The 144,179-nt window shown below is 32.6% G+C and overlaps 3 protein-coding genes across 3 annotated transcripts in view; 1 reads left to right on the forward strand and 2 right to left on the reverse strand.

Moving 5' to 3' along the window:
- Nucleotides 1–16,907: 16,907 nt before the first annotated feature.
- On the reverse strand, nucleotides 16,908–49,733 carry LOC140436727 (polygalacturonase-like). The gene is made up of 4 exons (XM_072525782.1): nucleotides 49,376–49,733; nucleotides 29,479–29,690; nucleotides 21,407–21,746; nucleotides 16,908–17,327 (listed from the first exon to the last, which is right to left on the reverse strand). Exons 1-4 carry the CDS (start codon nucleotides 49,674–49,676, stop codon nucleotides 17,080–17,082), a joined length of 1,101 nt encoding a protein of 366 aa, XP_072381883.1. The 5' UTR covers nucleotides 49,677–49,733; the 3' UTR covers nucleotides 16,908–17,079.
- A 4,641-nt stretch (nucleotides 49,734–54,374) lies between these two features.
- On the reverse strand, nucleotides 54,375–71,304 carry LOC140435568 (polygalacturonase-like). The gene is made up of 4 exons (XM_072524317.1): nucleotides 70,970–71,304; nucleotides 64,462–64,673; nucleotides 59,457–59,811; nucleotides 54,375–54,739 (listed from the first exon to the last, which is right to left on the reverse strand). The coding sequence occupies exons 1-4, from the start codon at nucleotides 71,268–71,270 to the stop codon at nucleotides 54,492–54,494; spliced, it is 1,116 nt and encodes a 371-aa protein (XP_072380418.1). The 5' UTR covers nucleotides 71,271–71,304; the 3' UTR covers nucleotides 54,375–54,491.
- Nucleotides 71,305–103,735: 32,431 nt separating this feature from the next.
- The window catches only part of Elk (Eag-like K[+] channel), a 1,090,653-nt gene continuing 1,050,209 nt past the window's right edge, over nucleotides 103,736–144,179 (forward strand). The window contains exon 1 of the mRNA XM_072525784.1: nucleotides 103,736–103,953. The gene's annotated coding sequence lies outside the window, so the exon portion shown is untranslated. The remainder of the gene's footprint in view (nucleotides 103,954–144,179) is intronic.

Below are 144,179 nucleotides of genomic sequence, written 5' to 3' on the forward strand. Positions count from 1 at the left end.
ACGTGGACCCTTAAAACATCAACCGTAAATAAATTGGAGGCCTTTGAAATGTGGATCTACCGGAGAATACTCAACTCAACTGTTAGAAAAACATCATACCTAGGCCACATACTGAGAAATAATAAGTACCAATATGCCCAACTTATAGTGAAAGGAAAAATCGAGGGAAAGAGAGGCCTAGAAAGGAAAAGACTATCGTGGCTCAGAAACATCCGACAATGGACAATGCTAAATTTTGAACAGCTAATAAGAACAGCTGAAGATAGAGAAGAGTTTAAAATTGTAGTAGCCAACCTCCATTGAGGAGAGGGCACTTTAAGAAGAAGAATGGCAACTCCACAATAATTGCATCTGATTCTTTGTCGGTTCTTATAGCCATTGAGACTATCTCTTTTCCAAGCAAAAGCACAAATATTTACATCCTTCTAATCAAACAAATTATCTTTGAATTAGAATCAGGAACAAAGAACAGTTAGATTTTTGTGGATTAAAGCTCACATAGGGCTTAAGCATAATGAGTGTGTAGATATATTAGCTAAGAAAGCTATTGATTCTGGTGCGAAAACAGATTATAAGCTCTGCAGACCAGATGCATTTGTAACAACGGTTTTGGTTGTAGATTATAGCAGAAGTTTGGTTCTTTTAAAAAACGTACTAGTTTAATTAAAAAAAGGTTTTAAACGTTTTACATTGTTTGTTATGTGAAAGTTTAAATCCAGCATTTTTTAAGCATATTTCAAATGCCTCACATTTGTTGCCAAAACTCAAAACTAAAATTTTATGCTATAGGTTATGAAGGTTAGGCTCTAGCAATTCAAACTTTATAGTGGCCAGTCAATAAAAGGGATAGATTGTATTGACCTCATGAGAATCATAAAAAATGGCAAAAATCTTGCCACGTTTATTTATTTAACACCTTTATGAAATCTAAGTTTACTTGCGGCAAAATACTAAAATTGCATACGAAAGCTAAACCTTTAAAACACATCTTTATTTTGGTCGATAGAACACTTGAACTAAAAGATACCAAATTTTTACCGTCGAGCTGATACAAATTTTAATGAACATTGATCTCGCGCGCGTAACTGACATTCAAAATCGACGGTCGCTTCAAGCGTTGTTTGTGAGAGAACGGTTCATTCTACACAAAAAGTGCTAATAAACATTTTTGTTTAAAATTATCTCAGCTAAATTTTATATTTTAAACATTTTTTTCCACGGGCATACGGGTAAATCGATTTTTTTGCGTTTTTACCTACCTGCGAGGGGGTTTTAAGAGGAAGCCCAGAAGTAAAAGTTTTTTTGCATCTTTTTTAGGGTCTCAGAATTAATATTCTTCGCAAAATTCAGCTTGTTTGTATGCTTTTTACTAGAAGAGTCTCTCTTTACTCTCACTAGAAGATTCAATTCTTAATGATTGTCAAAATTTAAAAGTTATACATGTCATCTCATTAATCAAAACCTTTAAAATAATTTCATATAAATAAATTATGACTTTTAAACATATTATTTAGCCTATACAATAATTTAATTTCATATCAAATGATATTTCTTTATATTTTATTATTATTATTTGGTCTGAATTTGACTGGTATGTCAGAAGCAAACAATGATTGCTTTGTTAATAAGTTTACAGGTGGCGTTAGGAGCAAACATATAAATTTATTAAATTTGTTTAAAATATAAAAAATAAATAAATAATAAAATTACTTTATTCAATTTTAAAAATATTACTTAAATTTGAGCATTTACTCTAAATTTTCGTTAGTTTATTTTTGGTAATGTATCACAGTAATTGCATAATAGTAAAGTAGTTGTATAACAATATGTGATATCATTTAATGTGTTTATTACAGTTATCCTTCATTTATTATTTTGTAGGTAACTTGTAATTTTTGCATTTCTGCCACCCTGTACCAATTTAAAGTAACGTGTTATACATTTTTGGAATCACCTCAGCAAGAAAAATATGTAAGTTGAGAAAAATGGGCGTTTCATTTTTAAAAAAATGGTGATGACGTCATCATACGAAGGTAATTCACCCTGTATATTAGATTATAATTTGAAAAAATAGTAAATTAAAATCAAAAGTCGATCTGTTTCGGGAATTTCTAATAGTTTTGTTTATTACGATGATGATTATTACAATTACAATCTGGTCATAAGTGACTAATGAGCAATTTTAATTTAACATAAACTACTGCTGTTCCTTAAAATTAAGAGCTTGCCCCTTAGCGTCTCTTATCTTAAGTAACTAGATAATGCACTACTCTAACATGCACACGCGCACAAGAACTATGCTCTGCTTTTTACTACCTATCACTCAAACTAGTTCAAAAGGCTTTGTCCTTTTCAATCTTCTAGTTTGCCCAGTAGTATCGAAAAGTTGGATTGCCTTAATATTCTCGTACCTATGAAGTCGTTGCTCGTGACTTCCTGCCATTTTCTTGATGATTATGTCCACAGTTATCATTCCTATGTCCTTATGGAGATCACTATTTGTCACATACGGAGAATACATAAGGAGAATCTACAATATTTCTCAGTATTTTATTCTGAAATCTTTGTATTATTGTTATATTACTTGGTCTAGTACACCAAACCTTTTGTATCTTGTATTTAGTTTTTTCCTTTTTTTCTTTACGCAAAAGTATAGCTGCAAAGCTATACTTTTCAGTATAGCTTTGCATCTAATGTTATACCCAAATACTTAGCAGTATCGGCATATGGTACTTGGATATTATTGATTATAACTGGTATATATTGTATTTTTTTGTTGCTAAAATTAACATGGACAGATTTAGCTTCATTCAGCTTGATTCTCCATTTTTGTGTCCATTTATGGATTTGGTTAACTGCTATTTGGACCTTGTTGGTCGCTTCTTCACTAGTCGTTCCTACTGTTTGGATAGCTGTATCATCAGCAAAGGTGTCAACTGTGTTGTCTTCCAGTATAGGTATATCACACGTGTATAGTAGGTATATGACGAGACCAAACACACTGCCTTGTGGAACACCTGCTGTAATTTCTTTTAAGTCTGAAAAACAGTCTTCTTGCTTAATTCTAAAATGTCGTTCTTTTGTGACCGATTGTAAAAGTTTTAAGTACTGTTTAGGTAAAAAACATTTTAATTTATGTATTAAACCTGCATGCCAGACTTTATAAAAGGCCTGTGCAGTATCTAGGAAGACATACTTTCTTTAAAAAAAATCCACAAAGAAAATAATTCCTGCAGCTGGCTGTATACCACGTATCACAAAAAAGAGGTTAAATCTAGAGGGTATATTTAAAAAACCCTTAAAAGGGCTACATCAAAAACACGAACGTTTTCGGAACAACAGTTCCATCATCAGGTTAAAAATACCTAAAATAAGTATAAACCATGTAATTAAAGCAAACGTGATTTAACATTTTGACTAAGGTTAAAAAAGCAAAATGGTTATACTTACAGGTTACCATGCCTGAGCCACCAAAATATTAGGGAAAAAAACCTTTAAAATATATAAAGTTACCAAAGATTGTACATAATGTTATTATTATTTGATGTTTAATATTTTAATTAAATTTTACTTCAGGTAACATACACCCATGCTTTAAGTGAGTTCCAGCGTCCGGAGAGTAAACCACTTCAAACGGACTTTAGCTGGTAACTGATTGACAAGATACCCATGAACGGTGTCGAAAACAAAATGTCAATGTACCATGAAACAATATTAGTTAAACATAGCATTACTACAGCCAAAAGATTCAAAACTTTGATGATGTTAAAAATGATAACAGCAATCCAGGCGTTGGGATTTAAAAAAATTTTTTTTTTAATTATTTAATTTTGGATATAAAAGATGTAAAATTACTTATGTTGTTAAAGGTCATGTTTAAAAAAATGATGTATGCATTAGGCAGCTTATGTTACTCTTTGTCGTATGGAGTGTGGTCTAAAAAGTGTAATTTGTGACAAATTAGCTTATATATATGGAATTATTGTCCTTTTATGTTGCTCACATCTAGGACAAGGTAAAATTGAATAGTATATATTTGTAGCTAATATAAGACTTCGTATTTAAATGAAATTGTTTAATACAGCTCGTATGGTAAAAAGGTTAATACAAATGAGTCCAATAAATTGAGAAAAGGGTTAGAAATCTTCCGGCTAAAGGAATTAAAGTTATAACATATGAAATTAATTTAAAATTGAAAAGGCTGAGCTCCTCAGAGACTTGATAAGAATAAAAGTAAAGAAAATGACTAAAGAATAAAGGGGATGGGGTTAGGGGAAAATAAATTAGTTAATCAACAAATTAGAGATAATAGAGGTCCTTCATGCTTAAAGCATCTAGCACCCTGAACAAAATATAATTTGGTTGTATTAAATTCGGTATATAAAAGCCTGAAATTTAATTTGTGAGTGTGCTGTACTAAGTTGTTGACTAAGAGAGGGAAACAATGGTTGATTAAGGATTTTGGTAAAGTGGGAAATAGTGAATTCTGATAAATTGTTGGGTTATGTTTAAATGGTTACTGAGTTTAAAACTAATGAGTGGGTGGTAGATATATGAAATGACAGAGAAATAGCAAAAGAAAGAAGAATGGACAGGAATATGATGTAAACGTGAAGAATGTAAAAATGATGTAATAGTGAGGTATGATAAATGTGGATTTATTTCCAAAATTAAATAATTAAAAAAAAATTTTTTTTTTAAATCCCAACACCTGGATTGCTGTTATCATTTTTAACATCATCAAAGTTTTGAATCTTTTGGCTGTAGTAATGCTATGTTTAACTAATATTGTTTCATGGTACATTGACATTTTGTTTTCGACACCGTTCATGGGTATCTTGTCAATCAGTTACCAGCTGAAGTCCGTTTGAAGAGGTTTACTCTCCGGACCCTGGAACTCACTTAAAGCATGGGTGTATGTTACCTGAAGTAAAATTTAATTAAAACATTAAACATCAAATAATAATAATAACATTATGTACAATCTTTGGTAACTTTATATATTTTAAAGGGTTTTTACCCTAATATTTTGGTGGCTCAGGCATGGTAACCTGTAAGTATAACCATTTTGCTTTTTTAACCTTAGTCAAAATTTTAAACCACGTTTGCTTTAATTAAATGGTTTATACTTATTTTAGGTATTTTTAACCTGATGATGGAACTGTTGTTCTTAAAACGTTCGTGTTTTTGATGGAGCCCTTTTAAGGGTTTTTTAAATATACCCATTTACAATCTTCTAAAGATCTTTCGATATTATTCGTGATTCTGTGCACCTGGTCGATTGTTGAGTGCTTATCTCTAAATCCGAACTGATGTGTCGGAATCAAATTTTTTGCTTCAATAATTGGTTTTATTCTCAAGAGGAGCATTTTCTCAAATAGCTTCGATATTACAGTAGCAGAGATATCGGTCTGTATGACGAAACCTCATGTGCTGGTTTTCCTGGTTTAGGAATCATAATAACTTCCGCCATCTTCCATATTATTGTTACATAATTTAATTTGAATGCAGCATTAATAAGGCTAGTTAATTATACGATAGATCTTCAGGGAAGATTTTGCAAAAGCTCACCCGTAATTAAATCATAGCCCGGAGCTTTCTTCGGGTTAATATTTTCCCTTATTTCTTCCATCACTTCTTTTGGTGTAGTTGGTCGAATTTCTTTCTCTAATTGAACAGGTTCCTCCCATCTTTCTTCATATCTTGAGATTCATTTGGTTTTAATGTATTTGCAAGATATGCAGCAAATAGCTCTGCTTTTTGTGCACTACTTCTGGCTCAATTTCCATTTTCTAGTTTAATAGTCGGAGAGTGAAAAATATGCTGAAATAATGAATTTATACGTTACTTTATGGACGCACGTGCTAATTTTTGCACTTTTGCCACCCTGTCCCAATTTTAAGCAACATGTAATACATTTTTGAAATCAGCGCAGTAAGGAAAATCTATAGATTAAAAAATGGGGGTTCCATAAAAAGTAGTGATGACGTCATCATGTCAAGGTGGTTCACTTTGTATATTAGATTATAATTTGAAAAAATAGTAAATTAAAATCAGAAATCGACCTGTTTCGGAAATTTCTAATAATTTTGTTTATTTAACTAATAAAAAATTTATGCGTTCCTTTATGGATGCACTATAAATAATTATGTCGCTAATAGCTTTAGAGGTTGATGCGATTATATTTGAAAAATTAAAAAAAGACAATAATAATCTACAGTTAATTTGAAGTTGATATTTAATGCAATATTTAGATAAGCATAATGTTTTTATTAATAAATACACTATATAAATACGTAGATACTGAATATAGAACCTAGTTAAATACGTACTTAAATATATTAATTAAAATGAAGTTTACTCTAGTTATTGCTTTATTATTCTCCGTTCCATTAGTAAACTCAGAAAATTGTGACTGCATGGCTTATTATGAACCTGTGTGTGGATCGAACCACCAGTCATACATAAATCCATGTTTCTTTAATTGTGAAGCCAGTGCAGATCCAAGTTTGACTATTGCACACTATGGTTGTTGTGATGACGATCCTAGGATTTGCAGAATCTCGTAAACATTATATATTATATAATATTTTCTTGATAATTATATTTAATTATATATGTAATATTGTAGATCAGAATGAATAAATTATAAAACTATCTAAAAATTTTATTGGTTTATTTGATTTCTGTAAACACATCTTTAAGAAGGAAAAATTATGTTTTAAGATATTCTGGGAAATAATTAGATACCGATAAAAGATTGGAAATACTTTAATTACCGTTTTTTTTTTCAAAATTTGCAAAAGATTTTTCATTAAACAATACGCAGGGTGAGTTTTTAGTGCGACATTGACATTATTTAATTATGGCACGTAATTCCATTATGGCACGGAATATCCAAAAAAATGTAGGTACTCCAGGCTTGGAAAATAGTTTTACTGGTAATAAACCAGAAGTATCAGAAGATTTTGTAGGATTAATTCCAATGTATGAGTAAATTGGCGAAATCATCGCAAAATCTATTTTAGATATTACGAAACTTTGATTGATTGAATAATTGTGTATGCCAAGGATGTTATGGTGCCTCTAATATAAGTGGCAAGTATAATGGTATTCAAATCAAAATATGCGAATTGTACACTTTTGTTTTTTACGTTAATTCAGGGTCATTCTTGCATTATCCATTAGTATGCCAGTGACTAATATAAGGAACTGTTTAGATATTACTAATCAAGTAATTAATTTTTTCAGAAAAAATGCTTATGCTAGCCAGACTCTTCAAGATACGATTCAAGTTCACATTCCAGATTGTAAACAGAAAAAAAAAGATCAGTAGCTTGTGAGAAACTATGTTTATTGAACGTAACACTAGTTCGTTGAACTTTGTTGTTGAACCTATTTATATTAATCTCTAAAAAAATTCTCAATCTGGTCGCAAAAGCTCGATAACAGCTAGTGTGTTATGTTCAGCGATACAAGAAAGCAGTTTCTTAATTTCCTTCTTGGTCTGTAAAAAGATCTTAAGCATCATGCTTAAATTCTCCATATTTCTTTAAAGTGTTTTTTACGATTCAGTTAGTGCTGTTAAATGTACAAAGATATTAACTCCACTCTAGAAGATTTCAGAACAATTTCCCAAATTTAATTTAAAAAACTCGTTATGTATTCAAAGTATGCTTCAAATTCCAAGGAATAATAAGAGACAGACTTGTAGAGATAATCATCCAATACCTTCAATTGAAGAATATTTTAGAGTATCAATGCTCATTCTATATTTAGACAATATAATTTCCAGTTTAACCCTAGAAAGGTTGACTATAATTTACTGGCAGTTATGGTAGACTATCGTTATTTTTACAATTAACAAAAAATAAACACTTTTATTACAAAAAATTAGAAAAAAAATGTAAGTCTTAGTCCTAAGTAATACAAATATAAATAAAGTCGTACATTGTACATTACTCGTTTGCACACATTGTACATACCATGCTATCCATATGTATGGAATAAATTCATTTTTAGCGTTATTATGTACTATCTGAAAAAAACCTGAAACAGGTCGATTTTTATTCTTAAATTGACAATTTAGAGTATGAAAATATTATCCCGTTCCAGCACCCCCTTTGAATATTACGGGGTCGTGTGTCACCTTGTTAGAAAGAGATTTTAGTCCTCTGTTCAGCAATATAAAGTTTTTTGAATTTGTACAATCATAACTGAGAAAAATATACCTACTTTAGAAATAATCAGGTATTTTCGTATCTGTTCTGCTAAACATTAGGGAAAAAACTTAGAAGATAATAAAATATTAGTCAAAAAGCCAAATAAACAATTAATATGAATCTAGTAGGCTGCTGTCATTTAGGTATTTAAAGCTACTAAAAGACGTCAGTATAATATTTGTGCGCGTATTAAATTTAATTATGGCTCATTTGTCCAAGGAGGAACAAGAACTCAAAAGGAGGTATGTGAAATGTTTAATCATAAATACCCTAGTCAATATGTTTAGCAGTCTACAGTTAGAAAAATTGAAAAGAAGTTTCGTTATACTGGACATGTAAAAAATATTGAAAAATTAGGTAGAAATGTTAAACTTACTGATGAAAAAAAGTTAGATGTACTTCTAGAGATTGAGTAAAATCCGCATAAGACGACTCGAAAATTGGCCCCCGTCAATAATGTTAGTAAATTATATATTTTGAGGGTTTTGCATAAAGAAAAATACCACCCTTACAAAGTTAGTTGGTTCAAGAATTAAATGAAGATGATCCCGATAGAAGGCAAGAATTCTGTGAAATGATGATGGACAGAATGAACGCAGATTTGCAGTTCATAAACAAAATAATTTTTTCTGATTAAGCGACATTTCATTTAAACGGAACGGTTAACAAACTCAGAGAAAATCCTCACTTGGTGTGTGAGACTCACGCAATATCCTAAAAAATAAACATTTGGGCTGTTATCATTAACAATAAAATTATTCGTCCTTATTTTTTTGAGGGCACAGTTGATGGTGAGGTTTATCTAGATTTTTTGATTAACTTTTTAGTGCCTACATTACGAAGATTTTTTCCTGATGTCAATCATCCAAATGAGATAGATCGATTTATTTATTATCAACAAGACAGAGCTCTTCCGCATTTTGCACGTATAGTTAGAAATTATTTAAACAAGGTTTTTCCCAATAGGTGGATTAGAAGACGTGGAAGGATCGAATGGCCGCGCCGGCTAGATCCCAGATTTGACTCCTCTCGATTACTTCTTATGGGGTTATTTAAAATCTAAAGTATATTTTAATGGACCAAACAACAGTATTGCTGATTTAAAAGTTAGGATAACGCAAGAAATTTTTGAACATTTAATTTAATTGAATATTACATTGAAAAATACATTCTAAATATTATGTGACATTATTATCTTCATTCAAACTAAAGTTTTGTGATAGGCATTATCAAAATTTTACATCTTAAAAATCAATTTTCCCAGTTGTGATTGCACCAAACTTAAAAAACTTTATATTTCTGCATAGAGGACTAAAATCCCTTTCTTACAAGGTGCAACACGACCCCCTTTGTTATTTAAAATTTTCGAGGGGGTGCTGATAATTCAAAGGGGGTGTTGAAAGGGGATAATATTTTCATACTGTAAATTGTTAATTTAAGAATAAAAATCGACCTGTTTTAATGTTTTTTTTAGATAGTACATAATAACGCCAAAAATGAATTTATTCTATACATATAGACCGCATGGTATATATTACCTAATTACTCGGACAGTGAAAATAGCCTTGCGTTTCTCTTCTTTAGGTAACGGATGGTCAACTTCTTCAGACATTTTGAGGACATCTTTAATATTTTACTTAAGATTTCGACGTAAAGTTATACCCAATCGTTGTTTCAGCCAGGGTTCAGCGAAATGATGAGCCAATTCAACCATATATTCGTATCGGGATAAAACTTATATATCGGGATAAACTAAAATATCATATAGAAGATGCACAAAGGCCATCTCCTCGTTTTACGACCCGCATTTATATTCAAACATATCTGGTCAAATCTATCCACTCCATCTTTCGTAGCATTATAATCAGTTCTTATAGTGGGTTCATTATTCATTTTGGAAACATCAGCATCTTCGTGAAGTGTTGAAACGAGTAAAACTTATGCCAGATATGATACCAATGTCTTTCTTTTATCAAAGCAAAACATAGATGTATTGGGGACTTTGTTCTTTGCGTTTAACAATTCCTGTGGAATTCCTCTTTTATTTTTGCAAAAAGTTCCGATAATTGTCAGTTTGTGCTTTTTTTAATAACTCCTTTGCTAAGCTAACTGATGTAAATCAGTTGTCCGTGGTAATATTTCTGTTACTACCATGAACTGATTTTGTAAGTTTTGTTTTTACAAAATATGTACCCAACGACAAACCATTTGTAATGGTTTTCTTTATTAAATAAGGAATAGCATCGAATATATATTTCGAAGAGCTGCCACACCTCATAAAGATTTTAAGACCATACGAATTAGGTTTCTTATAGCATTTTTCATTTAAAAATGCTTGCACGTCATTCAAAATTTACGACGTCCGAACCCCACAACGTTGCCAAAACATCAGAATAGTTAGTAAGTGAGGAATTTTTAAAATGTCAAACAATTATATTAACAGTAAATACACTCAGTTTTTAAACTACTGCAATACACTAAAATCCATTAGAAAACATTTTAATACAAAATTATATATTCTAAATTTTAAACTTACCTCTTTTAAGGCTTTAATAGTAAAAACATCCCGTCATTATTTCTTGTTCAAAATAATCTATCTTATATGAAAGCTTATCAGCTTTCTACAGACTATTTATTTGTTTGGGCATAGCACAATCACAATACACAACAATAATTAGTTTTTAAAACTATTAATCTAAATTTAATATGTATTTATAAATACAATTTATTAATATATATATATATATATATATATATATATATATATATATATATATATATATATATGTTAGTTTTGATATTTCCGCGGGAGCTGTATGTTATATCAATGATATTCCGGGTTTGACTCCGCGTTGTGGTTGGACTTCCACTCGAACATCGACAAGAAGCAGACCATCCAGAGAGACTTGAAAATGGCAAGTGAGATCTTGCCGAAACGTCGTCAAAATGGTTTTTATCAAAACCAACAACATTTAACGCGGAGTCAAACCCGGAATACCATTGATATAATATATATATATATATATATATATATATATATATATATATATATATATATATATATATAAAGCAAGAAATGAAAACATAAACAAAATTCTTACTTTAAAAAACGGCAACACTTTATACACTTTTGCCACACGCTGAACTGTCAATAAAATTTGAAATATTTCTGTATCAGTTGCGTACGATTGTCTAATCTATTTAATTAAAATTATTATTTTGTGGAATATTAGACTTAAAGACTTATCTCATAAAATTTATATTATTAATAATAACAAATGTTTTTGGTTATTTAATCAATACAATTCTAAAATTTACAATATAAAGATGATTTTATTTTTCTGATTATTACACCATGTTGACGCCTATGAAAGATCGAGCAGTTCCGTATGGGTTTCGTATTATTAGCTGTGTTAGGAAAATTTGACAATCAGCTCTAATAGATCGTATGAAAAAACATTTTGAAATATTCTAATAGTAACTTTAATTCATTCACCACAGAAAAGTTATTTTCGGGAATGTTCACAGGATATTAAAATTCTTCTTTCGTCCAGTGGTATTCAACCCAATTCTGTCGTTTAGTGCGTTTACTTTGTAATTTGCCTTAAGTTTGGTTAGTATTGTCGTTAATCTCTTTAGGTGTTCCAGGTATCTGGTGTGATCGTGTTTTTAGAGGACTCAAAGTAGATTTAGGTAAACTGCAAATCTGTATTTGATAATGTATAAAAACTTTTTTGAACTTCAGAAGGTAAACTTTCGACTTCAGAACTTTAATCGGTTTCAGAACTTTGAGTTCTAGATGGTTTAGTATAAGTTTCATTTTCTTCTTTGCTTGAATTATCTATATCAGATGAAGGTGGTGGAAGTAATGCCAAAAATAAGGAAACACGATACTTATATAACTAAATTAATTTATTTTGAAACGTTTCAATAAAATAAATTCTACTAATGTAATTGGAAATGAAGTGTGGGATAGGTAGAAAACAAAAAGTTCCAGCTATATCTTTGGCAAAGTAGATTATAGGATGCAAAACAAAAATGCTCCTTCATGCTGTATCTTTTGCAAAGTAGATTATAGGATATAGCTTACAAAATGGTTCGGTATTGTCACTTTCGGATATTTATATATAAAGGTTTATATATGTATGATTACAACACATCATCATACTACAACTTCACCTTCTGTATTAAAAACAAAATATTTATTGAAGTTATACTTCTATACGCGCGCTTCACGTTGGAAATTTGTATGGGAGTGAATCTGTGAAATCATTACATATGTAAGATAATGAGTAAGAGAGAGGCAGAAGATATATTTTCTCTGTCTTCCTCTCTCGAATATAAAAATGTTCCTTTTGTATATATATTTAATATTATATATATACATATAATATTATATACAGGGTGAGTCATGAGGAACTTTACATACTTCTACCATATGTAGAGTCCCTCAGGGATAATATCATGTGGCCACTAAAAAATGTCAACTCCTCTTCTTTATTAATTAACAGGGTGATTTGTGTAATTGACCATTTATTTCATTTTACTGTAGTGTTTATACGGCTCATTTGATTTTTTTAATTTTTGCATGATACAGTACACTACTATCAAGCATTCGACTGGTATTAGCTAAACTAAAAAAAAATTCCAGGACTGGCTTTGGAAAAATTTATTTAGGGATTCGTATTAAATATTACACCCTGTATATATTTTTTAAAATGGAATAAGTGATTTTCAAACTACATAAATAGCCAATGAAAACGACATATGCGACAATGTTGTCGCACTTTTATTAAATTTTTAGTGAACGATCAAATCTTACCAAAAATAGAACAACCATAATGAAGTATCAAATTATAAGGTAATTAATTTAAACAAATGTTATAAATTTCAAACATTTTAATTGAAATGATGAACTGAGTCACTGCACAACAAAAAACAGTAACTACTAACAATAACGAAGAACAATTTAAAAAAAAAAACTAACAATATGTACATAGTTATGATAAACCCATAAATTAGAACTGGAAAAGATACAATAATGGTAACAAAATAAAAATAATTCAAAATAGATTTTCGAAATGGAACCCTGCAGCCTGTACACATTTTTGTTGCCGAATTGTTAATTGACGTATTGAATTACGGATACTCTGGGGATCGTTTCTAATAGTATTACAACAATGTATAATTCTATCAATTAATTGTTGTCGGTTATTAATATCCACTGCGTAAACTAGTTGCTTCAATCGTCCCCAAATATGGTAATCAACGGGATTGAAATTAGGGGATCTTGAAGGCCACGAAATAGGACCTGCACATCCTATCCACCTGTTGCCATAAACATTATTGAGATGTTGTCTCACTGCCAGTAAAAAGTGTGGGGGTGCCCCATCATGCTGAAAATACATCCCTCGGATAGCAACGTTCGCGTTGGCAAGCAAATTCGGCAAAATATTTTGTAGAAAGTTCAAATAGACCTGCCCTGTTAAAGGACCATCAAAAAAGTGAGGACCTACTAATTGGTTATTTATGACACCAATCCACACGTTAACCGAAAACCTTAATTGGGAACGACGTTCTCGAATAGCATGGGGATTTTCTTCTGCCCACACATGTGAATTTCGTGAATTATTTATCCCGTCTCTGGTAAATTGGGCTTCATCTGTAGATAGTGTCCTGTATAGCGTTGGTCGATTATTGTTAATACATCTACAAAATTCCAACCTATCGATCTCATCTCCAGCATGTAGTCGCTGAACCATTTGAATGTGATATGGGTATAGATTATTTTTTTGTAAGACTCTACTTACTTTTGATTGAGTAACATTGAGTTCTCGACTTACTTGTCTAGTGCTTATTGTAGGGTTCATAGTAACGGCGTCCATAATGTCATCTTCCTGCGTTTCATCTACATGTCGCTCTGTTGTTCCACTAGGAAAAGTGCCATTTTCTCGCAAATAATTAAAAACTGACCCAAATATTGGATGAATGGGAGTTCGACGATTAGGAAATCTCCTGCGATATTCTCTACTAGCAGCCCTACCATTCCCATTACAGAATCCATAAACAAATATTATGTCTGCATATTCTGTGGTCGAAAACTGATGTGGCATTTTGAACGAAAGTAACAAAAGCTCTACCAAAACTAACACAATGTACTTAACGTAGATATGACAGAAGAAATATGTATTCTTGTACACATAAATAACAATTATTGATAATGACAATAATGACAATGGGTATAAAATATCAAGAAACGTCAAACGGTCAACGCCAACCTTCATTTTAAACTTTTTTAGATTTATTTTTATTTAGTACAGTTGATGCAATGTATTATTATTTGACATAAAATTTTAATAATTTACAATCAACAAAAACTAACACACACAAGAGGTTTGACTTTTTAATCAATTTAATTTATTATTTATCGAAAATAATGCCCCAATACGATCTATGAGTAAAAATTTAAAATTGAAAAACAATTGATTCTATCATAGAGATAATACAAAGTGACAGTAAAGATGTTAATTTTCTACGTATTAGATTATTTTGTAGGAACTCATTTTAATTAAAATGTTTGAAATTTATTGCATTTGTTTAAATTCATACCTTATAATTTGATACTTCATTATGGTTGTTCTATTTTTGGTAAGATTTGATCGTTGACTAAAAATTTAATAAAAGTGCGACAACATTGTCGCATATGTCGTTTTCATTGGCTATTTATGTAGTTTGAAAATAACTTATTGCATTTTAAAAAAAATTTATACAGGGTGTAATATTTAATACGAATCCCTAAATTAATTTTTCCAAAACCAGTCCTGGAATTTTTTTTAGTTTAGCTAATACCAGTCGAATGCTTGATAGTAGTGTACTGTATCATGCAAAAATTAAAAAAATCAAATGAGCCGTATAAACACTACAGTAAAATGAAATAAATGGTCAATTACACAAATCACCCTGTTAATTAATAAAGAAGAGGAGTTGACATTTTTTAGTGGCCACATGATATGCTCCCTGAGGGACTCTACATATGGTAGAAGTATGTAAAGTTCCTCATGACCCACCCTGTATATATAATAAAAGATTTATTAATATTATTATTTATGTGGTATGTTTTGTATTATTTATTAAACGTTCATAATTATATTAGTCTTTTGTATTTCAAAATAATAATCTCAATAAATCACTGTATGACCCAAACTGTCAATTTTGAAATACGTTTGTGTCATGTCCTCGATAGTATAGTAGTCAGTATCCCCGCCTGTCACGCGGGAGACCGGGGTTCGATTCCCAGTCGGACAGGACTTTTTTATTAATATTATTACATGGTAAATTAATGCGTACGTAGAAAAGTTATGTAATACGGCATGGAGACATGGACGTTGAAAATATCTTCCATTAACAAGTTGGAAGCCTTCGAAATGTGGACCTTGCGAAGAATGTTCCGCATACCATGGACAGATAGGGTAAGAAACGAGGAAGTCCTAAGAAGAGCAAATACTGAGAGAGAATTGCTCAGCTCGATCAGGGCACGAAAGATTGGATACCTGGGCCACATCCTGAGAGGGGAAAAATACGCAATCCCTCAACTAATTATCCAAGGAAAGATTGAGGGCAAGAGAGGAGTAGGTCGCAAACAAATGTCGTGGCTGCGAAATATAAAGAACTGGACAGGCGTAACTAACACTGGCGAACTTTTGCATGCCGCAAAAGACAGACGTCTGACCTTAAGATAATTCGCCAACGCACTATAGGTGCACGGCACCATAAGAAGAAGAAGAAAAGTTATGTATATTATTGTCATTTTTAAATACTTATGAATATTGCATTTTAATTTGTATTGTATTTTTATATTAATAACAAAATAAACAATGAATTTTACTGTAGAGTATGTGTAAAAAAATTTTTGCATTTAAGTCCTTTCATACATATATGAAAATAAAAATATACATTTTCATCAAAATATTGATTCAATCCAACTCAGTCAATGAAAAATTGACTCAAGGAGTATAATAAATGAATTATACTCCTATTACAGGTCAAATGTTGTTTATTAATTGGTAGTAAGTTGTTATTAATTCTGTTTCTCTTTCTACTATGTCTTACCTATAGCATTACATATGTAATGATTGTGCAGATTGACTCCCAAATAAATTTGTAACCACGAATGGGTGTATAGAAGTGTAACTTCTACCGGCAGTACCGCTGGACTGCCACACCCGTTTTTTTTACACTAATACTCTACTCTAAGCTAATACTGAATACAACAAGCCCTTTTCTAATCGGCGGTCACTAGGCAACCATCTTATAAACAATTGTGACTAACTTTGAATGATCACTATAGATGACAGTACTATTAACTTTCTGAGTTTAGTAGACGTATAGGCACAATTAACAGACAATAGTGAGTAAATGATTTAAAAGATAGACAATAATTTGAATATTTGAAAATGACAGTAGCCTATAAAATACAAATCCAAAGTAAGGGTTAACTATTCTGATGTTTTGGCAACGCTAGGGGGTTCTGACGTCGTAAATCTTGAGTAACGTGTACTCATTTTTATATGAAAAAAATCTATAGATACGTAGTCTTGACATCTACATTTAATAGATATCTCTTAATTTCAGTTCTATTAGTTTTATTTTCTAAAGTTTGTAATTTACAACATTTTTCTTAATACCTATATGTTATACGTTAGATAAATAAAATGTACAATCACCTGATTAATTTTGAAAACCACAAAGTTAATTTGTAGTTGCTAAATTTTACTTTTTTAAATGTTCCAAATTTCTCAAGTGATTTATTAATGAGTTTTACTAAAAATATTTCACTCCAATATCTCCACTAAAACCATTAACAATGAAATTCATCGGGCTCATAATTACAGTAACTTTTTCCGCCTCCCAAAATGTTTATATCGGAAAATTTCCAGTCATAACACGTGCTTCGATTACCGCAGAAAACGTGTATCGGTCTTGTTAACACTCCTTGTACGGATCCTGTAACGTTTTCCACAGTTAAATTGTAAATTTTAACCTCACTTTCCAAGTTTCCGATATTACCATAATCTTGTTGAATATAAATTCCGTCTTCTTGAATTCCTAAAAGAGAAAAAACATGCCAAAAAAAGTTCGATTGTAAAAATAATTTTTCTTATAAATAAATGTCAATGTACGGCTTCAAAATATACCTATATTAAATAAAATAATCTAAAATATTTAAATAAAAATATGTAAAATTCTCTTAAAGGAATTTTTATGTAAAAAATTAAACTAACAAGAATTTAAAACATCAAATCAATTTTGCAATTTATTAGTACAAGGATTTTCGATTTTAAAAATTCAAAAAGGACATCTTCGTTTATTTTCAAGGGGAAAACTTCTATATAAAAATCGACCTGTGCCAACCACTCTTTGTTCACATTTTATGCCTTCAGGGAGCACACAATTAATTGGGAATTATAGAAAAGTTATTTCTCATATAAAAGGAATTTGTTTAAAATCTGCAACTGTTCCTTTATCTCCTCCGTTAGTCGATATTACAGAAAAATAATCCAACAGTCAGAGATACCAACGATTTGCACAGTACAAGTCAAAATGTCAAAATAAACATATTTTTAACTAAAATTGTGGTTATTTCGCATTAAAGATAGTAGATAATATTAAAAAATAAAAGAAAATAGTTTTAGAAATAATCACTGGGGAACAATTAAAAAAAAAGACTTTCTGCTGTGTGTGATTGATTTTTGAGCTGTTTTATAGGTATTTGTACGTGTAAAAACTGTAATTAGATATTCTTTACCACGTTAAGTTTTCTCTCTAGCTCAAAATCTAGTATGGATCATAGAAAACACTATTATTCTTCTATTGGCTGACAGTTACCTTCTTCGATGGATGGAGCGGGGGTGAATGGCGCATACGATAACATCTTATGTCATGTATAACAAGTCGACACTGGACTTGTTTAGTTACGCCTGGGATCCTGTAGTGATACGTGTGACTCACTCTGAAATAGTGTAGCGCATTCCGACCTGAAGTCTGAGTTTTCGTTTATATACAAGGTTAGCAGTATTAAGAGTTTATTTACCAAAGTTTATAGAACTAGTTATACAGACCTATCACCTTGTAATCCTATTTATATAAGCTCTTTATAAGAAAAATTACTAACAGACTGGGATCTAAACTAGATTTTCACCAACAATTAGAGCAAGCTGGATTTAGGAGTGGCTTTGGATTAAATGACCACCTACAAGTAATAATTCTTAATAAAATACAACAAGCCATTAATATTAATATTTGTAGACTTTAAGAAAGCATTTGACTCAGTTTAGCATAGCTCTATTTACAACAACTTGAGGTTTGCAGACAACATAGTCCCTATTGAAGACCGGGTAGATCATGCCTGTCAACTTGGCCATATTTTTCAAAACATAATATATAACAAACTTTCTGCTGACCAAAAACATTTGAACTAATGGCACGCAAATTGAACAAGGTTATACTTATACGTATCTTGGCCACGACAGAGTTAAACAGGAGAATAGGACTAAGATAGTTAGCTTACAGAAAACTAAAGGAAGTCTTTCTATGCTTGAAAAGAAAGTTCTTTGATCAATGAGTACTTCCAGTTCTAACGTATGGAGCAGAAAAATTGACCCTTACCACAAAAGTAATCAATAAGATTCAAGTGGCACAGAGAGCAATGAAGAGGTCAATGTTGAATGTATTCCTCAGAGACAGGGTTTTAAATCAAATAGGGGAAAACTGGTGTTACGGTCGCAGTTAAAAGAATTACAATGCTGAATTGGAACTGGACAGGACATGTTACTAGAGTCAGAGATGGAGGCTGGATGAAGAAAATTTTAGAATGGAGACCTAGACACGATAATGGTGGAGACGGCACTAGAAAAAGAAGAAGAAGATGGGTAGTCACAATTAGAGTGATCTGCACATTTTAAAAATTCTATGGTAAACTGAACATTGACCAAAAGTCCAACTGACCACTAATATATGAGAAGCCAATAGATGAAATATTTAATTATATTAATTACTATATGTATAGACCATATAATCCAGATCTCACACTAAAACATGTCAGTGATCTCAGGTGTTAGTTTGGGGGCAAATGTAGTGGACACAGAATGTGAATGTAAGAACTAGACTAAACAATCTGCTAGAGAGTGATTGGTTGACTACACTAAAAAGGTGTACCAAGCACTACCAATACTATAGAAAGAAGAAAGTGAAATATCAAATTGAGATACTTTGACAAATGAGAAATAAAAATTAAAAATGAAAGTAGTGTACAAACTGAAGCCATCACTGGTTCGGTCAAACTTACAGTCAATGGGAAACTATAAAATTGAAAATGTCAAGGCATTACTCAAGGCTCAAGACCAACTGACCAACAGTAGTAGATGTTAAAATGTACAACTGTGGAAATGATATATCTAAATTACGAAAAGATATGAAGAGTGTAATTAAGATATGAGTCCACCCGTTTGGTGGACTCATCCACTCTGCAAAAGCAGGGTAGGCGAGTCCACCAAAAATTGAATGTCATGGAGGCACGGGATCAAGGCCGATGGGATGTACATTGTACATTTTTATGATAGCTGACTATTGTTGGAGCATCAAGCGAGAATGTTCTCAGATTTAACATTTCGGAAAAAGCTGTAAATAAAAATTTTCATTTTAATATGTAATTATCGTTCGTTACTTAAACAATTATTTTTATGAATATAATTTAACTTGGAGTAAACGCTTTTGTAAACAATATTTTTGGTAAGTTTTTACTTTATTTTCCTTTACATGCAGAATTTGTATGACTTTTGTGAGTATTGTTCTGAATCTATTTCTTTGTGGCATCTTCAAGCAATTACTATTTTAATGGGAATAAGCCATAAAACAAATTTTGTTTTTTTTACTTGGTGAAAAATTCTTCTAATAATAATACTTTATCTGGCTTATTTATGTTGACAATTCATACATATATTATACATTTTAAAGTAGACGACTTTAAAATAATATTGCCAATATAGCTGAGTTGCGTTTCTGGGACGACTTTATTGTAAGATAGTTCATTCGATTAGATGAAATTAACTTTAGCTTGAGAATATCCGTCAGAAAAATCCTAACATGTTATTCGTCCTAAAAAAGACAACCACATGCCATGATGACAGTAAAATTCTCCTGTTGGTGATTCCATAGTAAATAATAAGGAAAAAATCAGGGAAAAAAACCTCGTAACACTATACCGACCTGGTAAGTATTTGACCTTACATTTAGTTTATTCTCAATAAACACCAAATTCTGATTTTATATATATCTTATTTAAAAAATATAAATGATAATATTCTCGATATGTTACTGACTTACTTATAGTGGTATTTTTTCATCTTTGATTTTTCTCTTTTTTTATCATCTGTTTTTAGGACTATACGTAAATCGTTCCATTAAACTCTACGTTCATTTTCCTATGCGTGTTTACATATTTGAGATCTATCAAATTCTCTATTTTTAATATAAGATTGATGTTCACTTATTCTAACATTGAATAGCCTTGATGTTTCACCTAAATCTAACTGATCACATTCACAAGGTATTTTATAAATGCAATTCTTTGTTCTTTCTTGTTCATTGTTAGGTTTGGTTTTAGACAAAATAGATCTCAATGTGTTTATTTCCTATCCTTTTAAGTTTTTCTGATATTTCTTTTATGGATGGTATTGTTAGTTTCCTCGTATTATTTCTTGTGTATGCTGTAGGATCTTGTTCTGTGGTTCTGTTCTATTCGGTCGATCGTTGAAAACTCCTTATTTTAAACGATAAAGAATAATCATTTTTAAATAAAACAGATGTTAACAAATGTTTTTATCACATTCCTATTTCAGAAGACAACGAGTGAACGCCTGGCTTTTACTAATAGTATTTTTAATAAAAACTTGTTAAAAAATTACGAACCTAAATCCGAAGATTTCTAATTGTCGAAACCAAATTGAGATTTCTCCTTTAATCTGTGCCTTCTAAGAATTGCAAGGCAAAACAGACGTTAATAAAGATGTAATTAGAGACATGAAAAATCTGAAATTACATTCCACAACATATCTCATGCATATCATAGTTGAAATTTTAAAATAAATAAATTTTTTGTTTGGCTTTGATTTAGTAAAAAATCTTACCTGAGAGCTTAATGTTTCTAAAAACAACATTTTCAATTCTTCCTTTATTTCCAACAGCACCAGTTTTAACATGAATTCCGTAGAGACCATTCGAAACCCAACAGTTCTCAAATGTTATATTCGACGCCACACTGTCATCTTCTGGTTTGTCTCTTCCGCCAAAACCAACGGCAAAACTAAGACCGTGAGATCCATAACAATGAAGGTTTCTAAACACCATGTTGGTACCTTGATTAACTACAACACAGTCGTCTTGGTTCATGATGACTGAGTTTTCGATGAGGATGTTATCAGAGTGGGAAGATACACCAAATCCATCTGTATTCAATGCTATTAAATCCTAAAAATTAAGTATATACAAGAAAAAAATTATAAATATATTTTACTGGGATAAAGAGTACAATAATTAACATTATTTGCCGGTTTGAAATAAATTCGAAAGAATAAGTTTCGCAACTACAAATAATACGGAATACTAAAATCAATTTCAACGAAATCTAATGTCTATTTAGCATATCAACTGGATTTTAAAGTTTTTTTTTGTCTAAGATTTTAGACTAAGCGTCAATCAACCATTTATAGATAACTCAAATATGCAATAAGAAATTTAGATAATTGGATTTTTAATAACGGCTTATCAATTTCCGAAGAAAAATTAGTATTTAGTTACTTTTAATAAAAAAAAGATTTCGGTGTCCTCACCAAATAAAATTATCAAAATATTTGTTTCCTTACAAATCTTCCACTAAATTTTTAGGAGTAATTTTAGATTGTAAATTAAATTGGAAAGAACACATAAATTATATAATCAAAAGAACAGAAAATAGTGTTAATTTATTAAAAACTTTCGGTCATTCCTCCTGTGGAGGGGATCCAAAAATAATGTTAATATTTTATAGAACACTCGTTAGATCTATTTTAGATTACGGATCTTTATGTTACCATTCAGCAGCAGAAACAAATCTTATAAAAATGGATAAAATAAAAACAAATGTCTTCGACTCAGTATTGGATACTTGGGAAGAACGCCTGTAGACGTTATCGAAACAAAAACATGCGAACCGCCATTGAATCTTCGGAGAAGATTTCTCTGGCAAAATTCGTGTTAAAGTTAAGAAGTCAGAAGTCCAAGTTATTGGTTAAAATATCAAGTTTAGCTGGTTTGGTTTTAACATCTAAATATTGGGATAAGAAAAAAATACCATTATTAGTTAAAAGGTTTAATACCAATGTACACAGAAATGAAGAACTTTATAAATCAAATGTAATCCCTTTATGGAATTATTCTTATGAAATGTTTCTTTCTCCAGTTAAGACCCATATTAACGCTCGCTATTTGTGTCAAAACAATATTATTATACAAAAAGAATATTATCGAGATTGTATAGTAAAATGGAAAAAGTATGAAAAAGTTTATACTGATGGATCTAAATCGAAACATGGAGTTGGCTGTGCAGTTTATTATCCTTCCAAAAATATTAAGCTAATATACAAACTGTCAGATATAATGTCAATTTTCAGTGCTGAGCTTATTGCCATAAAATTAGCAATTAATTTGTGTTTAGAACAAGAAGAGGATAAATTTGTCATATTTACAGACTCTAAAAGTTCGGTAGAAAAACGTAATAATCTATGTTTGAATCCTAATTTTAATTACATACTTCTTGATATTTTGGAATTGTATCAAAATGTATCAAGTAGAGGTAAACAAAATTTATATATCATGGATAAAAGCCCATTCAGGTGGACTATTTAGCAAAAGATGGTGCGAAGAATGGAAAAATACTTAGATTAAAAATACCAGAGTCTGATTTTATTCCAATATTTCGAAAGAAACTTAAGGAAAAGTTGCAGATAAAATATAAATGTGGAGACAAAGGACAGTTTTTTAAGAATATACAACCAAAAATAAGGGACAAACCATGGTTTAAGAATACACGTAATCGTTCAATTATTCGGATAATAAGTCGAATGCGCTGCAATCATGCACTATTTCCAGCGTATAAACATAAAATAGGTTTGTTAGATAATAATAACTGTCTATGTGATGAAATTGCCGATTTATAACATATTCTTTTAGAATGCTTGTTAAAAAAAAATAGAAATTGATAAGTTTTATCACAATATAATATCGTACAAAATGAAATTTCCAAAAAATATTTCAAATCTATTGACATTAGAGGATAATATTACCTACAACATCATATATCAGTATGTAAAATCTACTAATATTACTTATTGCGACATATGAATAAATTTGTAAGCCTAAAACGAAATAAAAAAAAAACAAAAAAAAAACAAAAAAAAAACAAAAAAACAATATATAAAAAAACCAAAAAAAAACAAACCAATAAATGAATAGTATTAAACAATAAAAAAATAATACTAATAAAAAGAAATTAACAATAAAAATAAAAAAAAAGTTACAAGTTATATATACTGATATAAAAAAAAAACAATAAAAATGAAAATAAGTAACCAAAATATTTAGGCATTTACTAACCCAATAAAAATATTGTATCCTAATTTAACATGTATATAATATTAATATGTATATAATGTAAACAATGGAAATGGATGATAAAACTATGAGAAAACATGACTGGCCTTTTGGCGTTGCCAGTGCCATTAACTTTGGAATGGAAAAAAAGCCATTTACAGCATTACTAAGATATCACAATAAAAAACCTCATAAATATTTAAAATTTTTATCAATAACGTGTATTAAATCTAAGAACGAAGAGTTATGTTCTATATTTTTAATCTTCTTTAAACCAATCTTTTCATATGTTAAGTGTCGAGTTTTCCTTCTCTCGAAAAAGGTCAAGGTGGGGCCCTTTATTTTTCCCTTCTTTTTATACCAAATTTGGTTATTTCCATTGGTATGTTTTCCAAGCTTAGAGAGTGTTTATTAAACAAACCATTGTCATCAACATATAAATATGTTGGTTGTTTTTAAGCCCTATATGTACTTTTCTCCTTTTCACTTCTTGAACCATTGTCAGGGCATAAAAACAATCTAAATATTGTGAGCTTGCTGTTAACATGCCTTCATGTAGGGATTTTTCCACCAAGGTCTTTATTTTGTCTCCCCATCTTGTCGGAGATCTAGCTCTTAGTCTTCGGTTTCCTACCTTTTCTTCTACTAACAATATTTTCATAGTCCCCGTTCTTATATTGGTGAAGTAATTTAGGTATGCTCTGTTCTCTTTTTTTAATAGCCTGTCTTTTATAATAAGCTCTTCCAAAATTGATAGTTTGCTTTTGTGTTTGTATTGGGCACTCGTACAATTCTTCTGTAGAAATATTATTATAAAATTATTTAGAGTCCTTGTAGTGATGAGTTCATGTACGATTATATAGCAATGGAAAAAAGAGAAGCATTGACCAAACAGAGCTTTGTCTTTTTTTGTTATTGTTCGGTTTTCCACATTTAAATAAATTTCGCTGTTGTGTTTAAGTCACTACTACTTTAATCTTGTTTTATGAGGAGCTATTATTACTTTATATTTCAGTTTTACAAACATGAAGAAGGAAATTACCAAACCAAATCTAAAATTTAAACACACAACAAATAAAAACTTAAACTAAACAAATGATTAATCGAGATAAAAAGCCGAAGCCAATTGCTAATACGCTATGCTAATAGTAAAGCAGACGCAGAAGTGGCAAAAGAAGCTAAGGTAAAAGTTAATATGACCGCCGTCTCAAGTGACAAAAAAGTGAAGAAAACAGTCACTGGAGGACGGTCAGAAAATCGTATGTAGACAGAGAAAAAACAAACCCTATAGGGCACGTATAAGGAAGTACCCTTAGATGCAGACGCCGAATTGATGAACCGAGAAATTGAGGACCTAAGTATGTAACTAATCAGCATCAAGAAAATGAAGTCAGAAACGACAAAAAGCCTCTACCCATATACAGTGATGAGTGCCTTAAGAACCGGCAAAATAACGCAAAAGATAGAAAACATAATACGTTGTGAAATAAAAAGAGATGAAAGTAGTAGAGGTGGGAAATTATCGATAGAAACCTCTAATTTATATTAAATTACATTAGGACTATCGATAGTTTCCCACCTTTAGACGTTAGCTTATGAGCTAGTTGACATCAGTCATAATATTACAAGTATTACGTCGAACATTTACATTTTTTAAATTTCGCATAAAGTAAAAACTGATTGAATGCAATAAAGCAAATGTAAGTAAACAGTTTAATTTGTAGTAATTTGATAATTAATTCTGTGTTGACGAATACAGAATAACAAGCTATGATAATTCTGTATTGAGAAGAGTGTATGCGACGTCTCAAATTATAGTTTATTATTGATCAATATTTTAATTTTGGATAAAAAAATACTCCTACTTAAACTGTTTTACTTACATTACATAATACGTATTACTATGACTGAAGTCAATCAGCTCATAAGCTAACGTCTAAAGGTGAGAAATTTTCGATAATTCTAATGTAATGTAAAGTTAATTATAGGTTAATATCGATAATTTCTTACCTCTACTACTTTCATCTCTTTTTATTTCACAACGTATTATGTTTTCTATCTTTTGCGTTATTTTGCCGGTTCTTAAGGCACTCATCCCTGTATATTATCCAGGTGCCAAAAGAGAAAAAGGAGGCCTTAAGAAAGATTACCACACTAAAATACGTGGCATTTATCACTGGAAACTTGGACAGATCGGAAAAACCTATTCAATGCTATAACTGTTAATTATTAATATACTAGTAGCCAGTTCCCCGCAGCCACTAAGTGTGCGAAAGGCGCTGGAAATCATAAAGCAATAGATGCGCAGACCCGCGCATCTGTTGGACCATGGCTATGGACATATGGACCAATGCTATGTAACGCTATTAAAAAATGGTTCACCAGAAGAATAAGGCCACAGACTGCAAACAGACAGCGGAGAAATGATAACCAGATTTATGGACACAATGACGAATATGATAAAACTAAGAACTTGCCGTTCTCAGGAGTGTATATCAACATAGTTTTGTCCAATTGAGGAAGCCTATGGCCAGATACTTTGCGGCTCTCTATTTTTCTTTCTGACTAGTTTTGGGAGCTCATATTTATGGTGGCGCGATATATGTCCTGGAAACGTGGTTTCCGATCTTAATTAATATTAACAGATCTCTGTTTTTTTCATTCTGTTCAAAACTTCGTCATTTGGCGATGTTTAGACTTTTATGGTCCAAAATGCTACTCCTTACAAAAAAAAGAGTAAATTTGACAAATCTGTGCCTGATGGTTATTCTGAGGCTGCAGTCGCTCAGCAAGATATTTATCTCGAGAAAAATTGCTCTTGCCTTTGCCCTCATTGCTCTTATTTTAAGGTCTAGTTCTAGACCTAGGTATTCTGTGATATATAGCCTGACAGGAGTCAAAGTATTCAAATTTTGTTACTTATTTCATTAGCTTGTCATAGATAGTTGTTGTCTGCAAGTTAGAGTGTCGGTCTATGATCATAATCTATCTATCTATCTAATCGTTTTAGTGGTTCTAATTGTTAGGACCAGATCATCACTATCTCTGCTAAGTTGGTTTAATAGAAGTTGTAGATTTTCTGCGCTGTTTCCCAATACCGCTGTATCGTCAGCATACTTATATTGGATCTACCTTTTATCTTTATACCTTCTTTTAAATGTTCTAGAGCTAGATGAAATATGCAAAAACTAATAGAAACGATTAATCAGTAGAAAGAGATGACCAGACAGGAAACACCAGGATAATTATGGAAGTAATTAATTAACGTTTCTCTATTTCAGTAACCGATTCATATCAATTGTATTGATTAGAAGACGACATCCTTCTAAAGTGATTCTTCTTTTACTACCCTGTCTCTGTCGGACTCGTATATTACAATACCGACTAAAAGTCGTTCCTTTCTTTTGCCTCTGTTTGCCCCACGGTACTACCGTAAGGTATTTCTTCATGGGGGAAGGATCTAGCTATTGCTCTTTCTTTATGTTAATAAGGTCATCGCTTCCCTTCTTTTAGGCTTCTCTATTTTTAGCTTGTCTCATTTTAAAGCGGCGAGGATCCCGGAAGACCTCCATCGCGAATGTGCTGATTGCATCTCAAGTTGCCTTCGATAAAAGCATTTTTTTACTAGCGTCTCTGGTCAAATTTTCTGTTTAATAATTGCTTCTAGAGTATTACGCAGCAAGTTCAAATGTATACACGAGTACACATGAAGAATACATGTTCCGCATCTTGACTGTCCCCGAGACAGGATGGACGCTCTGAAGGATCGTCATGTTTAAAGCGATAAAGATATGCTCGAAAATAGTCATGTCCTAAGAGCATCTGCATCAGATAGTAGTTGAGCCATGTTTGCGGTTCAGCCAAACATTCACATGTGGAGTAAGACAATGCGTCTATTTGGTTGCTGTTCCGTAATCCTACTGTAATTGCCACCGATCAATGCTGTTTTGCCATTCTTTTCTTCTAAGTTCATCTCGGCACAGTGTAGATATAGTTAACTCTCTTTGCCTGTCAAGGGTCTTCTTCAACTAGTTGTCCAATAGGTGTGGCATCCCGGCTATGACGCATATTGCATCCTCAAATACTGCGTGGAATGCGCTGGCAATTTTTAAAGCGCTCAGACGATATGTGATTGCTGACGACAAAAACGTCCTCCTGCTTCGTTTTGGGCTACCTACATTTGGCACTAGCCGTGACAAGGCTGCTCTTACTGTAAAATACATACCTGTTAATAACTTTGGCGGGCCACGTACTAAGATCGAGTAACGAAAGACTCCTGAACGCCACATTCTGAGAAAGGCCCGATAGCAGAAGGTCAGTTGGTCGCCCAAGAAAGAGATGGAAGAAGCAGTAGCCAGTGATCTACGCCAAATAGGGATACAGCAATGGGAAATAGCTGCTCAGGACCGACAACAATGGAGGGAAATAGTAAACGCGGCCAAGACTCACATAGAGTTGTAGAACCAAATGATGATAATGATGATGATAATGTTAATAACTTTAAAACTTAACAGTTTTTGTATTATATCTGCATTTTTTAATCAGCTTCATATTTCTGGTTCTGGCAACGAAGAAAACATAGACAAAAACATCATGTGTGTACAGTACCTGTGTATATCTGTGTGTGTATCTGAAAATATTAAAAAATATTCTCTATACATTCTTTTACATAGTACTAATCGAATTCTGATAGTATATATAACAATAAATCTCATTAAGTATCGTAAAGAAGTATTTTTGACAATTTTGATAGCGCCAGATACTACAACTACAACTACTTCAACATTATAATAAATGAAGAAAGGACCAACAACAAGAAGATAAGAGCGCGCATTGGAAAAGCTAGATCTACCTTTAACCGGATTAGGGCCTTTTTAAGAGACACAACAACCTTTCTCTTGGTATAAAAGTGAGAATGCTGGTATACTTTGTCTTCTCCGCCATTTTGAACAAATCTGAGACCTTAAACAAAGATATGTATAGAACATTAAACGCATTTGAGATGGGGCTATATCGAAGAATACTTAAGATCCCGGGAACTGAGCGAGTCACAAATTAGAAGGTCCTCAGAAGAATGGAGAAAAACCGAGAAGTACTGACCACCATCAAATCTCGAAAATTACAATACTTTGGACACATTATGCGAAATGAATCCAGATATGCCCTTCTACAATCCATCCTGCAGGCAAAAATATTTGGGAAGCAAAGTTCAGAAACAAGAAAAACATCCTGGTTAAAGAACCTCAGAACCTGGTTCAACACAACATCTGTGCACCTTTTCCGTGCTACCGCATATAAGAAAAAGATTGCCATGATAATCACCAGAATTCATTGTGGATCAGAGAAGAAAAATATGGTACTAGATAATAATTTTGTAGTTTAATAGTAGAATTTAGTATAAAACTTTATCGTTTCTGCTCCCAGATAGTAAGCAGTTGTAAAATTTTAATCAACACTATGCGTATTTTTTTTTGTGGTATGACTCTCATGAAAGGTTGTAAAATTAAAATCTGACAGGTAAACACTTTTAAAATAATAGATGTAAAGGTATATTTTTTTTGTATTGTCTTACTTTGTCTCCAGCAACACTATCAATAGTCCATCCAGTAATTGTAGTGTCTTTTGCCCCTACGCCAACACAGAAATGAGCACAGTTCAAAAGATATATATTTTTAAAGACTGATCCTCCCGTAGTTTGAACATAAAAAAATTTAGGCTTCGTGACTCCGCCTGCACCTCCTTGACCGTCCCAGTATTTTTCGCCCTGAGCGTCCAGTATGGAACCTAAAACAGTAGCAAGTAAGCAAGCAATGAAACGATTAAGTTAGATATATATATATATATATATATATATATATATATATATATATATATATATATATATACATATATATATATATATATATATATATATATATATATATATATATATATATATATATATATATATATATATATATATATATATATTCTTTCTTTTCTTGGAAAGGCTTTAGTGATTAGGTAAGTAATAATATATATGGATATTTTGGATTTTGTAGTCAAATACTGGCCTTTAAGTAAACCTCTTTAAGGTTTGTTAAGCTTTCGAGTTTATTTAACTCTTTCTTAAAACATACTAAAAATTAAAACAAAAACTACATTAGACAATGAAGTTGTTGTATCTTTAACAGGCTTACCCTTGTGAGGATTGTACTATAAAATTAGCAGAATTACTTAACATTCGACATTATATTATTTGGTTTTCTTTTTCTTTCAGTCAAAACTTATTACCATGTCTCTTCTATTTTTTAAATTCATTTAAGGTTAGTTTGACAGAGGAAGGGTCTATGTTTATGCAAACCTTCATTGCAAATTTTGACATAATATGTAAAAATGTTTCGTTTGCACTTATTAAAAAAGCAACAGAGTTTATGTTAATAAGTAAATAAGAAGGGAAAAACCAAACACAAATAAACAAAAAATTTTATCTTATTTGAACTTGGAATAATCCTTTTTTTTCTGTGTAACTTTTAAAGAACTTTTATATAGTTGCTGTTTTTTTCTTTAAAAGAAGTTAACTGTATATAGCACTAAGATTTTCAATGTCTTCTCTTTTGTTTAAGGTGTATTGTGTAGTTTTAATTAAACACATTTCTAGGAACAGTCTTTTGTTGTAATTTATTTCCCTTCTCAGTGACCCATCGTAATAGAATGTCTACTTAATGCACAGGCTAGTACTTTATTCAGATTAATGTCACTCTTGTGCGATGTTAATCTTTCGGACAAATTTCTGGACGTTTCTCCAATATATATTCTATTGCAATTATTACAAGGTAGATAGTACACTACATTGGAGCTTTCTTTAATATTTAAGGGTGTTTTAAGTTTGGTGTGTAATTTCGATATTGTTTTTATATTTCTGGTTCCAATTTTGATATTAGGTACTTCTCTAAATGTGTTTAATAGTCTATTTGTTAAACCTGGAATATATGGTAAAGAGTGGTACAATGTATTTTGGTTGTTTGTTGAAGCTTCTGTTTGATCTGTTATTATGACTTATAAGACACCAAAAACAAGTCTATTTAGAAGGTTCGCAGAATGAATTCTCTAACATGATCGTTTTTAGTTTTTTAAGACCAACTGTTCTATATTCAGGATGTGACAAAGTTATAACTCTATGTTTCATATTTAATACTAGGTTGGTCTTCATCGTAAATGGATGTGCTGAAAAGTAATTAATAAACCTGTTGCTACATATTGGGTTTCTATACAATTCTGTTTTTAGAACGTTGTTTGAATCACGGTGTATCATCATATCTAGAAATGGTATGCAGTTGTTTTCTAATTCTACTGTCAATTGCAACTCTGGACAGTGACTGTTAAATATGTGTAGTGTGTCCATTATTTTGTCTTTTGGGAGTGCAAGAATTAAATCGTCCATGTATCTCTGTAAAAATGGAACATTAAATGGTAACTTGCTAATACAATTAAGTCATCCAATACAAAGTGGCATAGTATTGGCGATATTTCATTTTCCATAGGTGTACCATGTATTTGTTTGTAATACACCTCATTGAAGACCAGTATGTTTTGAGTCAAATATGAAGGATAGTATTTTTACAAACGAATTAAAATCTATTGAACTGTGTTGTGAAATGTTTGTTCATCTTTTTTTTTATAGTATTCATGATTTGTTAAAACAACAAGTTTGTGAAAAATGATACTACATTAAAACTTACCAACACATAATTTGGGGAAAGTTTAAATTATTGATAAAGGAGCTGAAACTAAATGAATGTTTTATATAGTAATCATTCTTTGTGTAATATGCATTTGTTAATATTTCTGTTAAGAACTTGGATAATTTACTGTTTGGAGAATCAATGGATGCAACAATTGGTCTCATTGCTAGGGTTGTCATGTATTTTTGGTAGAGAGTAGAATCTAGGTGCTATAGAGTTGTAAATTCTTAGATTTTTTGCTTTTAAATTCGTTATTTTTAATGTTATGTTTAGATCTGTTACTAATTTATTTGCTTTTTGTTGAAGACTACAAGTGGGGTCTCTACTTAGCTTTTTGTAGTATTTTGTATCTTTAAGCATGATTCCATTTTTGCTGATATAGTCCTATTAATACAAAGCTACTGTGACATTGCCTTTGTCACTTCATATTATATACAAATCCTGATGATATTTTAGAAATTGTTTGCATTCATTAAACATTGTACTCATGTGGTCGTTCCTGATTACTTTCTTTTGTAAGTAATTGGTTATAATGTTACTAGTTTTCGCTCCATATTCATCTCTTTTCTCCTCTTCTACATTAATTATGATATTTTCCAAATCCGCTGATCTTGTGTTTACGTCTACTTCTCTAGTTTTAGGTATTAGACTAAATTTAGGACCAAGCGCCAAGAGTTTTTTAACATTATATGGTATTTTGATGTTGATTAAGTTTTTAAACCATTTCTGATATTAACGTCTCTAATTTTAAAGAAATGATTATTATATCCGATCTGTTGTCGTCTAAAAAACTCATTAACTATACGAATTGGCAGCGCCGAATGTAACTGCCTTTTGGTGTTTGTTAAGTTAGTCTCCATGAATTTCTGTAATTGTTGTACTGATCTCCGATGATTACATTTTACAAAATACCTTATATTTATTAAACCTAACATTATAGTAGCAAAGTATTCTTATTTTCTTAGAAGAAATTCCTCAGTACATAGAGGATTCTTCATCTTCTATTTTGACACACACGTAACTTAACTAGTCTTGTAACTAACTAGCGACTCAAGCAAGCGCGCAAGAAGATCTATGGAGTGCGCAATAAACTATAACAATTTTCAATTAAAGGTGATTAATTGGCAACATCGCACTTAAAGCGACTAAAGGATATTTCCCTTATCAACTTTCCAGAGGCGCATTAAAATAATATTTTAACTATTTATTATTTATTTAAACACATAAGTAATGACGTAAAAATTAAATCTAAGACCGATATAATTATTAAATTATCATGTAGTTTTTGACAGGTATCTTATATAATTATTAAAAAAATAATTACCTAAGTTATGCTTATGAAGTTTCAGCGACTGTTCCGAAGAGGAATTTCCAGTCACACTTAAGTCTATTATTATTTTCGTCGAAAACGTATCTACCTTTCGTCTAATCTCCACATTTTCTCTTCTTCTTTGATCACAACAGCATTATCCCAATCTTCTTTCCGTATCCGTTCCATTGCGAGTTCTAATAAACGTTGGAGATCAGAAATTTTATATTTCACGTTTTCACAATCTACGTAGCTCTTTATTTGAGCCCAAATTAATAATTCTATCGGGTTTAACTCGCAATGGTAAGGAGGAAGTCTTAAAACGTTGATGCCTTTAGCATGAGCCATTGTATGTACAACATGTTGACAATATCTGTCATGATGCTGTTTAATGCTATTTATAGGCTCACCGTTTACCCTGTCATCCGAAAATGGAATTCCTTTTTGTCCTAACCAACACTGGAGATCTGTTTTTTTTTGGTGGCCATAAAAGTGTACTATTGTGTGAAAGCCACTCTCACTACCTATATGGTAGTCAGTCGTTGCCTTTTACCCGTTGGTCCTCGTAACCCTGTTGATAAACCGTCCACAAATGCTTGACTATAATTCGTTACAGTAGAGCCAAGACATCTTCGTCGCCATAAGACTTAATCTTCTCTTTCTATTAAACAACATTTTTCTGGTACTCGTTAAATTAAATTTTTTTTTTACCACAACAATATACACTTTTGGAGTTTCCACAATTCCAGTCACCTTTTTTTACGTACAATGCCGACATGGATACTCCCATTAAAAATGAACACTGAGCTACAGCTCATAGTGTACGAAGTGTATTTTTTAAATTTTCATACATTTTACAGACAATCTGCTTTTCTTCTACCAACATAAACTTCCGCTTTCTTTGTACGTTACTTGGAACTGCTTAACGCTATAAGAAGAATAAACATAAATCATATTATTCTGCTATTTGTCTGTTGTTTACTTACCTCAAAAACCATTTTAAACATACAAGACATATTTAAAATATTTTTAAAAAACTATTTTAAACAAACAACTACAAGAAACAGAACACACCACGCCTTTGCACATGTAGAATCTGAAACGAATAAACTATTTCTCTCATTTCCATTCTTTCCAAGGACGTAAATATATGTAGACCAGCGAAGTGTTAATACGTTTACCGATGTTTCAAAGTATTTAACAAACTTGTTTAACTATTTGCTTGTGAATTATACCACTATGCAGAATGTATATTGTTAGGGCAGCAAATTTTATAGAACCATCTTACTTTTCACTTATTTACATTAGCGAAAAATATACAATAAAATTGACCCCGGTAAGTACCGGTAAGAATTTACTTCTGATATTTAACATTTTTGCCGTTAGCTCTCAGTTCAATTTATAGATGTCACCTTTTTTTGAGAATTACTATAGTATACATATATATCTACCTAAGTACAATCCTACTTGTTGTTTTGGTTGTCAGTTGGCGTAGAAGGTAAGTTCATCAAGCCGTGCGCCAGATATGCGAAATTTTCTGGAAACTGGACAATATCTTGCCCGGTTTACTCAGATCTTCTTGACCAAACAAATATGAAAAACCGGACGGCTTGATCGAAATCCTGATGTATGACAATTATCTTCTTCTTCGCGTGCCATATCAGAATTATCCGACGTTGGCGATCACCATTGCGAAGGCTTCTCGATCTTCTGCAATATGAAATAATTGTCCTGCATTTGTTATCTGTGTCCATTCACGAATGTTTTTTAACCAAGAATCTTGTTTTCTTCCTACAGCTCTAAGGCCCTCTATTTTATCTTTAAGGATCAGTTGTAAAATTTTATATCGACTTCCCCTCTACTATATGTCCCAGATAAGACATTTTTCGATGTTTAACGGTCTTTAGCAGTTCTCTATCTTTGTTGACGCTCCTTAGTACTTCTTCATTAGTTTTCCTTGCTGTCCAAGGTATCTTCAGCATTCGTCTATGAATCCACATTTCTTATGGTTTAATTTTGTTTATGATCGATACTTTTAGCGTCCACACTTCTGCACTATACAAAAGTACGGACCAAATATAACACTTAACCATTCTTTGTCTTAGTTCTAAACTGAGATGATTATTGCAAAGCAATGACTTTGTTTTCATAAAAGTAGTTTTAGTCATTGCTATTCTACGTTTTATTTCTATGTCTGGATCTAGGTGGTCCGTTATCACAGTTCCCACTTTCTCAACTTGGACTCCGTTTAATTGAAGCTTTGCATCGGGATGTTGGTCACGACTAAACACTAAAAATTTGGTTTTGTTTTTAAGTTTATTTTTATGCTTATTTCCTCTCCAACCTCGTGAATATGATCAAGCAGAATTTGGACACCTTCAATATTATCTGAAAGATTTACTGTATCGTCTGCATATCTAATCACATAAAATAGTTCCCCGTTGATTTTTATTCCATATGGTTGTCTCTCAAGTGCCTTTTTAAATAACTGGTCCGAGTAAACATTCAACAATGTTGGCGACAAAATACAACCTTGTCTGACTCCTCGTTGTATGAAGATTCCATCGGTGTATTTATCTCCAATTTTTACGATAGCATTTTGATTCCAGTACAAATTTTTAATGGCACAAATATCTTTGTCATATATTCCGATATTCTTGAGTATTTGCATTAATTTTACATACTGTACTTTATCGAATGCCTTTTCGAAGTCCACGAAACATGCAAATACATTTAATCTTTGGTCGCGGCATTTGCGTCTGTCATTCTGTTGTGAATTATTCTTAGAAAAATTTTAAGAGTGTGGCTCATTAGGCTAATTAATCGATATTCTGAGCATTTTCTCGCATTGTGTTTTTTAGGTATTGCGTCAAAGATGGATTTGAGCCAATCTGTGGGAATCACTCCGGAGTTATATATTGAATTAAAAAGTCTTACTACTACTTTTATGTTATCATCCTCTATTAGTTTCAACAACTTAGTTGGTGTATCATCTGGACCACAAGCTTTTCTAATTTTAGCATTATTTATAGCGTGTTCTACCTCACATTTCACCATTCCATCTCTCCACCATGTCTTACAAATATAGAACTTCCACAGGGTAGCATATTAAGCCCAATACTATTTATTTAATATAATATGGATATAGAAAAAATTGTATTAATAGCCCAACAAAAATTATTCAATATGCTGATGATGTAGTAGTTTACACAGCCCACAAATCATTGGATATATGTAAAAATAATTTTGATCTCTCAATTAAAGCTGTTCTTAATCACTATGAAAATATTGGTTTAGAAATATCAGAATCTAAAACAGAAATTTGTATTTTCTCTAGAAAACATCAAATTCCACAAGGTCATCTAGAAGTAGGTCAAATTCAATTCCCTATTAAAAATTGTATAAAATATCTCTATACTTATTTAGACAGAAAACTTCTATGGAAGGATCAAATTCATCAAGTCATAAAAAGTCTGAAAATGCAATGAACATTCTAAGAGCCTTTTGTAGAACTAACTGGGGCGCTGATCCAAATGTAGCACTTTTATTTTACCGTACTATGATTCGTCCCATTTTCGATTACAGTTGTCATATGGAACTGCCGCAAACACACATTTAAATAAATTAGAAATACAAAAAAATAAATGCCTTCGGCTTCGTCTTGGATATTTGAATTCCACACCTGTTAATATAATGGAAGTTGAGGCGATAGAACCACCTCTGAAATTTCGACGGGAGTTTTTAAGTGATAAATTCATTACTTGAGCCATAGGGAAAAATACTAACTATCTACAGGATATTCATATTTTATCAATTTTAGATCTAACTCATAAATATTGGACAAAGAAAAAATGTTCTCTTCTGGTAAATAGTTACTTGGGGATATCTCAATACCGACATACTTTCTATACGTATGAAAATCAAGTTTCACCTATGTATTCCCATATATTGGAAGAGCTTTTCTCAAAACATATTAATACCTTTTTTATGGACAGTAATTTAGATCCAGTCGCTTTTCAATCATTTACACGGCATAAATGGCCAAATTATCAGTTTTACTTTACAGACGGATCTAAAGTACAAAACAAAGTAGGATGTGCATTAATTAATATTCAAAGTGGATTTAAAAAATTATTGAAATTGCCAGCTGAATCATCGATATACACTACTGCAATGACAGCGATTCTTCTTGCATTAAGGCATATACATAGTAACGAACCCTACAGCTGCATAATATTTACAGACAGTAAGAGTGTCGTCGACAGACTAACAAACGTACATAGGTCCAAACAACTAAAGCATATAGAACTAGAAATTATGACTATTTACAATAAAATTACAAATTTAGGGAAAAGCATTATTATATCATGGATAAAGGGACACGCGGGCATTAAGGGCAATGAAATAGCAGATAGCCTAGCCAAATCTGCCCTAGACATAGGCGAAGAAGCTCCCTTGAACTTACTCCCCTTTTCAGATATTGATATAATTAGTAAACAGCATCAAAAAGAAAAATGGCAAACATATTATCGAAACACGAGAACTGGAAATAATTACAAACAAATGCAGCCTGAAATACCCATAAAAAGATGGTTTCATACTCTATCAAATCGCCATTTCATAAGGGTTATAAACAGATTAAGATCTAATCATGCTCTTACCCCCCTTCATATGTACAAGTTGGGTCTCGCGGAGTCACCTAATTGCAAGCCCGGAAAAGAAGGTAACCTATTACATATTTTTCTTGAATGTTCCCACGAATCAGTAAACATAAACAAATTTAATGATAATCTTATTATATTAAAAATTCCACTTCCCGTCTTCCTGAACAATTTGATTTTCTCTAGAGATATCAATATATTAAAAACGATTTACTAACATATGAAAAACTGTAAATATAAATTGTAGCTTAAAACTAACCCTTATATTTAAGTAAATCTTATATTATAGCAGAAAAAAAATAAATAAAAAAAAAAATAAATAAAAAAAAATTAAAAAAATTAAAAATATATAAAAATAAAAAAAAAAATTATAAAGAATTAAAAAATAAAAAGAAAGAATTAAAAAATAAGTTGTAATTTATTATTAATTGCACGTTAGATTGTACGGATGATTGTATGTTTATTCCTCTAATTGTAAAAAATTCCTCTGATTGTAAAAATTGTTTGTCTTTAAATTTGTCTGGCTAATTGGCTCGGCCAAGGCCATCAAACTAAAATAAAAAAAAATACCTCACATTTCATAATTTCTGGGCCATCAGTACAGTTTTGGTAGAATTCGTCAATATTATTTCTGTCATCTTCAAACAACTCTGATATATACAGCTGCCATTCTTTTCTTATTTCGTGCTTATTTACAATAATTTTGTTATTATTGTCAACGAGTACAGAGGGAACTCGTTTTTTAAATATACTACTCATTTCTTTTAGTTTTTTGTGCATATTTTGTGCATATATGACAACTATATACTTGATTATATATGCTTCTACTAAGTATACATCATTACAGTATTTTTCACCTGTTACATTCAGTAATATTGTTCCATGGCAATTTTTAAGCGGCAACTCTCTTGTAACAACGTCGTATTTTTTGGTTATTTGGCCGATATTAAGAACGATACGAGTACCAAAAAATGTGATCTATCTCTGAGAAATCCTCGTATATAAAATTTTCCTATTACTAAGCTTTCTTTGAAATTAGATTTTTGTCTGGATTACAGTCAGTTGCTGGTACAAAGTATTGATAGTTGTCAATAAAATAGATAATAGAATAAATTGTGGAATATTCTACGCCATGTTTGTAGTAGCCAATCTACTACAATATTCATTACGATTTATATTCGGTCCAGAATCTCATTGATAATTAATGTTTTATGTTTCCGCTTTCGGATTTGCGACATCATTGCGACACGTATAATTACAATACGACAGTAATGAACATACGCTATCAAATTTTCAATTATAGTGAGACAATATGCGTCGAGTAAATACCACGATGCTGCGAACAAGTTACAATCTGTCTGAATATTTACCAAGATTTGCGGTAACATCTATAGGTGTATTGTTGTACTTTTATAGATACGTTGGATTGCAAGAGGTACCGAATGAATGTACAGTTTGTAGATTGAATGTACATTTATATTATATATAAAATTGTATGAATATACAACACTGCAAAGTCAAAAAAGATCATTTTGACGCTGTTAAATGTGTTTATTTTCAGTTCTAATAGTAAAAGCTTTCCTTTGACGGAAAATATTTGATTTCATGTCCAGGCCATCTACCCCGGTGCTCTGAGGCGTCCTGCTAGGACGAAATACGTATTAGCTAATAGTAGAGGCATTAACTGTCTGTTCTATACCTTTATTTACTCGTAATTTTTTTTTATATAATAAAACTCCAACAGGAATCTTATGATTATTGCTATCTGATCATTCACTATGATCAATAAACAAGTTAGTTCTATATACAAAATATTACAAAAAACTTATCTAAGGTTATATTCAGCAATATTCCTTAGGCTCTAATACATTATAGTACTACTAGCTAACGTATACACTTTAACCGCACTTTGCTCTACTTTTTCACTTTCACTCACTTATAGCACTAACTCAAACGGCCTCGTTCTCTTAAGTCTTCTTATCTGGTTGGCGTTGTCTAGGAGTTTGATGGCCTCGACATTCACGTGATTCACCTTTGTTCATGACTCTCGGCAAACTTACTTATTGTCTGGATAACCGTATCCATCTGGATGTCTCGATGAAGATCACAGTTTCTGGATGTTCCTTAATAATTCATTCTGATATCGTTGTATAATTTGAAAGTTGCTTTCTTTTATACAGCCCCATAGCTGTATCCCATATGTCCATATCGGTTTAAGGACTTGCATATACAATAACAATTTGTTATAAGTAGAGTGGATTTTTTTCCCATCAACCAGTACATCTTTCTGAACTTAATTTCTAATTTCTCCTTTTTTTTAAGTGTGCTTTCCAATGTAGCTTGGAATCTAATGTCATACTCAAATATTTTGCCGTATTTGGGTATGACAAATTTTGTTTTATTCTATTTGATACGACATCGCCTAGTCCAGATGTTAATTTGTTCAACAGAGTTCTGTAGCATGGTTGCTGCATCCCCGTGGTTTTGTCCGACTGTTAAAATTTCATGTGTCGTCTGCAAATGTCGCAATTGTGTTCTAATGATGGAATATCGCTGGTATAGCACTGACCCCAGGACACTTCTTTGTGGAACTCCAGCTTTAACTTCTCTTAATTCTGAATATGCTTCTTCATATTTAACTTGAAAATATCTGTCGGATATATATGATTCTAGTAGTTTAGAATATTGTTTTAGTAACTAGCATCTCATTTTATGATATAATCCGTCATGCCACACTCTGTCAAAAGCCTGCGCTACATCAAGGAAAATTGCGGAACATACTTTTCCTTCTTCTAGAGCTTTTTCTACTATATCTGTTATTCTATGCACCTGATCTATCGTTGAGTGGTTTGCTCTAAACCCAAACTGATGATTAGGAATTAGATTTTTTTCCTCTATAATCTGTTTCAGTCTCTTCAAGAGTTATTTTTTGTATAATTTAGTCATGACAGGTAACGGTGAAATAGGCCTATATGAAGAACCTTCTTATGGAGGTTTTCCTGGTTTTAATGTCATTATAATTTCTGCCACCTTCCATATCTTTGGTACGTACCTCAGCCAAAAGGAAGCGTTTATAAGATGTGTTAATTTCATTATAGCTTTCCTTGGAAGTTGCTTTAACACTTCCCCAGTAATTAGATCAAATCCAGGAGCTCCCTTTGGATTTTTATTTTCTTTTAATTCTAAATATACTTCTTTTGGAGTTTCTCCATTTCATCTCGATCAGGGAGCTCCCAGTTAATTATTTCTTGTTCTTCATTTGGTTGAAAAGTATTTTCTAGGTGGTCAGCAAACATGTTGGCCTTTTGTATATTGCTTCTTGCCCAGCTACCATTGGTATTTCTAATTGGTGGATTCTGTAATATTGGCCTTTTTAATCGTTTGGTAGCCTTCCACAATGAGTAATCAGTGGCGCTATCATTTGATAGTTCACTTAGGTAGATGCTAACCGATTCGTTTTTAATTTTTTGAATTTCTCTTTTTAATTTTTGTGTGGCATTATTTAATCTAGTTTTATCAACTGGTGCTCTAGACTGATGCCACTTGCGCCTTATTTCTCGTATATTTTGAGTATAGGAAATCAATTTACGAAAGGTTCTTGCCTACAGCACAGTATCAAAATTGTAGAAAGTGACTTATATTTTCAATGTAGACCTTTGCGGGTTTGTGCGAAAAGGAAATCGACGAGACAAATGTGCGGTTTTTATTAAAAAAATAATCAGGATTTTAGAACGAATTCTAGAAAGAATTCGGAACAACGAAGAAAACTAGTCCTAGCTAATTATTTTTTTGGGAAAAGCCGTTTAAATTAATAAACTTATGACCGAATATAAACTTATAAAAACCGAAAAATTTAGGCCATGTCTTGATCGGATTTAAGTGTAACTAAGTTAAATTATGAAATGTAACATTTAACTAGAAATTTTTTTAAGGATTATTCAACAGCAAAGAGTGATAAATGATGCTAAGATTATCAATGTCAGTATGTCTGTTCATGGAGTTTTTTTTTCTTAATATGTGATACATTTCCAGGAAGGATCTCTTATAAAAATAAAAATAAAAATAAAAAAAAAATTTCGGTCTTTGTCCTCTAAGGAAAAAAAGTAGCTACCATCGATTCTACCTTGATACTTCTAAATTAAATCCCTATATTCATTTCAAGCAGAACTTTAGCCATTTTCATACATCACATTCGATGTAAAATTCTTTCCAAAAGGAACCACATGGTGAGTTAAACAAATTCATCACATTATATTTCATTAATATTCACTAATTCTAGGTTCCCCAACAATGGTCATCGGTACTTTTTATTTCCAACCATCTTTTTAATTAGATTTATAAATAAATTGACTTTTCTATTCTGTCCTGTGAACATATATTTTTCATCTAGTTGATTTTTCGCACAGAGACTGTTTCCCAAGCCATATTATTTTTTGTTTTGCTCTTCGAAGTAGTAGATCTTTATCTGTAAAAAATAGGCTTTTTTTTATTACTTTGGTGTGTCTAACAATAAAGATAACTTTCCATGCTTTTTCAATAAAAATATTTTTTTTTTAAATTGTTTCACTAAGCTCAATTAAAATAAGTTACTTTTGCTCCTGGCTTCATTTTTCGATATATTGTTCATCAGCGATAGAATAGAATTATTGTATTAAATTATACTGTTTTTGATAACATATTGTGACATTTTTGTGACTTTTTAATGTTTGTATAAATTTAAAAAACTCTGAATGTGTTTTTTTAACTGTAACTTTTATTGTATTTATTAAATGTATTTTGTAACACCTCAACATATGCATTTGACATTGTTTGACATCTATATATGACTTCACAATCATTAGAACTAAAGAAATGCAGAAATACTGCACGAAACGTTTTTCTATTAAAAGATTGAAATAGTTTTTTTATTTTGTATTTTTCCTTTACCGATATCCTCATTTCAGTGAGATTTTAATCTCACTCGCATTGTATATATATATATATATATATATATATATATATATATATATATATATATATATATATATATATATATATGTATATATATATATATACATGTATATATATATGTATATATATATGTATATATATATATATATATATATATATATATATATATATATATATATATATATATATATATATAATCTTCAAAAGACATCTCAGTCCAGGACGCCGCCTGACCTTAGTGTAGGATTCTTTCTTCGTACTCCTGGCGATAGTTCCCGAGATACTTTCAAATGCCCTCTCATCGCCTAGTCTACGCCGAACGCCTAACTGCTAAACCAGACCCTCCTGTGTCATCCAGCACTACTTTCATTCATTCATTTTCCATTCATACATACCCACTTTACTTACCCATACTTTACCCATACTACCCGCACACAGACGACCATCTCGTTCGATGGTTTGAGAGTAACTGGACGAGTAGGAAACAAAACTTACTCGCCTCTTAGATATTTGGGACCTACGTTACTCTAAAACTAAAGCTTCCAGGAGACTGGAAGGGTGTGTAGCCTTGTAGGAGTTCGAAAAATCCGACTGGTTAGTAACTACACAGGTGCGCGGACTCAAGGGTCTGAAAACGACCGAAAGCTCGAATATGGCGCACACTACCAATCGGATACACCCTGTACAATCAGCAATCACTATTCGCCAATCGGAGTACGTGCGCTAAAAAGTGCCTGTATTTCCGATCAACGAATATGGATTCCCAGCTCTACCAACGAGGAGGTTTGTACTAGGACGATTTTTGTGGTAAAGATGAACACGACGTTCACCCAAACGCAAATATAACTGAAGAGCCGCTTGAGGAGATTTGGAAGACTCTTCCGCTAACTACTTCAGCCAATTACGTCTGGCGAACGACGGGCCAAGCAAAAACCACAATTGCAGAACCAAACGAGAACGAAACGAACGAGGAGACCGTATGGTACAATTTTGTCAAGCGGAGGAGTTAGTAGTTGCTAACACTCTTTTCAAGTTACCTAACAGAAGACTGTACACATGGAAATCTCCGAGTGACACCAAAGGCAGAGTAGTCAGAAATCAAATTGACTTTGTCCTTATTAGACAAAGATTCCGCAACTCTATACTCTCAGCTAAAACCTACCCAGGAGCAGATATAGGCTCGGATCACAATCCTGTAGTAGTCACATTAAGAATAAAACTAAAGATCATTCAAAAACACATACAGAAACAAATTGACGTGAGAAGACTGAGTGAACAACATATAAAAGAGAAAACAATAGTGAACATCAAAGAAAATTTACAAAATATAGAGAAACTGAATAGAAATACTGATAACATAGACCAAAAATGGGAAAATATTAAACATGCCGTAATGCTGGCAGGGAGAGAAAATTTAACACCGAAAGAGAGGAAACATAAAGAATGGATGAATGAGGAAATACTACAGTTGATGTGTGAAAGAAGGGTACACAAAACAAATAACCCGATAAGATACAAAGAAACAGATAAACTGATAAAAAAGAAAATAAGAGAAGCTAGAGAAAGATGGCTAAGTGAGCAATGCCAGGAGTTGGAACAACTGGAGCGAAAATATGACTTTTTTAATGTACACAAAAAGATTAAAGAAATGACAGGAAGGAGAAGAACAACACAGATAGGACAGATCAAAGATACAGATGGTATACTCATAACAGATTTACAACAAAAAATGAATCGATGGACAGAATACATATCACAACTTTTTGATGACAAAGATAGACAAGAAATCTCAAACGAATATACAGATGATACAGGGCCTGATATAATCAGAGAAGAAATAGATTATGCAATCAAACAAGCGAAAAGTGGTAAGGCCCCCGGTCCTGATGAAATTCCCGGAGAACTGCTCAAACTTATGGACGATGAATCTATTAAAATACTCCTAGATCTATTTAACACAATATATAGAACTGGAATAATACCTAGGGAATGGCTCCGTTCGACCTTTATACTACTGCCAAAAAAGGCAAATACAAGGGAATGCAGCGAATATCGTACGATAGCTTTGATGAGTCATGCTCTAAAACTGTTTCTGAAAATAATCCATAATAGGATCTATAGGAAATTAGACGCAGACATCAGTAACACTCAGATGGGATTCAGAAAAGGGCTGGGTACAAGGGAGGCTCTGTTTGCAATGAACGTTCTCTCACAGAGATGCTTAGACATGAACCAAGAAATTTACACCTGCTTTATTGATTTCGAAAAGGCCTTTGACAAAGTACAACATGAACCACTAAGACAAATTCTAATAAAGAAAAATATAGACAGCCGAGATATTCGAATTATATGCAACCTATATTGGAATCAAACAGCAAATGTGAAGGTTGAGGGTAGGCTAACAGAAGAAATTCAAATCCGTCGAGGAGTCCGGCAGGGATGCATCTTGTCGCCACTTTTGTTTAATCTGTATAGTGAAGCTATTTGTGAACAAGCACTCGAGGAAGAAGATCTTGGACTGATAATAAATGGTGAGACGATCAACAATATAAGGTATGCTGACGATACGGTTCTCCTAACGGGAACGCTAGTAGAACTACAACATCTCGTTCAAAGTCTCAATATATATTGTAACAGTTACGGCTTGAAAATTAATTTGAAAAAAACTAAATTTATGGTAATCACGAAATCCAAGAACATCAGAGCTAATCTTGTAATAGACAATACAACGATTGAGCGTGTGTCCTGTTATAAATATCTAGGTGCTTGGATCACAGACGATACTGATCAAGCAAAAGAGATTAGATGTAGAATAGAAATCGCTAGATCAGTCTTTAATAGAATGCGCAAACTCTTTTGCAATCGTGATATCAACATAAAGTTACGAATACGAATGCTGCGGTGTTATGTCTTTTCTACCCTGTTGTATGGAGTAGAGGCTTGGACACTAAAACAGTTGACCACAAAAAACATCGAAGCTTTCGAGATGTGGTGCTATAGGCGCATTCTCAGAATATCATGGATGGACCGCGTCACTAACACGCAAGTACTCCAAACTTTAGACAAAAGATGCGAAATTCTAAATGAGATAAAAACTAGAAAGATGGAATACTTGGGGCACATTGTGAGAGGTGAAAAGTACGAACTTTTAAGAAATATCATGCAGGGCAAAATTAAGGGCAAAAGAAGTGTGGGAAGAAGAAAAATATCGTGGCTTCGTAGTCTACGTGAATGGTTCGGGTGTAGTTCGATTGAACTTTTTAGGCGCGCTGCTAACAAAGTCGCAGTGGCCATGATGATTTCCAATCTCCGTTAGGAGTGGCACGAGAAGAAGAAGATACCCACTTTCCATTCATTAGCAAGGAGGCCCTGTCTCGTTCCAGAGTACGCAGAGGTAGCGCATAGAAGACCCTTATCGCTCCTAGCACGGCATTATTTTCAGACAGGCATTTCCTCCTACCCCACAGTTTGACTCACGCATTCTAACTCATACAGTGTGACCCACTTTTCTAGCTTCAACTTCCAGCATCTTTCACCTTTATCTTTGTCGTTTATCTGTGTCAGCCTTTCCGAACCTAGAGAGGTAGGCCCTAAAACACCCGTGTCCTGTGAGCACCTGCGTTAGGAAATAATCCAGTCGCCTGTGGCCACAGTCCGCCCAATCTCTTACGTTCGAAATCAGCATTTTCGTCCACTGTGGCACATCCTCCGTGTTGTTCCATTCTTCTTGCCATCTTTCAATTGATCTTGTCCTCTCCTGTCTTCTCTTGGCCACAGTAAGGTTTGGGCCTCTTTTCTCATAGAGCGCTTTTCTTTACACCGCCAAAACATGCAACGGAACACATCCAGTGATGGTCCATAACGCTGCCGCAGAGACAGTCCTGCAGGCGCATGCCACTCGCTCGCAACAGACTTGTTCGGTCCACTTGTGTCATGAGCCTTCTACAGGTCGTTATCTATAGCTGTACAATACCGTGTAAGACCCTCCTCCTTTCGGATTTGGATCATCCAATGTTCGGCATCACCCTCCCTAACGCAGTCGCACTATTCGCATCCTTCCGGACCACCTCCCACACGTGCTCCCCCTATTTTCCATTCTGGTGCAATGTCACTTCTAGGTATTTTACTTATTTCTTGGTTGTTAGACATGCTCCCGCACATTGTAATTCAACACTTTGCCTGTTTCTTGTCCCATTTAGAATGATGGATTCGGTTTTCCCTGCCGCAAGTTTCAGTCCGTGCTGCGTCATCCATTTTTTTACGACGCGGCCTGCGTTCCAAACCCGGTATTTGAAATCTGGCTCATCCCAGGCCACTACCAGTACAGCGCGGTCATCTGCGAATGCAAAGGGAATTGTACCCTCTCCGTATTCACAGTGCATAACCCAATCATATGCCAGGTTTCATAGTGTCGGGCACAAGACAGATCCCTGGTGTACCCCGGCAGTCACGTCCACGATCGTGCCCTTTTCCTCCATAACCTTTCCTTGGACAGATATTCCGCCACCACAATCATCGGGTAACCAAGACATTCTCTCTTCTCCATTGCCTTCATTATCTCGTTCTACTGCAGCGTATTGAATGCATTCTTAACATCAAACAACAGCAGGGCGGCCCAGCGATGTTCATCCTCTCTGTTGCGCAATGCTTCGAGTACACTCATGATTGCATAAATCGTGCTTAGTCCTTTACAAAAACCAAATTGCCTTCGAGATAAACTAGCTGATCTTTTAATCATGTCGTCTATGCGTACTCGCAGCATCCTTTCATACAGCCTACTGACGCATGGAAGAAGACAGACGGGGTGACTCCGCCCGTCCTAGACCCTTCACCGCCTCAGCTAGTATCTGATCCAGTCCGGGGGACCTATGTGTCTTGAGTGAACCCAATGCCTCGACAAGCTCATCCATGGTAAAGGGTACAGCCCGCTCAGCTGCTTCATCCCTCCATACGCCATGCCATACCTAAAACTTCTTATGGAACGTATGAAACTTTTTCATGACGATCTTGTATGCTTGACCCTAGATGTCCTCATTCAGATTTTCACACAGCTCTTTCCAGTGCCTTCTTTTTTCTGCACGAAATTTTCTGTAGAGTTCCCTCTTCCTGGCGCTGTACTCTTCCTCGATCTCCTCGATCACCTCAGGGTTCATCCCTGCCCTGCCTCTTGCTCTCGTTAACCTATACAGCATCTGCCTGCACGTAAGCCATTTTATTCTTCTACATCTGTCATCTCTTTTTCAATTTTATTTGTTATTATTTTTCATAGAGTCTTAAGAGTGATTTTATTACATTTAGCCCCTGTAGTTTGAATAATTGTTTGTTTCTTCTTGTTTGTAGATGTTATGTGCTGGCTGTGTGAAAAAACACAAATTTCATCATTTCTGAAAACCAACGATTTCCGTAGTGGAAGAAATCTATTATTGAATATTGGAAAAGAAAGGAAGATTGGTGCCTCGCTTATAGTGACGCATCAACACGTGACCACCGAACCAACAATTTCAGTGAAATAACAGTTAGGTTTTTTAAAGACATAGTTCTACATAGAAAAAAAGCCTGTAATGCTATAGCTTTAATAGACCTTAGCTGTACTGCCTTAAAAGATATAGAAGATGGCTTCGACATTTTGCAAATAGTAGAGATGCAGCTCCAAGATTATTCTTTAAAAGGCAATTAGAAAAAAATAAATATTTACAAAAGAAAGACATAAATAAATTATCTGCAAATTTGTACAAAGTTCATGGTGAGCAAAATAATAGTGTGATTTACGTGGATATTGCAACTCAAACTATAACTAAATTGGCTCTTCCAATTTAATTACGTCGTTTCAAAAAGCTAAAATTTGGCGAAAAAGTTCAACTTTTTTCATTTTATAGCGGGTACGCCGGATCCAGTAAAAGTATTACAAAATATTATATTATTAACAGTAGAACAGAACATTATATTAATAATAACATTGATGAAAATAATGTTAGAGAATATATTATTTTAAACAAAAATAAAACAGCTGAACAACAAGAATTTTCTTTTGCAGATTTGCGGCAAGACATACCTCGACAAGGCAATTTCGACACAAAGCCAATAGAAGAGTGCAACCAACTTTAATCAGCCGAAGAAAGTTGGAAGTTACTAGAGGGTCAAAAATATTACCATTTGGACGACCACCTAAAGACGAACCTTTATTTTAAACGTTTAAATTTTTTTATAATTTAGTTAAATATAGTTTGTTTGATTTTATATTGCATTGTTTTAGTTTTCTTTAATCATACATTACAAATATTCTAATATCAGTCTCCTTTTAATTGATTTTAATAAAAATTCGTCTTTTATGGGCTGCGAATATTTAACATTCCACATATGAATTTCGCACCAAAGTAACATTCCATATACGTGTTTTGCAGCTTGCCGCCTATTAGTTAAAACACGCCTGCGTGCCAAAAAGAACCAATAGGAAAGTCCTAGGTGCTAAATATATATACGGAATGTTTAGATTATTCCAGGAGTAACCATCAGATAAATATTTTATTTTTTATTTTCATTATCCAAGAATGTCTGTACTTTATGTCTTTCATGAAGTTCGATCCAAGAATGTATAAAATTTAGAGCTGCAGAGGAATTCGAAAGAAGCAGATATTATGGCTTAAGAACGTTTGGATAGAAATAGTTGTCAAATAATTATTTCGATTAGCTAAAGACAGTAAACAACTCCCCAGTATTTGTTAACGTTAGGGGTACCTAACATGAAAGAAGAAGAATATATGTAATCCTGCTATAAATTTGACAATAATACATTTTTATTATCAAGATGTTATTAAATAGACTTACCTGGTGCTCCTTGAACTGTAACATTGTTCCCTTTGACAGCTATGAGATGACCTTGCCAATGGGCCACCTCGAACTTCGTCACTCCCTCGAAAGTTAAAGTAGTCCCCTCTTTTAATTCCAACAAAAGTTGCTGACCTCCAGGTACAGTTAGGCTAGAAATAAGAATATTTCTACATGAATTCACAACGGTTTGCACTTGTGTAAAATTGGTGATAATACAGTTAGTATCTACTCCATATGGGTGCGAATGTAGCACACTTATTAAATAAAAAAGGAAAACAAAACTAAAAAAGTACTTCATTGTAACGCAAATAATATTAATTTTCAAATAAAGTATGTACACTGGAATTATAAAGAAAATTATTGCCTGATAACATACTTGTTGATCTTTATCAAGATTTGTACACGTAAATCAATTAAATACTCTCAAACTATTTTGAAGTACCATTTTTCGTTTTTTAAATTTGCGAATATGTTTTTGTAATTCATTTATCTTTATAGTTTAAATAGAAGAAACAAGATAATACTAGCGACCTAGAACATTAGAGGGTCCTTTTATGAAGGAGCGCTTAAAGAGCTAACGAATGAGATAAAGAAATACAAAATAGATGTATTAACTCTACAAGAAACTAAACAAAACGGAACTGAAATAACGAAAGATGAGTGGCTTAACTATTTAACCCTGCGTTGGTGTGGTGCCTAAACCTTACGTGTATGTGTGGTGGGGTGTGACATACTCCATAGTAAAATACGTCTTGGAAAACTCAATACTTGAGTATCTGCATCAAAAGTATATACTTTTCGTTTGGAATAGTGCGTACTATTCAAAAAATTAAAAAACTATTATCAGCTCAAACAATTTATTGCACAAAAATAGCAGAAATAGCAACTTTAAATAATTACATTTTTCTGAAATGAAAAAAAAAAAAACTTCTGAACACAAAACACAACACAATTTTCTTTTAGACTTATAAACAAATAAAAATTATAAAGAATAATACATACATCAACAAAAGTTACATCATTTACTGACTTTCCTCGTTGACGCAAGTATCGCATTTGAAATATGCGTGTTCTAAACAAACAAAATTTCTACAATCATAACACACCTAGGGACTTTTTATGTCTCTTGTTCTGGGACACATTCTACCTTGTGCTTTTTATCCAAAAAATTTCATAATTACAAGTCAAAGAAATTGCACACCCACAAAATAGTACAAGTACTTTCATTCATTTTCATATAATTGTCCTCTTTCTGTAAAAAAATTCAATAAATTAACACACATTTCTAAAATATATCTCTTAAATAAATATAAATGACTTTAATAATTTAAATAATATAAAACATCACTTTTTCATTTAACAAACAATCACATATACCTTACTCCTATTTCATTTGTTAACATCTCTCCCCTCAAGAAACTTCCTCCTTAATTGTCAGACAGTTACAACATTGACCGAAGATCACCCATTATTAGCAATACAGGATAGATTAAACTATGTATCACAAATCATTATATAAAAATTCTTTTACCGGCATGTAAGTAGTATTTTGTTTATTTCTAATTTAATTCAATTCAATACATTATCTCTTACCAATTTGTGGGTTTTTACTTTGTCTGCTAAATCAATTTTTTGCATATTAATAAATACCGTATAAATATCCGGTCGATCGGATTAGCCAAGCGGGCTGGGCGGCTGGCTTCTCCTTCGCTTCAATGCGAGAGATGTCAGTTCGATCCCCGGCTCGGTGTACAGAAAACAAAAAGGCTAACAAAGCAGTTTAAAATTCTAATATGAATCTGCGGCTTAGTCTAGAATATGCTGGTATCTGATCGGCCTATGGTGGAGCAGTACGGCAAGAGATAAGGGCTTGCGGCTAGGTGATACTCCTTCATAGATCCCTACCGGAAGGGCGTCGAACGCCTAAATACCAGGTATATATATATATATATATATATATATATATATATATATATATATATATATATATATATATATATATATATATATAATAAACACAGACATGTAATATTGGCATAATTACTATAAATTTTTTGATCTATATCTTTATAAGACAGCACCCTAATATGGGCTTTTTATAATTTCAGCATTTAATTTACTTTGTACCATTTGACCTGAAGATGCTTTGCAAATTTTAGAAAGCAAAACCGGTCCTTGTTTAGTCGTAAAATTAAATTGATTGTAAGTCTAATTTATTTCTTTGACCTATTTTCAATTTTGATTCTATCTACGCGTGTAGCTCCATTGTCAAACCGCAAGCACTTTAGCAGAAATTGAAAGCGTTTTAAAAGCATAGTTTTTTTTTGAATATTGGCATTTCTGTGCCGTCACTTGCCCAGAAATCTTTAAGGTTTCGCTGGGAAGATGGATGAATTCCTGATAATTAAAATAATCAAAATACAGCCTTGATTTCTTGCTCGCAGGTCTCTTTTAATACGTATTGGTGATCATCGTTGTAACGTTTACTTACTGAATTGATTTTCTCATTAGTATGCTTTACAATATCAGCAATGAGTATATCATCTATGAAAATCTTCCAACAATCAATTGCAGTTTTAGCTTCTTTAGCATGTCGCTTCATGCCAGGCAACTGAGAAATTATATTTTCGGCTCTAGTGCGAACCGATCGTAGTTCTACCTTTTTAGCCCATTTCGTCACTTTATCTCTGCCCCAATAATATTTAGCAAATCTAGATATATCTAGAGAACTTTCACTAGCTACACTTCGTTTTCGGAATCAGGAATAGCCTTATCTTCATCACTTTGTACCTCTTCCCAGAATCTTAGCAACCTTTCTTGCTCTTGTTCATAACTATACATATTCATAACAAATTTTGAGAACAACAACCAGAGTAAAAAACAAAAAAATCACGTGAAATTCGGAAAAAATGACCAGGCATCAACAATGATTAACTGACTGACGCCAGAGGTGTGGTGTGGTGTGACATATCCCTGCGGCATATTCTGACATCTATGTAAGTTGGTATTGAAGAAATTATGAAAATAACAATGCTACTCGATAGAGTGATGTTATAGTAACAGCTACTGAACAATAGAGGGCGGTAAGATGCTGTTTTAAGAGAAATTTCATTTTTTGCATGCGTGTGGTATATCACACCCCACCACACCAACGCAGGGTTAAGGGAGGCGGAAAAGACAGGATACTGGAAACAAGTTTCGCAGTTGCAAAATATTTTAAAGAGAATGTCCTTCAAATTGTGCGTAATACGAATAAAGGGTAACAAAAGGATTATAAGTATAATTATAGTAAACATTTTTGGTATAACAACTTGGTTATACAGAGGTATAACCAAGTTAACAAATGGTTACAAAATACTAGCAAATATTCTCCACGAAAGACTACAAGTTTACATAGAGAGCAGAGTTGAAAAATACCACGCCGGGTTCACTCCAGAAAAAACAACAATTGATCAGATTTATTCAAGAAGACAGATCCTCGAGAAAACATTGCAATTTAATATTGAAACCCATCACCTATTCGTCGACTTCAGGGCCGCATACGATAGTGTCAAGAGAACAGTACTGTACCAATCAATGCGTAAGTTAGGTCTACCAGAAAGACTTATCCAATTAATGAGAATGACAATGTGTAACTTAAAAGCCAGCGATAGGATACAGGGAGAAAGTTCTTGATCTTTTGCAATAAAGGATGGACTTAGACAAGGGGATACCCTGGCTTGCCTCCTATTTAGCATTACCTTGGAATAGGCAGTCCGAGACATAGGAATTAGAGACGGCGGTATTATTTACAATAGATCGATGCAAATCTTAACATACGTCGATGACATTGACATAATAGGGCGTAGCAAACGAGATGTATAGCAATATTTCCTAGAATTGCAAACGGCGGAAGAACAGGTCGGTCTAGTCATCAACGAAAACAAAACCAAGTACATGTTGGTTACTAAGGATCCTTTAGCAAATGAGGAATGGGAAACAGAATTAAAGCCATATCTTTGAAGGTGTTGACAGTTTTACATACCTTGGCTCGCTAGTGACTATTACCAATAAAACAAGCGAAGAAATTAAAAGACGAATAAACCTTACAAATAGCGCATATTATGGACTCCAAAAACAATTCCAGTCACGAAATATCCAAATAAAAACTAAAATTATTATATACAAAACACTGCTGAGGCCAGTCCTCATATACGGAGCGGAAACATGGATTCTAACGCAATAGGATGAAAAACTTCTGGGAATATTTGAGCGTGAGATACTACGCAAAATATTTCTGGCTATAAACGATCAAGGGAAGTGGCGCAAAAGATATAATTTGGAATTATACCAACTCTTTAATGGACCAGATGCAACATTAAAACGCGGCGACTTAGATGGGCCGGACACATAATACGAATGCCTGACAACATGATTGCTAAAAAACTAACGACAGGAACACCTATAGAAGAAAAAGCAGAGGCTGACCGCGAATTAGGTGGTTAGATGGAGTTAAGACCGACTTAGGGATACTAGAAATCAGAAGATAGAAACCGAACAGAATGGCGACTAATCTTAGAACAGGCTGATGATAATGATGATGATAATGATGAATTCGGTGTCGTAGAGGAATAGCTGTAAGGCAAGGTTGCCGCATCCCCCCGTCTTTCTGAGAATTTAATAAACAGTTTGATTAGGGTCAATATTGACCCGGCCATATCAATTAAAGGTTAATAACACTTTAATTTCAACATATTATTTTCTGTACTAAATGTAGTGTTTTCCTTTGCATCCCAATAACTTTGACCGATATTTCTAACGCCATTTATTTAAATTTACTGTTTTTATTTTCCTGTAGTTCATGGTATATTGTCCTACTGGATCCTTTACAAAGGTATTCTTTCTATATTAAAGGTTAATCGACGATTAGCCTTAAAGAGTAATATTCTGAGGTGAATAAAGATAACATTTCTTGTTATTACATATTTTTAAATTTATTAAAACAAATTTATCATAAATATAGTATACAAATTGGTTTATTAATAAATATATTTTTATTTCATTTGGTACTTATATTTTATAATACACAAAATTACGTAAACAAAATATAAAATACTAAAAAAATGTTACTTTCTTAACATATAAAATCATCTGGTTGATAATTGCAATAACTTCTATTTCCACCTAATATATTTATATTAGAAAATATCCATTCTGAACAGGTTCCTTGATTGCCACAAAAAACATGTATTGGTCTAGTTAAAAGACCTTGTAAAGAACCGTAGACATTTTTAATAGTTAAATTCTTTATCTTTACGTTGCTATCTTGTTTACCAATATCCCCGTAGTCTTGCTGAATATAAATGCCATCTTCTTGGATTCCTGAAAGAAAATATATTAAATACTAAAAAATCTTAAATTAAGTCATTTGTAAAGGTTACTCTTACAAAGGTTTTTTTTTTTATTTAGAAAAAACATATAATCCACATCAACCACGCAGGGTTATTAGTGGAGTAACGTACACAAGAGTTCATTTTATTTACATTAAATAAATGTATATAAACGTAAATCTTTTAAATAATTTATTACATGGTCAGTGTTTATGGTTAAGGTGGTTTTGATGTCATCTGAGATTCCATATTTTCTTCTTGTTTCTTCGTGGTACTGGCAGTCAATCAGAATATGCTTCACCGTCAATGGGAGAGAAGAGTTTCTGCAGGTTGGAGAAGATTCTTTGTTGATTAGGAATTTATGGGTCAGTGCAGTGTGTCCAATTCTTAGTCGGTTAGTTATTACTTGGTCCCTTCTATTGGATGGATTATTCGAGATGGTCTTCACAAGGGGATAAAGCTCATATAGTTTGGTTCCTGAATCTTTAAAGTAGTCTTGCCATATGTTCGTACAGTGGTCTTTAATAAGGTTTTTAAGATCGGAGTATGGGTAATTTATTGATTTGGTTGTGTATTGTGAGGTTATTCTACTTGTGTTTGCTAGATTGTCCATTTCCAGCTATTCCTACATGCGACGGTACCCAGATAAATGCTACTTCTTTTCGAGTTGATTAAATTATATTTATCTCATTTTTTATAGCCTGAAATATTGGATTTGTAGGGTATATTTGTTTATATACATTTATTCTCACTACGCGTTTTGAAGAAAATTAAGGCTTTCAAAATGGCTGTGGTCTCGCCTGTGAGGATGCAGCAGTTTGTAGGTATGGATATAGTGTGAGTAGTGTATTTACAGTAGTATGCAGCAGCGTGTCCGTCATAAGCTTTAGAGGCATCACTGAAAATTTGTAGATAATTAGGATAATGAGATATCACTTCGGAGTACAGGTGTTTCATTTAAATCATCCCTTGATTATCCCTCAACTAGTGATGATTCGTCAGTTTCGTCAGCTGAAAAAGGGTTAGGGTTTATTTTTTTCTCTAGTCGGGTGATATTATTTCTTAACCTAGAATTTGGTGTGTAACAATAAATAAAATTAAGGATCTGAATTAGTTCCTCTGGTTCATTGGAGTAATCTTTAAAAGTTAATTCAGGGTTATGAGAGTTTAAAACATTTTCCATAAAATCACATATTTCATTGAAATTTAGTATATATAGAGGTGATCTATTTTCGATTTTGTTTTTGATAGATTCTAGGGAGTGAATGACATCTTCGCGAGGGGTTTTGGAAGAGGTTTTGAGTTTCTTTTTCGGTTTATATTGGTTAGGGGTATTAAAAACGGAAGAGTCGGTTTTTGGGTTTTCTTGGGTAATTTCAGGAGATGATATAATATGTCTCTTTATCTGTTTAGAATTGACTGCATTATTTAAGGTTATTGGTGTTTCTTGTGTCGTAGTATTTTCAGTGTTATTTACAGCTGGGGCTGTTGTTTTGGAAGAAGAGGACGAAGTGTTTGGATTATCTTTAGACATGTTTTGGATGAGGTCGATTTCCGTAGTATTTTCAGTGTTATTTATAGCTGGTGATGTTGTTTTGAAAGAAGAAGACGAAGTGTTTGGATTATTTTTAGATATGATTTGGATGAAGTCGGTTTCCGTAGATTGATATATTTTATCATTACGTTCATTAGGTTTAGATAATGACGATGTTGTTTGAGTTGAATCTGAGAGGGGAGTTGAAGGGGTATCATTAGGTTCATGAGGTTTAGATAACGAGGATATGGTTTGGGTTGAATCTAAGAGGGTAGTTGAATTAGTTTGGTTTGAAATGTTAGTGCATTCTGATTCTTGATGACCAATGGTTTTACATTTGGAACAACTGAATCCGTCTATGAAGAGAAATACCCGCTAGGAAGTATTATCATGAGTTATAGTAAAAGAGTCAGGAATAGACATATTTTCCAGGGGTGTAATGAATGATTGCCTTCTAAAGCTCAGAACATGACTGTACTCACTTTCAGACATACCTACTCGAAGAAAAGTTATTTTGAATACAGTGTGAATACCAAGTTTTTGTAATTCTTGTTCAATTATTTCGTTTGGGATTGTAGGACATGCATTAGATATTAGAAGTCTCTGGGCTGGAGAAATTAATCTTCTTATTTTGACTTGACGTCCATTTATTTCGATATATTTAAAAGAATGTAGAAGAGCATCAACAGTATGTTTTGAAGAGAGATATATGCATATCCTATTGTTAGTAATTCTGGAGGCAAAAAGTACATTAGTACGTTAAATGCTGGAAATGACTATTGCTTGTTGTTTTGTTGGATGTTTAAAATAATTTACGACATCTGAGTAACTGTGTTTAGTGGAGTTGTGAGTAGTATTATTATTGTTGTATAAAGTCATTTTAATAATTTTCTTGATCAGAAGTTGAGCCGGTCCTGTGGCCGGTCCAAAAAACTGGTTAAGACCCTTCTGGAATTTTTGTTATCTCTTTACGTAGTTATTATTTAAAGGTTATTTTGTTATTGTTACAAAAATAATACGAAAAGAAGTGCTAATGCACTTAAATTTGTAATAGAGGTATAAAATATTAAATTATGATTTGTTTTTACCATTTAAAATGACTATATTTCGGGACAGCTGATAAAGTGGTAGATTTTATCGCTATCAGGGTCGAACTCCAATATCTTACAAAGGAGTTACATTAAATACATTAAAACTACAAACGTTCTGATGATCAAAAAACACCTGCTTAACCTTCCTTATGTCAGGGGGCAAATTTTCGTCCGAGCTTGCCTATTTCCGCTATTTTTGTTTTCAGTATACTTACAAAATTGTCCTCGTAGCACATGTTTTTTGTACGCTTAAAAACTAGCAATACCTAATCGGTTTATTATTTCTAAAAATTATAAGAGTTTACTACAAAAAAAAATGTAATAGCATTGCATGCGGGCGGAAAATCGCGACTTGGTATTTGGTGTAGGCGGTTTTTAACATATTTATTGATCGGAACTATTTAAATATTTCTGAAATGAATGGAATAATTTATGTAAATTGCCATTTCCTGTTACTTATTCAGTTTTGCACTCAGAGTATATACCAAATAATTTCAGAAAAAAATTTTAGAAAAATTGTAACGTTTCGTCACCTCAATAATCCAACAGTTAAAGAACCAACCAGATGTAAAACAGAAATTTATGACATCACTATTGAACAAGTAATGGAAATAAAATACCTTGGCATTGCTATGGAGCAATGCCAATGGAGCTAAATACCAGCTATGGAGACCTGGACAAAGAAATAGACTGGCAGGATGCCTTAATAACACTATATGGCGAAACAGATACACTGAGATGAAGTCAAAAATTTATAAAGCTAGTGAAAAACCAATAATGACATATGCCTCAGAAACAAGACTCGAGTCAGCCACAACACACGAGATGAGAGATGAGAGTACTGAGAAGAATTACAGGAAATACGCTGAGAGATCGAAAGAAAAGTGAAGACAGAAGAAAATGTAACGTACAGTGTATAAGTGAATAGACGCTAAATAAAAAAAGAGTGGAATAACCACATAAGCAGAATGGGGGAGACCCGTGTTGCCAAAATAGAAGGAGATATGTCAACAATCAGCAGAAGAAGTATCGAACGACCGCGCAAAAGATGGGAGTGACAACCTTCCATAGAGGTATTAATCCGACAATGAACAAGCAGAATAGCTTATAAAGAGGAAGAAGAAGAAAAAGAAAAAAACGAAAATGTAAATTATTAGAAGTTACATATATTTTAGTCGGTTTTTTCTAATTTGGGGGAGAGTTCTCTGTTTCTTTTTGGGCACTTCCACCAAGGATTGGTTTTTGTTTTTTTTTCTTTCAAGAATTGAAGTTAGTGGTGCGTTAATATTGTTCAAATCTATTTATTTAATATACTTTAACATTTTTGAGAAAAAAAACATTTTTTTTATTTAATTTAACGTGCTTGTGACAGCTTCGGCCATTAGCACGAGGCACCGTGGATACATAAGGTACAATTACATATTATAATATACTATAGTTATATATTATTTAGTAAGATTTCTAGCTTCAGGAACTGGATAGCTGTGATGACTTGACTCTGGTTCGATAATATATCTGTGATGTCGCCCTTCATGCCCAGTTCTTGGCGTCGTTTATTGTAATGAGGGCAGTCCACAAAAATGTGAACGCTTAGTGGAGATTGGCAATAGTGACAGATTGGCTTAGGTGTAAAATTCATTAGGTGACCATGTGTAAATCTATTGTGACCGATACGCAATCTTCTAGCAACAACCATCTCATTTCTAGTTATACCAGGGATAACAAACCGCTCAATCGTCTGATCTATTTGGTGTAAAAATGTAGTGGATTGTTTCCAATGATTCTGCCAGTAATTTCGTGCGAGTTTCTTTATACTAGTTTTTAGGTTACTGGCAATTTGTATATTATGTGGTGTACAATTGGATACAGCAGCTTCTTTGGCAAAGCGATCGACGTTGTCGTTACCCATAATACCGATGTGGCAGGGAATCCATATGATAGTGATATGGATGTCGTGGATGATAAGATTTTGGTAAGTGTCATGGATTTTTTATACAAGAGGGTGATTAGTAAATAGATTATTGATGGACTGGATAGAGGTAAGGTAGTCTGTACAGATGGCAATATAAATTGGTATTAATTACCTGATAATTTTATATTTTTAAATACAACATTTTCAATTCTTCCCATTTTTCCGTTAGGAGCGGTTTTGATGTGAATTCCGTAAAGACCATTGGCAACTAAGCAATCTTCAAAAGTGATATCGGTAGCTACGTCTCCTTCGTCATCTTTTTTGTCTACTAACGGACCATCAGTTTCGTGAAAACCCGTTGCAAAACTTAGACCGTGAGATCCAAAACATTTTATATTTCTAAAGGTCATATTATTTCCTCTACGTACAACAATGCAATCGTCTTGGTTCATGATTATCGAGTTTTCTATAAGTACATTTTCTGAATCGATCAGGCTAAAACCGTCGGTATTAAGGGCGATCATATCCTACAACAAAATATAAATACTATTAAGAAGAATATAAAATCGCAATATGGATCACAACTAATAAACAAACTCAGTGGAAACAAAAATTGTAACGCAATAGGGCTAGAAGATATTCCCGTGGAGTTGGTAAAGTATACACCAAATGCATTTTGCGGGTAGATTACAAAGCTTTCCAATAAATTTTTATGTCAAGAATTCGAAATCTAAGAGACTGCGAATACCTACTGTGTATTCGTAGGTCTTAAAAACGCTTACAATAATGTTACATTAAAGAAGTTATGTAAGAGACTTAGGCTATCAAATATCCATATATATATATATATATATATATATATATATATATGTAAATGCAATATATAACATTTAACAAAAGTCATACTACTTTCAGGGAGTCGCTTTTAATATAGACACCACAAAGTACCATATTCATCAGTGGAGGTTAATAATTTCCAGGAATACTACTTATAGCCAGATCTGCGAGCCCCTATTTTTTTTTAATTTGTATTGGACAGTCAGACAGCCAAGCGGATCCGGAGGTCGGATCGCATTTACTTCACTGTGAATGGTCTAGCGAACGATATATATCTCTCCTAAACGGATAATAGTTAGAGTGAATATAGATGTTAAGCATACACAAAAGGTCTTAAAAGTTGCAGTGTAAATAGTTCTATCATTAAGTCCAATTAATCGATTCGTTGAAATCGACAATATACAATCTACTTCAACTTGTTTGTTTAATTTACTTTTAGTCGCTACTAATCTAGTTTAAAATTTGTGGTGCATTATTATTGTTCGAAAATCTGACCAAAAAACAAAAAAGCTGACGTAGTAGTTTAAAATTTTTAATGAATCTGCTACTTAGACGGTACAGTACGAATAAGAGATGGGGGCTTGCAACTCGGTGTTACTCCTCCATCGATCCCTACCGGAAGAGTGGATATGGTTTTCCGGTAAGGATATGCTGGTAGTATATACTGGTGAAAACCCGAAATATAGATATAGAGATAATTAATTTTGGTGCGCTCAACTTAGGTATAGATAGGTATGTGTTAGGCACGTAATCTTTTCCATGTTGATTGATATATAAAGTTCTTGTTTTTTTTTATTTTTCTCAAAAGTCATTTATCATGTCATGTCATGTCATTTATTATGTAATTCATTCAGGATATTCTTTATATAGGACAAAGCCAGATATGTGATTATACACAGATTAATATATAGTCAGCTACACATAAGCCAGGTGTATAGTGCTGACAACAGAAAGCTAATCGAGGAGCTAAAAGAATATACCGTAATAGGGCAATCCATCGATGCAGCAGCTACGAGAAATAGCTTTGAGAACAAATTTAAAATTACTATCTCAGGCAGGGAAAATTGGAAGGAAAATGCACTTATACAAGCGGAAACTACCTGATACACTGATAGCTCAAAACATCAAAAGGTGTAGGAGTCGGTATGGCAAGGACAATGTAAGGGATACGTTTCCCGGTAAGTCTATCAAAGGATCTCACAACTTTTCAGGCGGAAATACCAAAAATCCATCACGATGTGGAAGAAATAGAAAGGCAGAAAAGAATGAACTGTTCAATTGCCATCTTAACAGACAGCTAGGCAGCGCTTAAGGTATTAAATTCTGTAGAGATCATTTCTAAACTACTATGAGATTGTGTAGGTGCCCTAAATAAACTGGGAGAGAGAATAAGAGCAAGAAAAAAGCAGATGAAATCGAGGCTCATTATTGTCATTTATTGAACCGGAACCCTTCTGCGGCATTGCAAAGGCAGTAACAAGAACGGCTACAAGAAAGTGGGCAGCTCATAAATCTCTGGAATGGTAGAGGAATTCACCAATACAAGTTGATGGGTTTGGCAGATGATGATTTATGCAGATTCTGTCACCTAGAGAAAGAAACAATAGAACACTTGTTATGTCAGTGCGACAGTCTGGCAAATACGCGGTTTTTTTCATTAGGCGAAGAAAAGCCACGGGTTAAAAGATACATATAAGGCTCATTTTTAAACCTATTAGATCTTTTAAAAAACGCCAGGCTGAAGGGTTTATCGTACCGACTTCCATGGCCAAAACCTTTGCTTTATATAAGACAAGGTCATGTAGTATACACCAAATTTAAGGCCAGTTGTTATTTTGAGGCTATGGTTACCTAGTAAAGTTTTTATCTTAAGGAAAGTTACTATGGCAATTTCTATCCTTATTTATAATGAGCAATTATTGGTTAATCTGGCAACTACAGAAAGTATATTAGTAGTAAATAAAAACTTACAACACAAAAAAAACTATAATGGTACCTGTTAGCACCAAATAAAGAGTACTCCAAATAAATTGACTTTGTACTCATACAAAAAAGCATGAAAAAATAATAACAGGCTACTGAAGCTATAGAGAAGTGGACGTAGATAGTAATTACCTTTATTATTCACAAAAATGAATCAAAAGCCTGGGTCAAAAAAGAAGAAAAACATGACATAACGGACAGACAGTTCATACAAGAGCTGCAAGAAATAAAAAAATAAGGCAGAAATACATAGAAGAACAGCAAAAACAAAATTTCCAAAACAACAAAATTTCACAACAAATGAAAAAAAAAAAAAAAAAAAAAAAAAAAAAAAAAAAAAAAAAAAAATAGATGACCCAAGGTAACGAATGGAAGAGATACTAAAACCGGCCTCCAGTAGTGCATTATAAAAAGAAACAAAGTTAAAAATAAAATAGAGTATACATTGTTTTGTCCTCGATCTGTTCGGTCTGAATCCGGCTTAGTATGTCGGTAATTTTGGTTCTATATCTATATAAGAGAAATTCCTCTGTAGTTATTAGCATCTGTTTTAAAACCCTTTTATGCAAAGGGTTGATTGAGGTAGTTTTTCACTGGGAATTTTTCTGTTCTCCATATTTTATGTATAACTTTCGTTATTTACTCTAGTGATTTTAATCCTAAATGTTTTAAGAATTCGACCAATATGTCCTTCTCCTAATGTTTTGTTATTTTTGAGTTTGTGTATGTGTGATTGTATTTCTTCTTTGAATGATGGGAGAATTTTTTTCTATATTTTCTGTCTGAATTTTCTAAAATCGTTCTTTTAGTTCTGGGCGGTTTAATAGTTGTTCAAAATATGTGGACAGTTCTTTACAATTTTGTTTGTTGATGGAGTCTAATAATGACAAATTGAATAGATTATATTTGTAGAAGAAATTACAATAGTTGCCATGATTTAGTAGAGTAATTAGTGTTGGTGTTCATCCCCTTAAATCTCTAGTGTTTATAAAAGTTTCAAAAAGAATTTCACGTGCAAGTGCGATTTTACCAACACTCAGTGTTTAGTTCTTATTTATTCTTATTTAAACTTCTTCTTTTTCTTTCTATTTATAAGCAGTTCTGTTTATTGGCGGATTAATAGCTCTATGGAAGGTTGTTACTCCATCTTTTGCGCGTTCATCCGATACTTCTTCTGCCAATTGGTGAGTTATATCTTGCTATTTTAACGAAACGGGTCCCCTCCATTCTGCTTATGTAGTTATTTTATTATTTTTTCTATTCTGTGTACATTCATTTATACACTGTACATTACATTTTCTTCTAATGTCTTCACTTTTCTTTCGATCTCTCAGCGTATTTCCTGTATTTCTTCTTAGTACTCTTATCTCTGCCATTTCCAGTAGCCTTTGCCTTGTGGCTATGTTGGGTCTTGTTTCTGAGGCATATGCCATTATTGGTCTTACACTGGCTTTATAAATTCTTGACTTCATCTCAGTGTTAATGTGTTTGTTTCGCCATATAGTGTTATTAAGAGATCCTGCAGTCTATTTTCTTTTTATACTTGATCTCTCACTTCTTTGTCCAGGTCTCCATAGCTAGACAGTGTAATTCCCAGGGTTATTTATTTCCATTACTTGTTCTTTGTTCTTGGTTCTTTGCTGACTACTATTGTTTTAGTTTTCTGAGATGAAATTGTCATAATAAATTATTTTGCTCTTATGTTATATCTTTAAAGCAGTCTTTGCAGACTATGTAAAGTCTGAATACAATACTTATTCTTAGGCTTATTATTAGGCAATAAAAAAATTCTATGGTGATATCTCTATTGGTAATTATATATGCTGATGAGGTGTAGGAAATATTAAAATATAACTAAAAGAAAAAATAAACAACAAATACGTATTGCAAAAAAGAGAATGATTAGTGTATTATTGAAGTGAAAGCAAAGAATCAATTTTAAAATAAATTTTCTAGGGGAAGTTTATTTGACAACAATCGATGTTAATATGAGAGAGCGTGGGTTAAGATGATTACGGTAAGTCCAAATCCAAAATATTTACTCATTATAAAAAAACGTTGGGGATAAAAGTCTGAAAAGAATAGGAGAGACAAACCAGACTAAAGTAGACTCTACAAAAGATTGTTGCGATGACCACGTCTGTAACAGGGATTATTACTGATATGGCCAAAATTATAAACTTGTATAAATATGTGACAGTAACCTTCGCCTAGGGATAAAAGCAAAGAGAATTATAATAATATTATGTAAGAGCGAACGGTATTCAGTATTAAAATTATTAATTAAAGGTAAGGTCTGAGAAAGAAATATTAATATTTATGAATAAAATGTGTATAATATTGTTCAATATTTTTACCTTATCTCCAGCAGTGTTATCAATAGTCCATCCTGTAATGATTACATCTTTAGATCCAATACCAACGCACCAGTTTGCACATTGATATAAGTATATATTTTTAAAAATGGATCCACCTGTAGTTTCGATGTAGAAAAATTTTGGTTTGGTTATACCACCACCTCCTCCTTGGCCATCCCAATATTTCTGACCTTGGCCGTTAAGAATTGAGCCTAGGTTAAACATATAAAACATATAAAAAAGAATAATAAAAAGCTGTTCGAAAAATAAACCTAAAATACGAGTACACAAATACTTCGTTGGAAGAAAAATAAAGAATTGAAAAAATACAAAGAAAGAAATACTGTATGCATTTAACAACACACGAAAAGGAAAATGGCCTGGGTTAGATTAACTTCTTATTTACATCCTTAAGATAATAGAATATAAGTACATGGATGTCCTGGTAAGGCTATTTAATATAATTTATTAATCAAGTGACATACCCAAAGAATCGTAGACCTCAACATTCATTTGTCTACCAAAAAGAGAAAACGCTAGTGAATGGGGTCCATGGAAATATTGAAAAGAAAATACATAAAGTTGAGAACTTATACGATTTTAATGATTTTAAAGATGTTATCAAATCCTCAAGAAAGGCTTTAGAAGTTTTAGAGGTCGAAAAATCATATAAATGGGAGAAAATAAGAAGAAGCCACAAGAAAAAATAACGATGTTGTAAGGAATTTTCAAATAAATTCGGTTGTAGAAGGGAATTTTAAAAGAGAGAAAAGAGAAAATACTCACCAAACTGACGCCCCATTTCAACTTTGCCACTCAAAATGCATGAGAAACTGATTCTGAACCTTAAATTCAATGCAATAAGGGAATTTTTGACAATTAGTTATTGTTAATTATTTTTTTATTATGTTTTTAGCGTTTTCCACATAAGAGTCTAGAGTTATTTTTATACCTATCGATTTATCAAAATATTATTGTCCTTTTTTTGCTTTTAACATATTATTATTAACTACCATATTTCTTGCTCTTTTAAAATCCTACCATTTGGAATTTATATCACTTATGTTAACAGTTTTAAAATATTTGTATAATTTGTCCCTAATTTTCATTTTACTATTAACTTCATTATCAAACCATGGTATGGGACTTTTGATCTGACATATTTGAATAGGTGCTATTTTATAAAAATGACTGTTTGATAAAATTTCATTGTAAATAGTATTGACATTAGTAGAATCTAAATCCCAATCACAAGAAAGTAAATTCATTTGGATGTGATATATTTTTCCTCTTTAAGACATCTTTAACGTTTCCTAGAGACATTAAAATTTTGAAAACTATTACTAAAACTGACCGATATTATTGAATGATCACTCAACTTGAAAGTTGAATAAACAAACCAGATCATTATTAACAATAACATAATCAATTAAGGTTTCACTAAAATTCGTAATTCTAGTAGATTCCATTACTAACTGCTTAATGCCACATTGTAAAAACATTGCTTTAATTTTCTGGGTGTAGAAGCTAGTACTTAAAAAATCCAAATTAAAATCACCAACTAAAATACAATTGACATTACTTTTAAATAATTCGTCAAAAATATGCTCTAAGTTCAACACAAAACCATCTTGCAAGAACCAATATCTCCATAATAGATTTACACCGAAAAATTATCTTCTTTAACAAAAGTTTTAGCGGCAGTACACTTAAGGTTATCTTGAACATATAGTATAACACCCCCTGTAGATCGTTTAGATGAATTGCAGCGTATTACCTTGTAAACTTCATTCACAATTATAAGAACTGACTTATGCAGAATTTAAAAGTATCCCGCTGATAAAGTCGACGCCGTAAAGAGATTTGCCTCTTCAGGTAAATAGTAAAAAGGGCCGCTTTAACGAATTTTATATTTTATTTGGCATTTACATTACATATTTAATTTAAATAAATATCTAGATAATTAAGGGGAAAATACATAAACTGATAACTTATTCAATATACAAAATCAACAAATGCAAAAGTATTTTTTTATTTACTTTTTACTTTAAATATATTATTTAATTATTAGAAGGCCATGAATCTAAACTTGGGCATAATTTTTAATACCCACAAACATTTTAAAATAACATTTTCTTGTATATCTAAATTTAAAATCACTTTCTTCTTCAGTGTTAATTAATAATTATGATTTTCCCTATCTACCACTTAATATTTTATAAGATTATTGATTAATAATTTTATGTGATGCACAACCTTTAGTGAAGAATAATTTTTTTTCGTGAAATTATTAATAAAGACATTTATCATTTTTTGCCAACTTTTTTAGACATGAAACGGAAAAGTTAAATATAACAAGTAAACATGAATAAATATGAACCTTTTAAAACGAGTAAATCAGTACTCACACCTGAGGGACCAAAGACGTTCGGATACAATTAGCGTCTCTTTGTAAAGACAATGACGTCGACTTTACTAAAGTAACAAGACATTTACTTAACACAGACACTACACATTTCTCCCCTGAGTTAGTGATAAGTTATAAACGTATTTTAACCTTTAATGTGGCTTATTCCCATTTAAATATAAATTAATTTAAAATGCCACAAAAAAATAGCTTCAGAATGAAAGTTATAGTCTAAAAAAATCATTATAAAATTGACTGGCCGGTTGGTTGTGAAAACTAGTGCCAATAAAACACAAAACACACAATACACACACACACACACACACACACACACAAAACGAGTATAAATATTACATCACATAGATATTATGTTAAATCTGTGTCACTATCACTGTCCTCTTTTAAATTGATGATAATATTTTGTATATTACATGTAGGAAAATATGAATTCTCAGCTTTCATGATATGTGAGACTGCATTTTTCCAACTATTCGCATCAATTTTGAGTACTTTCTTTTTAATTAAATGCAGGACAGATGCATTTAAATGTGGCGAAGTATATGGTGGAAGTGTTAAAATCGTATGACCCATATTTTCGGCATAATTACCACAAAAGTATTCTTTTTTCAATGCGAAACTTTTTAAAATGTCCCATAAATCCTTCTTAGTATTATCTATGTGAAAATAAATATCTTTGTCATACAAGTAATTCTGTATTGTTATTTTCATATCGCTTGAACTTAAAATTTTATTTAATTGCCTGCTATGATATGTTCCATTGTCCATAACTACAACACTATTAGAGGGTATGTTAGGTATTAACTTATTTTTGAACCAGTCTTCAAATATATCTGAAGTTGTGTTGTCATGGTAATCGAGATATGAATCACTGATGTTTTTAGCTGATAGAGATAAGGCAGTTGGAACCCATCCATCGACTGATCCAGCATGGAATATTGTTACTCTATTAGAAGGCGCTTTTGTTGAACAAGATTGACTATTATCTACCCAACCTTCAGATGGCGTATCATAGGTATCAAACCACGTTTCATCTAAATAAATAATAGGTCGATTCTCTCGACGATATTGTTTAATTTTGTTTAAATATTCCATTCGCCATATCCATAAACGATTGGATTCCATAAGTACCTGTCTTTTATCTACTTTTTTGTATTTAAACCCTATACGTTGCAAACACTTCCAAACAGTTGTTCTACCGCACTTAATTTCAGTGTTGTCGACGTGAAGCCTGTCAACTAACATATCTAGTGTGGGTACAATTTGTTCTTCATACAAAGCATACACTTTGCGACGAATAAGATCTTCATCTGCACGATCGAGCTTCCGAGAAATACTGTTATCCCGTCTTATTAATCTTGGCATAATAGGATTACTTATAGGATTTTTCTGACTTTGGATAATGGTTTTTTAGTCAAAGTTGCCGTTTCATGTAAGGCTTCGTTACTGCCCATATTTTTTTCGACAAGAGTTTGAAAAACATTAGCAATAATTTGTTTTGCATCAGTAGATAAATGTATTCGTTGGCGGTGGTCAGGTTCTAATACTTGAATGAGATCACCTCCTTGTCGATTTGCTTCCGGTTCATTAACTGGCCAAATTGCCCTATTATCCTCTGGACTCCAGGGATGCCACATTGTTTCATACAATAAACGTAAATTTGACTACGTAGATTCACCGGCAAGTGTACACACTCTAAAAAAATAAACACTTTTATAACAATACTCAACAAATTTTTTGCAAAAACTGAACACTCAAATGACTTTACAACCAATTCCGTCGAAAGCAGACTTTTAAGTTTTAGTTTGTCATCGTACAACTCTCTTCAAATTAAAAAACAATTAACGATAAATAACAGGTAGAAAGTTATATAAATTCCAAGTAATTTGTTAAAAGGTTAATTAAGTTAAACATTTACTCATTATAACTGTATATACGGGTTTGTCAGTTCTAATGTGCTGTTTGGGATATTACCCGTTTTCCCAAAACTTATTGATTTCCACGGCCGGTCCAGTTAATTTGACTCAATTAAGATCTTCATAATTTTGGGAGCTTTTATTTCGTTAAAACTTAAAATAATGATTAATAAAGGAATACAATAATTATAGGAAATTTGTATGTTTATAAAAAGAGTTTTTTAATATTACGCTTGAATGATAATATTTGATCTGATTATATATACTAACCTACAGTTGACTTGCTACATGCCGGTCCTGTCAGCTTGGATAGCTGTGATAATTATACAAAAATAGAGTATTTACAAGGGATTATTCAGTTTTACAGCTGTTATTAAAATAACTTTTATAATGAGACACTAAATTTCTGGATACAGTATACCCACACAAAGTAATTTCAGAATCTTCAATTTCACTTGTAACTCGAGCTTCACTAACAACTATTATTTTAGGACAATAACACAGCAGACTTAACTTGATTTGATCCATTTTGTTATACAAGCTCTGTGCATTTTAATATAAAACATCAATATTAAGTAATATACTAGGACTACTTACTAGTATTTTTGAGATAAAATTACGTATTTTTTCACTATTGTAGGCTTATTATTATTGAATTTAATTGTTGTAGAATTATCACTTTTCTTAATTATATCATCTAACTGTAATTTGATTTTCTTAAAATACTCTTGCTTGGCTTTTGTTTGATACAGTGAAATTCTGACATTCGGCACTTTAATTAGTCTTTTATTTTTAACAACAGTTTTAGCATCTTCAGCTGTATTTAATACTAATTTAATAGGTCTCGTTCTGTTAGCAAATTTTCTCAATGTAAATAGTTTAATATTATTTTTGTTAATATTAAAATCAGTCAAAATATTTAGTACCGCTTGTTTGTCCTCTGCATTATGTTCCGATTGATTATTTTTAACAGATTCATTAACATTAAATATAATTATATTGGAAGCCCCATTTTGCCTCTCCAGCATTTCGGAAATAATATCCTCCATATCTGGTGCAACAGATGCAACATTTTCCTTATATAAAATTTTATTTACACTTTCCTTAATCTCACTCACTTTTTTTTAACAGAGCTGGTACCTTCTGAAATCCCACTTCACACTGTTCACAGAAAAACTTCAGTTTAGGTTTTGTTTTCAACTGAATGCATTTAACTGCAGATGCTGTTAGATTACCACATTCCATACAAAATACAGTTCTGCATCCATCACAAGCAAAAACTTGATTAAAGTCAAATTGGTTATTACATTGGTTATTCCGATAGAGCATCCTTTCTTTTTTTCTATAATTTCTTAAACAGCTTTTTATATCCTCTGTATCCTCTGTATTACAAATATGGGCTAACATAACACTAGTCCATATTACAAATAACCTCAAACATTTTGAGAACCTTATAAATATCTTAGGATCTTAAGTTGTAAAATATTTATAACAAAATATAAAAACACAAACCTACTTCTTAATTTCGATAGTTAAAAATCAATTTTATTATCAATATTCACTAGGTTAGAGATGAGAACAATCACCACTGCAAAACACCTCAAAACGGTAAAACACTAACTCATTCTATACAAGACCATGATACTACGACAAAGAGTCGTAGTATCATGTACAAGACTGTGCTTGTCAGAAGAAGGAATCTGTAATTAGTGGGATGTAAGTTACCTTATAAAAAATCCGTTTAAAATTATATGTAAGATCTAAAAACACAAATGACAATCTAAATTATGTTTGTAAAATTAACAACAAAGGTGACCACTTCCGATAAATATTACTGACGTGTAGATCAGCTGCCAGTGATTCGGATGAGTAAATTTTGAAATATTTTTAAATATACTATTTTTATAGATATGTCTAATATGTGGTCCACGTGAAATACTCTTTATGTAAATAAATAATTTAGTATTCAACATATTATTTAAAGTTTACATATAGTTTCAAAATACTTTTGGTACGTAATTATAATGAATTAAATGATTTCGTGTCAGTAATTAAAAGAATTAAGATGAGGGCTATGATTATTAAAGTTTACGAATCTTTTACCAATATTATTAAAAAATTAGCCAAACTCTTGTAAAGTGATAATGAGTATGGTAAATTAATTTACCTGGTGCTCCCTGTACTCTCACATTATGTCCTTTAACAACTATCAAGTGTCCTTTCCAATGAGCTACTCCAAATGTAATGACACCTTCAAAAGTAACTGTTGATTCATTCAGAAGGTCAAGATTTAATTGTTGACCAGCAGGAACATTCAAATTAGAGATGGTTATATTCTTGCAGGATTGTAACACCTCTGAAACCTGCGAAAAACTTGTAATAGTACATGGTTGATCTACACAGCTTATAAATAAAAGTGAATTGAAGAAAAACACTAATATAAAACTTTCTATAATAAATAAATTCATTTCAATAAGTACTAGAGTAATGTAAAATATAAAAATGTATTTATTGACTTATCAGCATAGATATCAAATATTTTCATAAAATATCTCTGTCTCTGTCCTTTATCATAAAATAAGCATAGTTAGATATGTATACATTTTAATCAAATGTCAAACAATATATCAATACTGTAAATACACAAATCAGAACATGAGAGTATAGACAACATTTTTCATTATATTGCTCTTTAGATTTATGAACGTCTGAAAAGTTTAATGCAATTTTGGCCAATAATGTGTTATATTCTGTTATAATAAAGTAAAAATAAATTAATTTTAAAAGAAAATTTGAATGTGATCGGTTTTAGTAATTCCACTTTTTCCGAGATTTTTTAAAAACTTTATTGTATATTATGATAATAAAATTTTTTAAAATCATTTAGAATTATTGATTTGATCACACATTTGAACACATTGTTAAGCGGCGTTTTCTAACTGTCCCACGAACTACCTGGACCCATTAATCCCAAGTACCTGCTGCTCCATCGCCGAGAAAGTTGGGGATTAAGTCTTAATGACCGGAAATTCCAAATTTGATTATAGTTGAAAGTAAGAATATAAATATTTTCAGTTATTCAATTCAGTTGCAAGTATTACGGTATAGTTTTGTCCGTTAGTGTTTAACTTTTAAATGGCGAATCCAACGACTATGTTTAGTCAAAGGGGAGAACTTTTATTAATAAGTAATGAATATTAATATTTAAAGGCCCATGTCTCCAAAGATGGAAAAGTTAGATGGCGATACATTAAAAAAGGGTGTCAACAAAAAGTGTACACAAAAGTAGGTGATAAAAATTACGTTATTCTTGAAAAAGCATCGGTGGAGCATAAACATGCTCCAGATATCCACGTTGACCGGCAAATTTTTAGTAATTTTACAAAAAGAAAAGCTGTAGAAGATATATGTGAAAGATCTTTAAATATTGTTCACGAGGAATTGAGGAAGGAAAATTTCAGCAATTTACCGCTGACGACGAAAGACATTTCTTGCGTTAGAAGAAATATCTATGCTGCAAGACGAAAATCCACAATATCATTGCCCAAGTCACAGGAAGAAGTTCTACAAGTGGTAGTGAACTTAAATTTAAAAACAAATACAGGTGAAAACCTTTTATTATCTACGAAAAATAATGTCGCAATTTTTAGTTGTTTCACAAATCTTTACTTTTTGTGTAATGTAGATTCTTTGTATGTAGATGGAACTTTTCAATACTGTTCTAAATATTTTTGTCAGATGTTTACTATACATGGCTACAAAAATGGTTTTTATGTTCCTCTAGTATTTTGTTTGTTAACAAATGAATTACAGCAATCGTACAAAAGTACTTTTGATACATTAATACCAATATATACAGATTTGAATATAAATTTCAAACCGAAGCGAATAATTTCTGATTTTCAAATGGCAATTCAAAATGCAGCCAAGTTAGTGTCGCCCGGCATTATTATTTTTTGTTTCAAATTTCAATTAACACAAGATTGGTACCAAAAAATTAAAAATTTAGGTTTGACCTCGGAATACAAAAATCAAACTGTTCAAACTAATCAAAAAACTAATCAAAATATTTAAAATTGTTTTTCGGCATTCCTTATTTAGATCCAAATGATGTTGGTGACTTTATTTCTGATGAACTTTTTAATATTATGCCAGAAGATATAGTTCGTCCCAAACCCTTCTTTCAGTGCGTCATAGTTGATCGAATTCTCTCTAACACATTAAGCTAGAAGTGACAGAAAAAAACGTGAGTCTGTGACTATTATACATAGAGCTTAGAAAATTATTTATCGTAAAGCTAATTCTACTTACGGATATATAATTGGTTGGAGTTTAGAATACGCTAAATAGATATCCAATTAATGATGCGCATAAATATAATTTGACGCAGATTGTCTCGATCGTGACAGTAGGTACTTTCACAATGTCAACTGATAAAATGATAATTGTTATTCCAGGTTAGTATTATCAGACATTTTACAACTGTCAACTGTCAAATTTAACTAAAATGTCATGCAATAATTCTCGACATTCTTAAAGTCATATATGACGTCAAAATTAGTGACGCACTGAAAGAAGGGTTTGGGACAGACTGTAACAGAGTTTTGAAATTTTGTGATTAGCTAGTTGATAATTATTTAAAATAAGAATTGAAAACCAGCAATCTGATACCTTCAAAACCAGCAAAGGTGTACGACAAGGGTGCATACTATCTCCAGACCTGTTCAATTTATATGGAGAATACATAATCTCAGAGAATACAGGAAAAAAGATCTCAAACTTAAGATTCGCAGACGATACAACACTGATAGCAACATCTGAAGAGGAGATGTCGAGACTGATAAAGAGAGTAGAAACCGAAAGCAACAAGTGTGGGCTCAAGATTAATAATCAGAAAACAAAAATGATGATTGTGGACCACGAGAATATCCTCCAAACAACAGGAGCCCTAAATCAATTCGAGAAAGTAGACGAGTTCACGTATCTAGGATCTTCCTTAAGCAATGCAGCCTCCTCCCATACGGAAATCCGCAGAAGAATAGGGATGGCCAAGAACGCGATGAGTCGACTGTCAAAAATATGGAAGGACCGCTCTTTATCCAAAAAACTCAAAATGAGACTGGTACGGACACTCATTTTTTCAATCTTGAGTTACGGTGCCGAAACATGGACAATAAAATCAGAGGATAGGAAAAGGATTGACGCATTCGAAATGTGGTACTGGAGACGAATGCTACGCGTCTCGTGGACGGAGCACAGATCCAATCAGTCGATTCTCGAAGAGCTAAACATTCAGACCAGACTCTCCTCTCAGTGTCTTGCAAATGTTTTAAAGTTTTTTGGCCACATTGCGAGAAGAGACAATGACAACTTAGAAAGACTAATTGTGTGCGGAAACGTAGAAGGACGTAGAGGCAGAGGACGCTCACCTATCCGATGGTCAGATCAAGTACAGAAAGCCACTGGAGAGACGTTTTCCGAGTCCATGAGAGCAGCCCAAAATCGCAAGAGATGGAGAGAATTGACAGCCCGCATTGTAGGAAATCACGATCCTCAGCAATGAGGAAACGACAAGAGAGAGAGAAATTATTTAACGGAAGATTCAACATTTCCACCTTACATGTGGGCTTCAAATTCATCATCTCTTATATTTACTACAAACGCATGTGAATGATTTCACTAGAATTTTAATGAATGTTTTTATAAATCACATCCTGACATATTTAAATTTACAGACATTTTGTTAAATTTTATGTGAAAATTAGAACTGCACATAGATTCGAAAAAAAAACTTGATAAAACGGCTAAAAGAAAAGTTGATTTTATTAAAAATAGGCTAAATTAATATTTCGTTAATTAAAACATTACTAAATTAGACTTCATTAAGTCAGTTTGCAATTATTATGCAGCTAACTATTAAAATCTAAAATATAGTGTTCAGTCTTAATAATATCAGTCATAATCACTAATCAGACATTAGAATTAAGCATTGCTATTGTTTAACTATAGTTTTTGTTATTGTATATAAGTTAATGTTAATGTAACTTTATTCGATTATATTGTTATAGTTTCATTATTTAATCATTTAAAATTTTTGCTTATGCTTTGGGAATTGGGTTCGTTTTTGAATACAATAAAGTAAAATGAAAACTATATATGTTCACAAAAATATTATCTAAGTACCTAGGTAGCGTGGGGCAGTTCGTAGTCGCCCTTATTAACAATGTCTTCAATGCAATAAAGCATAGATTTAAACCAACTTAATCTAGAAAGGACTACAATGCAGTAGCATTGATCGAACGTCATACGGCATCAATGCCGTGCCGTTTGGCGATCGATGCGTATGCACACTCACATTGTTTCTTCGCGACAACAAAGGAATTTATTTGATCGAACTTTTATCGACTGTTCAAATTCGATGTGTGTGCACCTAGCGTAAGAAAGTACCTAAATGTGATCTAATCACTGGAGGGTTAATAAAAAGGCCAACATTTTCAATGCTACATTTAGATTGAGATAATTTTCAAATTTATGGAAAATAGCTGAGGTTATATAATAACAACACCAGAGAAATCACAACATAAAGTCTCCTCATAAAAGCCATTATCACTTTTATCAGTGATGTCAAAGATTTTTGGGAAACTCCTGCTAAAAAAAATAAAACAAATATTAAAAGACAAAAAAAGTGATTCCAAACCACCATTTTGACTTTAGAAACAAACCTTCTACGATTGATTGGGTACACAGAATTATCAACATAATAAAAAAATCATTAAAAGAAAAGAAAATTTATTCCACAATCTTTTTAAATGTAGCTGAGACCGTGGAGAAAGTATGGCATAAAAGTTTATTCTAAAAACATAAAATTCTTATGCCTAAGCAACAGAATTAAGCAAAAAGAAGTGTACACAGATCAAGAAGAGATCAAAGCAGGAGTGCCTCAAGAAAGCGTATTAGGTTTGGTCCTCTTTCTATTATATACATATGACAAACCTGAACTAGAAAATAATACTCTGATTACATTTGCAAATAATACTGCTGTCCTATCAGTAGATAATACCAGCGAAGAAGGCGCAGAAAAGATAATAAAAGAAATCCATAAGTAATTGCACAAAAAAATGAAAAATCAAAATAAATGAATCTAAATTAATTCACGTTAATTTTACAAATAGACAATTAAAAATATTAAAATTAAAATTAATGATGCCCAAGTACCATATGCATCTTCTGCAAAATACTTAGGTACCACACTTGACGCAAGACTTAGCTGGAAAGTTCATATTAAAAGAAAAGGGAGAAACTAGGTATCCGTTACAAAAAAAATGTATTGGCTGATGGGAAGAAACTCAGCGTTGTCCATACATAATAAACAACTATTATACAAACAAATACTTACTGTGACAACCCCCTTTTACTTCTTATTAAAAAAGAACTTAAAAACATTGCAAATAAGGCCATCCAAGTTCACTTTTTATGGGTGCCTTCTCATATAGGAATTGAAGGTAACGAAGTTGTAGATAAACTGGCTAAAAACGCACCAACTAACCCGATGTTCGAAAAAAGTAATATATTGGTACAAAACGATTTAAAACCATACTTAAAACAAAAATAATTCAAAAATGGCAACAAACTTGGAACAGCACTCCATCAAGGCTATACGAAGTCAACAAACATACACATCTTTGGAAACCAAAAATAAAAGACAGGAGAGAGCAAGTGATACTTACCCGTCTCCGTATCGGTCATACACGACTTACTCATGACTATTTATTACAGCGCAAAAATAAACCAGTTTGTGAAGTGTGCAACAGTGTTCTAACGGTAAAACATTTTTTAATACAGTGTCCCAAATATAATAGTGAACGACTCAAATATAACATAATCAACTCCCTAAGAGATGCCCTAGAAGAAAATACAGGCACCCGAAAAATATTTTCCTATCTTAAAGACTGCCAACTTCTTCACAAGATTTAAAATGTACATTGTAACACACAAAGATATTATTATTATTGTAAATTAATGTATATTTTACTTATTGTATCTATATTGTATTAATCTAAATACGCTAATGACCCTGCGTAGTTGATGCGTTAATAAAATAAAAAAAAACAAATACTGACACCAGTATGGACGTATGGTTTTCAAATCAAGTAATATCCAGATAATTCACAGATTTGAGAATAGAGTGTTAAGGAACATAGTTGATACTTCTTGGTACATCAGAAATGTCGACCTACACAAGGACCTTGAGATCATCGGCTCCATAGTCATGTAAACATCGAGGCCATCCAACCCTTTGATAATAGTGGGTTAAAAATAAGACTCAAACAAAGAAAACCATTTAAGTTAGTGTAAAGTGATAATTAGTGTAAAAGCAGAGGCAGTATAGGATTAAGAACTCAGAATTTATGTATGATTTAGTACCTTAAGTCAAAGAAGAATTGATAATTGGTCAACTGTGACTAGATTTCAGTGGTATTAACACATCTTAGACGTTTAATAAAAAATCCAGCTTGTTCTCCTGATTTGGTTTCTTCCGTAAATAATGTCTGGAAGAGATGGCTAGCAAAAAAATACTCGGTTCGAGCGGAGAGATACTTGACAAAATAAACGCCTAATTTGCGTAGCTTCAAGAATCGTGTCGTTCGGATGGCACAAAGAAGTTTAAAAATCGCCGATAATAATTAAGGGCTAATTATTTTAATAAGTTATTATGCTTTTTATTTTTGCATTTTTTTTCCGTAATTATTTCATTTAGACTTCATATGATAGTTCGAAATCTAGCCTGTATTTTATCATTATTTTTTTACTATTATTTAAAATAGAATAAAACCGAAATCTCAGTTAGCACAGGAAATAATTCTTACTGTATTTATATATTATAATTTCTTATATAATTCTACTACATCCTAGAATATCGGTTGAAGTTAACAATATACCAAATTTAAGCTGCTCTAACAGTACAATATAATATTTCTATAAATTAAATGACATATTGTAATTATATCTGCGTAAAATTTTTAATTGCATAAATATTGGTGTTGACATTTTTGACAGTATTGCATCCATTTCATTACTTTTCAAATTATTGGAGTGGTTTTATGCAATTAAAACTAGCTCGTTTTGTAGTTAGTTGTGTCCCATAAATACTTTCGGTTTAGTGAATCTAGTATATTTGGGTAGGTTTAATTTAAAAAACTTAATTGTTTTGATATTAATTGAACCATGATCACATTATTTCTCACAAAAGTGATTGCAGAATTAAAAAACCATCTTGTGCTTTGGCAGAGCATGTAATCGATAAAGACTATATTATGGATTTTGATAACATTAAAATTTTGTGTAGTGAAAGTAATAAATTCAAAAGGATTTTTTTGGAAATGGTTTGTATTAGCAAGAGTAATAATAATTTAAACAAAAGATCGGAAATTCAAAATCTAAGTAAAATTTAAAATTATATTATTTCTTTGTAGTTTATATATGAAACCAGTGAAATATCACATTTTGATTTAATTTTCCATATATTTGTTACATTTTATCAGACATCTATCAATGGCGAATAAATCTTCTTCTTTTGTGCTACTAAACAAAAAAGAATTTTCAAACAAAATTTTATTTTTGGCAATATAATTGTCAAAAATAAAAATTTTAAGTTGGCATTTATGACATTGAGGCTTAATTGTAATTGGTCGCTATTTTAACTTATTTATAAATTCAATTGTTTTTGTGTTAAAAAACTTTTTCAAAATTATATTAAAATTTCAGAGAAACATTTATTAGATAAGAACATTTTTATAATACCTAATTCTTTTTGAAATATGTTAGCAGCAATTTTATTAACCAAACTAATTTTTTTTGGTGAGTAACAAAAAATGTTTTTCTTTCTAGCTCAACTTTGTAAGATATTTTGTATTTTTTAACAGCTCTTGATAATAATTGTAAACACAATTGAAAGCTCGAGATAAAAAATAGTTAACCAATAGCCCTTTTATCGACTCCAACCTATCCAAAACATTTATGTATATATATATATATATATATACATATATATATATATATATATATATATATATATATATATATATATTTATATATATATATATATATATATATATATATATATATATATATATATATATTGTTATGATGTGTTTTTTGTTTGAATGATGAGCAATGAGTATTTTTAATAATATAGGGTTTTTATCGCGGTTCTCAAAGAATTAGCTTGTAAGTACTTTTTTAAATTATCTTTATTATAACTATTATGAAACACACATATATATCTAACTTAGCCAATGTAAATTTAAAATAAACTATCTTTAAATTGATATTCTTATAAAACTAATTAAATTCTATAGACAATCTACAATTTAAACAAAACTATCTTCAAAATTGAAATTGTTATGACACTAACTAAATTATATTAACAAAATTTTGTACCTTTCTTTCACTGAATGCCTAAATGAACTGTTTTCTACTATATAGATTCTAATCACCACTGAATGTCTTCGTACTTCAGTTATCCTTGTTTTTTGTGAAATTACTTTTTCCAATTATCTGCTTCTACCAATTTAAGATATAGTTTTCTTCACCAGCATTTATACACCACCAACCAAACCAGCAAACAGCATTTATATTTATTCTTCTTTTCAATATACCAATATCCACTTATTATAAGTTGATTTATACTAATCTCCAACCATAATATAATTTAATTTCTTCCAATATACTTTTTTTAATCTTCAATAATTATTTGTGTATAATTATAAATGTGCATTAAATTATATGCATAATTTTTAATCTTCATTTAACTCACTATATTAAACAATTGGACTATCTCCAACTAACTTTCATATTTCTTATAAAACTGCTTGACTGATTTACTAAAACTGTGAACAATTGACTTCACTAATTAATTGTGTCTATCTTCTACTAACTTTCATAATAAACTGCTTGACTTCTAACTGAAAACTGCCAAAACTGCCATCTTGAATCCAAATCACGGGTATTTATATCCTTCTGGCTATTCCAGAACCATCTGGTAAGAGATCATGTTCCAATCGTTCTATTAACTTCTATATAGATGTTCTCGAAAAAATATCTGTTCGATCCACCGCCATAATCATTATATCGAGAATGTTCGACTGTAAACAATGGTCATCTCCGCTGATCCAGAGAATTCCATTCTTTTCTATTAATAATTTTGTTTACATTTAGGCTTTTCAGATCAGAATAAACATTCAAATTAGTAACTAACACTCTAATTTAATAAAATACACATTTCAAACAATATAACCCCACTTATATTCGTAAAATTCTTAAAATGACACTTAGGAATGGAGGGTATAGTGTGTTGCCTAGTCACATGGCTCACTTAAAAATATCTACAAAATCATAACTACTAAAATACAACTTTTTACAATTATTATATGCTAATTTCTTAAAATGCCCTCACATAAATATTTTTTTATAAAATTCTCTAGTATATAACTTATTTAAAACAACCAAATATCTAATATTATGTAGTATATAACTTATAAATTATTTTCTATAAACCCTAATCGTATCAATATATACTCGACATATTATTATACTATACTATACATATTATTATATATGTATATTATATATATTATTATACTATACATTTATTACTCGACGTTTCGGCACCCATTTTGGAGCCATTATTAAGAGTGATACGGTCCGGTGCGAGTTCGGGGTCTCAATCTGCCTACTCCCCTCACTCGAGACGTACCAGTATCGTGTTCTGTATTGCAAGAACTGTCTCTCGGCACTGAGGTCTCAATCTGCCTACTCCTCAGTGTCATTAACAAACATTGTTTTCATTTTTATAAACACTTGTCTTGCAATTTCAATTGCAATTTTTCTACCTTGGTCATTGTTTTCATTTACCCAGGTTCCTAGATATTTGTACTTATTCACTCTTTCTACTTGTGTTCCCTCGATATCTAGCCTTTATAGTGTATGTTGCTTAGAAATAATCATGCACTTGGTTTTTTTTAAGGTTCATTTGTAGTCCATATTTTATACTGACTTGATGTAATCTATTTACTAAGCGTTGCAATGCTTCTAGACTGTTTGCAAAACAGCGGTGTTGTCTGCAAATCCTATCTTTTTCAAGATTTTTACGTTTATTGATATAGCCTGTTGTTCCTCTGATATTGCTTGCTTAAAAATAGCTTCGCTGTACAGATTAAATAACAATGGGGACAGCACCCAACCCTGTCTAACATCTTTTTTAATTTCTATAGTATCTGTATGGACATTTTTGATTCTAACCCATGCTTTTTGATTCCAGTACAGATCGACAATAACCAGTATATATCGACCATACAATATGTAAACTATTTCAATGTTATTAAAATATTAAAATATATGAAAGTCTTTTATTTATTTTTGTTTACCTAAATTAAAATGAATTCACATAGGCAATACATTCAAAATTTAAACATGGTTATTATTTAAATTTTAAAATACAAACAACATTGTATGAAGCTTCGCATTAGTCTACAGTATACAAATTCAGCTCTCTTTTTGGGGTTCCAAAATTGACATTCTCAACAAAATTCAGCGTATTCGCATGATTTTTAAAAGTTCAGTGGCATTTTTGTCTCTGACCACTGGACTAGTAGGTGACTTTAAAATGATATTGTCAGTATTTTTGTTTGATGTAATAAAAATCTTAATTCTGAATGCTTGATATGAGAAAGAAGTTATTCAAAAGACAGAAAATAATTTTACGTACTGAGCAAACGTCAGTAGAAAAATTTAAATACATATTATATGAAGTTGTAATTACAAAGAATACTATACTGACTAGCGATTAAATAGAAAACAACAATTTTAAGAGTTCCTTTTTATATACACGATCAATATTATTCATTTATTACTTTTGCCTGGTCTAACTATAAAACACTATAAAAGATCCATTTGAGAGCGTAGTTAGTGTATTGTGGCGGAGAAGTTCAGTTTTCGGTAGTTTTGGAAGTCACCGCCAACAACGTCGGGATTGGTGGGAACGAGTTTCGGCATTTGGGGGAACGACACCGTCGCCGACGAAGAGGAATTAAACAGAGTGAGAAGTTTCTTTTGGGACCTTAATTAATGCCTCACTTGTTGATAGAGGGAGTTTTATGGTATTGAAGGTGTTGACATTAAATAAAGTGGAACACGGTATCCTGACAAAAAAAACCTTAAGGGATACTTGAGAACACGATGTTTTTGTCATTAGAAAGAAGTGTTTTTCTTCCAAAATTATTTTGTTCTATGAGAGAAATAAGATTTTTGTATATACCCTAAAGTTGTTATGGAGCATGGGCAGTCAAAAATATTTTACAAAAGTGTATGTGCTTAAGTAATTAATTTAATTTTCTTCTTTATATATATATATATATATATATATATATATATATATATATATATATATATATATATATATAACTATTGTATTAAAAAATAATTTGCAGCAGATTTATTTAGATTCAGAAGATAATGTAATTTATCACAAGTACTTACCATCAGTGTATGAGAACAGAGAAGCAATTGAAAAATGGTCGTCGTTAGTTGAGTTGCTCCAGAAACTTAGTAATATAAGTATACCTAAAGTTAAAAAGAAGAAAGAAAAAAAGTCAATGTAGGATTAAAATGGCAAAGGTGAGGATTGATCAAGACCAATATACTGATGAATTTGAAATCCGGAAAGGTGTCCGCCAAGGCTGCATACTCTCTCCGATGCTTTTTAATTTATATGTTGAAAATATATTTGCGGAAGCATTAGAAGACACGGAATTAGGCATTAAGGTGAACGGCATACCAATTAGCAACCTACGCTATGCAGACGACACAGTGATTATAACTGATAAATTGGAAGATCAGCAGTTATTACTTGATAGGGTGAATAGCATAGGTAAAAAATATGGCCTCAAAATCAACATTTTGAAAACGAAATATATGGTCATTAGCAGAAACCCTCCAGAAAACCCGATAATATGCATAGGTGACGATCGCATAAAACGCGTGAAAACTTTTAAATACCTTGGCACCACAATCAATGACCAATCGGATCCACAACAAGAGATAAAAACCCGAATACAAATGGCAAGACAAGCTTTTGTGAAGCTTCTATGTAATCAAAACCTACATTTCGAAATACGCTACAGAATGGTCAAGTGCTACATATGGTCTATCTTGCTTTATGGCATGGAAACGTGGACTTTGAAAAAAACATCTATCAACAAACTTGAAGCATTTGAAATGTGGTCATTAAGAAGAATGATGCGCATACCTTGGGTGGATAGAGTTCGAAACGATGACGTCCTTAAGAGAGCCGGCGTGGAAAGAGAACTCTTTAAATTAATTAAAAAACGCAAGATTGGTTACCTTGGGCACATATTGAGAGGAGCAAAATATGAAATACCTCAGTTAATCCTACAAGGGAAGATCGAAGGTAGGAGAGGAGCCGGCCGCAAACAATTATCCTGGTTAAGAAATATTAAAGAATGGACAGGAATACACAATACAGGCGAGCTGTGTCACGCCGCCAAGAACAGAATTCTAGTAATGAGATAGTCGCCTACGCACTTTGGTGTATGGCATGTTAAGAAGAAGAAGAAGAGGATTAAAATAGGGAGATCCCCTGTCTTCAGAACTATTCAACAGACTTATTCAACCTAGTACCAGAAAAAATAATTAGTGGAGCCCAGATCCAAACAAGTGGCACCTTTCTTAAAAAAAGAAAACAATTTACAAAATTCTAAGATGCTAGAAAATATGGCACGCCTATAAAACAAGATAAAACCAAATATATGGAAATGATAGATGAAAATGCAAAAGAAAATTAATTGAATCACTATAAAGACCAATAAGGCAGAGTATAAATTTGTTAAGCAGATTTGTTACCATTAGCGATCATAGAATGGTACGAGGTAAAATAGAAATAAGCTTAAAGAAGGAGAGGTAATGATTAAAAAGAATAACAAATCAAAACCATGGATGAAACCTTTAGAAGTAGATAGTTTTCAGCAATATATGTTCGACATACTTAGTAGTCCTGAAACAGAAAATAATATACACAACTTAAATAATAAACTAACAAATGCCTTGCTGAAAACCTGAAAATGAAGTCCAAACAAATTCTGTCCTAGAACTTAAAAAGAAGAGAAGATTAGCCAAAATACCAGGCAACTAATGCAGAAAAGAAGATAAATGAAAAACGAGACGGAAACTAAAGCCAACGAACTAAAAAAATTAAATAAAGAAATATCCAAAGCTGTTGAACAAGACTCTAGAAAATACAACCAAAAACAAATCGAACATACCATTGAGAACAATAGAAGGATAATAATGATTAAATATAGAAATGGTCATCTTACAACCAACAGAGACGAAACCCTTAAAATATTTGAAAACTTCTACAAATTGCTGTACACAAGCCAACACAAAGCAAATAGTAGAGAAGATCAAGTACCAGAAGTATTAACAAGGAAAAAAGGCATTGCTAATCAAGGATCAGAACTACTACCAAAAATCACAATAGACAAAATAAAAAAAGCCATAAGAAAAGCTAAGAATAACAAATCTCCAGGCGAGGGATTGTGTAGTTACTGATGCAATTAAAATCGAAGGTACTCGCATACTTAAGAAAATTAAGAACCTTTTTACCAGTTGTCTTTTGGGCAGTAATATACCCGACAAATTTCACAATGCTAAGGTAATTCTATTGAACAAAAAAGGAGATCCCATGAATTAGAAAACTACAGACCGATAAGTCTTCTTAATCACCTATACAAACTCTTTACAAAAACCGTAACAAATCGTATTCAGAAAAAACTTCTATCAGCCAATAGAGCAAGGGGGATTTTGTACCAGATTTGGTACAAATGATCACATACAGAGCATTAAAACAATAATAGAAAAAACTATCAAATACAATCGACAACTGTTCTCGCTTTTGTAGATTTTCATAAAGCCTTTGACACTGTAGAATTTGACAAAATCCTGGAAGCACTACAAGCATTCCACATTGACTACCGGTATACAAGGGTAATTAACAATACATACAAGGAAACAACTATGTCGGTGAAACTACATAAACACACGGATCATATCCCAATCGGCAAAGGAGTCAGACAGGGTAATACCTTATCGCCTAAACTGTTTACCGCAGTACTAGAATATGCTTGTAAAAAACTTAACTGGAAAGAGAAACGCCTGAACATTGACGATAGAAGATTAAGAAATTTAAAATTCGTAGACAACATAGTTTTGTTCTCGGACAACCTCACGGAGATATGTACAATCCTACATGAACTTTAGTCAGTGTGTGCCAATGTGGGTCCTAAAATAAACAGCTCCAAAACAAAATTCGTGAGAAATCTAGTACCTAACGAAAATATCAATATTGGAGACAACAAAGTAGAGCTGGTGAAAAAAATACATATAGCTTGGATACGAAATAAAGATCAGAAGATACAAACAAAAATGCGAACTACAAAGAAGAATAAACCTAACATGGGCAGCCTATGGAAAACTCAAAGACATTTTTAAAAGAGATATACCAATTTCTTTAAAACGTAAAACATTTGACCAGTGTGTGTTGCTTGTGATGAGCTATGATGCCGAAACTTTGACATAGATAGCTAGAGCTTCTAAAACGCTGCAAATAGCTCAGACGAAAATGGAAAGGTCAATGCTTGTAACGAAATATTTTGCCTACCACATAGGATATTGTTATGAGGGTTGAAAATTGGAGACAGAAATTACAGGGCTAGAGATAGGGCACGCAAAATAAACGAAACTGTTGCGAACGGCGCTCAGGGTTAATTTGGAGAAACTGGGCCGTGGATAAGTGAATGAAATAATGGGATTGGATTGGATAACTACAAAAATGAAACAAAGGGGTACTTACATAAATCTTCTGGACAAATGGGCAAACAATACAATAAGAAGGACCTCTAGCTACCTAAAATGGACGCCGCTTCGAGGAAACTTCTGGCTGGATGAAATAAAAAGCTCTCTCGTTCTAAAAAACACAAAAGAGAGGTTAGGGACTTTTTTTAAAATAAATAAACAAAATGGTTTAGGGAAAAAAATTAAACATTTATTACTGTCTCACCACAAACAGTTACAAATATAGACAATAACAAAAATACCATATTAATAGTTACAAAAGTAAATACAAAATAACAGAGAGAAACACTTACTATGTCCTATCCGTTTACAAACTCTATAAGTTGGAGATACTACAAAACTTACTATTGTTACTGGGCTATAATTTATAGCAGAGATAAATTATTACAAGTTAAACATTTATCTTTGTATCTATCTATCTTTTTAAAAAATGAAACTGCATAGTGGTTAACCTTTTTCTAAAAAAAAAAACAAAACAAAATCTCAAATATGAATAGATATTTACCAGATGTCAAAAATAATAAAGCTAGCTGTCATATGTCAAAACTAAATCTTAAACTGAGACACGGTTCGTAGATTTACTACGGTTGCCTCTTCCGACTGGGGTGGGGATGCTTGATTGCAGTGTTGATTGGTTGAAGGGGAAGAATTACGTCACGAGAGTACAGTTTCGGGCTTAATGTTCATTGGTTAGGCGGAAGAGGCAACCGTAGTAAGTCTACGAACCGTAAAACTGAGAACAAATAAAATAACAGCTAAGCCACGCCCTAAGATCTACAATTTTAATTATTACATTTCTTTAAATTATGAAAGCAATTATTAATGAAAAAATGTCTATCTTTAAAAGTTCAAACAAAAAAAGTTACCTGTATTTCACGAAAAAACTTTTACTTTAAATTTCTGAGGTTGGGAACTGGAATCATACTGGAGATTTACTGCTACGCAAAAAAATGCATCTCACACTGCGAATTGTACTCTGAAACGGCTTTTTAGGACATACAAATTTGAGGTTAAAGTTGGTACTGAATACAAAATTTGAAGCTCCTCTTCTTAAAAAACTGGAACCATGTGGCTATTTTTCAAATTTGTTGTAAACGCCGTTTTACAAATATCTCAGATGACAGACGGCTTACAAACAAAAAACAGTGATTACTCGGTCAGAATTGACACGTTACATTGAGTAAAAATCACTTTTTTTTTCACAACTTTGCCGGTTTTTACCGACTTAACTAAACGACGTCTGTTCTCCTTAACCAAATCTTCAAACCTCCTTAAACTGCACAATTAATTGCCAAAAAACCACTAATCTTCCATAATATAAGACGAAAAACACAAAACATTACAAATTTGACGAAAAATTTGGACTCCAAATAAAAAGCGCAAACGCCTTTAACAGCGGCCGGCCTTACCGAGAGTGAGTAAATTCTTAAAAATTATTCACTTAACTAGGTACAAACAAAACACTAAACGGGAATATTTATTTGAAACGCAGAATATTAAGCAGCTTTGATCAAAAGAAAATACTAAAGAATATGCGTCTGTGATATCACCTCGGGGGAACAAATAAGGGTCTAACCACCTTCTGATATCCCCGGGTGCTCTGTAGAGGGCTTCGGAGTAAACGTCGAGAGCTCCTCTACTTAAGTCCATTTTCAGGGTTATGGACTTGGAAAATATTTATCTTCGGTGTTTTGCCTTGAAAAAGGCAAGATATTTCTTACTGACAATTTCTTCGTCGAACTAAAAACACCAAGTTAAGTTGAAACAATTCTCAGCCACAGAGTATAATTGAAACAGCAGGAAGCAGCGCCCCAAGAGCACTAAGCTCTCGGAGGGCCCGTGAGGAACTGACCTGGCTGACCTGAAAATCGCCAATATTTATATGCGCTGTTCGAGCGATAAATAGGGATTTCCAGGTCAAGAGCCAATGGAAAAATTCGAGGCGGGGCGATGCGCATCGAAATGCGTACTAGTCCACAGACTATCGAATTCGATGACAGTGAAATATAAACAAACTATAAATTGTGCTTATATCATCTCGGCAACGCTCTCCTGGAAACCATGAGAAAAATTCTGGAAAAGATCATCTACAAGAGACTGATGAAGCACACAGAAAGAAGAATAATTATCCAAGAGGACCAATTCGGATTCAGAAAAGGAAGAAACTGCGAACTGCAGCTAGCAAGAATCATCAGCGACACCAAAATAAGATTCAACAGGAAACAAAGGACAGGACTAGCCATACTGGACATAGAAAAAGCATATGACACGATTTGGAAAAAGGCACTAATCTTCAAGATGGACAAAGCTAGGCTACCACACTACCTCATCAACATCTGTGACACTTACCTGTCCAACAGAACATTCCAAGTATCAGCGGACCAAAAGATGTCAGCAATCCAGGACATTCAGGAAGGAATGCCTCAGGGCAACATTTTATCGCCAATTTTATATAACATTTTTGTTTCAGACCTACCTACAGATCCAAGAACTTCAACAGCTCTGTATGCAGACGACACAGCAGTGTATGCATCCGGAAAAGACGAAGGAAGAATAATCAGGGACATAGAAAACCACTTGGACAAAATCACGAGATACACGGATCAATGGAAGATAAAAATCAACGCCCAAAAGACGCAATTCATAGTCTTCAGCCAGAGCTCCAGACCACCACGAAACCAAATCAGAGTAGGAGGCAACAGGATCCAGGATGAAAAAACAGTCAAGTACCTAGGAGTCCACCTCGACAGAAGACTCAGCTTCCGGGTGCATGCACAAAAAACTAAGGTAAAAGCTAATGCAGCTAAAAGACTAATTCTCCCTTTCATTTTTAGGACCAGTCCACTGTCCAAGGCCAAGAAGATTCAGTTATACCAGGCCTATGTTAGATCGGTGATGCTATATGCTGTACCAGTGTGGAGTTCCATAGCAGAGACACACTGGAGAAGATTAGAAGCCACGGAAACCTCATGCTACCGGATCATTGACGGAACATCATGGGAGAACAGAATCACGAACGCTACCATCAGAGAAAGGCTCCAGTACACACCACTGAGGGAGGTGGCTGAGAAAAGGACCAGGTATTTCTTCCACCAGGCCACAAGAAGACTCCATAAGACCAGGGGCATCCTCGAAAATAACAGGATCCAGAAGATGCATAGATCTACCCATCGACTGATCGACCATCTGATCAGGGTCTAGCCGGATGGTTGCCGGAAAACAGCCATGCAGGGAAGTAGGTACGGTGCCTTAAATTAGTACCTACAGAAGAAGACGAGGATATATCCACACAAAGATGTCCAGGATGCTGAGAGGTCAAAACATCAAGAAGCTGGCGGTGCAAGAGCGGGACGCTAAAGAAGAAAGAAGGCTAAAATGAATGAAATGAATGACATGTAAATTTATATAAGGCAATAAACGTTTTTATTTTTTATTTTTTATTTTTATTTTTATTTATTATCGGCAACGCAACGAGGATTGAAAATTTCGGAAAATTTTTCGGTATTTCAACTTATATAAGAGGATCTTAATATATACCAAGGAATTTTAAAATGCTACATTCTAAGTATATCGCTTCGTGACCGAGTTAGAAATGAAGACTTAGGGCCAAGAACAGGAGTTACCGATGTAATTTTCCAAATTGTCACACTGAAATGAAAATGGACCGGACACGTCGCCCGAACCAGTGATGAAAGGTGGACGAAGAGATTGTTTGAGTGGAGGCCGAGGTTAGACAAAAGAAGTAGAGGAGGACCCTCTACTCGTTGGACTGGCGATCTCAAGAAAATATCAAGAACTCGGATGAAAAGTGCTCAAAATCGTGCACAATGGACAAACATGAGGGAGGCCTGTGTTTAGCAGTGGACGCAAAGAGCTGAGTGATGATGATAAAAAATTTTAGAGGGTAACAGAATTTTCAAGTAGATAACAGTTACAAATAGAGGAAGCGAAGAAAGGAACGTAGATAAGCAGTTGTTAAAAGGCAGAAATCAGTTAAACGCATTGTTAAAGGCAAAAACGTATCCAGCGCAGCCAAGATTTAAATTTATAAAATAATAGTAAGAACAACAGTGTTGTATGTATGTAAAATTTAGATAATGAAGAAATTCCTGAGGAAAGTTTTTTGGTGGGTTAAGGAATCTAATGTGGAATGACGCCGAATAAGCAGGAGCTTACGAAGATTTATAAGAAACCCATAATAACGTAGAAAATCAGAGATCTGTAGTTTTGCCAGTCGAAATATAAAATAATTGTTGGTGATCAATGGCATCATCAAATAGATTCGTCAAAAAATAGACAAAAAGCTGTTTTAATACATGTTCTAATAATATTATTTTCAAACTACTATTAACTTATTTATACCGCTTTGAAAACTTGAGTGTTTTATTTTGCAACTTGTTTCTGATTCTTCACGATTTATAAATTTATTTATCTACAATTATCTAAAGAGTTTTCTTATTCATGCGATACTTATAGTAGCAACTAATGAATGAAATAGTTTTACAATCCACATCCCGACTATATTTTTTAATTTTACTTGGGGTTCACTCTCAAACCCTACTTTTATTTTCAATTTTGTTCAATATTTATATGGTAAGCACAAGTTTTTGAATCCTAAATCAAATTAAAAGATCATGACGATAACATCATCTTAATCCGATTATTTCTCCGGAAAGCGGAAGATAAAATTACTTTATTTCACTTCCCGCAAGATAAAATATTATCTCCGGGATGTAAACGGAATGAACTTAGGTCCATTTAAAATCTTTCTGCTAGCACAAGGAATTTGTCGATGTTCTCTTTTACAATGGAATAATTTTGTTGGAGCATTTAAAGGACGGGAATGCTTTAGAGGGAGAATTTTCTTTCCAGAAAATATGATGTTTGGCAAAAAAAATTTTAACAAAGGTAAAATATTGTACAGAATTTTAAAAAAGAAATTTTTACTAATGAAAACTGTCAAAACAAATAGCTTATTTTTCTCCTTTAAGATAAATAAATATAGTCAGAACTCTAGCAACAAGGCAAGAAGTAAACAGCACACAAAAGTATCATCTAAGTTTTGTAAAAATAGGGCGGTAAATGCTTTAGTTAAATGATTCGACCGAGAAAAGTTTTACCACAATGTTTGTGTAACTAAATCAGCAAAAAATAGTCGTTTAATTGATGCCTAATAAATGAATCACGGTATAATATTGAAGAAATATATGTATATACTTCATTAATTTCAATAGTAGAGAAAATGAACTCCAACTATTGATTAATTTGATTGAAAAGATGAAAAATAATTTTAAAGTATTCCAAAAGAACTCATAACTTTTAAAAGAAAAAAAAACAAATTTGTAAAAAACAAGTGATGTTTCTTCTTCTTCTTCTTCTTCTTCCTTTGCCCTATCCGTTTCGGACATTGGCTATTAACAAGGCTATTTTGACTTTGTTTACGGCACCTCTGAACAGTTCGGTCGATGTTAGTCCGAACCATTGTCGCAGGTTATGCATCCATGAGTGTCGTCTTCTTCCCGGTCCCCTCCTACTGTCGATTCTTCCTTGGACTATTAACTGTAGCAGCCGGTACTTAGTATGCCTCATGACATGTACGAAGTACTCAAGCTTCCGTTTCTTTACGGTGAAGATTATTTCTTTGCTTTTGCCTATTCTCTGCATTACTTCCACGTTAGTGATGTGGTCTGTCCAGGATATCCGAAGAATACGGCGATATATCCACAGCTCAAAGTATTCTAGTTTCTTCAGGGTGGCTTCCGTTGTGGCCCATGCCTCTGCTCCATAGAACAAGACCGGGAAGACATAACACTTGACCAGTCTTAATTTTAGTTCCATTGAGATTTTGCTTGTGAACCACTTTTTCATATTGTTGAACGCGTTTCGCGCTTTTTCAATTCGTGATCTTATTTCTGTTGACTGGTCCCATTTTGTGTTGACTGTGGTTCCAAGGTATGTGTATGTCTCCACTTGTTCTATTTTTCGGTTGTTTAATGTCAATTGCATCGGAGGTTGTTGTGTTCTGCTGATGAGCATGCATTTAGTTTTGGTTGTATTGAGTTCTAAACCATATTCTTGACTTGCTGTGTGTATGCTTTGCATAGGAAACAATGCGAAATATCCAAAAATTGCACTAGCAGGCATCTGCCATAAAACATGTAAAAATAAATAATTAAATTATTATCAAGAAGATGACAGTTATTTTATTACCAATATCAAGCAGGGGATAAAGAAGCAGGATAGCAAAAGCTGTTATTAAAAAAAACAATATGTTCGACAGGAAGATACCATATCAACAAATTCAATATATTGTGAAATATATATATATATATATATATATATATATATATATATATATATATATATATATATATTTAATCCCTGCAGATAAGTTAAATAGTAAACTCTTAAATATTGGGGAAATCTGCAAGAAAGACTCTCACACTGCCATTAACCTCAATCAAGTAAGTATATAACAACAAACTATTATTAAGTTGTATTTTACCTACTACTACTAAGGATTTCCACAGTTTTCACTGTCTTCCTTCACTCAACCGTTTTCTCCAATTTTCCCTGTCATTCCAGTCTCCATCTTGCAGGGTTCCTTTCTCCATAGCCTCGTCGATTTCATCTCCGAATGACCTTCGACTCTGAATGTATTTTACCATGTTTTAAATAATTGTAGCTCTCATCTGATGATGCCAATGAAAATTGGCGAAATATAATGAACTGTTGAACAGAGTACACTTCAGTGTACAAGAGGCTTTCAATCAGCTGTATACCCAATTAACCTCAACCCCTTTATATATATATATATATATATATATATATATATATATATATATATATATATATATATATATATATATATAATAGCGCTACAGGCTCCTGGCTTCTAAAAACTTGGTTATCCTCCATTTTTTTCGGTCCCTTGCTTTCTCTCTCCAATTCCTCACGCCTATTTCTGTCATGTCTTGCTTTACTGCTTTCAACCACTTCTTCTTTGGGCGTCCTCTTCTTTTTTCCCCATTTCTCCCTCCTTTAGTATTGTTTTAATATTTCGATTCTTTGGCATTCGCCATCTAACTCTTTGGGCTAGTATTTTGCTGGTTTTCCATACATCCTCATTATGTCTTTATTCGTTCGTCTTCTCCAAATATTCTCTGCCCACTTTATTCCTGCGAATATTTTTCTGAGCACCTTTTTTTCCTAGATCTCTACTTTGTTTTCTTCCTGCTGGTTTATAATCCACGTTTCACTGGCATACATCACTGTGAGTCTGATTACTGTCTCGTTGACTTATAGTTTAGCTGCTCTTGACACATTTTTTGCTTTCAGTAATGAATTTAGTGACTATATCGCTCTGCTTCCATTCATTAATATTCCGTCTATCTCTTTTTCTTCTTTTCCCATGTTCGTAATGGTTACTTCTAAGTATTAAAATTTTGACAGTTTTTCAAAACTATAGACAGTGTCTGCTCCTTTCATTTTAATATATTTGTTATTATTTGTTATATCTTCTCTCATTTCCATATATTGCGTTTTTGTTTGGTTTATTATTACTCCGTATCTTTTCCAAATTTCTGAAAAACTTTTTCTAAATATTTTTTTTTGTTCTCGCTTGTATCACCACATCATCCGCGTATGCTATGCAATCGTCCCTGGTATAGAAAATAGTCCTGTTTGTGCTTATATTTGATCTTCTTAGGATTTGTTCTAAAACTAGGTTAAATAAATTCGTTGATAGCGGATCCCCTTGTTTTTAACCTCAATTCACTGTGAACTGTCTTGAAAATCTTCCTTTCATTGTTACCCTATTCATCGTATTCTTAAGCGTCATTCTCACTAGTCTTATAAGTTTTTCTGGTATTTCTAATGTTCTTATGGCCTCATATAGGATCGTTCGATTTAGGGAGTCATATGTTTGTGTCAAATCGATAAATAGCATCCCAAATTTTGTTCGTAGCTATTATTTTGTATTAATTTTAACATACTTATTTGATCAGTAGTTGTTCTTTCTGATCTAAAACCTCCCTGTTATTCTCCAATCACTTTGTTATCATATTTTAATATTCTTTTCCTAATAATTTTGGCAAGTATTTTATAGGCTACTTCTAAAAGTGCTATATCTCTATGGTTTTCGCACTCCGTTTTGTCTCCTTTTTTGTAGATAGGACAAATAAGAGCACTAGTCCAATGTTTCGGCATTTCTTCCTTTTGCCAAATTATTAGTGTCAAGTGAAATATCCTTTCATTCAATCTTTCACCACCTTCCTTAAAAATCTCAGCTGCGATATCACTTTCTCCTGCACTTTTGTTATTTTTTAGGTTTTTTATTATTTCTTTCACTTCATTCAGAGTTGATTCCTCTCGGATTTCTTAACTTCTTGGTAGAAATTCTTTACCTCTTTATTTATGTAGGCTTCTTCTATATTTTTCAATTGCTTTTCTAGCTGTTTTTTTTTCTTTTTTCTGCAAATTCTTTTCACTTCTTGCCACATAGTTTTAGATCGCATTTCAGGTATTTTCTTCATCTCTTTGTAGTTTTGCCCTGTTTCTTCTTGCCAAAACATTCCTACATTTTTTATCGAACCAGTCTTGCCGTCTTTTTATATGCTCGCTTCCTACACATTTTTCCGCTGCTTCCGACATGGCTGTCTGTATGGTCTGCTATTCTTCATCTATATCCTGTTTGACTGAATTGTCTAGTTTTTTATTTATTTCTTCCTCTAGTCTGTTTACAATATGCTTCACTTGAAGGCGCTTTAATTGGTAATTTAATCTATCTCTAACAGATTTCGGTATTATTGGTAGTTCTTGTTTTAGTATTGCTATTATTAGAGTATGGTCACTGTTGGTATCTGCCCTTCTGTAACTCCTGCAATCGATTATTGACTTAATCATGTTTGTTTTCAATTAGGACATGATCTATCTAATTTTTTATTTTTAAATCGGAAGTCCATGTTACCTTATGAATGTCTTTGTGATCAAACTTTATGCTAGCTATCTTTATTTTGTTCTCTGTAGCAAATTCTATTAAATTTTTCCCGTTTTTATTTGAATCCTTACGTAAACCTCGTCCCCCTGATATTCTTGTATATATTTCCTCTTTTCTGACTTATGCATTCAGGTCACCAATGATTATCTTTATATCGTATTTCTGTATATTCTCTATTAGGGTGCTTAGCTTTTCGTAGAACTCTGTTTTGGTTTCTAAGTATTTATCTTCAGTCGGCGGATGTACATTAATGATACTTATCTTCCTATACTTTCCTCTTACTCTCAAGTAACATATTCTATTTAATATTGGTTGAAAATTTACAACTGATTTGTTTACTTTCTCCGACACCATGAATTCCACTCCAAAATATCTCATGGTTCCTCCACTTTTGGTGCTCATTTCCTATTTTTTTTAATTCATTTCCCAGTTGTTTCGTTTCTTGCAGGGCAAGAATATCTATTGTATATTTTTCCATAATATGGTCTAAGTTTCTTAAAGCTCCCTGCTCATAAGTATCTCTCACATTCCAAGTCCCAATTTTTATTATATCCTTGGATTGTTGCCTAAATATATTAAGTATGGATGGATTCACAAACTATTTCTCGAATGGGTCTGATAGCAAATGTGCATTTTGTTTTAAAACTGGATAAAAGAAACTGAGTCCATTGGCGAGTTAGGGACTGATCTACTTCTATGACTTTAAATGGGCTAGATTTTGTGCGTGCTTTTTTAAATTCGTCCAACCAATCTTCAAAATCTTCAACAGTTTCAGCTTTGATCCGCTAGTTGATGAGCCCCATATTACTGTCACACTCCAAGTCTTGTGGAAATAACTACGTAATGAGTGAATTTAAAGAGGTTATAGTTTTTATTTTGACCTCCACAAGAGTTGCAGAATATAAGCAAATCCCTTACACTGGAGTCTAACTGCAAAAATATAAAATTATGCAAAAACAAAATAACTTCCTCTAATCACTTAGCTGTGATATTTTCGGGGTAACATTAAAAGTAGGAATCGCCAGTAGACAGCACGTGAATATCAAAAGAATATAAAGTAAGTTGTCATCTATATGATATGATATATAATGTTTGGTATAGGAATTTTTTTTTGGAAATCAATCGCTATTGATTCGAACCCTTTACTCTTCATACTTCTTTTTCTTGCTTCTTTTTTACGTTCATCATAGAACCCTTCGGCTTTTCGCAAATGCAATGCATGTTCTGTTTCCTTCTTTTTAGTTCTTAAAGAATTTTTGTGTCATTTTCTGGCGTCGTTGAATCATTTTTATTTTTCAATAGTGCTGTTTTCTCAGCAGTATAGTTATCGCAACTACTGCTGGTATCGCTGCGTGGATATCCAAATTTAATGTTGAAGTTATTATTAAAAATTTTGCAGTTAAACTCATATAAAATATCTGGAAGAGATAAAGCATTATACATATTGTACATTTTTCTTATTGTTGAACTGTCTGGTAAGTACACCACTGTAGATTATTTCTACTGTATTAGCTCTGTTAGCCCTTAAAGGAACTAATATGATACAGCCGCGAATGAGGTCGAAGGCTTTGCACAATGTACGTGTTTATATTTACCCCTCATATCTGTAGGTGCCTTACCAGTTTTCTTTAGAGACTCCTGAATTGTTTGTAGACGACGTCCAGTAATGCCATATAATGAAACAAAAGCTCTTATGCAATTTGGAACTTCAATACATGCAATATGGTTATCAACTTTATTGAAGTCATGGATACAAGACCAGTCAAGTAACAGTTCTGCTCATCTCTGCTCGACATTCTAATAAATTTCTTAATAATGGTATTTCCTTCCAAAAGTCCAATCTTTTGAAAGCATTTGTACCGAAAGCACTTACAATCTGGCCCTATTTCGTGTGAACTTAACCTGGATTTTGCTTCATAACATCACATAACCTTCCACTACTTCTCTTTCTCTTCTTAGATCCCACGTTTAAGTTCTGCACAGTACTTTCATCACTGCTGTCAGAATTTACAGTCTTTATCTTTCTTTTTAGTATAATATTATAAAATACACTACTACTTATTTAAAGATGGATATAAACAAAATAGACTCTAAACTAAACCGCATACTTACACGTGTACGAGACGAATGACTAATCTTTTTAACAGTGCGTCGTATAGCGACCGCGCAGAAAGACTTACAACGTTTTTTCAGTGCTCACAAGAATTTTCAGCGTTTTGTCGTGGATGAGATTATTTAGTTTGTGAATAACTCTTTTATCCCAGGTCCCAAGTCCCAGGCGGACTTTTATCGTTTTTGCCGTTTAGGCTTCATTTTTTGAAGTTAATCGCCCTCTATCAACATCCGGCACTTAAATCAAAACATTAGTCCCATTTTTTAAGGGAGCGATGTTTTTTTTTGACTCACATATCATGTTTGGTGCCTGAACTCTCATCATTTTATGTGATTTTTTTCTCTCATTTTATATTCTCTTACTTCTTTGGGTTAATTGATCATTAAAATTACCGTCAACTTTGCCTTCTTGTATATTTGGTGCATCTTCATTATTTTTATTCACGTTATTATTGTCCAGGATTTCTAAGGATTCATTTATATATTTGTTTTGATTCTATTAATTCTCTTGGCAGGCTTTTACACTGTTGTTTTGTTCTCCATTTTCTAAATAATCATCATGCTCGTTTTCCGTGCTATTTATTAATTCTTTCAAATCTTCTTTATTTTGTACTTTATCAAGGACATCTTTCAGACGGTCTGTATCTTCTAAACCATTTGTTTGTCTGCTGCCAAACATGACCTCATAAGCGCTTCTACCAATTTATCTTTGAAAAGATCAGTTTTTCTTGACATATCCCGGATATCTTGATTAGCTCTCTCTACAGGGCTTTGACTTTGTGAGTGTCTTGGTCGACTGTGAACTATTTTCAGACCAGTCTACATAGTAGTTATTTCTACAATAACCGAGTTAACAATCTCACGGCCGTTATCACTTTGCAAGGTATATGGAGCACCTACTAGACAAAAAATATCAACCAAGAGGTCAACCACTTCAAGTGCAGTTTTGCTTTTCAATGGTCTCAATAAAATAGAATTATATGAACCATCGGGCTCTGTTTGCATATCTATCAGGTCAACCTACAACATAATTAATATTATTTTTTCATATCTAAAAATTATTAGTTCTTTATAATTACCTGACATCTACAGTTCATATATTTAGAAATTATAGGCTTAACAACCAAGCCTGTCTTTAAAATTTTTTTCTTCAACTGGCATAACTTGCATTTACTAAAGTTTATAAATTATCGGGTTATATTTGCCTATTTTTTTAACTCATGCTCCATTCCTATAAACAACAAAAAAATGTTTAAAGAGTTTTTGATAAAAACTTGCTAGAGAGAGAGAGAGAGAGAGAGAGAGAGAGAGAGAGAGAGAGAGAGAGAGAGAGAGAGAGAGAGAGAGAGAGAGAGAGAGAGAGAGAGAGAGAGATGTTTAGATAATAGTTCTTTGCTGAATCTTTACAATTCTTGTGCTTCTTTAACCTCATAAATTAGTTTTTTATAGTCGCGTTCTAAAATTAGCGTAAACCTAATACTTGACTCCAAGTAAATTTTATTCAAACTATGCTCGAATTCCTTTTCTAAGTTTTTGATTGATTTAATTATTATATTAGAAATTATCAGAAACTACACTGAATAAAACTCGTGTTACCGGTAAGATTCGATATGCGATTTCTGTATTTCCCTTTGTGGGTATTTATATTGGCCATAAATCGAAATTCGTCGTATGTTTCCAACGGCCTTCTGTGCAAGTCAAAAATGCCTGAAACGCGATGTGGGAAATAAACGAAATTCACAATGCGTTGTCAGTATAAATTTCGGTCAATGGCCAAATTCGGATATTGAGTCCTCCTCCTTAGTCCTAATCCCTTTTGAGATATGGTGACACCATCAGGCCTTTACAGTTTCGCGATTTCCTTCCATCCTTCCCTGTCCTGGGCTAGTTGTTAGACTTCATGTAACCCTTGGTTAATCAATATTTTTGTTTAATCTACGCAATGGCTTGGAGATCTTCCCTAGGTCTCTTTCCTTTAACTTTACCCTCGACTATCAGTTTTTCCATCGTACCTGTTCTTCTAGCAATGTATCCAAAATACTACAAATATCTCTGTTGTATTTGTTTAAGCAATCTATCCTTTACTTTAAGTTGTTTTAATATCAATATGTTAGTGCGATGATCAATCCAGGATACTCTTAACATGCGGCGGTATACCCACATTTCAAAAGCGTCTAGTTTATTTTTATCCGCTTTCTTTAAGTTCCACGTTTCGGATGCATATGTAGCTATGGAAAAATGAGTGCCCTTACCAGCCTTAGTTTCGTGTGTATTGTTATGCTAGAATTTTTCCAAATTGTTACCAGTTTCATCATAGCTGTTCTAGCAATAGTCAACCTTCTACGTATCTCTCTGTCACACCCTTCGTCATTTGTTATTAGGGACCCCAGGTATATGAAACTATTTACTACTTCAAAGCTCCCAATTTCTTTAATGCGTTGAAGATTATTTCGAGCTTTGCCTACTATCATGATCTTTGTCTTACTCCTATTTAGCTTTAGTCCATATGTTTTGCTTTTCTCCTTCAGACATCTCATTATGTCTTCCATTTCTTCTTGATTTACCGCGATTATTAAAGTGTCATCACCATATTTCAAGTTACTGATTTTTTGACCTCCTACTGATATTCCACCCCTCCATCCGTCTAGTACTTTTCGCATAATGTATTCGCTGTAAATATTAAACAGAGCTGGCGAGATTATACATCCCTGCCTGACACTTGCCTCTGTTATGAAATGATCGGAATGTGTGTTGTTTATTTTTACTGTGCACTTATTATTTTCGTATAGACTTCTAATTAGTAGAATTAAGTGGTGGGGTGTTCCCATTTCCGCTAGTATGGACCATAGTTGCTGCCATTTGACTTTATAGAAGGCCTTTGTGTAATCCACAAAGCAGATAAGCATATGCGTATTGAATTCACGAGTTTTTTCGATTAGCTGTCTGACATTAAGGATGTGGTCTCTTGTGCCTTTTCCTGGGTCAAATCCCGCTTGTTCTTCTGATATCTGAGGCAATAGAAGAGCTTTTAGTCTTTCATGTATTACATGAAGTAGAACCTTGCTCGTATGGGATATTAGGGTTCTGTAGTTGCTGTAATCTAGCGGAGTTCCTTTTTTGAGTATAGGGATGAAAGTGGATGTTGTCCAGTCGTTGGGCCACTCTTCGGTTTCCAAATCTTTTTGCAGATCATATGCATAACATTTACTCCAACATCTACAGTCTCTTTTAAAACTTCTGTGGTGATCTGGTCTGCGCCAGGAGATTTTCTATTTTTTAACTTTTTGATTGCTTTTTCTACCTCTTACTTTAGAATGTTTGGTTCTATGTCTGCAGTGAACTCGTCGTGATTTGCATTCCGGGGATAATCTGCATATAGACTTTGACAATATTTTCTCTATACCACCGCAATCCCTTTCTCTTCATTTATAATATGTTGTTTTTGATCTATTATTGTTTGTATGATTGGTTTAAATTCCCCTGATAGACATTGGACTTTGTTATATAGCTCATATGATTCATACCGGTTTGCATGTCTCTCTATTTCTTCGCATTCTCCATTTATATGTTTATTTTTATCATTGATATTAAGTACAACATACATATTGTAGATAAATTGATACGTAAATATGGACACCAAGCGCTTAGATTGTCACAGTATCACCCACATGTTAACGCTATTAAATTATTATGGGCATATTGCAAAACTTGCTTCTTTTTCTTTATGTACCATGTCATTTCAGAACCATGTTCGTCCTGGACTCCGTTTGCCTGCTATTTTTCCTTGCATGATATTTTGTAGCAACCTATATTTGGGACCTCTCATTAAATGTCCACACAGGAAACTTTTAAAATTCTTCTATAGCACCACATTTCGAAAGCCTCAAGGCGATTTAGATCAATTTTATTCACAGTGCATGACTCGACACCATAAAGTAAGATTGAGAACACGTAGCAGCGAGGTAGGCGGATCCTCAATGCCAATTTTAGGTCTCTGTTACCTAACACCTTGGACATCCTTCTAAAAGCCGCTCTAGCCTTCTCTATCTTAGAACTAATTTCGCCGTGACTTTCTGCGTTACAATTTAGTTGCTGTCCAAGGTAAACGATTTTATCAACTTGCTCAAGTTTGGTATTATTTACAGCATATAGGTTTTATATGTTGTTTTTTACTTATTACGAGTATTTTGGTTGTCCATATGTTCACATCCAGACCTGCCACCCTACAACTCTCAACGACACTATCAAGTAGTGTTTGCAGATCTTCTTGACTAGAAGCTAGAAGTACTGTATCGCCCGCCTATCGCAAATTATTGATGACTTCACCGTTCACAAGTATTCCTTTTTGTTTTTCAGAAAGTGCTTTTCTGAAAATTCTTTCGAAGTAAACGTTGAAAAGCAGGGGTGACAAGAGGCATCCCTGCCGTACTCCTCTTTTAATATTAAGAGCCTGTGATTCTAAACCATCTACTAAAACTGATGTTGTTTGATTCCAATATAAATTTGCAATTATTCGAACATCTCTGCCGTCCAAGCCAATGTCTTTTAGAGCTTTGATCAATATAGAGTGCTTAACACGATCAAATGCCTTTTGGAAGTTAGTAATGACAACAGTATATATCTACAGATATGTCTCGACATCTTTGAGCAAGTACGTTCATTCCAAACAGTGCACCTCTCGTTCCAAACCCGTTACGAAAACCAAACTGTGTGTCATCCAGGTATTCCTCGCATTTATTGTAGCTACGACGATGTATTACCTTCCGAAAAATTTTCAATAAGTGGTTTAACAAAGTGATGGTTCTACAATCAGCACAGGTTTTTGCTGTTGTCTTCTTAGGTATAAACAGTGAATTAGACCAACCATTAAGTAGTTGTCCGCTGGTATAAATGGTATTGAAAAACGACGTTATAGCCTCTAAAACATTGCTATTATTTATAAGCTTGTATATTTCAGTTTCAGTAAAGCCTTTGATAGAGTACCACATACATTATTATTTCAATGCTTAGACTCAGTTGGTCTCGACACGTATGACATTAGATTGCTTAAAAATCTTTACTACAATCAGACCGCTTGTGTTAAGGTGGACCAAGAGGTTTCAGCTAAAATTTCTATTAAGCGTGGTGTCAGACAGGGATGTGTTATGTCACCGATGTTGTTTAATGCCTACACTAAACCAGTTTTTGAAATAGCGTTAAATTATCGCCGCGAAGGTGTTAGGATCGGTGGTGAAATTATTAACAACATCAGATACGCCGATGACACCGCAATAATGGCAGAGAGTCTAGAAGATCTTCAAACTTTGTTGAATGCTGTAAACAACGAATGCACTGAAAAGGGCTTAACAATCAACGCAAAAAAATTAAAATGGATGGTGGTCGGAAAAATTAATATCGAAGACTCAGTACTAAGATTAGATAACAAAATCCTGGAAAGGGTGGAACACTTTAGATATCTGGGTAGCTGGATTGACTGCAGGGTTGAAAGTGATGAGAAAATTTCGACCAGAATAGAACTCGCACGGAAAAACTTTATTAACTGGCGTTCTGTATTATGCAATAGAAGTCTGTCGTTGATCACACGTCTAAAAGTATTGAAGTGCTACGTCTGGTCCACTTTGTTCTATGGATGTAAAACCTGGACAACAAAAATAAAAAATCTTAACAAATTAGAAGCGTTTGAGTTATTGTGTTACCGTCGCATGCTCAGAATCCCGTGGACAGCACACATATCTAACGAACGCGTGCTAGAGACCGTGCACAAAGAGCAAGCATTGATCAACATCATCAAAATGAGAAAGGTCTAATACTTCGGTCATATAATGAGAGGACCTAAACATCGCTTACTCCGGTTAATCATTCAGGACAAAATCGAAGGAAAACGTTGGGTCGGACGAAAACAACTGTCCTGGCTGCGTAACATTAGACAATGGACAGGTCGAACGGTCGAGGAACTGTTTCATCTAGCTGCCGACCGAGAATCATTTCATCAGCTTGTCAATATGACGATAGCCAACGCTTGAATACAAGCACAGCACACAAAGAAGAAGAAGAATATTTCAGTTGGAATTTCATCAGGACCAGTCGCTTTGCCGTCTTTTGATGATTGTATGGCTTTTATAACCTCGGAGCGTGTTATTAGGGGTCCGTCGTAGTTAATAATATCGGGAGGTGAACTACTCCTATCGTCTTCGAATAAGTTCGTGACGTAATTTTTCCATTCTTTAAGTTTGTCTCCTACTTCAAATATTACTTTACCATGTTCATCCTGTAGCAATGCAGTTTATTTCTTATTAAAGATACCAGCCGCTTCTTTTACTTTTTTATACATGACTTACTATAATATATATATATATATATATATATATATATATATATATATATATATATATATATATATTGGTAGAGATGGATATAGATATGAACATGTTTTAAGTATGTTAAACATATTAATTGTATTGTATTACTGTAATTATTATTGTAATTGAATTGTATGTCTGAATTGTTAATATTAATGAGTCAGATAAAATTAAATTGTTCGAAGAATTAATTTTTCAAATTAAAAAAAAAAGTGGTTTATTAACCATAATTCTTCGGCAGAAGTATTTTCATTCTTGGATGACCTTGTTTTTACTTTATTGTGCACAATAAACATAACGTGTTTTCAAAGTAAACATTCTATTATACTACTTGTTGTTTTTACCGAATTTTCCTGGTCTAATCGTTGAAAATACGAGACATTGGCAAAATCTGGGAATACACAAGACCATACTATCTTTTCACGAGCGCAAGCGTACCTCCTACGGGATACGTTCCCAGGGAATGAAATTCAGCATTCAAAGTTTACCCACCGTTCCAGTCACTGCAAACGCGATTCCTAGCCAATACGCGACCGCGACTTCAAAAAACATAAAACAAAATAAAAGATAAAATTTGGTGTTGGAAAAGTTGGTCTATTTCCTTAAATTTAGTGTATGTACGTCGTTTATGTAGTGTAAATAAACTTTTAACATTGTTTAAATAAATAAAATATGTTAACAATTAGTGAACTTGTATTTTTAATAAAAAACTTGTTATCAAAAGTGGGTGAAAGTGCAAATTTCAATCTTTAGGTAAGTTACATTTTCATTTAAAGCGCCTACATAGATTTAAACTATATTCCTTAGGGACGTATTCGGAGTGGGACCTGTTGCTTGACGCCAACACTCGATGAATTCTGATTAGGGCTGACTCGGTGGTTGTTAGAAGCCAGGTTTTAAGGTCGAAACGGGGTATCGGGACGTAATTAGAAACGCCGTAATATAAATAAAGTGATAAAATTCTATCGATTATGGCTCACAATATACAACTAATATTTCAAAATTACAAGCGGCTGATACCTCTAGGGATTTTGTGTTTAATTAAAGCAACCATAATCATTTTTCCTCAAAGGTGCTTACTGTATAAGTTATTGTTTGTATGGCATGTTTATGAAGCTGTAAATAAAGAGGTATTAGTGATTTAAAAAGGTATAATGTTTAGTAATTCTGTTTCAGATTTTATAAGATAAATAGTTGAGTATGATAAATAATATGCATACATTTAGCTCTAGGTATGTTTGATTTTGTAGTGTTTTACCTATTCTTCGATTTAATTGTTACATTTTTCTTAATACATTACACAGCCCAACAAAAAAAATTGTCTCGCTGCCGAAAAAAATCAACTGATTTTGGTTAATTCATCTTTGCTGAATCCAAAAATATAAACCTTTTTTTTGTATCAGCTCTGACTTTTGAGATATAACATAATCATCAAGTACTTAAATATTCTTACATTCTTGTATATTCCACCACTATAATTGCAATATGTTTATAAACAAACTTAAACAAATTCTAAGACAAATGCATACTAATAACTTCTAATTAAAGTGTACTTATAGGAAATGCCCATAGCTTGAAATTAGCGCTAATTGTTTGTTAACTATTGTCCGATAAGTAAATAGTATTTTCTCTGAAATGGCCTCAATAAATTCGTATAAAGTGGACTGCATTCCATTGTAAAATTTAGTTGGAACTTGAGTTTCGTTGCAAGAGTTTGTGTTTGACAACTAAAAGCCATGGCTTCCACAAGCAGACGTTGTTGTGTGAATAACCCGTACGTTTTTTGCTACATATGTGGGGAGTACATTGTAAAGGAAACAAGAAAGCCAGTTTGTGATTTTATAGAAGGGCATATCAAGCCTATTTTAGTGTTCATTTAGGAGATCAAGATAAATCCTGGGCTCCACATATAGTGTGCAAAACTTGTCTTGAAAACTTGCGACAGTGGACGAAAGAACAACGAAAATGTTTAAAGTTTTTTTTGTCTTGTAAATCTAAAGGGTATTATTCGTAATAATCGACATACGTGGACATAGGATCCTAACCTGGATTCAGCAATAAGACAGTTCCAAATCAGCTTGAGCAGATACCCATTCCAATAATTAGCAGTCTGCCTACACTACCAGAGGGTAATGTTGAATCGTTATCTGACGAACTGCAGACTAATAAATTTGAGGAAGACGTCAGTGGTTTTGAAGGGGAATCAACACATCCTGAGCATTTTACTCAGGAAAAGCTAAGCGATCTTATCAGAAATTTGAACCTTCTAAAGAATTCTTCCGAATTGCTTGCCTCCAGACTATCGGGAAAGAATTTTCTTCACCCAGACACCAAAATTGCATACCACCGTAATAGAGAAAAAGACCTTCTGCCTTTTTTTCTCAGCAAGATAATCTGGTTTTTTGTAACAGTATTAAAGGACTGTTAAAAAAAGGGTGTATCGAAGTACACACCAGATCACTGGCGACTTTTTATCAACAGTTTCAAACGAAGTTTAAAGTATGTCATTCTACATAATGGAAACAAATGTGGAAGTATACCAATTGATTATTCCACAAAAATGAAAGAAGAATATAAAACAATATCGCTGGTGCTAAAAAACATCAAGTATGACCAACATCAGTGGAACATGTGTGTTGATTTTAAGATGGTGAACTTTTTCCTAGGACAACAAGGTGGCTATACAAAATATCCTTGTTTTCTTTGGGATAGCAGGGCTAAGGACCAACACTAAAGTATAAGAAAATGGCATTCTAGAGATGCTTTAGTTTAGTAGCTAACGTAGTTAACGAAGTATTGGTCGACCGAGAGAAAATAATATTACCTCCGTAATATATTAAACTAGGGCTGATAAAACAATTTGTAAAGGCCCAAGACCAGAATCGTCCGTGTTTTCAATACTTGTCGAGCAAATTTCCTGCACTTAGTAAAGAAAAATTGAAAGCCGGGATATGTAATGGGCCTCAGATATAATAACTTATAAAAGATTTGCATTTTACAGAATCGATGACTGAAATTGAATGCAATGCAGGATGCTCCTTTGCAAAAGTTGTAGAAAATTTTCTTGGAAACAATAAATAGGAAAATTAACGGGATATAGTGGAAGAAATGCTCAACAATAATTTTAACAAAGACGTTTGTCATATGATTATTATAATTCATTACCTCCATAGCCACTTAGACGTTTCCCAGAAAATTTTGGTGATCTTAGTGAGGAATAAGGGGAACGCTTCCACCAAGATATCAAAACGATAAAAAAGAGATATCAGGTGAGATGGAATAATCACATGATGGAAGATTACTGCTGGAGTCTTCAAAGGGGCTGCCCTTTTAAAGCCTTTGCAAGAAAATCCTACAAAAGGAAGTTTTTAGGTGACGCCGAATAACAGATTTGTGCTGCGATACTGGTTAGATTAGATGAAAAGTTTTTTGGCAGATATGTGTGATGTTTTTTGTAGAAATATTGTTGTGCAATAAATATCTTACTTTTTATTCGTGTTTTGTTTATTTAATGAGTAGCAGCGCTATAAATATAATATGTAGGTAGTGCTGCGTTAAATTACCCTATATGTTAGAAATGTGATCTGTTGTCGTATTTTCTGAAAACGATCTGATAACAGAAACTGAGTTAGCAAAAAACTTCTTGACAATAAACTTACCATAGTAGGAACTCTCGGCAAAAATAAAAGAGAAAAACCGGTACAATTTCTAGATGAAAACGCAGTGAAATCCCTCATCAGCGATTGTTTTTTCAAAAGATGTAACTTTAGTATCCCATATTTCAGAAAAGAAAAAATACGTTCTACAATGCATTTTGTAGATGAAATAAATGCAGAAACAAAAAAGCCAGAAATTACAATGTTCTACAATGCGACTAAAGGTGGGGTCGAAACGTTTGATCAACTCTGTCATTCGAAGACAGTTGCTCGAAAGATGAGAAGGTGGCCTTAAAGGATTCTGTATGGAATGTTAGATGCTGCTGGAATCAATTCTTTTGTGTTACATCAATTTCAAACATTGAAGAATTGTAACGTCCGTTCTACTTTTCTTAAAAACTTAGCTGTTTCTTTGGTGGAAGATTATATGAAGCAAAGAGTAGAAAATAACCGACTGCCAAGAATGTTAAGACAATTTCTGAGACAATACCTTGGATATCCTGACGAACTAACTGTCGAATTTTTGTTTTCTTTACATTTTTTTAGTGCTACACAAAGCACATCGCCGTTTTTTTGTTCCTGGTGTTGGCATATGCTTACCTACATCATATTTTCGAGTTAGGTTTAGTACAGATAATTTGCACTCGTCGATTTTATTTATTTTATCTTTACCATAATTTGGCAAAGGACCTTTTATTTTGCGCCCCATATAGTCTCCAATTAATTCACTGGCTAATATGTTGCGAAATAATAGATGAGTCATTGGTTTTGCATTGTTGTTATTTTAAAGAACATCAATACAATAGCAGCATAAATATGAAAATAGAAGAGCTTCATCCACCATCGACGACTTTTCCATTGAATTGAATAAGTAGACATATATTGGTCGAACCTGTCTACACCTGCCATGTGAATGTTATAGACATATACTACTTGCGGACAAGGAATTTTTTCTTTCTCACCTTTAATATTTGTTCGTTCGACTGTAGTTTTTGATGAGGGATCGTGAAAATTACTAGCAAGTAGTACAGCTTTTTGGCCGCGATCTTTCCATTTGCAAATGGATAAATCACCATTTGTGCAATAATCGTACTCTCCTCTTTTGAGAGATTTAAAAGCTACTTGATGTTGTTTGGGATACTGCTTTTTATTTTAACGCAAGGTTCCACAAGCAAAAGTATCCGTTTCTAGCAATTTACGCAACAAAGGGAAACTATTGTAAAAATTATCAAAATACAAGCAGTAACCTTTACCCTGAAACGGTTGTGACATTTGCAGAATAGTTCTATCACCATGACCCCACTTATTATTGGTAATAGGTTCCTTAGCTTCATAAATTTTAAATCCTAAATTATACCCTGTTACGGAACAAGCCCTTACACATATTTTAAAACCTCGCTTGAAAGGTTTTTGGGGCATGTATTGTTTCATGGACATGTGCCCTTTGAATCCGACCATACTTTCATAAATTTCAATATGACGAGAAGTTATAAAAGAATTTAAAAATAGGTTGTTAAGAATATTAATCAGAGGACGAATTTCGTACAGTTTATCAAAATTGGGACGTGGAGCCATGTTTTCATTGTCATTCAAGTGTAAAAATCTCTTTTGTGTCATGACTTTACTAATCCAGTTTACGTGAAAATTCGCTTCTGTTGACCAGTATAATCTTACACCAGGTAATTTATGGAATTCCATGATTATCAAAATGCCTAAAACCGCCTTTAGCTCATCTTTATTCAAATCTAAATTTACTTGTTTTTAATTTGCGTACTTATTCGATTCTCTAATAACATTATCTAATACAGTTTCATTTAAAAAATTACAAAAATATTGAATAGGTTTTTCTAAATTTTCTGGTACAATGCGTAATGTGTTTTCGTTAAAATCAAAACTATTGTAGCCTACGGGATGTTTTGCTATTTTCGACCACACAAATTCACCGTTTTCATTATCCGATCCACCTTCATCATTTTGTTAGTCTTCTCCAACCTCTCCTGCTGGTCAAACTCGCTTTTCTCAATTTGCTGCTCACTCGTAATGCTCCTGTCATTAGATTTTTCTAATTCAGATGCAGTATCAGAAACGTAGTCTGGATCCTCGACAGAATCATCCGAGTCATAAATTATTTTCGACGTGCTTAGCCTTTCAGACAGTCTTTGCATAGATGATGTTCCTCTTGACGTTAAAGCACCATCGATTGAAAACGATGTAGGCAAAACATCTTCTGCGTCACTGTCTCTGCCAAAATCTGAATTATATGCTAAATTTATGTCTTCTTTGTGCTGCAACGAACGATTTCTGTGGATGACTGGTCAAACCATCTCCTCAGGTCTTTCAGTCACGAGTTCTGGCGTCTTCCAACTGATCTTTTGCCCTAAACTTTACCTTCCATAATAATTTGGAGTAATTCATATCTTTCACCTCTCAACACATGGCCCAAGTGTTGTATTTTTCTTTCTTTAATTATGCTAATTTACTCTTTTTGTTAACTTATGCACCGAAGTACCTCACCATTGGTAACTTTTTGTATCTTTGGAATTCTCAGCATCCCTCTGTACATATACATTTCAAAGGCATCTATTCTTTTTTTGTCCATTGTCCAACTTTCACAGCCATACAGCAAAACAGAGAAAACGTAACATCTGATCATTCGAATTCTGAGCTTTAGACTAAGATCTGATAAAAAATGTTTATATGTTCATGAGTGTTTTTCTCGCTTGGTTGATTCTTGATAGAATTTCTTTTTTTTTTTGGATTACACTGGCTCTTAATATTTGCTCCCAAATATTGTATGGAAGTTACCTGTTCTATTATTTGTCCCTTGGCGTACAAATGTACGTATGTTGGTATCTTTGAAAATACTAGAATTTTAGTTTTAAAAAGATTTAGATGTGAACCGAACATTTCACTATGACGAACTACCGCATTTATTATATTTTGTAGTTCTTGTGCGTTGCTTGCTATTAGGGCGGTATCATCAGCGTGCCTGATGTTGTCTATGCTGGTTCCGTTAATCTTGATTCCACCTTGAACCTCGTCTAATGCTTTTCTGAATATGATTCCGAATACAAATTAAATAATAGCGGTGATAAGACGCAACCCTGTCGCACTCCTCGTCGGATTCGTATATCTTCGAATATTGTGTTCTCTATTTTAATTGTTCCGTTTGGTGCCGAAATATTTCTGAGATAGTTTACAAGTCTTGTTCGTCAATTCCAGTTGTTCTCAGAATTTCAATTATCTTTTGATGGTTAACGCAGTCAAATGCTTTTCGATAATCAATAAAACATGCACATACATCTACATTTATGTCTCTGCATCGTTGTGTTAACACATTTAAGGCAAAATGAGCTTCTCATGTTCCCAGTCCATGTCGAAATCCGAATTGAGTGTCACTCATCTGAAACTCACACTTCTTGTAAATTCGTATATGATTGATTATGAGAAAAGTTTTAAGAACATGAGACATAATGCTTAATATTAGATAGTCATCGCAGTGTGAGGCATTGGATTTTTTTGGTAATGTTACGAATGGTAATTTTAGCCAGTCTGATGGTATTTTACCTGTGTCATATATCTTATAGAATAGAGCTGCAATTAATTTAAGTTAGTTAAATTTAAGAAGTTCCATACTGATTGTTATTTATGTAGTACATTTATTATTTAGAATAAAACAATATTAAGCTTGTGGGTATTAAATAATTAATATATTTCGGTCTTTAAAGCATTAGGTCTGTAAATCCCGGAACGCAACGGTAATTTAGTTTGTTATTAATAAATAGGTTCTCGTGGTAAACTTTACTTTATAGTAGCGTTATAAGCTTTGGATTAAAGCAGAATACAATTTGTAGGTACAAAATAAGCAAGATGTTTCGAATGCTCAATAAAGATCAAACGTTCGTCAAGTCTATGTACCACGAAACGCAACGATATATCAATTTGTTTATGTATTACATATTCTAAAACTACTTGAGTTCAGCTATCATATCATAATTTTTGTCTATTTTTTAAAATTCAATGTCCAACCTGTTGAAAAATGGCCTTAAAAACGCTAAAATTTATTTTTTCGGCATTTTTACAAGTTGTACAACATATAAATACATCATATAAATTTATCACAAACTGACAAGTGTCAGTTGTGTGAGTTTTTAAAGCATGCGTCGATAGATAGATAATAATATACATATTATTATTACTTGTCAAACCAGTGTCGTTGCGTCCTAACTCCATTTTACTTTATCTTTAATATCTCGAGTTTTTAACAGCTGACAACCCTAATTTTCGACCATTTTTTCTCAGGCAATCTTATATCATCATATTAAGAAAACAATTTTTAATTTGATATGAAAATCATGCATATACGTCATTAGCAGCGTATTTTATTTAAAAAATAAATAAACGAAATAAATTATTTGTCAAAAAAGCAAATAGACTGGCAGGATGCCTTAATAACACTATATGGCGAAACGAACACATTAACACTGACAGAAGTCAAAAATTTATAAAGCCAGTCTAAGTCCAATAATGACATATGCCTCAGAAACAAGAACCGACTAAGCCACAACACAAAGGCTACTGGAAACGGCACAGATAAGAGTACTGAGAAGAATTACAGGAAATACGCTGAGAGATCGAAAGAAAAGTGAAGACAGAAGAAAATGTAACGTAAAGTGTATAAATGAATGAAGGAAAATAGAATTTTAAAATTAATTAAAATAATAATTAAAAGAAGAAGAAGAATATGAGGAAAAATATTTGCGGCCACTTTTTGACTTATTATCAATGTATTCTTCTTTTTTTTTTGAATGTAGGTAAAAATATTAGTTTGATGATCTACGTTATGAACGAAGTGATCCTGTAGTGGGATCTTGTATTAATAATAAATATTACTTTACAATTACAGTAAACATATATGTTTAACAATTTTTGGATAAAAAATTAATTACTGATGAAGCAGTAAAATTTCCGAGTAAGGATATTTAAATCATGAATTAATTACTATTTAAATGGGAATAAGCCACAATTAAAGGTTAACTTAAGTTTATTGACGTTTCAATTTCTACTTCGGAAAACGTTCACAAAATACAAACATTAGTAAAATTAAACAAATTTTGTTTTTGTGTTACTTGGTGAAAAATTCTTCTAATAATTCAATTTTATCTGACTTATTTATATTGACTATTCAGACATACATTATACATTTTAAAGTAGACAACTTTAAAATGATATTGCCAATATTGTTGAGTTGCGTTCCTGCGACGACTTTACATGTAAGATAGTTCATTCGATTACATGAAATCAACTTTAACTTGAAAATATCCGTCAGATAAAATCATAGCATGTAATTTGTCTTTAAAAAGATAAACACATGTCATAATGACAGTAAAATTCGCCTGTTAATGATTCCATATTTGGTCATATGGACATATTTGGTCTTACATTTATTTTACTCTCAATAAACACCAAATTCTGATTTTATATGTTTGTTATTTAAAAAACATAAATGATGTATCCTGGATATGTTCCTGACTTACTAATACTGGTATTTTTCTTTTAATAACTTCCTCTTTTAATATGGGTAACCAGATCCTACTACCTTCTGCCGATGAATTTGCGACACAATTGGTTTCATTTATCATAATTAGAGCCGCTTCTTTGATTTTTCTCTTTTTACCATCCGTTTCTTTTAGGAATATACTTGAATAAATCCATTGAACCCTATGTTCATTAACCCATGCTTGTTTACATATTTGAGATCTATCAAATTCTCTATTTTTAATATAAAATTGATGTTTGCTTATTCTAATATTTAATGGCCTTGATGTTTCACCTAAATAAAACTGATCTCATTCACAAGGTATTTTATAAATACAATTCTTTGTCCTTTCTCGTTATTTGTTAGGTTTGGTTTTCGACAAAATAGATCTTAATGTGATTGTTGTTTTGAATGTTGTTGAAATGTTGAATTTATTTCCAATCCTTTTAAGTTTTTCTGATAATTATTTTATGTATATTATTGTTATTTTCCTCGTATAATTCCTTGTGTATGCTGTAGGATCTCGTTCTAAGTTGTTCTGTTCTATTTGGTCGATTGTTGAGAATTTATAAACGATAAAGGATAATCATTTTTTAATAAAACATGTTAACAAATATTTTTCCTCCAAGAACGAATTTTCGTTAGAACAAGTAATTTTGGATTTATCGTATAAGGATTTAATGACTCCTTTTGTAATATTATTGTTGTGATTTAATTTGAAATTTAAATATCTGTTGTTGTGTGTTGGTTTTCTATACACCTGAGTCTTATATCCAGTATCTTTCTTAGAGATTAAAACATTCAGGAAAGGTAGTGTGTTATAATATTCCTTTTCCATGGTAAATGTTATTGTCTCTTCTTTATCGTTTATATTATTCAGGAATGTGTTTAACAACTCTGATACATGAGGCTACATTAAGAATACATCATCTACATATCTCCATCATATTGTGGGTTTTCAATTTTGTTTAGAAATATTTGCTTCAAAATCTTCCATAAATATATCGGCTAATAATGGAGATAAAGGCTTTAAAAGTTAGAATAAGTAAACATCAATTTTATATTAAAATTAGAGAATTTTATAGATCTCAAAAATGTAAACACGCATGGGATAATGAACATTGGGTTCAATGGAATGATTTAAGTATAGTCCTAAAAGAAACGGATGGTAAAAAGAAAAAAATCAAAAAGCGGCTCTAATTATGCTAAATGAAACCAATTGTGTCGCAAATTTCTCGGCAGAATGTAGTAGGATCTGGTTACCCATATTAAAACAGGAAGTTATTAAACGGAAATTACCAGTATTAGTAAGTCAGTAATATATCCAGGATACATCATTTATGTTTTTTAAATAACAAACATATAAAATCAGAATTTGGTGTTTATTGAGAGTCAACTAAACTTAAAACCAAATACTTACCATATCGGGATAGTATTATGAGGTTTTTCCTGGGTTTTTCCTCATGATTGACTATGGAATCACTAACAGGAGAATTTTACTGTCATCATAGCATGTGTTTGTCTTTTTTAAGACGAATTACATGCTATAATTTTTTCTGGCGGATATTCTCAAGTTAAAGTTGATTACATGTAATCGAATGAACTATCTTACAAGAAAAGTCGTCCCAGGAACGCAACTCAACAATGTTGGCAAATCATTTTAAAGTCGTCTACTTTAAAATGTATAATTTATGTCTGAATTGTCATATAAATGAGTAAGATAAAATTAAGATAGAAGAATTTTCCACCAAGTAACAAAAAAAACAAAATTTGTTTAATTTACTAATGTTTGTATTTTGAGAACGATTTCCGAAGTGGAAATTGAAGCGTCAATAAACTTACTTTAACCTTTAATTGTGGCTAATTCCCATTTAAACAGTAATTACTTTAAAATGCCACAAGAAAATAGCATCAGAATAATATTAAATCATGAATATGTAGAATGAGTTAGCAATAAATTAACTGTACCGTTAAAACAATAAAATATGATTGAAATGCCAGTTGGTAGTTAAGATTTTTTTCCTAGATGGTGCTAGGATTTATCCTACCGCGTTATGTGCGATCCTAGCCTTTTATCTAGATAGATAAGCCACAATGAATTGTAATAAAAATTACATTTTACCTAAAAACGTTTCTTTTTCCACTCTGGAAATCGTTCTAGATTACTAAATAATTTTTTAGGTAAACGGTATCTTTAAAGCTAGCAAGCAAGTAATTTAATTAAACCCAGCCTGTGAGAAATGTTCACCCCTAAGAATTACGTTCAGGTATAACAATTCCTTGTTATACCTGAACCGAAAAGATATCATGAACCGAGCATGTAACAAACAACAAAGTCATGAGAAGAATCAACAAAAGAATGGAAGTATTGGAAACCATCAAGACACGAAAGCTGCAATACCTCGGGCATGTTATGCGTAATGAGAGATACAACCTACTTCAATTGATTATACAAGGGAAAATCCAGGGCAAGAGGAGTGTAGGAAGAAGAAGAATCTCATGGTTGCGTAACTTGAGGGAATGGTACGGATGCACATCAATTGAACTATTCAGAGCAGCAGCATCTAAGATCAGAATAGCCATGATGATTGCCAACCTTCGTCGCGGAGATGGCACGTGAAGAAGAAGATAACAATTCATTGGAGCGAGGTGTGTTAATTCGAGTAAAAACAGGAGTCACTCCACCTCGCTCCAATGTTCCAGACCATCCCTTTTCCCCCTATAGCACTTTGATGCGCGATAGGAGCACAACTATTAGCCAAATGCTCTTCATGTGGAGGTCCTGGGTAATAGAACCCCAACATGGTTTCCTAACCGAATGCAAAACTCAGGACAGCGCATTGTCGCTATATTCCTGTTATCTTAATGTTGCTTATACGCGAACTAAAATTGCTTACTTGTGCCTCAAGTCTCCACTCTGAGCCAGGCTCAGTTCGTCGACTTAGTGCTCAAGGGGTTGGGCCCTACGTGCCCGGATTTTGGGGTTTTTGTTAATTTTTTTTTGTTGGCTTGCACCGGTTTTTGTTAGTATTTTTTCTTTATTTTGGTGGCCTATGCCGGTTTTTTGTGTGTTTTTTTGGTTTTCTTTGTAGGTAGCCCTGAAACAAAAATCAAAATTAGTGCAATATCTATACTATGACACTAAAAATATATAAAAATATAAAACAATATAATAATATCGAGCTTGTCCTCTTTAAGGCAACCGGGTCCACTTTGTATTTGGCGATTGTCACTGGGTGTTTTTGATCTACGAACTGTCTTCATTGTGCATTGTTGTTTTTTGAAGTGTTTTCTCTCTGATGTTTTGTTTTCTCTCTGGTGTGATCTTTAAAGCTCGACTCTAGAATCCAACTAAATGAGAAATTACCTATTGTTCTCAATATATTATTTTAAAATTAAAATATCCTATACTCTTCAATAAAAATTAAATCAAAGTTAAGCAGATAATTTATATAAATTTTACTTGTTGCCAAATATTCACAAATAATAATTCATAATTAAAATTAAATTCAGGCTAATTTTAAATAAACTCTTCTGGGAATGCACGAGAGCAATATTAAATATGCTGGAATATTAATTTTAAACCGATAATATAGATGTGTAATTAAAACTTTGGAGGATGGACTGATCCTATCGTAAATATTTAATTTAAAATGAATGGGAGAAATAATGTAAACGGTAAAATCTGTAAAACAGCCATGCAAACAGAAATGTCACTTAATGGAAACTGTATTTAGCAGTTCGGTTGGAAGATATGACCAACAAATGATTTTTTATTTTTGCTGTTAAAATATCATAATTATTAAATGACATTTTTTTTTATTAAGTAAACCGCGTCAACCATGAAAGGTTATTGTCGAGGAAGAGCTGTACATAAAATCAGATGTTTGCTTTTAACAACTAATTACAATTGAGAACTTCAGTCTATTTTTAAACTTAGTCACTTTATCACATTTACTATAGTTCAGATCACTTGGTAAATCACTTTGAAGTTGTTCCAGGTGATAGAGTGGGCAACTAACAATAATGTGTTCGATTGTCAGAGGAATATCACAAACAGTACAGTTTTTGTTGTTCTTTCATCATTAGGTACTGGTGAGTCACCACGGTATGTCCTATTCTTAAGCGGTGTTGTATGACTTGATCTCGTCGTTTTTGTGGCATTATCCCTTTTGGTGACAAATTTGGGTTGTAGTTTGTTATCATCATCAAGTTTTTTCCATCTATCGAGCCATATTCTTATTGAAAATTCTTTGATGGTGTTTTGAATGTCGGAATGAGGAATTTCTAGGAGCTCTTTATCTGGTCTATTCGTATAGCAGGCTTCTTTAGCTTCCCGATCAGCTTTTTCATTACCTATTATGCCTACATGAGATGGAATCCAAACAAATTCTATCCTTTTATTCTTACTGTAAAGTTCTTCTAGATCAATTTTAATTTGGCATAGTATTGGGTGGTTTGGGTAAACCCTTAATATTCGTTGTACTGCGCTTAAAGAATCTGTGAAAATGACTGCTTCCAATTTGGGCTGGTTTAATATATATTGTAGGGCTTTAGATATTACATATAATTCGGCGGAATATATGAAGTACTCCTTAGGTAGCTGGAACTGATGTTTAATTGTTTCGTCAACGAAAGCTGCGCCTACCGTTTCCATTTCAGAAGTTTTTGACGCATCTGTATATATTTGGTAATATTTTTTGTACTTGTCTTTAATCGCTTAAAACCGTTGTAGAATTATATGTGATGCAGTATCAGATTTAGGATACAGTAGAAGATTTGTATTACAGTTGGGGAGTTTTATGGTCCAAAGAGGAGGGTAGTTTGCTTCATTGGAAATTACTTTCGGAAAATTGAAAGCTGTGATTCTTTTACTAGATGATATAGAAAGAAAGGGTTTTTATTCAAAAATTAAATGAGAATTGTCAGAAAATGTGTAGGAGTAAGCAGGATTATTAGAGTTTGCTCCAATTTTAGCTGCATATTGTAGGCTTAGTCTGTGTCTTCTAATTGAAAGAGGTGGTTCATCAGCTTCTACATACAGACTTTCTACTGGGCTGGTCCTGTAGGCTCCATGTGCAAGCCTTAATGCGGTATTTTGTATGATGTCTAATTGCTTTAATAAACTATCTTTAGCTGAACTGTAGACTATTGATCCATAATCTAGTTTGCTACGAATCTGTATTTTATATGTATTTAGTAACTGTATGGTATCAGATCCCCAGTTATGATTGGCTAATACTTTGAGAATGTTCATATTTTCCATGCAAGATTTTTTAAGTTGTTGAATGTGGGTTTTCCAAGTAAATTTCGTATCTAATATCATTCCCAAAAATCGATATTCTCCTACATACTGCAAATTTCATTTATATCGTGTTAATTTTGGCCAACTTGTTTGTTTGTTTCTTAAAAAACATATTACTTTTGTTTTGTTTGAAGAAAAACGAAGACCTGTTCTCTCTGACCACTTTTCTAAAGATTTGATGGACTCATGCAGAATAGTTGCAGCTATCCGGCTATTTTTATTGCTTACATAAAGAACAAGATCATCAGCATATAAACCAATTTAGACAGGGGTATTAATGTTATCAACAACTTCATTCATTGCAATCAAGAAAAGTGTTACAATAAGTATTGATCCTTGGGGAGTTCCGTTATCTTGGGTATACGAACTTGAAAAATGATTAGTAAGTTTAACTCTAAAATTTCTATCATAAACAAAATTTTTGATAAAATCTAGAAGATTTCCGTCCACACCCCATTGTTTTAATCTTTTTAGGACATCATACTTCACACAGTATCGTAGGCTTTACTATATCAAAGAAGACGGCCAGTACTTGACGACTACTTCCAAATGCCTCGTGTATGACCGATTCACGCGCAGTCAAAGTGTTAATCTTTACATCTCTGAAGCTGCATTTTTAAATCCTAAACTTCGTTTAAAAATGGACATGATGACAGAATAATAATAAAAGAAATAAAGTGTACAATGAAATTAATAAATACAATTATATTTACAAAATATTCATAAATTGTTTGTTAACTTTCGTTAATACAACGATCGAAAATATTTACGAAAATACTAACAGCAATATTCATAAATCTTGTAATTTCATTAAAAAAAACTTGTTAACAGATTATGTCTAGTTCTTAAGAAACGCCAAATAAATTTCGAAACCGCACCTCATTAACCGAGATTTTCAATGAAAAGACCCGACATTCTATATCTTTTGTGACAAATTTATAAATTTCAAGCCCTCCTTTTTCATCTCGAATTTTTCCAAAATGTAATATGAGCCCCTAATTTTTCTTTGGCGATATTCTCTTGTCAGTATTATAAAATATAGAGATGGTAGTCTACATTAAGTATCCAAAATCTTTATTCAGTTAAATTATTTTGATTTCTTTTTGTTTCTCTTTTTATATCTATATGTATATATATATATATATATATATATATAGATATATATATATATATATATATATATATATGCATTATGCATAAGACATAGGGAACACAGAAATAACGTTAGACAGTCTATTAATATCAATTTATAGACAAATTGTGCTCCTTTCGCAGTTTATTTATATATTCGGTGTTTTATACATATATATATATATATATATATATATATATATATATATATATATATATATATATATATATATATATATATATACATATATAGATCTACATATAATGAGCGACTCACCATTCAAGGGAAGATAGAAGGTCAAAGATACGAGGAATATCTCCACCGAGATGGATTCACCAGATCACAGGAGTTTTAACAGGCTTATGCATGATTTAATATAAATAACCAGAGACAAAAATCTATGGAGATACTCGATATCACGACGACCACTACACTTTCCCCAGGAAGGCCAAAACTGAAGAGAGATATAAATAATATATTAACGATGGAATCAAGCAAATAATGAAATATTTTTAGATTATATAATTTTTATTTTAAATTTCGAATTTCCATTTATTTATTATCATTATTATCTTTCAAGATAGCATAAAGTATCGATTATAATATATTCATTTCTTGGATTTCCAACCCTGTACTTTTCTATCAATAACGAGGTTGTTATAAAATAACCGTTATTAAATTCAAGCCCAAAATATCTCATCTTCCTCAATTTTTTATTTCATCTCTTTTCTCTTTTTAGCATTCAAGTATACGTTGTATTTAATACGTAGCAGATTATTGAAATTCTGACTGACTGAACGTTCGTTGGTTATTTGAAACGATTTATTTTACTGTCCAATTTTTAGCGAAATCGAGAATTTCGGCATTGAATACTGATGAGTCCTACGGGACTTTTTTTGCGTGTCGATTTTTTTTTGCAGAACGAGACATTGATAATTTGGTCGCTGATCTGGAATTTTAAAACAAAAAAGACTATAGAAAAGAATCGGAGAATTGTTGCGTGAACTTCAAATTTACTGATTCGACGTTTTGGGTTGTATATTTACGACAAAACAATGAACGAGGAAAAATCGGGAACATAAAATACAGTGAAATTTATTATATCAAAAAATTTAGAATTAAAAGAATTAAAAATAATAACACATTATATGATCAATAGACTTACAGTAGAAGATAAAAGCCGCAAATAAAGAAATAATATGCAAGCAAATAGATATAGGGTCGCCTATATTGGACCGGCTACTAAATTTGACCTTAGCCGATTTGAGCGAACCGACTACTGCTATCCGTTAAAACCAACTAGAACTACATCCCGATACCTATTAGAGTTTCAACATGTGTGTAGCTGTAAACAACGGTTGAGAAAATATTATTGTTTTTGTGATTATTTAACTTCCGCTACAAAGATACTACTACTTACTGTTCAAATAAGTAATCACAACATTTGGACGTAGTTATCCAAGAAGGAACCAACTACCAAAATACAAAATTGATAATTATTATTGCTTATATGGCTTAAGGAAGGTTCAAACTTTGTTTAGCAAAAAAGAACCAAAGGCGTAAGCATCTGAATTTTGTGTATAATAGTTTGATTCAAGTACCATTTACCTATTTTAGTACCATTTACCTAAGTACCTATCGTTTTGAGATTTACATTTAGGATCCAACCGCATAAAGTCAGATCATGTATTTTATAGAAAGGAACCAACTCCATCTGTGTTTACTAAAATGAATCAAAGGAGCCATATTGTATTTTACAAAAAAAAACCAATGTTGTTGACTTGTTGCCTGTGCTTGTTGTTGTAGCAGTTTTTCGTGTACTGATATCTGTTTTAGTTAGTGTTAATACAATTCGTGAGGTTCGAGAAGAAAGCAGAGAAGATGGGGCTCCATCTTCGCCTCGTTTTTCGATGACATCACCCAGAATTTTAGGGAAAAAGTCAAGATGGTTATGCAAAAAGTATATTTTGAGACTCATTAGACGTCCCAATACTTTAAACTTATCTAATAAATTAGCTACCATAAACTCGTAGTAAGGGTCTTGTACATTATCCAAAAACTTGGTTAAAACTTTTTTAAATGCAATCCAAGCTTCTTTCCCCTTAGCAGTTATCTTTGTTTTAAAGGTGGAGTTGAACATCAGTTTACGAATATCTGGTCTAACTAAAAAATTACCAGAAAAAAACCAAAAAAAAAATTACTTGAAATATAATGCATGAAACAAGTTGAGTGCTTTGTGATAAACAATATTTTAATTGTTTTTGCGTTGCATAAGTTTACGACGATGACAGTTGTTCGACGCACAAATAAATTGAATCACTTATTTTGAAAAGGTAACATGTACATAAATGCAAAGTTTACAGAAAGACAATAAAACTGATTTTCTTCAAAAATGATGTAGTTACAAAAATCTTTCAAATATATGAGTTGATATTGGATGTGTTGTTTGCACAATGCCATGGTTGTCAATTGCCTAAAGTACACTATACCAATAGAATATTTGTTTAAATATTTTGCATATGTTACCTTTTCGAAACAGATGTGTGCGAGTTCAAGAAAAAATGGAGCAATCATTATTTTATTTCAGTTTAATTCAAATAATTATGAAAAAAAAAAAATTGAAAATACAACTAATAAACTATACACTAATTAGAAATCCTCTTCTGCTGGTTCAGCTTGCTCTGTTGTAGGCCATGTGACAATCAGGGACCAATATTCCTTTTTTTCTACTGGAATATACACCAACAGTTTCTTTAATTCTTCAATTATTTTATGATTAATACTCAATTTGCCGGAATATGCAGGATATGAAACGCAATCAGGAAGATTAACTCTGCTTTCTTGTATTTTGGCTAATCCAAAACACTCCTGGTTTATTCCATCAATAAATGAAAGTGCAGTTACTTTGCCAGAAATTTCCTAAGAATATCGAAACTCATAGAAATTGCTGACTTGAAAGGAAACTTTTTTATCAGTGGCAATGTTCTTGCCATGGCTTGATATTGACAAAACTTGCTTCTTATAGTGTTGTGGCCACCATTTTTTGAAGTCGATTACTTTCGTACCAACGTCTTTGTGAACACTAATTTTCTTACTTTTTGAAGAAGTCTCAGTGAGAGAGATATATTCATCATGGGAGTATATTCTATCATATCTTCGTAGTTTTCTTTTCACAATTCCAAAATCTCGATCACATTCATTAAAAGAATGTCCCCTCATTGGAAAGTAATGTGTGATATTTTGAAACCGACTACTTGATGTTAGCTTTAACAAAAATCGCACTACGGTGCGATTTTTACGTACGGTGCCACAAAAATGTACATACTTCATTTGGACCTTTCAATGATTCTCCTTCTTGGTATGAATAAAAAAAGGCTTTGTTTTTCTTCATATCATGAATACAAAATTCATAAATCCATAGCTGCCTGTAGTAAAATACCTCTTGCACATGAATATGGGGAAGGGGCAGATTCTGCATGTAGTCGATTGTTATTGCCATTACATCCTCTTTTTCTCTACACATTCTGCTTATTTCATCTATTTTTGCGTAGAATTTCTTTGATCCTCTTTTATGTACTAGAAGCTCAGCTACAGCAACCCTTTAGCATTTTCATTTAAAAATGGATCTGCCATCTTTGTTTTTAAATTTTCACACAGTGAACACACATCCACCTGAGGTCGGCCAAACGAAAGATTGAAATTTTTTTTTTCTTTAAAATAGAAATAGAAGTAGCTATATTTTATCATTTTATCGGTGATATCCGGATTCTTCTCCAGAAACATTTCATGAATAATTTTAATGTTTAATGAAGCACACAGGTATTTTTTTTATTATTGTTTGAGTAGTGGATTTCTTTTTTAGGTAACGAATCAACAGTTGCCATCAATAGCATTATGCCTAGTGGATATTGCTGTTCCTCTTAAATCACGAGGAAGTTTGTTCTGAGATTTTGGTTTGCATAAACGATAAACTCTTTTTATTGTAATTCCATGCAAGCTTATGAAAGCTTTCTTGCAAACTTCTTTTCTCTGCCCATTGCTACAAACATAGTATTTACAAGAATAACTTTTATGCTTACTTGATGCTACGGATCCCTTACGGTTTCTACTGTTTTGCACCGGATTCGAGTCTGAGTCCATGTAGATATAGATCCTGCTCATTTTTGTTTAAAAGTTGGTTAAGGTTGGCTATAATTTCCGCCTTGTTTTCACAAGAGAACATATGGCAACACTTCTTTATAGAGCTAAAAATAATAAAAAATCTATTTAACTCTATACTTTAAAAACTGTAATATTACTTACCCACAGTTTATTCCTGTTTTTCTCTAAGGAACTTCTTTTCCAACATGATTTATATGACCTTTTCCTTTCACCTTAACATTTCGTATAAAAATCGTTTTAAGTGGTCTACTACAGAGCCCTCAAAAAATGTAAGAACTCCGTTACACAATCTTGTAACAACACTACCAGCTCTTCGGTCCAAAGATGCAAGAAACGAGACTTCATCATTTTTTTTTAATTTTCTTATTTCCGAGGATATAATACAAGAAATACTTAAATGGACAAATAATAAATTACGTGCAATTCTTGAGAACTATAGAAAAATGAATAGATCAGAACTAAATGAAATAGAACTGAAAGCCTTTTTGAGATTGCTTTTATACACATCAGCTTTCAAATCCAATGACGAAGATATAAACTTCATATTTGCTATGGATGGCACTGGTAGAGATATATTCAGATGTGTTATGATTTGCAACAGATTTGCAAGATTTGCAACATTTCTAAAATGGTTGTTTTGATAACCCTATGGATAGAGAGGAAAGAAGAAAGATAGATCCAACAGCAGCCATTAGTAACATATTTAATATATTTATATTAATTTGTCAAAAACTCTGTTCCGTAGGCACATGTGTTTGTATTGGTGAAATGTTGATCGGCTTTAGAGCAAGGTGTAGATTCAAAATGTATATGTCTAATAAGCCTGTGAAATATGGCATTAAAATAATGTACCTGACTGATGCACGAACGAGTTACTTATACAATGCCTATATATATGGACAAGGGATATCTGAGAAAGAAAAGAAGATGAATAAACCAACTCAAAGGTTTAGCCAGCAATAGGCTTGCTAAACCTATTTATGGAACCAACCGTAATATTACAGCCGATAATTGGTTTAGTTCTATAGAATTAGTACAGCAATTAAAAGTAATTATGTGGGAACCCTTAAGAAAAATAAACGGGAAATCCCTCCGGAATTCCAGCCACACCGATGCAGGAAAGTAAATTCGACTTCTTACGGAAGGACGAAAAGTTTAACCCTAATTTCCCATGTGCCAAAAAATCGAAGCTGTTTTACTTATTTCTTCGATGCATCATTCAATAAGCACGAATCAGATTACTGCAAAACCAGAGATTATAGCTTATTATAAACTTACGAAAGGAGGTGTCGATACGTAAGATGTCAAGTGTGCCAAATATGCTGTTACACGTCTTTCTCGCCGATGACCACTTAATGTTTTTTACCGCATTATTGATATAGCCGCTGTTAATTCGCATGTTTTGTTCCAATCACTACAGGAAAAAAATACGAAGAGGTTAAACTACACAAAGGAGTTGGCGAAGCAATTAGTTTTACCACATCTTCAGAGAAGACTCGAAAATCCTAGAATCCCGAAAGAATTGATATGTTGTATTGAACGAAGTATTGTGAGAGGTGAAAAGTACGAACTTTTAAGAAATATCATGCAGGGCAAAATTAAGGGCAAAAGAAGTGTGGGAAGAAGAAAAATATCGTGGCTTCGTAATCTACGTGAATGGTTCGGGTGTAGTTCGATTGAACTTTTTAGGCGCGCTGCTAACAAAGTCGCAGTGGCCATGATGATTTCCAATCTCCGTTAGGAGTGGCACGAGAAGAAGAAGAAGATTGAACGAATATAGGACAAAAATGCCAAAAAGGAGCAGATTTTGAAGAAAGGCTTGAGAAAAGAAGACGTGTTACTTATGTCCAAGTGCATTAAAGCGAAAAACCTTTTATGTGTGCTTTTCTTGTAGAAAACCAGTGTGCTTACAGTGTACAAAGAAAATTTGCGGACCTTCCGCTTAAAATGACTAGTTATTTTATTGTAATTTTTAGTTATTGTCAGTATTTTGTATTTTATTTTTTGTTTATTCATATTATTAGTCTGTGCCTTTCAATGTTCTTTTACCATTTTTTAGTTACCAATACCTACTCAAATTTTTTTCTAACTTAATTTATAAAGGATTAATAATATGCATGCGTTCATAATTTTCTTGAAAAAATAAAGTTTATTTTATTTGAAGCAGTATTTTATTCTACAGGAGTGTAAAGACAAATTCATATTGAAAACAAAGAAGCATAGGCAGCGGTATGACATACCACATATCAGTGTCTACGTTCTGAAACATCCACGTCAGCAGTTAAGGGTTAAAATCAAATGGTAGAGTTAGGTATACGCGGGATCAAGACATCCTCTCTTTTGTATTTTTCCTTAACGATCGTTGTCGCAATTTTCACAGTCAGTCTAGTTCCATAGTACAGTCGAGATGATTAATGTTATGCAGCATAATGACAACTGATTCTACTTTTAATCGTAAATGGATAGGTAGGAGTCCATGCAATTCCAATGAATTCAAAAACTCTGTGATATAGTTGACTACGTCATCCTGATTAAAAACAGTGTCAAACAATTTAAACGAAAACCACTTTCCTGGAAGAAAATATAAAATGATTGCATTCAGATCATAAACATCTGTATTTTTGCAGCCAATATTATTCGTCCAATTATGATTTTTGAACTGCTGAGCAAATTATTAATAAATTTTCTTTGAAAGTTACACTAAGAAGATAATTTTAAACGTAACTACTACTCTCGATGCATAAACAATAATAATGGCCGAAAAGTGTGTAGAATTTTCGGAGTGAGAGAAGGATTATTGTGTGAAAGAGACACGGGACCGGTTTTGTTCATATCCCTACTCCATGCTATTTACTGGGTGAAAAGTGACATTGGTGGACGCCTTGCAGGGATAACTAATCGAGTGATACTTGAGCAGTTATCGATTTGGGTTAAAATTAATAAATTACAAATGTGGCTAATAAAACCTAGGGGTTAGTGATAGACGGGTGAAAATTAGGAGTTGTGTTGTTTACTGCCACATCATAAAAATAAAACATTTTGTCTAAAAAATAAAAAAAAATGTTTGGGGTGGATCACTCTTAGCACTTAGGAATTTGAAAAATAGATTATGACCGATCCTTAGATCTACCGATTATACATATAAAATTTCATAAAACTTCTTTAAGCCGGTTTAAAGGAATATAACAAATAACACTAATATGGCTATTAAAAGTAGCGGTTGGTGATAGAAGGGTGAAAATTAAGGGTTTTATTTATTTATTACTATTTCCCGTGTGTTTGGCTTTTGCAGTGACAATAAACGTATTCGCGTGTCGGACAACCGCCATCGACGTAAATTTATGCAACAAAAAAAAATAAGAATAGTTTTTATTACAGAATATTAAATTAAACTTTATTTGTGCATTATATTTTTAATATATTTTTTTGGTTTTTTCTGCTAATTTTTTAAACACATTATTTATTTCTAAGGTGTTACGAAGTTTACCTAGTCAGCTAGTTAACTACTAGCGGACCAACTCGACATCGAGTTTTTTAAATGAAATTTTTATTTTGCGAGAAAAATTAAGAGATCAATACAAACCATATAAGCAAGAATATACATAACATTCATCAATAATAATAATAATAAAACCGGAAGTCGACCTCAACCGGAATGCAATTTTTAGTTCATCAAATGTCGACATGGATATCATTTAGCAGTTAATTTTGCATGCTGATCACGAATCCGGTGTCAGATTTGCTCTATCTTGACGTTTTATGCGCGTTTCGGGTCACTTCCGGTGTCGGATCGCAACCGGAAGTACATATTTAGATTCGTCTCGACGAGACCTTTCGATCCATATATACATTGTGGGGTCTAAAACTTAAAGTAAATTTTAACTTCCGGTCATCTCAAAACCGGAAGTGAATTTTTGTACCAAAAGTATATCTTGACAATCTCATACGTAATACTAATAATATTCCGAAAAAATATTTTAATTATCTAATATGGTTTTTGAGTAAAGTGGTGGACAAGAAAAGGGCTTAGCGTTTTAGTATATAAGATAATTTATATGCTAGAATTTTAAGGCATGTATAAAATAAAATTCAACAAAAGTGAAGCTTAACAAGAAAATTTAGGGAAGCTGATCAAACTCGACGCTAGAATCAGCAAGAATCTAGACAAAGATAGGGTGCTTTTAACTTAACGAATCGACTCAGGGAAGGAGAAAGAAACCCATAAAAAAAGATTTTATTAAAATGAATTTTGTGGTAGGTATATGAAATGTTGAGAATATCTGGTGTAGATAGTTGTTATGTTAAGACAAGATCCAAGTTTTTTTAAGCTTTTCCCTATTTATTTCCAAACTGTTCCACTATTTATTAAAAATACATATTTAGTCATTGTAGTCATTTAGTGCATGAAGATAGAATAGTATTCTCAAAATACTCACGTGTAGCAGATCTGCTCTAATTTTCTCCAGTTCCGATTATATTTTGTTAAAAAAAAACATATACCTAATAAAACAGCGATTTTAAAAAATCCCTTAAATCACATTTCTCAACGAGTTACACGCCTATGTTAATTCAGTGGGTAACTGCAACCTAATCGTAAATTAATAGCTGCATCTTTTCCTTAATTAAAAGATAGCGATTATTGACGTTGCTGCTATTAAAGTGCTATTTTTAACTAAGCTTTTGTATAAATACCAAATAAACCGTACATGACTAAAAGTTTCGCGGGTAATTTATTTATTTTGTTTAGCTGCTGTATATTTTTCATTGTAGTCTTGACAAGAGACATCGCTTCGATGAGGAAGTAATCGCCAAAACCTATTCTGAAGTCAAAGATAAATTGTTTTACATTGCGGTATCAAAAAATTATAAAAGTGTTGGAATGGTTGTATCGCCGCTACAGTAGATCATTTTAATCAATACAGAATAATTTTGCAACATTGTAACATTTCAAGAAATTTTCAGCATTTTATTTATAATAGTATATTCAACACCAGTAGCAATTTTCAGTTGGTGTGAGTAACTGTTGATTTAAATGTCTATTTTAACTCAACGATTCACTTTTAATTAAATACGAGTAACAAGGAAAGCAAAAAATTACCATAACCGCCCTCAAGAGCTTTATGGATGTCGATAAATTTAAAGCGGAGTTTCGTAATTGATTCCATAATCTGAAATTATCGCTTTCAATAAATAAATAATTACTTCCTGATTAGCGTTTGTTTAAAGCCCTGAAGTAATTGGCAACCGATTAGATGGCGCATTTTCAAAGCACAAAAGCTGCGGATCCAAAGAGAATAAAATAAAATGTCGGTAATCCTTCTTAAAAACTTCATTAGCTAGTACACCATTTAAAACCAAAGCAAATAAAATTAGTGCTAATAAATAAAATAAAGAATATTTAATTTGAAACAGTTATAAGAACAGTTTAAAACAACTATGAAGTGGAAACTGCTTATGTAAAATGGTATAAATTTATTAAAAATTTTTTAAAATATCCAAAATCGGTTTATAAATTTTCAGAATTTTTTTAGTCCTATCAGACAATTATTATCCGTGAAAAACGCCTAGATAGTTGTTGAAACTAATCACATAAAGAGGTCAGATGACCCTTAAATTACGTAATTAAAGTATTAAGTTTCATAATTTTTGTGACACTAGGTCGATGTTAAAGGATTACATTTTTTAGGGAAATACAAATTCCCCGTTCGAAAAATGGACGGTCTAAAGAGTGGCAACAACCAACTCTCAACCAAAGAGTTGACTGCTACAACAACTCGTATCAACTACCACTCTCAAGTTATTGAATTTCCTTGTAATCCCCGCTCTGTATTGAAGAAATGTATGGCACTTTTTATTTATCATGAACAGCACACTTTTATTTATCAACTTATACATACAGTGTGTCCGTAAAGTATGGAATAAATTCGATATTTCCTAAATAAAAAGCCTTTTTAAAAAAATCTAAAACACGTCGATTTTTAAATTTAATGTTCTACATTTTACAATAAAATTTCATTATACAAGGTGATACACATTACAGTGATGACGTCGATCGATAAAAATGAGCTGATTTCAAAAAAGTATAATACTCGGGTCTAATGGATATAGTTTGAAATATATGTACTTAGAAAATAAATTATTTATTATCAATTGCAAAAAGTAGCATACTTCTAGTTTTTGGTAAACTGTAATTTTTTTTAGTAACGTTTAATAACAATTAAGTAGTACAATAATTGTATTAATTCGTGAATATTCTGTATTATTGCTTAGAATTAATTTTAAATAGAAATGAATTTGAGTGTAAAGCAAAGAATTTAAAAATTCATGATGATTGGATATGGAGACAAATCGCGAACTCAGATGGAAGTGTGTAATTTATTTAATGATAAATATCCAGAAATACCCATCACGCAGTCAACAGTAAGTCGGATTGAAAAGAAATTTCGAGAAACTGGTACGGTTGAAAATGCACGCAAATCAGGTCGTCCCTCTGTAAATTATGTTACAGCATTAGATGTTCTATTTGCTTTTGAAGAAGATACGCACACTTCTGTTCGTAAGATTAGTAGTGATCTCGATGTGTGCAAAACAATGGTACACAAAGTACGTAAAAGTAAGTAAAGTTAGTAAAATGCACAGTTGTACAGGAATTAAACAAGAATGATCCAGATAAAAGAATACAATTTTGCGAAATAATGATGGATAACAGTCACCGAAACCCTTTCTTGGTTCAAAATATTATTTTTTCTGATAAGGCTACATTCAAATTAAATGGCGAGGTCAACCGTCAGAATTGTAGATACTGGGCAAAAGAAAACTCCAACTGGATACGGGAACATCATACACAATACCCGCAAAAGGTAAACGTATGGGCTGGCATTGTAAGAAATAAAATCGTTGGACCCTACTATTTCGAAGATACTTTAAACGGACCAGCATACCTTCAGTTTTTAAGTGGGTATCTCGTACCTACTTTAGTTAATTTATTCCCCAGTATAATTAATCTTGAAGGTTTTGATAAAAGTTTATGGTTTCAACAGGATGGTGCGCCTCCGCATTATGCTTTAGATGTTTGAAGGTACCTAAACGAAATTTTTCCGAACAGGTGGATTGGAAGACGTGGACCGATCCTTTGGATTATTTTATGCGAGGTCATTTATAGAATGTTGTTCGTAAATCGAAACCTGCAAATATTGAAGACTTAAAAACAAGAATTGGTAAAGAAATAAACAATATTTCTCAAGAAAGCATAAACAAGGTTCTACAAGAATTTGTACAACGTTTGGGTTACTCTCAAATACAACAAAAGGTACAATTCGAACATTTAAGATTAGGTCATGTATTAATTACGGGATTACTTTCAAGTTATTTATTATAATTTATTTATAATTTATTTTGGATAAACTTTTTTGGAATCAGCTCATTTTTATTGATCTAAAAATATCCTATAATACAGGGTGTTACATTTAAAAAAAGAGCTGATGACGTCATCACTGTAATGTGTATCACCTTGTATAATGAAATTTTATTGTAAAATGTAGAACATTAAATTTAAAAATCGACGTGTGTGTGCTGTTGGTTTCTTTTGACTGTGGACTTAATCCAAAAATCGACGTGTTCTAGATTTTTTAAAAAAGGCTTTTCATTTAGGAAATATCGAATTTATTCCATACTTTACGGACACACTGTATTAAAAATCTGTCAATTTAATCTAACCAAAACAAAATTGTAATGAAGCGATATAGTTTTTTAGTGTCAATTTTGATAAGTTCTAGACATATTACTTTACGACGCAGCTCGCGTATAATGATGTTAAAGTTCCTGAAAAAATCGTTATTTTATTTAACCTAACTTTTGACCAGGAGAAGAATTTTTGTCCCATTTGCTAATTTACATTAATATTTTTGTTTTTAGTCTACTTACGAGATTTTCCGCATAGTACATTGTTTTTTATAAGCTAAAAAGCAATCCCAAATCTGTTTATTGTTTCTAAAAGTTAAGAGATTATTGCAAAAAAGCTTGTCTCAAAATATATCGTAACTTGGTTTTCCCATCGTTAAAGGATTAGTCGTATTATTACCATTATGAATAAACACATTTTAAATTTCTATCTGATCGCTCAGGTTAAATCAAGTTCGGCTTATGTTAACAAAACTAAAGAGCAAAGTAAGCACTCTGTAAGCAAAGAACCATTGACAGAATGAAAAAATCATAGTGATTTTTAGTCTTATTATTTGGACAGTACTCAACAAGATAGTATAAGAATAACAATATATTGCCTTAATAAGAATCAGACGATTTTTTATGATCACAGGATGAAGAAACAAATATAGATATAAGTTGTACCACCCTCCATAGAGTTATTTCTAAAACGGGTTTTAAATGTCCTAAGATAGACAAAAAATCAGTAGCAATGGAATCACACAGACTGCACACTTGGAGAACTAAGGCATCATCGTCATCATTGGCTCCACAACCCATGGTAGGTCTTAGCCTGCTCAAGGCCTGCTAAGTCTCCATTCTCTCCTATTTTTTGCCTTGGCTTTCCAGTTTCGTACTCCCAACATTCTCAAGTCTTCCTTCACCTGATCCTTAAATCGTGCTCTGGGTCTGCCTCTCCTTCTCATTCCATCGATTCTTTGGTTATAAATATGTTTTGGAGGCTCCATCTCATTATTCTTTCTATCTAACCACCGCAGCCGGTTTATTTTGATGGACTTAATAATATCAGGTTTGTCATACTGTCATACACGGAGAACTAAGTATCTCTATAAAATTAGGAAGTATGGGTTAAAAAACAAATTTATCATATATCTGGATGAAACATGATTTTTTACTCAGGATACAGTACGCAAACGGTGGGTCGACTCTAGTAAAAACTGCCAGACGAAAGCGCCTTTAAATAAAATAAAACGCATAACAATAATTCACGCCGGTCCGGAAGACGGGTAGGTTCTGAACTGTGTACTCTTATCTGTGGAGAATATTAAATACTCTAGCTTAAACTATGATGAAATTACCAGTGCAGAACTTTTTGAAAATTGGATTTAAAATTTTTTTTTAAATATATTCCTGTACATAGTGTAATCATCATTAATAACAGTGCTATCTAACATATTTAATATGCTATCACAGTCGTCGGCTACAAAAAGCGCCAAACAGATCACGTACTAAAACTGAAATTCGTGAGTATTAAAAAAAAATAATATTTATTTTGAAACTAGTTATAACAAAGAAAAACTACAAGAAGTGTTAAATGCATTTTATATTAAAAAGCAATATGTATGTGATAACTTAGCAAAGTAAAGTATAGGACGTTCAGTACATTTTTGGTCAAAAAAATATCAAATATAGCGGTCCAGAATCATACAAATAAATATTGGAGAATTAAAACGTTTGCCCCGCTTGCTGATGCTTTTATTGACACTGAGAGACAAAAAGAATTAATACATAGTCAAAAAAAATATCTTGTTTACGAAATTAATTTTGTAGCTTTAATCTTTAAACCAACCATTACAATTCCAAACTATAAAGATAATATATTTATATCAAAATTAATTTTCAAATCTATACTCTGTAATTTAGGAGAGAATAAAATCATCATCTATACGTATGGATCAAAAAAAAGATTTAAAACAGGCTGTGCATTTTTAGTTTCTAATAATATTAACCATGTTGAGCAATATAAAGTCCCACATTATTTATCGATTCTTAGTGCAGAAGCTATAGCTATTAGGAAAGCTTTAGATTGGTGCGAGATGAATTTACCTTTATCTGCGGTAATTGTAACAGACTTTCTCTCAGTTTTTCACGCCACTAAAAGCCTTCCTTTTAGTCATTATAACAACAATATAACCTGTCAAAACAAGGCGACCAAACAAACGAACTAAACCGACCAATCACCACGCGCGGAGTTAGAATTTAACTGTGTTTAGCAAGAATTTCAAATTCCAATTTTAGTAAATGTTTTGACGTGACAACGTCTTAAATTAGGTTGTGGCTCGGAGTCATTCATGAAAAAGTGTAACGCCCGCTCACGTCTGTTACAGTGAGTCACCGAAAGAGAGAGGCCCGTCGGACCGGCGAATGCCTTGCGTCTCTCTCCCACTCAAACATGATCGGTCCGCTGCCCGCGCAGCACTAGAGAATTAGGCGCGTTGAATCGGTGCGTGCTTCCGTGCTTGTGTCTCTGTCTTTCTCGAGCGTTCTTGGCGTTCAAGACACATTACAGCAGAAACACTTCCTTTCATTTCATATTTCTCCTATCATCGTCCTATCCTCAACAAAATCACTCAAATAGAAATTAGTTAAGTTTAAGTTTACATGTACAATGTTTTAGTAAACAAAATATATTTCTATAGTTAAAATTTGTGCAATTCTTATTTTCATTCAATTCCTTGTTCCTATTGTGCAATTTAATAATATTCATATCAATAAATATTCTACCGAGAAAAAGACGTTGTCACGTAAAATCTTCGCCCGTAAAACCGACTTTACAGGCAACCGATTTTTATCCTTATCCTAGCCTTAATAATAATAAAAAATACAAATATTTTGTGGCAAATAGACATGTTCTAATGCCTTCCACTATCTACACACACACACAACTTCGCAAAGCAAATGGGGCAGTGTTACGTACAGTGTACCATTGTACATTTACCCCTATTGAGCTTATGTGGCATCAAGTCAAAGTAAAATTGAGGCTGGAAAATAGTTTTCCTACCCTAAGTGCGACTGTCATACCTTTAATTAAAACTGTTACAAATAATACAACGATAGAAAGCTGGAAACATTCAGAACAACATATTGTAAAAGTTGAACAGTCCTATCTGTCTATGCAAAATTATAATATATAACCCATTGTAAAGGACTCTGACAGTAAAACAGAATTAGACATGGAATAATATTTATTATTAATGTTTGCATTATTATTATATGATTTCTATAGAAATTTAAGCAATAAAATATTTTCTTTACAATAAAATTGAGGTCTTGAAATAAAATCGCTGTATTATTATTTTTACCTGGAGTCCACCTTTAATGTTTTGTCACTAAGAAATATTAACTTTGATTATTTCATTGATGGCAATGGCTGTACACTTATCCTTTAACGAGAGGAAAACCAAGACGATATATTTTGAGACAATCTATAAGAGCATTTCATGTATGGTGAACGTCGAACAAGTGGACAAATATGCATACCTGAGAACAATGATTAACTCCACAAATGATGACAATCGGGAGATCAAAATAAGAATAAAAAAGGCTAGAGCAAATTTCAACAAAATGAGAAGAGTGCTATGTACCAGGGATTTAAAACTGGAACTAAGAGTTAGGTTGGCAAGGTGCTATGTTTTTTCGACTTTATTATATGGAATGGAATCTTGGACCTTAAATGCGACATCAATGAAAAAACTGGAATCATTTGAGCTTTGGGTGTACAGGAGAATTCTGAAAATATCATGGACAGAACACGTCACAAACAAAGAGGTTCTGGGAAGGATGAATAAAGAAATGGAAATTTTAAATACAATAAAAACAAGAAAATTAGAATATCTCGGACATATTACACGTGGAGAGAAATACACCTTGCTCCAACTGATTATGCAGGGAAAAATCCAAGGAAAGAGAAGCATAGGGAGGCGTAGAATGTCATGGCTGCGCAACCTGAGAGAGTGGTACGGATGTACATCAAATGAACTTTTCAGAGCAGCCGTCTCAAAAGTCCGAATAGCTATGATGATTGCCGACCTCCGCCGCGGAGATGGAACTTGAAGAAGAAGATGTATGGTGAAAAATCACCCTACTTGGTATTTGGTATAGGCAGTTTGTAATATATTGTTGATAAAAACTAATTAAAAATTTCCTCAATTATTTCCTTTTTTTATGTAAATTACCATTTTCTGTTGTTTATACAGTTTAAAATTTATACTAAATACAAAATAATTGTACTGTATACATCTGGCATAGAAGAAATGTATGAAATTACCAGCAATTCCATAACGATGAGGAAATGATAGAGATTAACAACCTACTAACAGACGTATGGTTCGACAAAGAAATGTTTTGGATAAAGAAACTTGTTCCAAGAAAAATAATTCAGTCATAAAATATAATTAGAAATGCCGTCGATATTCAACATACTATAGAAACATCAATAAGTATGACTACAATAAGTGAACTATAGTGGCAATAATTCTTTTCAATTGGGGTGGTAATTAGGTAAGAAACTCACAAACGCATGCCACAAGACAATTCGTCTAGAAACACAGATATTGGGTTTGAGTGAAGTCAGATAGCCAGGTTCAGGTAAAGTTAAAACCATAAACAAAACCATCTATTACTCTGGTAATATTATTCCGGTTCGTCGTAACGGAGTTTTATCACCGATGCCTAGTTATTCAACTATCCGGAAAGCCAGTAAATATTAACACCATTTCGACTTTGCCCTTACGGCCTATAAACCCATGGGAGAGCTAGAAGCGTGGTACGCTCAGGTCGAAAAAAACTTATAAAGATGGTCAAAAAACGAGGCCTAACTTTTATCTTAGGTGACTTTAATGTTAAGTTGGGTAGAAAAAAGATCTCTGGGTGGATTAAAGACTTTGGACTTAAAGTAGCAGTGGACTAATCGAATTATGCCAACTACACAACCTGGTAGCGACAAATACATGGTTTAAATTACATCCTCTTATAACATACACTTGGACTTAACATGAACCATAACATAATGAAAAGATATAATATATTGGTCAACAAAAGATACCACAGGATATATATATATATATATATATATATATATATATATATATATATATATATATATATATATATATATATATATTCAGGGATTCTACAGTATTCACTGCCTTCCCTCGCTCAACCGTTTCCATCTCTCTCTGTTGTCCCATTCTCCACCGTTTAGGCCTCTCTTACTCATGGCGTCGTCTACTTCGTTCCTCCAAAATTTTCGGGGTCGTCCTCTTTTCCTTCTTTCTATGGGGCTCTATTCCATTATTCTCTTTATCCATCTGCTGCCGCTAGTTCTTCTTACATGTCCATACCACTTTAGTCTTTTTGTTCTATATATGTTAGTATGTCTATTTCTACTGATGTTCTTTGCTTTATTTCGTCATTACTTCTCCTATCCATTCTTGTTACTCTGCAGCATCTTCGCAGGCATTCCATCTCTGTTGCTGTCTTTTTCGTGATTATAAACTCCAAGTATTTGAATTTATCCTTTCATTTGATTGTTACGTTGTCATCAATCTGGGATCTTCTATGTCTTCTTTACTTGTAGATAGGTACTCTGTTTTCGCGAGGTTAATATCTAGGCCAGCCTTGGTATATTCTTCTTGTAGTTTGTTCATCATGTAGCTGAGGTCGTCTTGGTCTTGTGCAATCACTACTTAATCGTCTGCAAAGCTTAACGTATATAGGTATTCGTTTCGTACCGGTACTCCCATGCCTTCGCATTTTCTTTTCCATGTAGTCAAGGCTTTCTCTAAGTATATTTTGAATAGGGTTGGAGATGTGGAACAACCCTGCAGGAGCCCTTTTGTTGTGGTGAAGTCTCCTATGATTCTTGTTCCCATTTTAATGGACACTTTATTTTCTTTATACAGAGCTTTTGTAGCTTCTATGAGTTTCGTCTGTATTTCTAATTTGTACATTGCCTCCCATAGTTCTGACCTTGGTACAGAGTCCTTTTTCAGGAGCCTTTCTCAGGTCCACAAATGCCAAATGTATATCTTTATTTTTTGCTTTTTTCTTTTCCAACATTTGTTCCAGTGTGTATATGTGGTCTATGCATGATCTTCCTGCTGTGAAGCCTGCCTGATCATCCCCGATTTTGCCTTTTATCGCTTGCTCTATCGCTTTTATCTTTTCTGACTGATATTAAATCCGATCATAATCCTGTTGTTGTAAAAATGAGCGCAAGATGGAAACTAACAAAGAAACAAAAAACTTAAGAAAAACTAGACATCTAATTATTGAAAATGACACCATACAACAGAGAGTACACAAAGAATTAAATAAACATTTAGGAAATAATAATCACCATAGAATTACCGAGTCCGAAGAAGTAAAAGTCCTGTGGAAAACTATTAAAGATCAAATGAACAACGTAATAGAAAAACGAAGAGAATCCAAAGATGACAAGGACGGAGAATACAGAAGGCTAAATAGAGTATTAAAAAAATAAATAAGGCAAAACACAACTAGATGGAGACAAATTGCGTGGAAATAGAAGAACTGCATCAAAGTATGATTTTTTTAATCTGTGTTTTTCTTTTAATCTGTGTATAACGGTAAAAGAAAAGAAAACAATTAATCTGGTTCGAACATGTTAAAAGAATGCCAGAGTACAGATGGCCTAGAAGAGTACTGGAATGGATCCCTCCTGAAAGAAGAAAGAGAGGACGACCACGGAGAAGTTGGCGCAACGATATTGATGAAGCAATGGCGGCAAGAGACTTAGAAGAGGCAACTGCATATGACAGAAAAAGATGGAAATTGGGGGCGGAGAAGCGGCGATAGCCGTAATAAATCCATTATTATATAAATATATTTATATATATATATATATATATATATATATATATATATATATATATATATATATATATAAAGGTAAAAGAGTTTACATCGACTAACAAGAGAACAACCTTACACACCATGCTGAACATGGATAACAAACTGCTAGAATTGACCGAAAATAAACTGAAAGAATCAAAAAACTATATAAAAATACTCTTTAGTGGCATACGAGAAAAACCAAGAAGATTGGACAACAAAACAAGACCAGAAATTATAAAAACTGAAATTATAAATGCCATTAATAAACTCAAAACATATAAGAGCCCAGGTCCAGATAGAATATTCCCAAAAACGTTACTTCCAAAAAAATACCCCAAGACTGGCACAACACTAGAATAAGTTTCGTCTGATAAACCTTACTAGCGGACCAACTCGACATCGAGTTTTTTAAATGAAATTTTTATTTTACGAGAAAAATTAAGAGATCAATACAAACAATATAAGCAAGAATATACATAACATTCATCAATAATAATGCAAGTAAAAAAAAGTGATTATGGAAGTCGACCTCAAAACCGGAATGCAATTTTTAGTTCATCAAATGTCGACATGGCATTTAGCAGTTAATTTTGCATGCTGATCACTAATCCGGTGTCAGATTTGCTCTATCTTGACGTTTTATGCGCGTTTCGGGTCACTTTCGGTGTCGGATGGCAACCGGAAGTACATATTTAGATTCGTCTCGACGAGACCTTTCGATCCATATATACATTGTGTGGTCTAAAACTTAAAGTCAATTTTAACTTTCGGTCATCTCAAAACCGGAAGTGAATTTTTGTACCAAAAGTATATCTTGACAATCTCATACGTAATACTAATAATATTCCGAAAAAATATTTTAATTATCTAATATGGTTTTTGAGTAAAGTGGTGGACAAGAAAAGGGCTTAGCGTTTTAGTATATAAGATGACACATGCAGTAAAGCATATTAAAAGTCCTACATAACCGAAAAAGTGCGAAATGATCATCGGAGACGATCAGTTTGGATTCAGAGCCAACATGGAAACGAGAGAAGCACTGTTCAGTATTTCAGTTCTGACCCAAAAATGATACGACCAACAGAAAGATATATTCATATTTGATAGGGTAAGACACAACCTACTACTCATTTGTCTCCTTTGCTAAATAATATTTATTTCGAGTTTCTATTTAAAGAGTCACTGTAGGATTTCAAGAATGGAGTCAAGGTAAATGAAGTAAATATCAACAGCATCAGACACACCTATGATACGGCTTTGTTTGCGGATTCCGACTTGGGTCAACAATGACTCATTGACAGGACCAACTTGATCTGCGAACAATTTGGTATGATAATAAACATTAAGAAAACCAAAAGCGAAAAACTAAAATGTACCCCAACCTAGCACAATAAATGGGCAAATTTTAGAACAGGTCAACTAGGTTAAGTACCTGAAATGTTGGATCGATAGCAGCCTAAATCCTGATTTAGAAATAAGATCGAGAATAGAACAGACCAGAAAATCTTCCAAAAAAATCAAGAGACTGCTATGTGATTCTCGAATAAAACGCGAAATTCGACCACGTTTATCAAAATTCTATGTCTGGACGACTCTTATCTATGCAGTTGAAACATTGACCTTTAAAACGTAAACGGTAAATAAATTGGGGACCTTTGAAATGTAGATCTACCGAAGAATCTTTAAGATTTTATGGACGTCACATACCCCAAACGAAGAAGTGCTGCAGAAAATAGGCATGGAACGAGAACTTTTTATTACAGTGAAAGTTAGAAAAACGTCATACCGAGGTCACATACTGAGGAATAATAAGTATCAATACGCTTAACTAATAGTAAAACAAAAGATCGTGGGAAAGGGAGGACTAGAAAGGAAAAGACTATCGTGGCTAAGAAACACCCGACAATAGACAGGGCTAAATTTTAAGTAGCATTTTAATAGCTAATAAGAACATCTGAAGACAGAGAAGAGTTTGCAATTATAGTAGCCAGCCTCAATTAATGAGAGGGCATTTTAAGAAGAAAAAGATAATTAAGTGATCTTCACCGCCATTCTTTTTGTTTCTTTATAAGCTACATCCTTACTAAGAACTATTTATTCGATAGAATACGTACTTTTTGAGATATATGCAAAAAACCGTCTAAAAATGTGGGTTTTTATTTTACAAATTATTAAAAATTATAAATTATTATTTATATTTGAATTTAATTTAAAATTTTTGGCACGCTCTATCTAAAACGTCAGGCGAGTTCGTAGACCCCGTAATTTTTAATATTATTTATTGTTTGCATCTGTCCATATGTCTGCAAATTCCTACAATAAATTATGTTGTAAGTTTTAATATAAATAGACGAATGACCAAAAAAGTTCATTCATTCTTTAAGATTAAGAATTTATTCAGAATCACATAAACTGATTTCTAAAGCAGGCTTAATAATCTTGATATGGCCATATGAACTTATTACAAAGGCTATACTGGTCGTCCAGTTTCCATGAAAATACAAACCCCAAAAGTCTGTTTCAATATTTATTTAGCGTATGGCACAAATTGAGAAAAATGTAATAATCTGCACTTTAGTCTATACAAATTATTTTTCCATAATATCCAGTTTCGGGCTACGTGGGTTACATTTTTATTCTCGAGCCACAAATCTTTGAAGGTAAACCGGAGGGAACAGTTTTGTCCTGTGAGGCGGTGTTCCCTATTTTATATATTTCACCACAGTCGCAATTAACGTCTCTTGGTCTCTTTCCCATTTAATCATATTGGTTTTTCCTATTCGCTCCGTGCGTAACCATGGTAGGGGTACCTTGAAACGATGCCAGCGTGCGTAGCGGTGAAATATGACAAAATTGGACCTATCTTTTTGCGCATAAATTTTATCAAAAATGGGTGCAAATACATGTTGCGTATTTAATTGTGCTAATAATAGCAAAAATAGTGAGTGTAGTTTTTATAGGTTTCCAAAGATTACATATAAATTAGAGAAAAAAAAAGATGGATTCGTGATATTAATATGAAAAAGTTAATATCACATAATTTCATTTTTGTGCAATGGAAATAGGAAAAATTTAAATAATTTACCTTAAATGATATTTCATAAGGCTTCAAGCTAACTGCAGCTTGCCTGGTGAATTTAGCTTTTATATCATAACTTTTACTATTATTGTTTTAAAAATTACATGCTCTTCCACATGAAAAACTTAATTTGCCAGTACTAGATTTTTCCCTTTCTTTTTCGTTTGGGGTTGGAAAGATAATTTATGATGAATTTTTAGAAACCCAGTTTTCAATCCTACATTTATTTTGTACAGGAACTGAAAAAATATAATTAAAAAAACTAATTATTTATAATTGTCAATTTCGTATGTATTTAACATATGTTTAACCTCCAAATGGGAGGTCCAAAACTGTCAAATGAACGCGGTAGGTGTTGCGTCAGGGGGGGGGGCGAAGTCCCAAACTGCCATGACTTTTTGTAAATCATATAATATAAGATCCATTATAGATTATAGAAGGTTCCCATATAGCTGTGCAAATAATAAATTATTTAAAAATGACAGAGAAAATGATAATTAAGTGTAAAGTCTAAAATTCACCACTTACAAAATCTCCACCCTAAATATTCAAGATATTACAGACATAACATTGAACTAATCAAAACTCACCTTCATGATAGGAAGAATTTAGAAACACAGTAGACTTCACTCCAACAACAATTAAAGTCAATATGTAACGATTATTTTGCCACCACATAGGGTATTATTATAGGGGGTTGAAAATTTGGGACAGAAATGTTTGGGGTGGAGATAGGGCAAGCAAAACAAACCGAAACGTTGCGAACGGCCACCCAGGGTTTATTTGGAGAACTGGGTCGTGGATAACTGAATAAGAGCACTGAAATGGGTTAACTACAAAAATGAAACAAAAGGGGTACTTACGTGAGTCTCCTGGACAAACAAAAAGACAAGAAGGTTCTCAAAGCTATTTAAAAGGGACGCCGCTTTGAAGAATCTTCCTGCTGGATGAAAGAAAAGGTTCTTCCTTCCTAAAAACACAAAAGGGGTTAGAAACTTTATTAGAATAAATGAACAAAATGGTTTGGGGAAAAAAATTACACAATTATTATTGTCTCACCACACACAGTTACAAATATAGATAATAACAATAAAATACAAAATATCAAAAACAGACTTACTATGTCCTATCCGTTTACAAACTCTAGAAGTTGGAGATACTACAAAACTTACAATTGTTACTGGGCGATAATTTGTAGCAGAAATAAATTATTACAAATAAAAAATTATATTTAAATAAAACTATGCATAGAGGTTAACCTTCTTTAAAAAACAAAAACAAAATCTCTATTATGATTAGGTATTTACCAAATGTCAAAAAAAAGCTAGCTGTCAGATGCCAATATTAAATTTTAAAACTAAGAACAATAATTCTTCATCAATTGTTAATCAATTATTGATATGACAGCAAGCTAGGCCACACCCTAACATCTACAATTTTAATAGTTACAATTTCTTAAACTGTTATGAAAGCAATTATTATTAGAAAATGATTATTTTTCCTTTCAAAATCAACACAAAAGAGTTACCTGAATTTCACTAAAATTTCTAGAGTTAGGAAATGGACTTACACTCTCTGCCACACGAACAAATTCATCTCCAAACTGTGGAAAAAACGGCTTCTTAGGACAAACAAATTGAGGCTGGAAGTTGTTCACTGTGACGCAAATTTTAGACTTGGCTTCTTAAAAAACTGGAACAGATATGGGTATTTTTCAAATTTGTTGAAAACGCCGCAAATCTCTTAGATACAAATCTCTTAGGTGGGAGACGACATAAAAAAAACAGTGATTACTCTTATCTAAACTAACACATTACATTTAGTATAAATCACTTTTTTTTTCAACAAATTTGCCGTTTCTTGACACCGACACTCACAGCGTGTTCTCTTTTCAAAGATTCTTCCAAACCCTCATAACTGTACTATGAACTGCTCAACAAACTACATATTTTCCATAACATAAGACGAAAAACGAAAAAACATTACAAATTTGACGAAAATATCCTTCGGTGTTTTAACATATCCGAGGGGATTTCAATATATACCAAAAAATTTAAAAATAATGCTGCAAATATAGATATTTTATTGTTGAATATTTGGGTAATTATACCAGGATATTTTACATTAACAAATCTTAATGATTTAAATGAATAAAATGATAATCTTAATGAATAAATGAATAAAATCTAAATGAAATAATCAAATAGATATTAAACCAATACTAAATATATACTGTTTTTTATACAGATAGATGCATTAAAAGATTTTTGTCATACTAGTTTATTATTGTGTTTTTATTGCTTAGAGTTACCAACTACGTAATAGTGTACCTTATGCCCGCGCGGGCATAAAGTGTATTTTTTGGCCCGCACGGGCGTAAAGATACAAACAAAAAGCTAACTTATTAGAAACATCTTTATTTAACAACATTTCAAATTGGCAATGTTAATATTCTTATTTACGATTAAAGTCTTCTTTACTCGGAGAAAATGTTTCGGCGAGATCGGCAAAGTATACAAATAGTACAGTTTCACTAATGTGTTCTACATGGTTTTCTGTAATTTTTCATATTCCTTGTCGTAGACATCTTTCGCCTTATGTGGTAGCAACTTCTGCTTTGCTTTTTCCGCTTTTTTTTTAAATTTGGTTAGGGATATCAAAAATATCTTGCATTTTCATGGTTTTATTTTGACATGTTTGACAGCATTTCCGTAGCGTAGCAACTTAATACGGACGATAGAATGTCTACTAGTAATTATATTGTCAAAATGAAATCGAATTTTCGGATTTTTTAGAACATATTTATTTGTAGATTCAATAAAGAACTATTATGACATAAAAGTTTGTTGAACCGCGGGTATTAATAGATGTATGTATATGCACTCGGACGACTTACAAACCCTCAGGCCAGAGGCCCTCGGGTTTGTAACATCGTCGCCTTCTGGGCATAAACATCTATTTAATACCCTTGTTACATAAATAACTATTATGGCACAGGTGTGGCATTTATTGTCCCACTGCGAGTAAAACACACATTTAAATTAAGTAAAAAAACATCAATTTTTACAGCAGAAGCTTTTGAAATTATGTAAGCTATAGAATTTATAATAGAGGCAATACTACATACTCCATCCATCTGTACATAGCCAAAATAAAAATGTCGCTGTCTCAAAGAAAAGAAATTAAAAGCTAATTTTTGTTTCAGTAAAGCATACCCAAGCGTCACATACAATGAAACAAATTGATAAAGCAACTAAAGAAAGCATACAGTTGGGAGAAGTTGTTACACCCTTACTAGCATTGGATGAGAGAATAAATATAGCCAAGGATAATTTTATATCAAAAATGGTTTAAAACATACAAATATTTTTGTTTAACAAAATGCACAAGATACACATTGCTAGAACCCGACATTCGAAAAAACTACCGGTTTGCAAATTACAACTATCCGAGAAGTTTCATAACAACTATATCCCGGATGAATTTTGAACATGCTTGTTGTCCGGCCCATTTATACAAAATAATGA

The sequence above is a fragment of the Diabrotica undecimpunctata genome, chromosome 3 (genome assembly GCF_040954645.1).
Source record: "Diabrotica undecimpunctata isolate CICGRU chromosome 3, icDiaUnde3, whole genome shotgun sequence".
Lineage (NCBI taxonomy): Eukaryota > Metazoa > Arthropoda > Insecta > Coleoptera > Chrysomelidae > Diabrotica > Diabrotica undecimpunctata.

Excerpts from the sequence above, each read along its gene's own strand:
- LOC140436727 (XM_072525782.1), bottom strand. The coding sequence starts at position 49,676 with ATGAAGTACTTTTTTAGTTTTGTTTTCCTTTTTTATTTAATAAGTGTG. Across the intron at positions 29,691-49,375 it reads TACAGTTCAAGGAGCACCAG|GTTCCATACTGGACGCTCAG; the intron begins GTAAGTCTATTT and ends CTACTGTTTTAG. Across the intron at positions 21,747-29,478 it reads ATAGTGTTGCTGGAGACAAA|GATTTAATAGCATTGAATAC; the intron begins GTAAGACAATAC and ends CTTAATTTTTAG.
- LOC140435568 (XM_072524317.1), bottom strand. The coding sequence starts at position 71,270 with ATGAATTTATTTATTATAGAAAGTTTTATATTAGTGTTTTTCTTCAAT. Across the intron at positions 64,674-70,969 it reads GAGAGTACAGGGAGCACCAG|GCTCAATTCTTAACGGCCAA; the intron begins GTAAATTAATTT and ends TGTTTAACCTAG. Across the intron at positions 59,812-64,461 it reads ATAACACTGCTGGAGATAAG|GATATGATCGCCCTTAATAC; the intron begins GTAAAAATATTG and ends ATTTTGTTGTAG.